This window comes from Dipodomys spectabilis, unplaced genomic scaffold (genome assembly GCF_019054845.1).
Source record: "Dipodomys spectabilis isolate Male_0828 unplaced genomic scaffold, ASM1905484v1 ptg000507l, whole genome shotgun sequence".
Classification (NCBI taxonomy): Eukaryota; Metazoa; Chordata; class Mammalia; order Rodentia; family Heteromyidae; genus Dipodomys; species Dipodomys spectabilis.
The window spans coordinates 3,165,702-3,309,880 of NW_024871184.1; the positions used below are offsets into that span (position 1 = coordinate 3,165,702).

The 144,179-nt window shown below is 44.3% G+C and overlaps 1 pseudogene; it reads right to left on the bottom strand.

Annotated features, from left to right (window-relative positions):
- Positions 1-7,893: 7,893 nt before the first annotated feature.
- LOC122099256 lies at positions 7,894-79,521 on the bottom strand (annotated as a pseudogene).
- Positions 79,522-144,179: the final 64,658 nt, after the last annotated feature.

Consider the following 144,179-nt stretch of genomic DNA (forward strand, 5'->3'; position numbering starts at 1 on the left):
GGTCAGGCCTGGTACTGGGCCTGATTTGAAGCCCCAGCACTGGACAAGCCCACCTCTTTTAAACATAGGATCTCTATTTACAGACAGGTGTGGTATGCACCTTGTTCTCAGTGTAGTTAATCTTTTTATTTTGTGTCTTATTCATCTATGTATTGTGTATTTTATTAAGTATAGGATGACATATATAACTGTGCTCACATGGATGACAACCTATTCCCATGGGTATAGATTTGCCTATGCTTTCTAGAGCCTATCTGTGACCCAGGACTTGCACAGGATGGGAAAACATCTGCAAGGTTTGGCATCTCACATCAGGATGAACCTTTTGGCAGTGCTGGAAGTTGAACTCAGGGCCTAGCAGAACCAACTGCCAAATGGGTCCACATGAGCACAACCTCTTGAGAGCCACTAAGGAGCTAGGCCATACCCAGGACCTGAGATCTAGCACCAGGGTGGGTGTGGAGCACCATATTCATCCATTCATAAGCTGAAATTAGTATGCTAATAAAGTCCTGCTTGTATAGAGTAGGAGATGTGGGGAGTTGTGTTTGATCCTATCTTCCTTGTGACTACCGATTCTTGGATCTTTCCCAATGTTTCGATTTTCTGAATGTAATTATTGTCACACTTCATGCAGTCTTAATTAAGATCGTGCCTATCATTTCCTGTGCAAATCATGCATGAACTTCTCAACTCTTCCGTAGGCCTGAATTCAAGCACCAGTACTGAAAAATATAACATTTATAGACATTTTAAATATTTGAGTTATATCTCTACATTCATTTTAAATCGTGTTTGTTGGAGTGATTCATTATATTTTATTATTATTGATTGATTGATTTAGCATTTATTTTATTATTTATTTTATTACATTTGTCCCAATCTATTCCATAGCATATAGCTTTGCATACATAATATGTACATCATACCAGATACCCAGCACTTGCACATAAAAAGAAAACAGGTGTCACACATGGAATCTTACACCAGGAAGAAACTTTTGGCAATGATTGGAACTTGACTGAGGGACTAGTAGACCCAATTCATGAAGGGGTGAGTGTCAGCACAGCAGCATCTAGCCCATGCAGGTGCCAAGTGGATCCCAAGACCTGGGATTGAGTTCCAGGTTTGGCCAAAATAGCAAAAATGTTCTATGCAGATGATGGTATACAAATAAATATAAATTTAAATATTTACATACTGCCAGAAATGTCTATTTAGTATTCAATGACACATACTACACTCCTACGGATTCTCAGGTCTTTAGTGAGGACTCCATTTATTCAATAGTATTCTTTTAGTGCATAATAAACTATGAATTAAAATCAGTCCGTGTCCTGTGATTATTGGGTCTAAATTTCTGCTAGACTGATTGATGAACTACTCATCCAACCATGACATTGTTCACATTCCTCTGGTGCTCCTATGGATACGCTCCCCAACCCTTTGTAAGTGGCATGACCGGGATTCAAACTCAGGACCTAGGTGTCCAGGTTGTCATATGGCTTCACTGCCAGCCTGCCAGCCTTCAGCAGTGCCAGGTGATCTACAAGTTGCAGCTGTGACACTTGTACCCGGGATGGTCACCATGCAAGGAAGGAAAACCAAGAAACCACCAACCATTCACAGATCATGGGGTTTTTTCGGTGCTGTTTTCATTTTGTTTTCCTGTCAGCCCCCAAGGCATACTAACCCATGATACAGGGAACTCAAGAAACTAATCCCTCCCAAACCTAACAAACCAATTACTAAATGGGCAAGGGAACTAAAGAGGGACTTCTCAAATGAAGAAATAAAAATGGCAAAGAAACACATGAGGAAATGTTCATCATCCCTGGTGGTGAAGGAAATGCAAATAAAGACAACCCTGAGATACCACCTTACCCCAGTCAGAATGTCCCACATCCACAAATCAGCCAACGACAAATGCTGGAGGGGATGTGGAGAAAGAGGAACCCTATTACACTGCTGGTGGGAATGTACACTTATACAACCACTTTGGAAAGCAGTCTGGAGGGTCCTTAGAAAGCTAAAGATTGACCTCCCTTACGACCCAGTCATACCACTTCTAGGCATCTACCCTGAACAACAGGAACCAATATACAAGGACACGTGCACCTCCATGTTTATTGCAGCACTGTTCGCAATAGCTAGGATATGGAAACAACCTAGATGCCCCACCACAGATGAATGGATCCAAAAATTGTGGTATCTATACACAATGGAATATTATGCAGCCATTAGAAATGACAAAATAATGGCATTTGCAGGGAAATGGATGGAGCTAGAAGGGATCATGTTCAGCGAGGTAAGCCAAGAACGAAGAGACAAACGGTACATGGTCTCCCTGATAAGTGGATGCTAAATCCAAAATGTTAGGTGATATGACAAAACTAACAGGACTTAAGAAACAAAGAACTCCCGCTCATCTGGTTGAACCACTACTAAATATCCCCATGCTGCTGACCACAAATATGGTATATAACATGTGAACACTGTTATATATTACAGACTGTGGTAGACAATTTGCTCCAGGGAAGTTAGAATGAACTTGTAACTTTGAAATTATGTAATCACTTAATCACAATAAAAAAAAATTAAAACCTGGGGGAAGGGAAGGAGGGAGGGGATGGTAGGGGGAAAACAATGGAGGGGGTAACAATGTTCAAGAGGAAGTGTACTCATTACCTCACTCATGTAACTGGAACCCTCTGTATAGTATCTTTACAATAAAAAAAAAAAAAAAGAAAAGCTTCTAGCCCAATGCCAGTGGTGGCTCAACCCATGTAAATCCTAGCTACTGAAAAGACTGAGATCAGAAGTCCTGGGTCAAAGCCAGCTCAGGGGAGGAATGTCAGTGAGACTCTTCTTGCCGATGGACTACCAAAATCCAGAAATGGAGCTGTGGCTCAAGTGGTAGAGTGCCAGCCTTGAGGCAAAAATTAAAGAGACCCGAGCCCAGAACCTAAGTTCAAGCCCCAGTACTAGCACACAAAAAATAAAGAAAAGCTTTCAGGAGTTCCTAGTCCAAATCAGTTGGGTGATGGTGTCTCATGCTTATCCTCCTAGCTCCTCAGGAGGTTGAGATCTGAGGATCATGGTTCAAAGCCAGCCTGGGCAGGAAAGTCCAGGAGACTCTGATCTCCAGTGAACCACAGGAAAACTGGAAGTTGTGCTGTGGGTCAAGTGGTAAGATGAAGAGCTGAAGGGACAGTGCCCAGTCCCAGAGTTCAAGGCCCACCTGACCTGCTTGAACTTCACTCTGTGGCTCTAGGCAGAGAAATTTCCAGTGGACCGCTAAGGGTCTCCCAATATCTAGTTGTCCTACAAGTCTTGAAAGCAGCCTCTTTGGGAGCATTTGCCTACAGAGTGGGCCAAAGTATCAGAGAAGGGTCTAGCCTTGAGGCACGGAAGTCATCAGCCAGGTCATCAGAATGGCATCTGTCATGGGTGCAGTGTGGATCTGAGCAGTAAGTCAATATTTCAGACCAGGTTTCTGGGTCAGGAGGGGCAAGAGCTGCTAGATGGCACAGCATGTAATGCCTACTCACAGGGGCAAATTTGTCAGGCACACCTTGGCTGGGTGTTGAGTTGGGCTCATGAAAGACTTGTAGGCTCAGGAATCCACAGCTAGCTGGCTGCTGCTTGTAGTAGTGGCTATCCCAGAAGTCCCTGGGCTCAGAGCCCTGCTTTGTTCACTAGTGTTAAGTGGCAGATGAAGGTCTACAATCATGCACTGAGTAAAAATCAGCATCCATCGTGTTCTTCCCTTGGTCCTGTACCCTATGCATGAATGGAGGTGCAGGTTCCATGGGACTTACTGCCATGGCCCAGACCCCTCAGTCCAAGAAGGAGTTGGAGAGAAATAACTTATGTGTCAAGGGTTTACTATGACTGTGCCTCTCGACTGCCCCCAGTTCTAGCGCAGCTCATCATTACTAACTTCCTGTGTGTGTGTGTGTGTGTGTGTGTGTATGTGTGTGTGTGTGTGTGTGTTTGTGTGTGTGTGCATGGGCACATCGTGGTACTAGGGCTTGAACTCAGGACCCGGGCTCTGTCCCTCACTTTCTTCATTCAAGGCTAGCAACTCTACCACGTGAGCCACAGCTTTTCTTCCAGCTTTCAGGTGGTTATTGGGAAAGGAGAGTCTCACACACTTTAGAAAAGTGAGCTGGTGATAAGAAATGTACTCATTATCTTGCCCATGTAATTGTAACCCCTCTGTACAGTATTTTCACACTGATCCTACTGATAATAAAAAAAAAAGTAAAGAAAAGAAAAGAAAAGTGAGCTGGGCTGCTTCTGAATGCCAATCCTTAGATCTCAGCCTCCAGAGGAGCTAGGAATATGAGAGCATGAGCTGTTAACATCTGGCCACATTTACCTTCTTGGCTAAGACAGTGTACCTCTCTCCCAGCCTAGCAACCATCTACAGCTAACCTTTCTTCCCCTCACCCTACTCCTCCAGGCTTCAGAGGAACCGTACCCTCCCCTGATGACATAGAAATTGGATGCTTGACAGGTTTGAGCTTTATGTTTTCCACATAGTCAAGGGCTGCTGGGAGCAGATGTGGAGATCAGAGATCTAGGCCAGGGCAAGTAGACAGCTGTTAGAACAGAAGACAGTATGAAGAGACATCCTTGCAGCTGGATGCCAGTGGCTCATGCCTATAATCCTAGCTACTCAAGGCTGACACATGAGGATCAATCAAGATTCAAAGCTAGCCTGGGCAGACACTTATCTCCAATGAATCACCAAAAAGCTGGGAAGCAGAGCTACTGTAGTTCAAGTGGTAGAACAGGAGCCTTGTGCAAACAAGCTAAAGGATACCACCTGGCTCTGAGTACAAGCCCTGGTAAACACACACACACACACACACACTCACACACACACACTAACATCCTTAGCAGGTGCCAGCGGCTCGTACCAGCAATCTTAGCTACTCAAGAGGCTGAGCTCTTAAGATGGAAGCTTGAAGCCAGCCCAGGCAGGAAAGTTCGTGAGACTCTTACCTCCACTAAACTACTAAAAAAGATGAAAGGTGAGCTGTGGTTCAAGTGGTAGAGTGTTAGATTTGAGCAAAGGAAGCTCAGTGCCTAGGCCCTGAGTTCCAGCTCTAAGAGTTTTTTTTTTTAAAGACACCTTTTGACCCCCATCCCTCCTCAGGCCATAAATCCAGATGTTGATGATCCTAGATCTCACTTCCACTCTTGCCACTTCCACAGCACCACCACAAGTGGCCTGTTTCTGGCCAGCTCTGGGTTAAGAAGTGAACATACACAAGGGGGGCATACCCAGGTCAAGGTTAATGCCCCAGAACATTGAGGTATTGGCCATACCAGTCTCTCCTCCCCCAATTCTCTGGCCCTAGAATCTAAAGTCTGTGCCTCTGTATTCTGGGCATCCAGAATTCCTAGAAGGACTGGAGATACCCAGCTGGGGCTGGAAGATAGAGTTGCCTGAGATAAAGTACGTTGACATTTCCTAGACAATAACAGACACTTCCAAGCCACCTTGGCCTCACCTCCAAAGTAGCCTGGAATCCTCCTTGCTTGGGCAGCCTTCAGTGCACTATCAAGCTGGAGTTGGCCAGAGTCATCGGCAACCTCCTTCCCCCACTCACTGCCAGACTGCTGAGAGGGATTTGCAGCCGGAGGTCTAGCTGAGGAAAAAGGCAGGACATCCCATGTCTGAGTTCCCCACCCAGAGACAGTCAAGACTTTATTGCAGATGGCCCGGCTGACTCAGAATCCTCTGTAGGTGGCCAAAGATTTGATCAGCTGGACTTGGGCCCCAAAGAAAAGCTTGAACTCAGGTCTCTGGCAATTTAGGACTCATTGTAGACCTTGATAGGAGGCTATAGGCAAGGTCGGTATGGGGGAAGGGCACCATCCGAGGTCAGGAAGAGGCAGACAGGCACCCAGGAAGGGGACAGAGAAAGATAAGGAAAACACACACACACACACACACACACACACACACACACACACACACACACACAAATGTGGCACTGGTGTCTCACACCTGTTATCCTAGCTACTCAGGAGGCTGAGGTCAAAGCCAGCCAGCACAGAAGTGTCTGTGAGGCTCTTATCTCAAATGAACCACCAAATAGCCAGTAAAGGAGTTGCAGCTCAAGTGTTAGAACTCTAGCTTTGAGCACAGAAGCATAGGAACTTCACGTAGGCCCTGAGTTCAAGGCCCAGGACTTCTACATCCAAACACACAGACACAGACACACACAGACAAAAGACACACGAACACACAGACACACCCAGTGGTAGCCCAAAGCCTCAGCAGTCCCTGAGCACCCTGAATATTCCACCCCAGAGATGATGGCACTACCATCATCAGACCAACTGTAGACAAAACTCAGAGCCTCTCACATGTCTGGAATGGTTCACAACACATCATGGCATTTCTACTGTACACACTGTTGTGCAGAAAATTCAGCTACCTTTTGTTTGGTTGTAGGTTATGTGGTTTGAACTTTGGGCCTGCCAGCAGGCCCTCAGCTCTTCAGATGAAAGTGTGTGCTCTACTACTGGAGCCACAGCACCACATCCAATTTTCTGGTGGTTCATTGGAGATAAAGTCTCACAGACTTTCCTGCCCAAGCTGGCTTTGAACCGTGATCCTCAGTTCTCAGCCTCCTGAGTAGCTAGGATGACAGTTATGAGCCACTGGCAGCGCCCGGCTACACCCATCTTTTTTTTCTTCAGCTCTTTTCTTTCTTTCTTTTTTTATTGTGAAAATACTGTACAGAAGAGTTACAATTACATGGGCAAGATAAGGAGTACATTTCTTTTTTTTTTAATTTTTTCTTAAGTTACAGCTTTATTGAGAGATAATCTAATTTAAAAGATATGTAATTCAGTCTTTTTTTTGGCGGGGGGGGGGTCCGGTTATGGGGCCTGAACTCTGGGCCTGGACGATGTCCCTCAGCTCTTCAGCTCTTCAGCTCAAGGCTAGCACTCTACCGCTTGAGCCCAGCACCACTTCCGGCTTTTTTCTTTTTGCTTATGTGGTGCTGAGGAATCAAACCCAGGGCCTCATGCGTGCAAGGCAAGCGCTCTACCACTGAGCCACCTTCCCAGCCCCTAAGGAGTACATTTCTTATCAAGCATTGTAGCCTCCTCTGTAGCCACCTTCTTATACCAAGGGAAAACCAAACTCATCAAAACATAAAACACATGTAACAACCCTGCACTTCAGACTCGGTCACCAGCATCCAAAACCATTTTTCCATGGATGGAGAGCATATAATTGACACTACCATCCCACCCCAGCTCCCATTCACCCACTCCCTGCCTGCGACAAGCCACAACCTCTGGAGTTCTTGGTAAGGCACCACCGACCCTGCTATGGCTACACACTGGGGTAAACCTGGGGAATTATTAGAAATGTCTGTACAGTGAGGTCAGCATCTGGTCTCACAACCACAGCAACCCTACTACTTCACTATCTCCTGCAAGCAAGGAAGGGGTGTCTTTCTTTCTTGTTTGGTTTTTTGTTTTTGTTTTTGTTTGTTGGTTGAGGGGCTTGAACTCAGGGCTTGGGTACTGTCCCTGATGTCTAATTTTACTCAAGGCCAGTGCTGTACCACTTGAGCCACAGTGCCACTTCAGGTTGGAGATTGGAGATGAGGCTCTGGAGGGAATTTCCTGCCTAGGCTGGGAAATGAGATCCTCTGGATCTCAGCCTCCCGAGTGGCCAGGATGACAGGTGTGGGATGACAGGCGTGAGCCACCGGCTCATGACTTAAGGTATCTAGTCCTTCAGAATTTCCACCTAGTCCTTCTGTACACACTACCACCTAGACACCCCTCTACCTGCCTCAGGGAAAGCAAAGGGAGGCTAGAATCTGGGTGGAACCATGGGGATTAAAGGGTTCACTCCACATCACTAGCCGCCTTTATGCTCCCATCTGCCTCCTCCAGATTGCCTGGTCTTCGAGGGCAGATCAGACCCACAAGTAGTTCTTGGGCCTGCCCTATGTCCCTCTGCCCCACCCAACCAATACCTGAGGACTTCTGGGGCCAGCTGCTCCATGTCCTGGTGGAAGACGTTGGGAGGGTTGCTGATAACCTGGCCCAGGGGTGCCAAGGGCAGAAGGAGTGTCCAGCTCCCCTCTGTCAAAGGAGACACAAAGCACGGATGGATCTACTAAGAGCTTCAGGGCATAGCCATCCACCTGTCACAAAGGTCACTGGGAGAACTGTTTTATGGTGACAGCACTGGGGCCTGACCTCATGGCCCGGCACTGTCCCTGACTTTCTGTGTCTGCAGGGGAGTGCTCTTTCACCTGAGCCACCGTGCCACTTCCAGATTTTTCTGTGGATGCAGGAACTAGGAATTGAACCCACGCTTTCCTGTGTGCTAGGTGAGCCCTCCACCTCTAAGACAAAATCCCAGCCCTAGATAGCTGTTCTTCTGTGACCCCTTAGGCCTGTCTTGGGACAGTCTCGCACATCTATACCAAGTCTCTCACCAGCAGCCCTGGCTGGAAATGAACATGCTCTGCTATGTTGCCCATCATCTGCAGCTCTTTTGCTCTCTGTGCTTCCTTCAGATCCTCCTTGTTAAGCAAGATCCCTTTTACAAGTGCTGTCTCCAAGAAGAACTTTCTGATCACATTGGCAAAGCTGGAGTCTCTCCGCTGTGCAGGCTCCCAGCCTTGTCAGGCTCTGCCTTCCAGTCAGTGTGGGTTGAGAATGCACAAAGGGGAAGGCTTGGATTCCACCACCGGATTTGTGAAGGCCCTGATACATTACCCAGGGACAGGTGTTGTATCACACTCCGTGAGAGGGGGCTCGAAGCCTGGGCAATGTGTGGGCAAAAAGACAGGGCCATTTCTTTGTGTGGGCTTGAACTGAGGATCTGGGAGCTGTCTTTCTGAGTTTTATTGCTCAAGGCTGGTACTATACTACTTGAGCAACAGCTCCACTTCTGGCTTTTTGGTGGTTCCATGGAGAGTAGAGTTTCACGGGCTTTCTAGCTTATGGCTGACTTCAAACTGTGATCCTCAGATCTCAGCCTCCCGAGTAGCCAGGATGACAGGCATGAGCCCTATCCCCAGGTGATGGGCACCAAAGGCTTTTTGTGTTTTTTTGCTCCAGTTTATCTCCTGTCAACTAGCAAGCACAAGTTAATATAGTCATTACAGGTGATCAAATTCCTCTCCTAGGTCAGTTATTCCAAGGAGATAAAGTGTCTTTGCAAAAGACTAGTCTGAGTTGGATTAGGGGTGTTTGTGTGTTTGTGTGTGTGTATGTGTGTGAGTGTTGGGGATACCTACCCTCATCTCTGTTGTGCCTCATCCTCCCAGCAAGGAGAGCATCCAGGATCCTGACCTCAAGCGAGGTGGATGGGGGAGGGTACCTAAGGTCACATCCAGGGGGATGATCTGAATTCTGTCCTGCAACCTAAGTCTGGACAGATAAAGGAGAGAAGGAGAGGGTTAGGGGAACATGAAAGGGAGCCCTTTACCTTTGGCTACATGTACCAGCGAGAAAACTGAATACATATTTCTTGGAAGTCAGATAAAAGGTGTACACTGTTCATTTATTTCATGATTGTGTTAGACCTAGGGCTTGGATTCAGGGCCTGGGTGTTATCCCTTAGCTTCTTTTGTTCAAGGCTGAGCTCTACCAGTTGAGCCACAGCACCACATCTGGCATTTTTGTGTGTGGTTTTGGGGAGGGAGGTGGTTTATGGGAGATAAGATTCTCACGGACTTTCCGTTCTGGGTTACTCTGAGTCACAACCATCAGACCTCAGCCTCCCAAAGAGCCAGGATGATGGGTGGGAGCCAGGAGCTCCTGACCCCCACCATCCATTTATAATCCCTTAGGCCCAGGGCCAGGCCACCCACACTACACCTCCTTGTTGTGAGTAGGAAGCAGACATGTGTCGTTTTGATACATCAACAGCCTACCTATCTTTGAGGATTGTTCTGGGTCAGTCTGATGGAGGCATCTTCGTTATCCAAAGCAATGACTTGGACCTGTCACAAGAACAAATGTCCCCCGGGAGGAATCAGGTCTGGGGTCTTTCCTCTGAACCCCGCCACCCTAACCGAAAAGACACTTCCCAGCAAAACGTAGTACACACAGAGTGTTTTTATTGTCTTATAGCCAGGGTCTTGTCAGATAGGTGGGGGTATAGGTCAGAGGCCCGGGATTGTGCTGGGCAGGGGGACAAGGTGACACCTTCTCATCTACTTTCCTTCAACGGTGTAGCAGAGGAATGTGGGAAAGGACTCATGGGATGGACAATGAATAACCGTCACTGTCTAGCCAGGGCACAGAGGGGCTTACCTTATAAAGCTGCTTCAACAGGTTGAGCAAAACAGCTCCTGACCCACAGCCCACCTCCAGAATGATAGGGCCACCTTGGGTTCCAGCCACATGGGTATGCTGGGCCACCTCCTCCAACACTCATTCTACCAATTCCTGAGAGAAAGAGAGAGAGAGAGAGAGAGAGAGAGACAGAGACAGAGACAGAGACAGAGAAAGAGAGAGAGACAGAGACAGAGATGGAGACAGAAACAGAGACAGAGACAGAGGGCCAGAAATACACTTATGTCAGATGCAGATGGCTCAGACCTATAATCCTAACTACACAGGAGGCTGAGATGTGAAGATCTTGGTTCATAGCTGGCTCGGAAGGAATGTCTGTGAGACTCTTATCTTCAAAGAACTAACAGAAAACGGGAAGTGATGCTGTGGGTCATGTGGTAGAGCACTAGCCTTGATCTGAGGAGCTCAGGGAAAGCATCCAGAGCCAGAATTCAAGCCCCACAAATGACAAGAAGTGGACTTCCCACTACAAGAAGTGGACTGAATAACACCCACTGTCCTTGGAAGCATGGCAGAGAAATCAGGCCAAGATTCCTGTCAGCTGGGGATCATGAGTAGGTCACCTGGCTTCTCCATGACTCATTTTCCCCAGCTGGATAAACAAATAGAGTGAAGGATCCCTTCCTCATGGGGATAGGGTAATGATGAAAGACAGCCACGTTTTGTTTCATAATCCCACACCTGTTGCATGATTAATAACAGATCCAATCTGAGCCCTTTCCCGGCAACTTCCTGTCATATGCTCACAGAATTGTTGAAAACTGTATCTGACACCTGCTCCCTCTGTTCCTGGCCCTGCTCCAGAGATCCCTCTATATTAGTCCCTTATTTCCTCACAACTGTCCCATGAGGAGACTGAGGTCCGATGGTCGACATCCAACCCAGAGCTTCACCTGTGGTCAAGAATTGGCTGCCGAGAACTAAGAGTTTGGGACAATCCATCTAATATGATGACTGAGCTGGGCCCTAAATATCTACCAGCCACCCCCCCCACACACACACATACACACAAACACACCTCCACCGTCCTTTGCAGGCAGAGATGTTTTGCTTTCTTTCTTTTTGTTGGTTGTGGGGCTTGAACTCTGGGCCTGGGTTCTATCCCTGAGCTCTTCAGCTCAAGGTGAGCGCTCTACCACTTGAGCTACAGCGTCTGAGGGTCTTTCCTGCCCAAGCTACAGCATCTGAGGGCCTTTCCTGCCCAAGCTGGCTTTCACCCATGATCCTAAGATTCAGCTCCTGAGTACTTAGGATGACAGACATGAGCCACTGGCACCCGGCCAAAGATGCTTTTCTATGCCTGTCATCCTATCCCCTCAGGAGACTGAGATCTGAGGACTGCAGTTGAATGCCACCCTTGGCAGCAAAGCCATTGAGAACTCTTATCTCCAATTAAACACGAAAAACCTTGCAAGTGGAGCTGTGGCTCAAATGGTAGAGTGCTAGCTTTGAGCATAAAACAAGGGATGGGACACAGGCCCTAGTTTTAAGCTTTTTCTAGCATAGACTCACCTAAGAAAAGGAAGCAGGTGAGCACATGGGAGCTCAAAGCTCACACATAATACTCAAGACCCACAGAATAAACCCCATCCTGCTCTGAGTCTCTAGAGCCTATGTCCTAGATCATGGCAGTCTTAGATGGGACTGACCATGCACCAACTCAGGACATTCAAGTAGAATCTCATACTGAGGATCCCGTGACCTCATCAAGGACTCAAGATCTCTCACTGTCCTGCCTTGACACTGGGAAGTCAGGTGAGATCAAGTTATCCAACCAAAGGATATTGGAATGAATGAATTTCTCAGCCAAGGGATGCAGACTGGAGGGCTGTAGGTCCCTCTATCTTGGGAAGGAGAAAAGGGCTGATCCATCTCAGGAATGATCCTGAGTAGTATCTTCAAAGAAACAACCCAGCTCAGAGCCCAGTGCCTCTGGTGTTCCCACAAGCCTCAACCTTCAGTCCACCCTCTCTAAATTCCACATCTGCCATCTAGACTGAAGGCTGAGCCAGCAAGGAGACCCACCTCTACCTCTGAGAATGGCAGTCACGGGGCCCTAGAGTCCCCTAGGGGAAGTCTCAGAGAAACATTCCCTCATTCCCTGGCTGTCCTGTGCCAGTGACATGGTTTCCTCTGTCTCTGGTTGAGGAATGAACACTGGGGGTGTTATCTTCAGATTGAGCCAGCAAAAGTCCCAGTCCCCAAGGATGTACTGCACAGGCATCCTGCAGTGGACGACAGCGAGGTCGTCAAGGGTGAACCCAGAGTGCCAGGAGTTTTAATAGGCATGTGGCTGGGTTGAAGGCTCTATCACTGAGGTCTAGGTTGTCAGGTGAGGTCATGGCTTCAATGGCCTGATCTGGGATCATCCTCCCTTTCATCTTCCTGCTTATCCCTTGCCACCCCCCTCTAGACACACCCTCTCCCTATCCTCCCTAGCCTTTGGACACTGTCTTCTTATCTGACCAGAAAATAAACTCTGGGAGCTAGGGGAGATTGAAACTCTGTGACCCACCCTGAGCCCTAGGGTCTACCCGAGGCTGTTTTCCTCTGTAGTGGTCCAACCACTCAGATTCTGGATGTCATGAATTTGCTGAGGGGACAGTGGCTTGGTCATACATACTGGCTTTAGGCTCTGAAACTGTCCCCACAGAGATTGTGAATGGTTGGCTCCCTTGATCCAGAGACTCCAAACCAAGGCCTGCATGCTCCCTTCTTCCTTCCTTTCCTCCTTTTCTCCCTCCATCCTTCCCTCCTCTCTTTCTCTTTCCTCTCTTTGTGTCACTCCTAGGCCTTGAAATCAGTTCCTGGGTGCTGTTCCTGAGCCATTTTACTCAAGGCCAACAGTCTATGGCTTGAGCCACTCATCCACTTTTGGCATTTTCTTTTTTTCTTTTTTTTTGGTCAGTCGTGGGGCTTGAACTCTGGGCCTGGGCACTGACCCTCAGCTCTTCAGCTCAAGGCGAGCACTCTACCACTTGAGCTACAGCGCCACTTCCGGTTTTCTGGTGGTTTATTGGAGATAGGAGTCTCACGGTCTCTCCTGCCTGGGCTGGCTTTGAACCGCGATCCTCAGATCTCAGCCTCCTGAGTAGCTAGGATTACAGGCGTGAGTCACCAGGGCCGGGCTGGCATTCTCTTTTTGGTAGTTAGTTGGAGATAAGAGTCTTACAGGCTTTCCTGCATGGGCCTTAAGACTCAATCCTCCCATCTCAGCCTCCTAAGTAGCTAGGATGACAGGAGTGAAGCAATGGTATCCAGCTCAAACCAAGATTTCTTCATGTGCTCTGGAACCAGTACTGGAACCTTTCAATGTGTATGACCCCCCCTTCCCGCCCCGAGCTTGGCACATGCTGTAAAGGTTTGTTGGATAAATAAATGAGCATCTGTCTATGACAATACTACAGCAAAGTCCCATCCAATTCAAGTAAGCATCCTGGGTGGGGGCAAAGCCTGATGTAACTCTCCAACAGTTCTCCCTCCTCCCTCTTCCAACCCTCCTGGTGCCACTGCACTTAACTGTTTTGGTTCCAAGGACATGAGCCATGATGTCCTCACTGGATTCCAAGGCCTCTAGGATGCCGATCTTCTCAAAGATCTCTGTCCAGCCACTGACCAGCTCTGTGGCACTCCACTCCCCACTCAGGTGTGAACAAGGTTGCCGTGAGGTGAATGTCAGGCTCAAGGGGCCTCCTCTCCACTCCCTGGGGCAGACAGGATGGTCCACTATATCCGGCCCCCAAGTTTGATGTTGCAGAGAAAGGATCCTTGAGGCATCCCGGGTCTCTGAATCTCCCAGATTCCAGTGCCGGTACTGGGAATTGTCTCTACTCACAGCTGGCAGACTGCGGATGGCGAGGTCACAATCTCTGCTCCCCAAGACATCATCAACTGTGGTGGTCACCCTAGAGAGAGCTGGAGGAGAATCAACAGCTGCCGGACAAAGGCAGTCAAGGCAAGACGTTCGTAGCAGGAAACCATCTGGCTTCGGAACTCTGCCTGTGCCGCTTTGAAAGTCATTGTTTGGTGGCTGATATGGTCCATCTAATTTGACCCAGAATCCCAGGCGTTAGTAGAAATTGCCAGCTTCAAGAAAAAACCCTGGAAAAGCTGGCATTTCACTTGTTCCAATCAAACTTAATGGGTTCCAAAATCAGTAGTCCTCTTTTCCTTCCAGACAGCCTACAGCAGGTTACAGAAAATGGCATTCAGAGAGCCTCAGGTAAGTGCCATGTCCTGATCCCAAGCAGGCTCCAGCAGGGGGAACACACTTGCCTACCATTGCCCAGCTGGAAACAGCTCAGGAGGGACACAGATTGGAGTCTGCAGGACTCCAGGGAGGACTACCCACCAGTGCACTGCCCTGGGAGGAAATCCATGGCAACATTGGGGCCCTGGAGCCCCCTGCTAAGATGCCCACGGACACCATCAATGCCCTGGGTAAGAGTCACCTCTCATCCTCAGTCGTGGTGAACCATCTGCCATGTCACACCGTTCATCAATTCCCAGACCCTCCTAGCTTCACAGCCTCTGCCCTACACCCCCTATGTCGTTCCCTAATTATGTTTGGCAGACACATTCCCAACTTTGAATTAGCTCCAACTATACACATGAGAGCAGACTATCTGGCTGAAAGAGTGCGGCTGTGGTCACAGTAGCCTCATGAGCCTTCTGGCTAAAGACAGAAGGGCAGGTGTCCACTTTGGTCTGCAGTTCACACAGGCCTCCTAGGGGAGACCCACTCAGGCCCAGCAGTTACTGTGGGCGGCAGAAAAGGGAAGAAAGTGGTGGGAAGGAACATCTAATGAAACCTTCTCTAAAGGAGCCATGATACTGTGAAAGAGAAAACAAAAATTGTGGCTGGGCTCATACTGGGCATTAATGAAAAAAGAACAACAAATACACACATGCACACAAATAAAATGCTTTTCCTCCGGCTTGGAAGGTGGCTCAGTGGTAGAGGGCTTGCCTTGCATATACGAGGCCCTGGGTTCGATTCCTCAGCACCACGTAAGCAAAAAGAAAACAGTCGGAAGTGGCGCTGTGGCTCAAGTGGTAGAGTGCTAGCCTTGGGCTGAAGAGCTGAGGGACAGTGCACAAGCCCAGAGTTCAGATCCCACAACCTGACCCCTCCCCTCTCTCTCTGTCCTCATACACACCTAAACACACAGACTCAGAGCAGTGCCTCTCCTGAATTTGTTGGTCTCTCATCTAGGCAATGTACCTGCTCAAGCACAGGGGTTCCCTTGTCAGAACCAGGGGCAACCACCCAAGGGGAACAATGCTCTAATAATGTAGAGCCACCCTACCTCCCCCTTTCTCTAGGGCCAGACCCTTCCCCATGGGAACAACCAGCCTTGACTTCCCATTCACCAAAACCCTAGGCTAGGACTCTGGGTGAAGGAGTTCCAAGACATGTGGCTCCTCAGAGCCTGTACAGAAAACAAAGCAGGGGGTCATGGTGCCTCCAGAGAGGTTTCTGACCGGGGGTGGGGGCGTTGTTGGGGACTTTGATGAGGTCCTAAAGGCTATATACATGGATGGACTCCCTACTTCCAGCCTACATACTTCTGGGCGACTTGGCAGATTCTTGGGGAGGACAAGGAGACCAGATAGACTGGGATCACTAGCAGAAGCTGGCAGAACTGGGAAATGTGATCATCCAGTCAGAACTGTTGACAGCTGGGGTTGGGGGTACAGGCTGGTTGTATGTCTGTCAGAGGAGGTGTGTTTTTCTACCAAATACTCACCTTCTATCTGACCCCAGTGCCCTCACCTCTCTAGTGGGCTCTTCTGGGAATGTCCTCAGGTGAAAGGGTGACTGAGCACAGAAGACAAGGGCTCACACAACAACGGGGTCTATCTTCTGCATCCAACACCCCCCTGCCCAGCAAAAGGGAAAAGAACTGAGAAGGCAGGTGTGGGGTGCAGCTCCCCACCTCTGAGTAAAGCCACCAGGTTCGTTCCCACCAGGGAGAGGAAGGGTGCAGATGCAGAGCTGTGTGGTTCCCACTGCTCCAGGCCAGGGGCTCTGTTTTGCTCCCACCTCCCCATCCCTGCAGCTCCCCTTTTCCTGGAACAGTGGCCACTAGGGATGAGTGTGAGATCCCCGGGTGGACACCCACATCCACCCCCCACCCCTGGGGTGCATTTGTGGCAGAGCCAGGACAGACTGTGCGGCACGGGGGGAGGCTCAGGCAGGAAGGAAGGGGGAGGCAAGAGGCAAAGGTCTGGGTTTGCGAGGGTGGGGAGGAAGGGTAGAGTGGGGGATGGGCTTTACGGAGGGGTGATGGAGTGCTGGAGCACAGGTCGGCAACTCACGTGAACTGCTGGGAGAAGCTGTAGGCTGCGACTCTGGGTGCATGCCCCCGGGAGTCTGAGGACCAAAGGCCGGAACCAAGTCAGGGCCACAAGCAGGCCAGGGGCGCAACAGCTCTGCCAGGTGACTGCTAGAGGCTCCGAGGGTAGGAGCCAGCAGCGCCATGTTTGAAAAGCAGTGTGGGTGAGTGTTGGAACTGCGCACAGCCTCTGCTCCTCCTCAGCCACCACCGCAGCCTCAGCAGCCTCCTATCCTGTGGCCTCCGCTGCCTCAGCAGCCACTGCCTCTGCCGTGCTCCCTGCACCAGGACCTCAGACTCAGGGCCACCATGGCTGGGCGCCTCCAAGGGGCTGCGTGTGGTGATGTGCCTGCTGTGCAGGCTTCACATGCTCTGCGCTCTTGGCCAGGACCCACACTATGATCAGAGCAGCCGCCAGCCACTGAAGCCATTTCCACGGGTGCTAGTGCTTGTGCTAGTGCTCGTGCTCGCTCTTCTCCCAGCTCTCTCTCAGCCCCACATTCCTCTCCTGGGCCACCCCGTCCGTGCTGCACACACACCCCTGCCCCTTTGGGCTCCTGGCCATTCCTGCCACTAAAGTGCGCTCCTGGGCCCCGCCCCCTCCTCCCCTGGGCCCTGTCCCCCACCCCTGGCCACAATTGCAGCCCTGACTGGGCCCTGAGGCTTCTAGACCTGGGCAATTGCAGCCTTACCTAAGCTCAGCACCACACCACACCCCCAGTACTGGCCTAGGTGATCTAATCTCCCCTCAGCCCCCCGCTGGAGGAGACTCTCCTCCATCCCCCTCCACTCCACAAACCAAGCAGGTGCACGGTGACACTCGTGTGTGTATGTGTGTTTGTGTTTCTGTGTGTGTGTTGGGGATAACCATCTCCCAAGGACTCAGAACATAGCACTCTTTGGAATGACTCAGCACACAGCACTCTTCCAAAATCAGCACAAAGCACCCTGTGTAAATGACTCAGCACACAGCTCCCTTTGAAGGACTCAGCATGTAGTATGCTGGGTAGAGTACTCAGCACACAGCACCCTTTGAAGGAGGGAGTCCATAGCTCCCAGTTTAAAGGATTCAGTGCATGACATGCTTTGAAAAACTCAGCACATAGCACTCTTTCCCAGGGACTCATCACACCCTGTGTTGAAGTACACTGTGTAAAACACCCAGTACACAGCATCCTTCAAAAAACTCAGCACACAGAACAATTTTGAAGGACTCAGCACATACCACACTGTGGAAGCACTCAGCACACAGCACCATTTGAAGGACAGTACAGAGCACCCTGTGTAAAGGACTCGGCACAGGGCACTCAAAAAACACCTCATCCCTCTTTTCGCAAGGGCTCAGCACATAGCAGGACCCTTTGGGATGCATTAGCACACCACACCTTTTAAAGGATTCAGCATACAATATGTTGTGTAATGGACTCAGCATACAGCACCCTTTGAAAAACCCAGGATGGCCCACTCTTCTCAGGGACTCAGCACATAACACCTTTTGGGATGACTTACCAAACAGCAAATTTTTGAGGACTCAGCACAAAACCCCCATGTGGGAAGGACCCAGCAAATAGCACCCTGTGAAGGACTCAGCACATAGCTGTATGTCACAAGTTCAGCTGTCATTAGAATTAAGGTGCTTCCTTCAGTATAACCATTCTTCAGAAACACTGCACAAATCCTACTAGTTCACATTTAGACAGCCTGTGTTTTATGGGGGAAGGTCAGCTGGGGGTCTTGAATTGAAAGCTTGGGAGCCCTGTCTCTGAGCTCTTTGGTTCAATGCTAGAGTTCTACAACACGGAGGCACAGATCCAATTTTGTTTTTTTGGGTTTTTCTTTCACAGGTCTTATGGTGATAAGTAAGGACAAGTTGGGGTATCCGTGGGCAAAGGCTCTTAGTCAACCTGGAGCTGACCTCTCCCTTCCTTGTGTCCCTGGAAAGCTGGGCTTCCTGGAGCTCTCTTGGCCTCGTGTTGAACAGACGTGCTCTGACATCAGCAATCAGGGTGAGCAAAAGTCAGCTTGGCTCTGGTCACTTCCCCAAATTGAACTCTAGAGGACAATGGCATGGGGCCACATGTTCTGCGTGTAGCCACCAGGGGGCAGGAGTAGCCCACCATAGGGATAGTACTTGGGAGTTGTGTTTACTCTTGCTTCCCTGGGGCCCCCATTAGGATTCAAAGCCACCCTGGAGAGGAAAGTCCTTGAGACTCTTACCTACAATTAACCATGGAAAAGCAAGTGGGCTGTGGCTCCAGTGGCAAAGCACTAGCCTTGAGCAAGAAAACTCAGGGATAGAGCCTAGGCCCTGAGTTCACACACACACACACACACACACACACACACACACACACACAGACACACACACACACCACATGCATGCAAAATCAGAGATTTCTACACTGCAGTCTGTGGGTATTCTCTACTTTTTCCACAATAAGCCTGTTGGCTGCTGGCCTAGGTGCTTGTTGCATACAACATCTCTTGGCATCTTCAATTTTGGGGGAACAGAATGGCTAGAAGGTCAACCTTCCCCCATCCCAGCTCCTTGATTGGGTCATGGTCTATCCAGGCCCTTTGGGGCTCCTTTACAGTCTGGCTAAGATGCCTTCAAAAGGCATCACATACTGGGCACTGGTGGCTCATGCCTGTCATTCTAGCTATTCAGGAAGTTGAGATCTGGAGGATCATGGTGCCAAGCCAGTCTGGGCAGGACAGGGTATGAGACTCTTGTCGATGAACCGTCAGAAAAAAAAAAGTGGCATTATGGCTCAAGTGGTAGAGTGACAGCCTTGAGAAAAAGAGCTCAAGGACAGCGCTCACAGCCAACAACAACAAGGAGAGGCATTGCATGCTGTCTTTGGGATTGGCATAGGCCAAATATAATTGGAATTAATTATAATTGGAATTAATCAAGTCGTCTAAGACAAAGAAGTACCTCCTTTACTCCTGTGCTCCTCCATCTCTTCTCACCCCCTGGCCTTGTCCATGTTTTGGGTCAGCATTGGTCTGGCTGGATGGAAGGGCTCCAAGGAAGATCCCAGAGCAATCTCCCCACCTCCTTCTGCCCTGCTCACCCTGCTGCTTCTGCTCTTTGCCATAGACCTTCTCCCTGGAATCCATCCATCAGGTCCTCACCACCAACATAGTGCTGAATGGTGGGTCTGGCCTAACTAGGGGCAGTCAGAGGTGTAAGTAGGTCTGGGACTAGAAGCTTCCACCTTGGGTGTAGGCTGAGGTTATGGCTGACCTTTATTTCTTCCCGAGCCTTGCAGTGGTGGGGAGACAGTGCAGACTTCACATTGAGTCAGGTAAGATCAGAATCTGGAGGACCACTTGTGTGGGGGAGGATGTGGGACTCAGGGGGCCAGTTGTTGGTACTCTCTTGGGACTCCCCTCTCCCTCTCTCATTGCTCAATGGTAGAAGAGAAACTTCAACTAAGGGTGTGAGAAGAGGGGTCAGGGGAATATTTTGGTGTGAACCAGACTTGTGCTTCATATTCATCCTAGCCCTTACTTCCTATTTATCTGAGGAATGGCCATATGGGTTTGGGAGGGGGGAGAATCATCCTAGCTGAGAGTGTGGCTTAGTGGTAGAGTGTTCACCTAGCATGCCTGAAGCCCTGGGTTCTATTCCACACAGAAAAAGTGGAAGGGGAGGTGGGACCAGCCTTGATCAAAAAGAGCTCAGGGACATTGGCTAGGCATGGGTTCAAGCCCCAAGGCTGGAAGATCAAATCTTTGTTTTTAGGCCTTTTTTTTGCTTTGAAAACAATTTATTCTTTGTGATAAGCATAACATGGACCTCTTTCCTGGCCACCAATGGGCCATTAGATGTCCCTTGAGTTTGGGCCAACTCCCTGCAGCCTCTGCCCTACCCTACCCCCAGTTTATCCTTCCTGTTGCCCGGCAGATGGAGGCCTGAGAGAAAGCCACTTGGTCACCTATTTCTGGTGGCTGCCAAGGCTTTTGAGAGTCAGTATGTCACATAGAGAGTCATCATCTGCATCAGTCTACAGGAGAAAGTGAGGGAGCACTTCTCCCCTGAGCCTGGGAGCTGTGGGCTGATCTAGATGTGGGGCATCTGGGGCAGGACATGGTCCTTGGGGGAGTCCACTAAGGGTTCGGGAACTCTTACCTCTCCTTTGGCAGTTTCCATGCTGTCTTCAAGTTGCAATTCTTCAAAACCTTTCTGCTCCTCCCTCATTTCACCCACAACAGGCCCTGAGGCATCTGAAGCAGTGTTTGTGGTGGGGGGATCAGCTTGTGCTTGCATCTGGAGACTGCTGTACGTGCCTTCCCTTGTGAGGAGTGACAGCAGCTCCGGCAGCACTCTCCTCTTCTCCAGCATCTCCTAGGACAGCGAGTGCATGCACTGGGCTTTGTCCCAAGACAGCTCATGCAGGACCAACATCTGCTCTTTACCTACCATGAGGGATTCCTCGATAGTTCGGATGTGTGCTGACAGCTGGCTGCATCAATGGGGGAGCTCACCTGCTGGACTCTGGAAGTCCACCTCATCAGGCTGGTCATGGATGAAGCAGATGTTTTTTTTTTCAGATGCCCATGTGTACCACTTCCCATCCCCACTCATGCTGTGGTGGCAGTTCATGGGGCTGAGGTCTTATGCGTCCAGCTCAGTCTGGTACTGAGCTGCTGGATCGGCCAAGGGGCGACTGCAGCTGGCCCGCCATTCTTGTGGCAGGAGTTTCCCCCTGTGGATCCCATCCTCCAAGAGTACTCTCAGAGCCATGTCACTCTTGGTCTGGGGAACATCTCCATCCTCTGTGATGGTCACATCGCGATGGTGACGGGGGGCAGAGAATCGCCTCCTTATCTTTTGTTTCTGCAGGGCTCATGCCTTCCCCTTGCACAGGGAAAGCCAGGAAGCTCAGCTGGGCCTGCAGGCACTCCTCCTGTGATCTGGTGGCTTCCAGGCACTTGAGAGTGTCCTTCCACTTTGGGTACACCACCTGGTCTCTCCAGTTTGTTGAGCCCTTCACTTGCTTCACCTGCTCCAGCAGCTGGGTCTGCCTCTCTAAGTGCTGCTGCAGGGCCTCCTTCTCAGAGCACAGCCGATCTTTGGAGGAGATGTGCCATTCACAGGAGGCTCTGAACTCCTGCACTGGCCCAGGGACTACTCATGCTGCTCCTGAGCTGCTTGGCTCTCTCTCTCTCAGCCACCACTACGGATTTTCCTATCTTCTCCTCTGAGCAGTCTTACTGTTCCCGCAGATGTTTCTTCATCTGTTGCTCTGAGTCCAGGATGCTGGCGAGCTCCTCCTTCTCACTGCTCACCTTGTGGAGAGCTTCCCACAGCAGGGCCAGCTTTTCCTCCGCTTGTCCATCCCACACACATGCTTATCATGGGGTCTCAGGGATCTCCTGCTGATCCTAGGCTTTCTCCTCCAGTCTCTGCAGTTGCTCCTGCTTCTCCACATTCTGAAGACGGAGACTGGCTTTCCTGTATCTGGATGTGAAGTTGTTCCTCCAGGTTTTTCAACTCCATCTCCTTGTTGTAGACCTGGGCTTGCAGATGCCACTTGGCCTGAGATGGTCCCGCGGGGAGCTGTGGCTTTTCGAGCTTCCTTCTCAGTTCCCACAGCTCATTCCCTAGGTCCAGCACATGCCTTGCCCCTCATTCCTTCTCTTCTGTCAGTTGGTTCTCCCATTGGGTGAGTTGTCATGCCTCCTCCTTTCGTGTGGACCTCTCAATGCTCACGTCCTCCATGAAGGTGTCTCTCTCCAGATTCGCTGTGGTCACCAGCCAGGTCAGGTTGTCCAGTAGTCTCTTTAGTACTTCACGCCCCTCCAGCGCTTGTTGGAACTTGCATATTCTCTTCTTCACGTTGCTCCTCTGTATCTACAGCACTTCCAGCTTCTCCTGCAACTCTGTGTTCACTTGCTCCTGTGCTTTTCCTAGAGCTGAAGGGTCACATCATTCAGCTGTTCGAAGAACATTTTGGTCTCCTTCTTTGCAACAGTGACCACAGAATCCACTATCTCCAGCTCTGCCACACACCACAGCTTACAGCCAGCTGGTGAGAGCTTCCTGCTCCCCTTCTCTGTCATCAGTGGCCTGCTGCACTTGGGCCAGTGCACATTGTAAATCGCTTTCTGCTGAATCCAACCGCTGTATGGGTGCCTTGTGGATCTCTACCACCATTTTTGGTGCTGCATGTATCTGGTCTGTCTTCTCCCTCTCTTACTCCCATTGATCCTGCGGGTCTGTCTTTCCCTGCTTCAGTGGTTGGATCTTAGCACAGAGTACCTGGTTTCTTCTTTTCTGTGGTCCAGGGTGGGCACCACATGCCAGTAGCACCTCTGTGGATCCTTGGTGGTATTGGGACCCTTGACACTCTGGATCCTGGTGGCTGTGACTGTGTCCAAAGGCAGGGGAGGCCCATGGTCTGCATCACCTTTGGCGGGACTCTCCATTCAATCCCGCTCCCCAGAGGTGTTTGTCTTGGGGATCCCTCCCTTTTTCGTGTTGTTTGTTTTCTTGAATGTTTCAGGTCTGTCAGGAGGATACTGCTGGTGTTCTTGTGGCAGTTTCTTGTCCACAGTTCTCTCATTGAGTCTTATTGTTTCAGACATCTGAGAGCCGGGATGGGAAAGTTGGGCTGGCTATGTTCCCAGGCTCTAGGAAATCCTCTCTTCTCCCACTCACCGAATAGGATGTCATTTCCTACTCTACCTCAAAGTCACCTGGAGTCTCTTGCTCACCACTCAGCCACCTCTACCTTCCTCAACTGCTGGTAGTGGTGTCACCCAACAGAAGGAATCCAGGTGCTACTGGGAAGCATAGAATATGGGCATGGCCACTATTCTTGTATCCCATTTGTCAAAAAGAACCATCAAAGAATGTGGGTGTGCCCGGAATCCTGTGATTCAGACAGAATGGACAGAGTCAAGATGACAGCAGACCCTTTACCAGGAAAATATGTCCAATCCAGTTGGGGACTAGAGGGAGACTTGCTTTAGCCAGATGGCTGCACAGATTGTTTTATATGTCTGTTTGTTTCCAGTCCTGAAACTTGAACTCAGGATCTGGGCACAGTCCATGAGCTGTTCTTGCTCAAGATTAGCCTTCTACCAATGGAGCCACACAGCTCTACTTCTGGCGTTGTTGGCATTGAGGTTGGACAGGAGTCTCAAGGACTTTCCTTCCTAGGGTGACTTTGACCATGATCCTCCTATCACAGCCTTGTAAGTATCAAGGAGGACTGGTGAAAGCCACTGGTGCCTGGCTAATCATTGTTGGGGATTATGGCTTCCCCAGTAGCCTGCAAGCCTTCAGCAATGCAAGGTGCAGTATCCTTTGGAGCCGGATCACTCAGTCTGAGATGGCCACTGTGCAAAAGAAGAAAATGAAAAAACATGATCCCACCATTTTTATTCTGTGCATCCCCCCCCACCCCCAGGCACAAGGCCTGGAGTTCTAGGATCTCAGGATAGGCTGTGTTTCCAGGGGCTGCACCCCAGCTTATGGTGATGAAAGCTGAGGCACCGTTGCCATGACCTGAGTTCAAGACCGTGTTTGGCAAAAAAAGCAAAAAAAAAAAAAAAAAAATAGCTCCCTGGCTTGCAATTCACGCTGTTTCTCCTAACTTTGAATTTGAACTTAAGGCCTAGGTAACTCTGAAGCACTGTGGATGAAGGGGAAGCTCACCATGCTTGAAGACAAGAAAGTAAGGCCTGGTCCCTAGGACTGAATTCAAGTACCCAACCCGGAAACATTCTATTTATATACATTGTAAAGGTAGGATTTTTACTTACATATAGATGGTCAGTCTATATCCTGTTTGCTGTGGTTATTTATTGTATTTTTGTTTTATTCATTTATTTTCCATTTTTTTATTTTGAAAATACTGTACAGAGTGGTTACAACTACATGGTCAAGATAATGAGTACATTTCTTATCAAGCATTGTAGCCTCCTCCTTTGTTTCCCCTTCCCATCCATTCTCAACTTCCTCCCAGCCCCCCCCACAATCCTCCCCTCTCTGTCCCTCCCCCCCCCCCCGCCCCTCCGCACCAAAGTTGTAAAGTTCATTTTCGACAAAACGACTTGTACATCTCATTGTTGCAATGGGTCCACCTCTATCCCTATTTAAACGATTTGTTTTCCCCCTTCCCTTAAACAAATTATACCTACATCAAATACAGTGAAAGCAAGGGTTATACTGTGGGGAAGGGACATACAAAGCAACAAAGAATTAATATTATAAATGTGATAGAAACAATCCCAAGAAAGAAAAAAAAAACATTTGAGTACATATCTTAGGGTTCATTTCCCTATCATCACCTTATCTGAACTTTTCTGCTTGACTCAGACATATTCTAGATATTGCAAATAAGGGAAACAATGGGACCTATATTTCTTTGGACCTGGCTTACTTCACATAATAGAATTTTTTCCAAGCCTTTCCATTTCCTAATAAATGGGGCAATGTCATTTTTTCTGATGGAGGCATAGAATTCTATTGTGTATATATACCACATTTTCTTGATGTATTCATCTACTGAGGGGCATGTGGGTTGGCTCCATATCTTAGCTATAGTAAATAGTGCTGCAATAAACATAGCCGTGCTGGTAGCTTTAGTGTGGTCTTGTTTGTAAACATTTGAGTAAATGTCCAAAAGTGAGATTGCTGGGTCTTCTGAGACATCTATGTAGAGTCTTTTGAGGAACCTGCATATTATTTTCTAAAGTGGTTGAACAAGTTTACACTCCCATCAACAATGAAGTAAAGTTCCCTTCTGTCCACATCCCTTCCAGCATCTGTTGTTATTAGAGTTCTTGATTATAGCCATTCTAACTGGGGTGAGGTGGTATCTCAATGTTGTTTTGATTTGCATTTCTTCTATGGTGAGGGAGGTTGAGCATTTCTTCATATGTCTATTGGCCATGATTCTTTCCTCTTCAGAGAAATTTCTCTTTAAATTGTTAGCCCACTTATTTATTGGGTAGTTGTTTCTTTGAGGATTTGTTGTTGGGGGATTTAATTTTTTGAGTTCCAAGTATATTTTAGATATGAGATTTTTTATTGACTGTGATGATACATATTCCATTTATAATATTGATGACAACCCATCACATAGTATCTAGATTTGTAGATGTGTTCTCCATCATGTTTGACACCCAGGACTCTCAGAGAAAAGGAAAACAGGTATCACACTCATGATCCAGTTATTGCCAGTGCTGGGATCTGAACTCAGGGCCTGGCAGACCCAATTCAGACCCTGAATGGGGGTGTCAACATGGCAACCTCTAGCCAATGAAGCTGCCAGGGAATTTCCAGACCCTGAGATTGAGCCATAGGGCTGGACAAAATAGCCATACACGGATAGACAGGTGGTAGAACACCAATAAATATATATTTGTACAGAGTGCCAGAGACATCTACCTAGGATTCAATGACATCAACTACATTCCTACTACCTCTTAGGTATTTATTATGCCACCATTGAATGAATAGTATTCTTTTCATGCTTAATAAACCATTCATTAAGATGAATCATCATCCTAGGATCATTGCATCTAATTTTGGACTAGACCAATAAAAGCAGAAACTTCTCATTCAATCATGAGTTTGCTAACATTTCATTGTTATTCCCATACATAGGAAGAAGTATCTTGGGATCTCCCCCCACTGGTAGGTGTCAGTACCAGGATTCAAGCTCAGGGCCTATGTTGCCACATGGGCCTATTTCTTTCCTGATAGCCCGTTAGCCTTCGCCAATGCAAGGTGAAGTACCCTTTACAGCCATGTAATTCAGACCCAGGATGGTCACTGTGCAAAAGAAGAAAATATAAAAAATCCAACCTGCCACGTTTTTTCTGTCATTTTTCTGTCATTTGTGCCTGCAAACTTCGGAGCCTAGGATCTCAGGATTGGCTACAGGCCCATGGGAGCTCACCAGCCTAAGGTGATCAAAGCTAAGGCAGAGTTGTCATGAACTGAGTTCAAATCCCATGCTTGATAATAATAATAATAATAATGACACACCCTGGCTCAGAATTCTCACCATTTTTCTGTCACTTCTGAGATTCCAACTCAGGTCTGGGAAACTTTGTTGCACTCTGGGGGAAGGTGAAGCTCACCATTCTTGAAGACTACAAGGTCAGGCCTAGTCCTAGGGCCTGAACTAAAGCCCCAGTACTGGCAAAAATCATATGCTCACCTGCTTTACACATAAGATTTCTCTTTACATAGAGATGTGGAATGCATCATGCATTCAGTGTAGTTATTCTTTATATTGTGTGTCTTAGTCATGGATGCATTTTGTATTTTATTGCATATGATGACAGCTATAACTGTGCTGACATGCATGGCAACTGATTCCCATGAATATAGAGTTGCCTATATAGCATACTGCATCCTAGCTGAGACCCAGTACTTTCACAGGACAGAAAAACAGTTGCAATGATTGGCTTCTCACATCAGGATTCATCTATTGGCAGTGCTGGGATCTGACTTCCGGGACTGGCAGGCCCAATAGGCGAATGGGTCCAGGTAAGCACACCAGCCTTTGAGCCACTAAGGAGCTAGGGCATTCCCAGGACCTGAGATTGAGCCCCGCAGTGATGGCGACCAGTGATGGAATCCAATCTACCTTGTGACTAACGATTCTTGGATCTTCCTCAATGCCTCCATTTCATGACTGTGACGATTATGGTCATGTTTCATCAACTCTTCATTAAAAATAATCGATACCAAATGAGTCTTGCCTATCATTTCCTACTCGCATCAAGCAGGAACTACTCATTCTAGGATGAGATTGATTGCATTCCACGACTCTTCCTAGGTCTGGAAACGAGTGTCCCAGGATCTCCAGACATTCCCTCATCGTAACAGGGCTGACTGGGATTCGTCCTCAGGGCCTTCACTGTCTGGTTAGCCTGTGGCTCCACCGAAAATCAGCAGGCCTTCAACCATGCCAGGTCACCTTCACTCTGCAGGCAGCCATGTTTGGACCCAGAATGGTCACCATGCAAAGGAAAATGAACATAAAAGAGCCAGGTGGAATTTCCTCCATTTTTTTTTCCCCTCGAAGGTTTTTTTTTCCCCAGCAAACCCCAGAGTCCAAGGGTTCGAGGACTGGCTGTGGGTCCAGAGTCTGCAGCCTAGGAGGATCAGAGCTGAGGCAGAGTTGCCATGACTTGAGTTCAAGCCCCAGATCTGGTAAAAAAAAAAAAAAAAATGAAAAAACTATGAATGAAGAACCCTAGCTCAGAATTTGTGCCAGTTTACTGCGAGAGCTGGGATTTGAACTCAGGTTTGGGTAACTCTGTTGCACTGTGGGGGAAGGTGAAGCTCACTGTCCTTGAAGACTAAAAGGTCAGACCTGGTACTGGGCCTGTTTTGAAGCCCCAGCACTGCACAAGCCCACCTCTTTTAAACCTAGGATCTCTATTTACAGACAGGTGTGGTATGCACCTTGTTTTCAGTGTAGTTAATCTTTTTATTTTGTGTCTAATTCATCTATGTATTGTGTATTTTATTGAGTATAGGATGACATATATAACTGTGCTCACATGGATGACAACCTTTTCCCATGGGTATAGAGTTGCCTATGCTTTCTAGATCCTAGCTGTGACCCAGGACTTGCACAGGATAGGAAAACATCTGCAAGGTTTGGCATCTCACATCAGGATGAACCTTTTGGCAGTGCTGGAAGTTGAACTCAGGGCCTAGCAGAACCAACTGCCAAATGGGTCCACATGAGCACACCAGCCTGTGAGCCACTAAGGAGCTAGAGCATACCCAGGACCTGAGATGTAGCCCTGGGGTGGGGGTGGAGCACCATATTCACCCATTCATAAGCTGAAATTAATATGCTAATAAAGGCCTGTTTGTATAGAGTTAGAAATGTGGTGAGCTGTGTTGGAATCCTATCTGCCATGTGACTACCGATTCTTGGATCTTTCCCAATGCCTCGATTTCCTGAATATAATTATTATTGTCACATTTCATGCACTCTTAAAATCATTTCCTATGTGAATCATGCATGAACTTCTCAACTCTTCCCTAGGCCTGAATTCAAGTACCAGTACTGAAAAACATAACATTTATAGACATTTTAAATATTTGAGTTATATCTTTATATTCATTTTAAATCGTGTTTGTTGGAGTGATTCATTATATTTTATTATTATTGATTGATTGATTTAGCATTTCTTTTGTGGACTGTGAGTACACCTATAACATTTATTACATTTGTTCCAATCTATTACATAGCACGTAGCTTTGCAGACATAATATGTACATCATACCTGACACCAAACACTTGCCCAGAAAAGGAAAACAGGTGTCACACATGGAATCTTACACCAGAAAGTAGCTTTTGGCAATGATGGGACCTTGACTGAGGGACTAGGAGGCCCAATTCATGAAGGGGTGAGTGTCAGCATGGCAGCATCTAGCTCATGCAGGTGCCAAGTGGATCCCAAGGCCTGGGAACAAGTTACAGGTTTGGCAAAAATAGCAAAACTGTTCTATGCAGATGATGGTATACAAATAAATATAAATTTAGATATTTACATACTGCCAGAAATGTCTATTTAGTATTCAATGACACATACCACACTCCTATGGATTCTCAGGTCTTTAGTGAGGAATCCATTTAATCAATAGTATTCTTTTAGTGTATAATAAATTATGAATTAAAATTAGTCGGTGTCCTGTGATTATTGGGTCTAATTTTCTGTTAGACTGATTGATGAACTACTCATCCAACCATGACATTGTTCATATTCCTCTGGTGCTCCTATGGACAGGCAATAGTTTCTTAGGCTACCCAGTCCTTTGTAAGTGGCATGACCGTGATTCAAACTAAAGACCTAGGTGTTCAGGTTGGCCTATGGCTTTGCTGACAGCCTGCCAGCCTTCTGCATTGCCAGGTGACCTACAGGTTGCAGCCGTGTCATTTGGACCCGGGATGGTCACCATGCAAGGAAGGAAAACCAAGAAACCGCTGACCATCCACAGATGCCGTTTTTTTCGGTGTTGTTTTCATTTTGTTTTCCTGTCAGCCCCCGAGGCATACCAACCCATGATCGGCTGTGGGTACAGAGCCTGCACCATCCCAGCCTAGGGTGATGGAATCTCAGGCAGTATTGCCACAACCTCAGTTCAAGCCCCGTGATTGGCAATCAATCAATGAAAAAAAATTAAAATATTAAAAATAGCCAGACGCCGGTGGCTCACACCTGTAATCCTAGCTACTCAAGAGGCTGAGGATTGTGGTTTAATCCAACCCAGGCTGTAAAGCCCTTGAGACTCTTATCTCCAATAAAGCACTAGGAAACCAGAAGTGGTGCTGTGGCTCAAGTGGAAGTGCGCTCCCCTTGAGCTGAAGAGTGCAGGGACAGTGCCCAAGGCCAGAGCTCAAGCCCCACGAAAAAAAAAAATTGTAAAAATACTAATGAAGCTCCCCAGCTTGACATTCATGCCTTTTTTTTTCCTGTCAGGCCTGGAATTTGAACTCAGAGTCTGGGTAACTCTAATGCACTATGGAGGATGGGGAAACTCACCATCTTTGAAGACAAGCCATTCAGTCCTGTTCCCTAGGCCTGAATTCAATCCCCAGCCCTGTTAAAGTAATATTCATCCACATTTGAAATAATGATTAATATCTACATACTTATATTTACCGCATATTATTTGCTTGTGTATTTATTTTATTTTTTGCACTAGTCATTCATTCATTATTTATATTGACTATTATTACACTTATAACATGTATTAAATTGATTACATCTTATGAGAACTATACAGATTAGCATATGTATTATATATCTTACTTCAGACCCAGGATATTCACAGAAATTCTATAGTAGATGATCCCATGCTTAGAAAAACAGAAAGAATACACCAACCAAATTCAAATTCATCCCTAGGCTCACATCCCAGTGGCTCACATCTGTAATCCCAGCTACTCCAGAGGTGAGAACTGGAAGCTGAAGTTTCAAAGCCAATCCAGGCAGAAAAGCCTGAGAGACGACATCTCCAATTAACTGGCAAAAAGCTAGGCTACAGGTATGGCTGAAGTGGTAGAAAATCAGCTATGAACAATCAAGCCAAGAAAGAGCAAGCTGAATTCAAGTGCGGAGTAGGGGGGTAGGGGAAGAAAGCAGAGAGAAATCCTCCAAAATCAGAGAACAAAACAACAGTACACACATCCCACCTAATTTATGGTACCAACAAACTGAAAATAAAAAAAACAAGCTTGTGCAGTTGTATAACTTTACATGAGCACATATGCTTTTAGGTACACTTCAAAGCTATGCTTTAATAATATATATGTATATATATTAAAAATGTGTGTGTGTGTATATATATATATATATATATATATATATATATATATATATCTTTCAATAAACTAAGAAACCAGCCAATGAATAAATACTTCTGAATTAGTGCCTTTACCATGGAATTATAAGTTATTTATATTTAAGTGTATTCCAAGTTTCATTCCTCAGAATCAATCTTTAATAAATTTGTTCATGTGCTGGGCGTTGGTTGCTCACGCCTATAATCCTGGCTACTCAGGAGGCTGAGATCTGAGGATGGCGGTTCAAAGCCAGCCTGGAAAGGAAAGTCCATGAGACTCTTATCTCCAATAAACCAGAAATGGCAATGTGGCTTATCTCCAACAAACCGGAAATGGCACTGTGGCTCAAGCTGTAGAGCACTTGCCATGAGTTGAAGAGCTGAAGGCAGGCAGCCAAGCCCAGAGTTCAAGCCCCACCACCAACAAAAAAAAAAAAAAAAAAGAAAGAAAGAAGTTTGTTCATACAGATCATAAAATTCTAACCTTCTGAGCTTTAGGAAACTTGCCTTCCTTTTCTTCCAGGGTCTTATGCTCTTTAAGCAAGTACTCCACTACTGAGCTACATCCCAGTCCCAATGGTTTAGTTTCTCATTTTACAATTCACTTTATTCCCATAATGCTTACAAGTACCTCCTGTCCTCACAGAAGTAAGTTTTTATTCAGAAACCCAACCTTTTGTGGTATGAGGTCTCCCCTAGAGTATTTTGTGGTAGGCACTGAGGAAAACTCACACGATACAATTGCAGAGAGTTTATAGTTATAGAAATAATTCTAAATAGAAATAACATCAACTGTCCCTCTAGGGAGGAATGATGTACTGATTTTCATTCTCACTCTTCATGGCAAACGGTCAAAATGGAAACGCCAATGTGCTATGCTGAAATGTAAACGTTTAAACCCATTTTAGAAAAACTCTCTTGTTATAAAATCAAAATGTATCAAATAAAGGCCAAGTGAAGTTTAAAAAATATGAAAAATGCTAGTGAAGCTCCCTGGCTTGGAATGTATGCTATTTTTTGTCTGCAAAGCCTGGAATTTGAACTCAGGGTCTGGGTAACTCTGTTGCACTCTGGAGGAAGGGGAACGTCTCTATGCTTGAAGATCAGAAAGTCAGGCCTCTTCCCTAGGCCTGAATTCAGGCCTCAACCCTGGAAAACGTAGTCCTTACATGTATTTTAAAGATAGGATTGAACTTCCAGACAGGTGTTCAGTCTATATTATGTTTGGTGTGGTCATTCATTGTACTTTTTGGTTTATTTGTTTATTTACCATTTATTTTATTGACTATGATGACACTTAACCATGTATTACATTGTTTACACCCTATCACATAGCATTTAGATTTGTAGACTTATTCTCCATCATGCCTGACACCCTGCCCTCTCACAGAAAAGGAAAACAGGTGTCACACTTGGCTTCTTACTCCAGGATGAAATTTTTGGCAGGCTCTGAGATCGAACCCCAGGGGTGGCCAAAATAGCCATACATGGATAGGCAGGTGGTAGTACACCAATAAATACATATTAGTACAGAGTGCCAGAGCCGTGTATCTAGTATTCAATGACATCTGCTATGTTCCTAGCAAGTCTTAGGTAGTTATTATACCTCAGTTGAAGGAATATTATTCTTTTCATGCCTAAGTAACCATTAATTAAGTTCAATCAGCGTCCTAGGATTATTTCGTCTAATTTGAGTCCAAGCAACTGCACAAACTATTCAATCATGTGTTGGATACCATTCTATCGGAATTTCAATGCACAGGCAGGAGTCTTTTGGGATCTCCCGCCATTGGTAGGTGTCAGGACCAGGATTTGAACTCAGGGACTGTGTTGCGGGGTTGGACTATGGCTTTCCTGACAGTCCGCCAGCCTTCAGCAATGAAAGGTCACCTGTGCATGGCATCCATGTCATTCAGACCTAGGATGGTCACCATGCAAGGAACCAAAGCCAAGAAACCGCCTACTCTTTCAGTATTTCTATGCATAGGAATGAGTCTCTTGTGATGTCCTGCCATTGGTAGGTGTCAGAACTTAGATTGTTAACCCAGGGCCTATGTTGGCAGGTTTCACCTATGGCTTCCCTGATAGCCCACCAGCCTTCAGGAATAGCAGTATAGCTCCACTTTGCAGCCGTGTCATCAGACTCAGGATGGTCACCCTGCAAAGAAAAGAATAACGTAAAACCACCAGTCCTCTGCAGCTCGCCATTTTTTGTGCTGTCCCACTTTTATTTTCTTCCTGCAAGCTCTCTGGGCCTAGGATCCCAAGATTGACTATGGGTGAGAGGCTGCAGCCCTGTCTAAGGCAATCGAAGCAGAGGAAGAGTTGCCATGGCCTGAGTTCAAGCTCCATGGTTGGCAAAAAGAAAAAGAATAAAAAAAAAATTAATTAATTATTTAAGTAAATTGAAAAACATCCCCCGGGTTTGAATTTCTGCCAGTTTTATTTCCTAGCCTGGGATTTGAACTCAGGATCTTGGTAAATCTGTAGAAATGTGAGGAAAGATGCAGAGTTTCTAATACTTGAGTTCAAATCCTGTGCCAAGCTTAAAACAAAAAATTAAGTCACTGACCTCAGCTGGGGGGTGGGGGGTAGATGTGGATGTGGGAGGGAAGGGATGGCAAGGGGAAAACAAAGGAGGAGGCAACAATGCTCAATAGTAAATGTACTCATTACTTTGCTCATGTAACTGTAACCGCTCTATACAACATTTTTACAACAAAAAATGTACAAAAAAAGGAAACATTTTAGAGCTCAGAGAAGCACTTTGCAGGTAAGGGAAGGATGTCTGAATAGATACACAAAATTATACACTGCTGTTTTTAAAATGTTCAGTATGGAACTGAATAAAAATAACTGCTTCCATTAAAAATAATTAAGTCACTGTCTTGCAACTGGGGCTAGTATTTCTGCCACTGCTGGGATTTGATGTCACCATCCGCGTAACTCTTTTGCATCATAGGTGAAGGGGAAGCTCACTGTCCTTGAGGAAAAGAAATTCAGGGTAGAGTTCCCAGTGCCTGGGAAATAATATTTATGTACATGTGTAATATATGTTATGTATTATATGTGTATGTTTAATACATGCTATGATTTTTTATTATTGATTTTGTATTTCTGTATTCCTATATTTTATTCATTTACTTATTGTTTATTGTATTAGTATTATTATACACATAATATTTATTACATTTTGCACATCTATTATAGAATTATACACAATAATTTAGGACATTGACTCATTTTTCATTATTACTTTATTAAGTGTTGAAACATGATACATAATTAAATGGAGGCATTTGTCACAGTCTTCACATGTTTAGAGTCTTTCCCAAATATGAGATTTGCCTTGTTTATCTTTAACACCTTCCTATAGGGATTTCTTTAGATGATTTATACTCAAAAGCCTTTCCTTGAGGATTGGCAAGTTGAGGGATAAAATTGTAAGGGTGGGACTGGGAATGTGGCTTAGTGGTAGAGAGCTTGCTCAGCATGCATGAATGCCAGGGTTTGAATCATCAGTGCCACATACTCAGAAAAATCCAGAAGCTGTGGAGTGCTCAAGAGGTAAAGCACTAGCCTTGAGAAAAAGAAGCATGGAGACAGTACCCAGGTCCTAAGTTCAAGCCCCAGCACTGGCAAAAACAATAGGCCAGATGCCAGTGGCTCACACCTGGAACCCTATCTTCTCAGGAGGCCGAGATCTGAAGACCACAGTTCAAAGACAGCCTAGGCAAGGAAAGCCTGTTAGACTCTTATCACCAATGAACCACCAAAAGGCCTCATGTGGCGTTGTGGCTCAAGTGGTAGAGTATTCGCCTTGAGATGAAGGGCTCAGGGAGAGTGCCCAGGCTTGAGTTTGAGACACACAATGGGAAAAAAGTGAGGGTTAATCAAAGTACTTTTCCTATTAGCTAATTAGGAGAACATTCTCTGGAAAATGAACGCTGATGTACACCAGAATTGGAGTCAGAGCTCAACGTTCAAGTGTAGCAGATCCATATGCCCAGCCTCTCAGACTCTAGCATTATAACCTTGTGTCCTACAGAGTTCTGAAAGGTCCATTGTTGAAAGGCTTAATATGCTCCCCAAGCCCTTTGTGATAAGTAGTTGACTTGTATTGTCAATGTCATTACAGTTCTGACCTAGCAAGGCACCAGTAGCCAAGGCCAATCACCCTACCTCAGGAGACTGAGGTCTGAGGATCACAGGGTGAAGCCAGCTACGTCAGGAAAGTCTATGACACTCTGACTTCCACTTCTGAAAGGGCAGATGTTCAAGAGCTTCCTGAGTTTCCCTTGGTGATGAGAAGTTACTTGTACTTGAGTTGAACTCAAGGCCTGGACACTGTCTCTAGCACACTACTACTTAAGCCACAGCACCAATTCTGGCTTATTCTGTGCATGTCCTACAGAGGGATGGAACCCAGGGCTTCTTGCATGCTAGGCACTAATCCACATTCCCAGCCCTCTCATCTTTTTCTTAATGGTAGTTTCTACATATGTATGCGACCATTTTACATTCCCCAAGTTTAATTTTCTGAATACAGGTTATTTCAAAAGCCCTGATCTTCTCTTCCCCTGCCTGATTTGTGACTGTTCCTGCCTTGGCCTCATAATAATATGTAAATAAAGTCTGCTGAGATCTTAAGTGTGTATCATATGAGGACACAGGCCTGGAACTCTGGAAGAGAAAAGCCATGGGCCTGAAAAGAAGAGAATGATGCAGTATATGCAACAAGCCTATCTGAAAAATAAATCTGTACATAAAAGAAGCATTACAAACAATCTGTTTGCACTCAGGGAGGTAATATACACACATAAGTAGGTAGGACACTGATACATACACTTGGCCTTCTCTTTTTGAATTTTTTGGTGGCCATCCCACGGCTTAAACTCAGGGCCCTATGTGTTCCTCAGTTGCTTAGCTCAAGGCTGAGACTCTACCACTGCCATAGCTCTACTTCCAGCCATCTGAGTTAATTGGACATAAGCGCTTGCCAGGCTTTCCTGCCTGGTCTGGCTTGTATCTCCTGTTCGGCTTTCTTTCTCAAAGCTGGAGCTCTATCCTTTGGGCCACTGATACACTTCTGGTTTTCTGGTGGTTTATTGGAAATAAGAGTCTCACAGACTTTCCTGCTCGGGCTGGCTTTGAACAGAGATCTCCTGCGGAGACTTCAAGAGGCTTTCCTCAGGGATTCGCTGAGGATCTGCTCCACACAAACCCTTAGGCTAAATCTCGAGAGGTACTAGAGAAAAATGGAAACATGAAGATGCTTATAGTGTGTTCTAGATACTTAAGGTTGGAGACACAAAACACTCATAAGTATTAGATAATTTTATAGGCCTAAGGAGCAATTCAGAGAGTATGAGGATCACTTCAGCTTTTGGTCCTCTCGTCCTGAGACAGTAAATTCACTGCAGCTCAATGCTAAGTGATTGAACTGGCATGTCCTTTAGACATTTGCTGCCAAAATCATTTGACACTCATTTCTCACTCTTGGCTTCAAACCTGTGACCAGAGGAGAAGAGGAGAAGAGAAAATCCTTCTCAGAGAAAGAACATTGGGTAGTTTACTTATAAATTCAAAGCATTGGAATGATGCTGTTAAGCAGTCACATTGTCCAGATTAAAAAATGAAGAAGAAAAGAAAGGCAGGTGCCAGTGGCTGCTGACTGTAATCCCAGCTCCTCAGGAGGCTGAGATGTAGAGAATCTGAGTTTGAATCCCGCCAGCATAGGAAAGTCCATGACATTGTTATTTCTAAGAGATCACAGAAAACCCAGAAGTGGGGCTGTGGCTCAAGGTTAATGCAATACCCTTGAGCAAATGTAACTCAGGGACAATGCCTATGTTCATAGATCAACCCCAGGACCTGCTTCCAAGTCTTTGTGTATGTGTGGATGTATTCCCATAGGTGAAGCTCCAGAGTAGCTATGATGAAAGGCACCAAGCTAGAAAATTTGTTTTCAATACAATGATTTCATAACACAGAGACTGCTTTCATGACAGTGCATGTTCGTAGGCTCCCCTCACATTGCTCAGTACAGCCTGAGGGTTTCTCTGCCTCCCAGGCCTGCTGGAAGAAGTCTCTCTCACTGTCTGTACAGGCAGACAAAAGGCCTCAGTCCTGTACAGCTGTGTAACAAACAACTCCATCTGGGCCAATTAGTGAGGATGAGTGTGGATGGGCTCTGAAGGTCAGGACAAAAAGTCCTCTTTGTACTCCAAGCTATCTCTTTCCCCAGTGCTCCTTGTGAGAGGAAGCCTTCATTTGTGCCACCTCTTGTGGCAGGCCAAGTTCCCAGCACTTATCCTGCCTTTGTGAGACTATATTCTGGTGTTCAGATACAGAGCTCAATATAATTCAGGCATCCTTCTGGCAGATAACTAAGGCACTTAACTCAAGAAATGTTTCATTGAGGGTGATGATGGGCCTATGATGCCTCTGCTAGGTTTCTGGAAGCTTTGGAAATCCAAGCACATGTCTCACCATGCTTCTTGTCATCTAGGACTGCTGAAGCACATTAGGTTTTGAAACCTTTGACGTCTCCTAGTTGAGCCCTGTGTGGCAATGTTTTGGGGTTGAACACAGGGCCTGGGTGCTGACCATGAGCTCAGCACAGGAGCCCAGTGCTTTACCATTTTGTGTCACAGCTTTACTTCTGGTCTGTGTGTGTGTGTGTTTGTGTGTGTGTGTGTGTGTTTGTGTGTGTGTGTGTGCGTGTACATGCGTGTGCACACATACACCAGTCCTGGAGTTTGAACTCAGGACGTTAGCACTGCCCCTAATTTCTCTTGTACAAGAATAGCCCTCTCCCACTTGAGCCACAGAGCCACTTCAGGCTTTTTTCTAGTGATGTGTTCCTGAGAAATCAAGTCCAGGGTTTTATAGATGCAAAGCATTCTATCCCTAAGGCACATTCCCAGCCCTCTACTTCAGGTTTGTTATTCATGCCATTTTTTCTGCCAGTCCTGGGATTGGAACTCAGGTCCTAGGTACATCTACAGCACTGTGGGAGAAGGGGAAGCACACCGTGCTGGTAGACAAGAAAGTCAGGCCTGTTCACAGGGCCTGAATTCAATTCCTAGCTCTTGCAAAAATAATATTCTTATAGATTTTAAATACAGGATTCATATTTACATACACATGTTTACTGCATATTGCAGTTAGTGTGGTTATTCATTTTATTTTTTGTTTTATCTATTTCTTATGTATTTTAGTGAGTATGATTACACACATAACCTTTTTTACATCTTATTACATAGGACATAGATTTGCCAATGTACTATACATCATTCCTGAGACCCAGGACTTTCACCGATAAGGCAAACAAATGGGACATTTGGCTTCTTCCACCAGGATTACTTAAGTTTTTGGCAGTTCTGTGATTTGAACTCAGGGCCTAGAAAGCCCACTTCATGAATGGCGAGTGGGTCAATATTAGCACACCAGTCTGATGCAAATGAAGTTGTCGGGCAAATTTGGCCCTAGGAGTGGCCAATATATAAACACATAGATGTGTAAAATGCAGTGTGTGTGTATTTACATATATATGCATCTATAAACATATACAGAGAGAGACAGATAGACATTTATGTAGATTCTAGTGTATAACTCTATATAAAGAGTGATGTCTATATCTTACTTTTGTATATTCTGTTACTACTAATTATTTGGTCTAAAATTATTCCTCCATTAATTAATCACGGTAGAAGACTTAATAAAGTATTAATTAAATTAATCAATGACCTATATTTAATGCATACAATCTTACATTAGAAAGACTAGTTAATTAGTAATTCAATTAGTACATTTCAAACATTCTATTAGTATTCCTAGAGATAGGAACCAGTTTCCAAGGACCTTCAGCTATGTGTATGTGGCAGTCCTAGGATTGAACTCAGGTCCCAGGTGTCTGGGTTAACCTCAGGCTTCACTGACAGCCTACCAGCCTCAGCCATGCAAAGTCATGTACAATTTTCAAGCCAAGTCAGTGAGACCCAGGATGGTGACTGTGCAAAAGAAACAAAGGTAAAACTGTTGTGTAAAGCTTTCTGGTTTTTCCTCTTCCATTTTGATTTGTTTGTTTGTTTGTTGGCCAGTGCTGGGAGTTGAAATTGGGTCCTAGGATCCCTGGATCATCTGTGGGTGTAAAAGCAGCACCCCAGCCTAGGGTAATCAAGGCTGAGGCAGAGTTGTGACAACCTGAGTTCAAGCCCTGTGCCTGCCCCCCCCACAAAAAAATTAAGGTTCTGGCTTGGAATTTGGGACATTTTATCTGGCATACTTGGGATTTGAAATCACGGCCTGGGTAACTCTGTTTTGCTGTGGCTGAAGTGGAAGCTCACCCTCCTTGAATAAAAAAAAGTCAAGAGCATTTCCCAGGGAATGAATTCTAGCCCCAGGACTGGCAAAATAATATTTATATACATTTATAATGTACATCATATATATGTATTTGCATAGGTATTACATATTGTACCTAGGAAACAATATTTTCACAGACAGCAGAACAGATCAACATTGGCTGCTTAATCCACCTATTGTCTTTGGCACTGCTGGGATTTGAACTCAGGGCTTGGAATGCCCAATTCATCAATGGATCAATGTAAGCGCAGCAGCCTCAAACAAATTCACTGCCAGGGAGTTCCCAGGACCTAAGTTTAACCTCCAGGAGTGGCCAATATATAGATAGATGTGTAAATTGCTGCAAATACATATATATGCATAGAGAGTGAGAGAGAAAGAGAGAGAGATGTATATGTATATTCCAGTGTATGTTTAAATATATAAATATATTTATAGAATGTGAGATGTCTATATATCATTAAATTACATGTAATATATTACTAATAATTATTAGGTATTAAATTATGCCTTCATTTAATGATGTATCATGGTTGAAGGCACAATAAAGTGCTTCCTTGTGCAAAATGAGCTCAGGGACAATGTCTAAGCTCATAGTTCAAGTCTCAAGACCTGTACCAAAAAAAAAAAAATAGAGCCAGTAACTCCATGTGTCTGTGTATGTGTGAATGTGTTTCTATTGTTGAACATCCAGAGTCGCTGTGAAGAAAGGCACCCAGCTAGGAATTTTTCTTTGAATAGAATGATTTCATAGCACAGAGGGTGCTTTCAAGACAGTGCATGTTCCAGGACACCCCTCCCTGTTCCCAGTGAAGCCTGAGGGTTTCTCCATGCTCCAGGTTGCTGGAGGAAGCCTGCCTCATTGTTGGAACAGGCAGACAAAAGGTCTCACTCCTGTACAGCTCTGTAACAACTCTATCTGGGCCAACTAGTGATGATGAGTGTGGGCAGGCTCTGAAGACCAGGAGAAAAAGGCCTCTTTGTACCCCAAGATATCTCTCTCCCCAGTGCTCGGTTGTGACAGGAAGCCTTCATTTGTGCCACCTCCCCTGGCAGGCCAAGTTCCCTGCACTTATCCTGTCTTTGTTATACTATGTTCCAGTGTTGAAACAAACTGCTACAATTAATTCAAGATTCATTCTGGCAGACAAAAACTAGGGAGCTGAACTTAATGCAATGATTCATTATTGGCAACGGCGGTGCCTACCTAGGTTTTCAGAAGCTTGCTACATCTAAGCACATATGCAAAATCACAATGTTCGCTGTTATGTAGGGCTGGTGGAGCTCATCAGGTTTGGAAACCTTTGACCTCTCCTAGCTGGGTGGCTAGGTTTCCTGGTTGAACAGAGGGCCTGAGTACTGACCATGAGCTCAGAACAGAAGCTCACTGTGTAATAGGAAGACACTTACTCAGGCAGGCAAACCCGCCTAGTCATCTGGAGTGACAGAGCCCACCGCAACAAATTTGTTAACAAAGAAGCAACTTTATTGAGAAGTTTTCTACACTGACCGGCCAGGGCCACAGCACAGGCTCAGGAGCTGATACTGCCACCCTTAGCAGCCCCCATTCTTTGGTTTGTAAAGGCAAAATCCATGAGGTCAAGCCTGGTCATGCACAGGTGACCAATAGGATCATACCAAACAAAAGGGTTGCATGGTCATACCAGACCACACACACATGGCCAATAGGCAGAGTTTACTGTAAGCATGTGTGAAAGGCAGGGATTACCACCATAAGCATGTGGTGTCAGATAGTTGGAGCCAGATTACAACCATCTGTTTTATGGGTCAGTCTTTAACTCAACAATCAAGGTGAGTTAGGTTGTTAAGGAGAGGGGGACCTAAAGGCATTCTTTTCATTCCAGGAACAGGGCTGGTTGGAGCCAAGGTCTAGTTAACCTTCTTTAAAGTTTTTTTTCTAAAATCCCTAAAAAAAAGGCAAAGCCTGGAAAGAAGCTGTACCAGCTCAAGTCTCCTCTAAGGACCTATTTCCCAGTGCTTTACCCTTTGATGTCACAGTTTCACTTGTGGTATGGGGGGGGGGCGCGGGGGGGGGGTTAATTTGTGTGCATATACCAGTCCTGGAGCTTGAACTCAGGACCTGAGCACTGTACCTGAGTTTCTCCTGTACAAGGATAGCACTCTACCACTTGAGCCACAGAGCCACTTCAGGTTTTTTTTCTAGTGATATGCCACTGAGGATTCAAAGCCAGGGTTTCATACATGCAAAGCACTCTACCCCTAAGACCCAATCCCAGCACTGCACTTCAGGTTTCTTTCTTTCTTTTCTTGTAAGTTGGAAGAGTTGAAGTCTGGGCCTGGGTGCTGTCTCTCAGCTCTTCAGCTCAAGTGGAGAGCTCTACCACTTGAGGTACAGAGCACATTCTGGTTTTCTGGTGGTTCATTGGAGATTACCATCTCAAGGAATCTCCTGCTCAGCCTGGCTTTGGACTGTGATCCTGAGCTCTCAGCCTGCTGAGTAAGTAGCTAGCATGACAGGCATGAGTCACCGGCACCCAGCTTCCACTTCAAGTTTCTAAGTGGTGAATAGGAGATGATAGTGTCATGGGATCTTTTGTGTGGGATAGTTTTGAACCCAGATCCTCAGCTTCCTGAGCAGGCAGGATGATAGACCTTAGCTAAAGACACCTAAGCCGTGACACTTTGCTGCAAGGGGGTCCTTGGCTCCACGTAGTAGAGTGCTAGCCATGAGCATAAGAGGAAAATCAGAGTTTAGGCTCTGAGTTCAAGGTTCATGATGGAGAAAACTAAAACAAAACAATTGTCTGCAGGAGACAATTCAGTAGAGTTCAGTACATACGTAAATTTGGCCCTGCCTTGGGAAATGTCTGTGCCTCAAGTTTCTCATCTGCACAATAATCTTACTTTTGGAGCTCAAACAAGGATCAGATGAAAAAATACACCCCATGAAGGACTCAGCACATAGCACCCTGTGAAGGACTCAGCACACAGCACCCCATGAAGGACCTAGCACCCCATGAAGGACTCTGCACCCAGCACCCTAGGAAGGACTCTTCATATAGCTGTATCCCAAAGCTGTCATTAGAATTACGATGCTTTCATCAGTATCACCATTCCTTCAGAAACATGTCACAAACCAAACAAGTTCACATGTAACGGTTTAGATGGGTGGTTAGTCTGGGGGGGGGGAGGGTCTTCAGACTCAGGGGTTGCACTCATAGGTTGTGGGTACTGTCCTAAGATCTTTTCCTCAAGGTAGAGCTCTACCACTCTGAGCCACAGCTCAGAGTCTCACAGACTTCCTGCCAGGGCTGAGTTTTCAATCGCCCAGTGTCAGATCTCATCCTCTGAGCAGCTAGGGGTGAGCCAGCAGCGACTGGTTGGATGGAGTTGGTTTGCAGCTGTTAACTTCTGGCTGTCAGGATAGATGGCAGCCGTCATCTTCAGATTCCCGGCTTGCTCTGTCATGAAGTATCTAAAGTCCTGGCCTTGTATATTTGCAGTTAGAACATTCTAACGTTTCTTTGGTGCTTGAGTGACAGCACCACTTCCGGCTTTTCTGTGCATGTGATAGTGTGGAAACGAACCCAGGACTTCATACATACTAAGCAAGCACTCTACCACTGAGCCCCAGGAGTGACAAGTGTAGAAATAGATATATAGATAGCTTACATATATATATACACATATATATATGTATGTATAAAATAGGAAAGATATCTGTATATTATTAAATTACATATACTATATTACTTTCAATTATTCATAATTAAATTACTCCTTCATTGCTTATTGTTGAAAATATAATAAAATATTAATTGAAAATTAGTCAATGTACTATGATTATTGTTTTTAATTTTAAAATATAATCATATACTAACTACTAATGTAATTGTTTCTTTTACAACATTCCATTCATATGGATGTATGTCAGAATGCGTTTCTTACGATCTCCCACCATTCATAGGTTTAAATCCCGGGATTTGAACCCTGGGCCTACGTTGCTGGTTTGGGCTATGGCTTGCCTGATAGCACACCAAACTTCAGCAGTGTAAGCTCACATACTCTTTCCGGGCCCTTTCATTTAGACCCAGGATGATCACAGTGCAAAGGAAAAAACAAAGTAAAACCACCTTCTGGAACTTCCCAGTTTTATCCCTATTCTTTTTTTTTTTGGGGGGGGGGTCCGGTCGTGGGGCCTAAACTCTGGGCCTGGGTGCTGTCCCTCAGCTCTTCAGCTCAAGGCTAGCGCTCTACCACTTCAGCCACAGCGCCACTTCCGGCTTTTTTTCTTTTTGCTTAAGTGGTGCTGGGAATCGAACCCAGGGCCTCAGGCATGCAAGGCAAGGGCTCTATCACTGAACCACCTTCCCAGCCCCTTTATCCCTATTCTTTCCCCCCCCCCTTTCTCTTTTTTTTCTTTTTTGTTGGTTGTGGGGCCAGAAATCTGGGTCTGACACTGTTCCTCAACTATTCAGCTCAGGACTAGTGTTCTACCACTTGAGCCATAGCACTACTTCCAGCTTTTTTCAGCATATGTTATGCTGAGGAATCAAGCCCCGGGCCTTATGCATGCAAAGCAAGCACTCTACTACTGAGCCACCTTCCCTGGCATTCTCCTTTTTTTTTTTTAATCAGTCCCGAGATTTGAACTTGGGTCCTAGGATCTCAGAATGGGCTGTGGGTCCATTGGCTCCACCCCTGGCTAGGGTGATCGAACCTGAGGCAGAATTGCCACAAGATGAGTTCAAGCCCCGGGCCTGGACAAAATAAGTTAAGGCCATGACTTAGAATTTGCTCCATTTTTCTGGCAGGCCTGGGATTTGAACTCAGGGTCTGGTAACTCTGTGACACTGTGGGGGAAGGGAAGCTCACTGTTGTTGAAGACAAGAATTTCAGACCAGTTTCCAGGCCTGAATTTAAGCACCAACACTGGAAAAATTAATACTCATATATGTGATCTTTTTACTTACATGGGCTTAGTCCATATGACATTTATTACCATTATTTTATTTAGTATTATTGCATATATAACACTTATTTCATTCATTACATCTTATCACATGGATATATTTGCATATGGATTATACTTCATACTGAGACCCAGGATTTTTACAGAGAAGGAAAAAAAATGTGTCAAAGTAGGCAGGATGACAGATATCAGCCACAGATGCCTAGACTCTAACACTTTTGTACGGGTGTCCTTGGGTCCCCTTGGTAGGGTGCTAGCCATGAGCCCAACAGGGAAGGGTCAGTAGCTAGGCCCTGAGTTTAAGGTTCATGACCGAGAAAAATAAACCAAAACAATTGTCTGCAGGAGAGAACTCACTAGAGTTCATTACATACATCATTTTAGCCTTGACATGGGGACATATCTGAGCCTCAAGGTTCTCATCTGCACAATAATCTGTGGAGTTCTTACAAGCACCAGATGCAAGAATGCAGTCAGTACACCATTTCTCATATAAGACTCATGACATAGCTGTATCCCACATGCTGTCATTAGAATTAGGGTGCTTTCATCAGTGTTAACAAACTACAAAAAGTTCACATCAAATGATTTAGAGGGGTGGGTTATTTGTAGGGAGGGGGCGGTGAGTCAGCCACGGGGATTCCACTGAAAGTTTGGGGGTACTGTACTAATATCTTTTGCTCAAGGCAAGAGCTCTACCACTTTGAGCCACAGCTCAGAGTTTTGCAGACTTCCAGTCAGGGCTGGACTTTAAAACCACCAGTGTCTGATCTCAGCCCCCCAGTATCTTGGATGACAGGGCTAAGCGAGCCACAAGCATCCGGTTCCCTGTAGCTGAGTTGCTTTAGTTTACCTCTGGCTAAGTCAGGTTAGATGGCAGCTTTCAGCACCAGACTCCTAGCTTGCTCTACTATGATGTATTTGCAGTCCTATCCTTATATCTTTGCAGTCAGAACATTCTAAGGTTTTGTTGTGGTGCCAGTTCTGCATCTTGAGTAAGTGTCTAGACACAGTCCCTAAACTTTTATGCTCAACGCTAGTACTCCACTGCTTGAGTAACAGCATGACTTCTGGATTTTTCTGTGCAAGTGGTAGTGAGGAATGGAACCCAGGACTTTGTACATAGTGAGCACTCGAACACTGAGCCCCAGAAGGAACAAGTGTATAAATAAATATATGTGTAGATTAGTAGATAACGATAGATAGATAGATAGATAGATAGATAGATAGATAGATAGATGTATATGTATAAAACAAAAGAGATGTCTGTATATTATGAAACTGCATATATATTACTATCAATTATTGGCAATTAATTTATTCCTTCCCTTTTAAGTATCATGATTGAATACATAATAAAGTATTAATTGAAAATTAGTCAATGTAGAACAATTGTGTATAATTTTAGAATATAATCATACACTACTAATAGAAATGTTACTTTTATAAAATTCCATTTGTACAGATGTATATCAGAATAAATTTCTTAGAACCTCCCACCATTCATTAGTGGCAGTTCCAAGATTCGACCTCCAGGTCTATGTTGCTTGTTTCAGCTATTGCTTCCCTAATAGCCCACCAAACATTAGCAATGCAATGTCATGTACATATTCTGGGGCTTGTCATTTAGACCCAGGATGGTCACAATACAAAGGGAAAAAAAAGTAAAATCACCTTCTTGAACTTCTCAGTTTTATCCTTCTCCTTTTTATTTTTATTTATTTTTTGCCAGCTCCGAAATTTGAAGTAGGGTCGTAGGATCCAATGATCAGCTGTGGCAGAGATGCGAAGACCTGAGTTCAAGCCCTGTGCTAGGCCAAATAAAAAGTAATAATAACAATAAGACCCTGGCTAGGAAATTGTACCATTTTTCTAGCAGGCCTGGGATTTGAACTCAGGGTCTGGGTAACTCTGTGACACTGTGTGTGAAAAGGGAAGCTCACTGTCCTTGAAGACAAGAAATTCATGGGGCTGAAAATGTGGCTCAGTAGTAGAGTGCTTGCCTTGCATGCATGAGGCCCCTGGTTCAATAACTCAGCACCACATAAGCAGAAAAAGCTGGAAGTGGCACTGTAGCTCAAGTGGTAGAGCGCTCACCTTTAACTGAAGAGCTGAGGGACAGTGCCCACAACCAGATTTCAGGCACCATGACTGGCAAAAAAAAAAGAAAAAAAGAAAAAAGAAATTCAGACCAGTTCCCAGGGCCTGAATTGAAGCCCCAGAACTGGAAAAAATAATATTCATATATATGAAATCTATTTACATACATGGGTTCTACTGCATATGACATTTATTATACTTATTTATTTAGTATTATTACACATATAACATTTCCTTTATTAGGTCATATCTCATAGGATATATTTGCAAATGGATTATACATCGTATTGAGACCCAGGACTTTCACAGAGAATGAAAAAAAAGTGTAAAATTGGCTTCTTACTCCACAAATAAATTTTTGGCCATGCTGGAATTTCAACTCAGCGTACAATGCGCAATCCATGAATGGGGTACAGTCTTAGCACACCAGCCTCCGGCAAACTGAGCATCCAGGAAATTCTGAAGACCTGTAATCAAGCCACAGTAGTGCCCAATAGACAGATGTGTAGATTGATATTATGTATATGTATTATATATACATACATATATACCTGCATATATATATGTATGTGTATATATATGTATATATATACACACATACAAAGAGAGAATGTAAGGATATTATTAAATTATATATATATGTTATTACCAATTATTAGTTACTAAATTATGACTCCGTTTCATGAGGTATCATGGTTGAACATTTATAAAAGCATTAATTACAAATTAGTCAATATCCTTCATCATACCATGGTGCTAGAATGAAGATATAAATCCAATAATTTTTGTGTGGCATTCTATAATAGAATCATGAATTAACTGCAAATTTAATTATTACTTTTATAACATTCAATTAGCATTCACATGAACAGGAATGAGTTCATCAGGATCTCCCTCCATTTGTGGGTGGTAGTCATAGCATTCGAATTCCAGGCATGGGTAGATTACTTTGAATGCAAACCATTGGAATGACACCGTGAAGATTTCAGATTGTCATGATTTAAAAAAAAGAAAAACAAGAAGAAAAGAAAGCCAGGTGTCATTGGCTCCTGCCTATAACCCTAACTCCTCCAGAGGCTGAGATGTAGAGAATGCCAATTTGAATGCATCCAGGGCAAGAAAGCCCAAAACACTCTTCTTTCTAAGAGATCATAGGGGAAAAAAAACCATGAGTGGGGCTGTGGCTCAAGGGCAGAGTGCTATCGTTGAGCAAAAGGAGCTCAGGGACAGGGCCTAGGCTCATAGTACAACCCTGGACCTGCCTCACAGCCCCCCCCCCCAAAAAGGAGGCAATAACTCCATGTCTCTGTGAATGGATGGATGATGTATGGATGATGGGCATTCAGCAGGTTGCCCATGTCCATCCCCCCAACCTGAGCAAGTCCTCAGAGAGTCCTAAGTCTGAGCTAGCAGCTTGAACAAAGCATCCTTCTCTGCCATTTAATAACTGAAGCCCCGTGGGCTTTGCCTGGGCTGTGCAACAGGTGCCTTATGTTCTGGCTGAGATGTCCCATCAGGACACCTAGCTGCCAGACTCTGCCTCCAGGGAGACCACAGTTCCTAGGCTGTAGGAGTTGTCAAAGGTTCTGGCTCCATATTCTCTATCCCTCTGTAGGATATGTGAGCCTACTCCTCTGGGGCCTGGTGGCTATCCCTCATTCACCATTCCTCATTGCCGAGTCACAGACTGGTCCCAAATCTTGGCAAAGTTATGAAATAGCCAGCGATTTCTGCACCAAAAGGGGTAAGCCAATAAATCCCACCCTCATAGTTCCTGTCAGAAGTGAGCCTTGGGCTGCGAATGTGGCTTAGTGTTAGAGTGCTTACCTAGCATGCACGGAGCCCTGGGTTCGATTCCTCAGGATCACAGAAACAGAAAAAGCCAAAAGTGGCACTGTGGCTTAAGTGATAAGAGTGCTAGCCTTGACCAAAAGAAACTCAGGAACATGCCCAGACTCTGAATTCAAGCCCCAAGACTGGCAAAAAAAGTGAGCCTGGTGAGACATATTCTTCTGGTACTCATAGGAGAGCCAAGGTTTGAGGTAAGAGGTAGGGTAGAGGACAGTTACTGGTGGCTCACACCTGTAATCTTAGCTATTCAGGAGGCTGAGATCTGAGGATCACAATTGCAAGCAGGAAAGTGTATATGAGACACTTTTCTTCCATTAAACACCCCAAAAGTCAGAAGTAGAGCTGTGGTTCAAGTAATAGAGTGCTAGCCTTGAGCACAAAACCTTAGGGATAGCATCCAGGCCATGAATTCAAACCCCAGGTCTGGCACAAACACACACACACACACACACACACACACACACACACACATGCACACACATACACACCAAACCAGAGCATTTGCCAGACAGCCTGCACAAGTTCCATCTCTAGCAACTCAATATTAAAAAAAAGAGGGAGAAGGGAAGGAAAGACTTGCTCCTGGAGCAAGTGCCAAAATTCCACAGGAGTTCTGAGATGTGGAACAAGATAGAGAGCATCAGGCAGAAGGTACAACAATGCACGAAGTTTCCTGAGGTGTAGTGTAGAATAGGTGGTGAGGGTGGAATGAAGGTTCTGTGGCTTCAGACATGTCTGGCAGGACATTCAAGGCTGGGTCAAGGTTTGTACTTGAGTCACAGGGAGGGCAGAGGATGGAGGTCCCAGAATGGGGCCAAGGGGGAAGATTAGCTTGGCTTTTCACCATGGACCCCAGCCATTTCCTGTGGCTGGAAGCCTATTTTTCACAGCTCCTGACCCTCAGGCCTCCTTTGCATGGAGGACTCAGGGCAAATGCAGGGAAGAACACTTGCTTAAGAAAAGCTTCTAGCCCAATACCAGTGGTGGCTCAAACCCTGCAAATCCTAGCCACTGAAAGGACTGGGATCAGAAGTCGTGGGTCAAAGCCAGCTCAGGGGAGGAAAGTTAGTGAGACTCTTCTTGCCGATGGACTACCAAAAGCCAGAAATGGAGCTGTGGCTCAAGTGGTAGGGTGCCAGCCTTGAGGCAAAAATTAAAGAGACCGGAGCCCAGATCCTAAGTTCTGGCACATAAAAAATAAAGAAAAACTTTCAGGAGTTCCTAGTCTGCTGTGGTGAAAGTCCAAATAAGCTGGGTGCTGGTGGCTCATGCCTATCCTCCTAGCTCCTCAGGAGGCTGAGATCTGAGGATCATGGTTCAAAGCCAGCCCGGGCAGGAAAGTCCAGGAGACTCTGATCTCCAATGAACCACAGGAAAACTGGAAGTGGTACTGTGGCTCAAGTAGTAAGATGAAGAGCTGAAGGAACAGTGTCCAGTCCCAGAGTTCAAGGCCCACTTGACCTGCTTGAACCTCACTCTGTGGCTCTAGGCAGAGTAATTTCCAGTGGACCGCTATGGGTCTCCCAATATCTAGTTGTCCTACAAGTCTTGAAAGCAACCTCTTTGGGAACCTTTGCCTAAGTATCAGAGGCACGGAAGTCATCAGGCAGGTCATCAGAATGGCATCTGTCATGGGTGCAGAGTGGATCTGAGCAGTAAATCAATATTTCAGACCAGGTTTCTGGGCCAGAAGGGGCAAGAGCTGCAAGATGGCACAGCAGGTAATGCCTACTCACTGGGGCAAATTTGTCAGGCACACCTTGGGTGGGTGTTGAGTTGGGCTCATGAAAGACTTGTAGGCTCAGGAATCCACAGCTCGCTGGCTGCTGCTTGTCACAGTGGCTATCCCAGGAGTCCCAGAGCTCAGAGCCCTGCTTTGCTCACCAGTGTTCAGTGGCAGATGGAGGTTTGCAATCATGCACCGAGTATAAACGAGCATCCATCGTGTTCTTCCCTTGGTACTGTACATTATGCATGGATAGAGGTGCAGGTTCCATGGAACTTACTGCCATGGCCCAGACCCCTCAGTCCAAGAAGGAGTTGGGGAGCAATAACTTATGTGTTGAGAGTTTACTACGACTGTGCTCCTGGACTGCCCCCAGTTCTAGCTCAGGTCATCATTACTACCTTCTTCTCTGTGTGTGTGTGTGTGTGTGTGTGTGTGTGTGTGTGTGTGTGTGTGTGTGTGTGTGCATGGGCACATCTTGGTACTAGGGCTTGAACTCAGAACCCGGGCTCTGTCCCTCACTTTTTCATTCAAGTCTAGCAACTCTACCACTTGAGCCACAGCTTTTCTTCCAGCTTTCAGGTGGTTATTGGGAAAGGAGAGTCTCAAATACTTTAGAAAAGTTAGCTGGTCAAAAGAAATGTACTCATTATCTTGCCCATGTAATTGTAACCCCTCTGTACATTATTTTCACACACAAACAAAGATCCTACTGATACTAAAAAAAGAAAAAAGAAAGAAAGAAAGAAAGAAAGAAAAGTGAGCTGGGCTGCCTCTGAATGCCAATCCATAGAATATGAAAGCATGAGCTATTAACATCTGGCCACACTTACCTTCTTGGCTAAGACAGTGTACCTCTCTCCCAGCCTAGCACCCATCTACAGCTAACCTTTCTTCCCCTCCACCTACTCCTCCGGGCTTCAGAGGAACCTTACCCTCCCTTGAGGACATAGAAATTAGATGCTTGACAGGTTTGAGCTTTATGTTCTCCACACAGTCAAGGGCTGCTGGGAGCTGATGTGGAGATCAGAGATCTAGGCCAGGGCAAGTAGACAGCTGTTAGAACAGAAGACAGTATGAAGAGACATCCTTGCAGCTAGATGCCAGTGGCTCATGCCTATAATCCTAGCTACTCAAGGCTGACACATGAGGATCAATCAAGATTCAAAGCTAGCCTGGGCAGACGCTTATCTCCAATGAATCACCAAAAAGCTGGGAAACAGAGCTGCTGTAGTTCAAGTGGTAGAGCATGAGCCTTGTGCAAACAAAGTAAACGATACCACCTAGGCTCTGAGTACAACCCCTGGTAAACACACACACACACACACACACACACATACACACACACACACACATCCTTAGCAGGTGTCAGTGGCTCATACCAGCAATCCTAGCTACTCAAGATGCTGATCTCTTAAGATGGCAGCTTGAATCCAGCCTAGGCAGGAAAGATTGTGAGACTCTTATCTCCACTAAACTACTAAAAAAGATGAAATGTGAGCTGTGGTTCAAGTGGTAGAGTGTTAGATTTGAGCAAAGGAAGCTCAGTGCCTAGGCCCTGAGTTACAACTCTAAGAGATTTTTTTTAAAGACACCTTCCTCCCCCCCCACCCCCCACATGCCATAAATCCAGATACTGGTCATCCTAGATCTCACTTCCACTCTTGCCACTTCTACAGTACCACCACAAGTGGCCTGTTTCTGGCCAGCTCTGGGTTAAGAAGTGAATGTACACAACGGGGGCATACCCAGGTCAAGACTAATGACCCAGAACATTGAGGTATTGGCCATACCAGTCTCTCCTCCCCCAATTCCCTGGCCTTGGAATCTAAAGTCTGTGCCTCTGTATTCTGGGCATCCAGAATTCTCTAGAAGGATTTGAGAGGCCCAGCTGGGGCTGGAAGATAGACTTGCCTGCGATAAACTACGGGGACTTTTCCTAGACAATAACAGATACTTCCAAGCCACCTTGGGGTCACCTCCAATGTAGCCCGGAATCCTCTTTGCTTGGGCGGCCTTCAGTCCGCTATCAAGTTCGAGTTGGCCAGAGTCACCGGCAACCTCCTTCCCCCACTCCACTGCCAGCCTGCTGAGAGGAACAGGCAGCCAGAGGTCTAGCTGAGGAAAAGGGCAGGACATTCCATGTCTGAGTTCCCCACCCAGAGACAGGCAAGACTCTATTGCAGATGGCCCGGCTGACCCAGAATCCACTGCAGGAAGCCAAAGATTTGGACAGCTGGACTTGGGCCCCAAAGAAAAGCTTGAACTCAGGTCTCTGGCAATTTAGGACTCATTGTAGACCCTGATAGGAGGCTATAGGCAAGGTCGGTGTGGGGGAGGGGCACCATCCAAGGTCAGAAAGAGACAGACAGGCACCCAGGTAGGGGACAGAGAAAGACGAGGGAAACACACACACACACACAAATATGGCACTGGTGTCTCACACCTGTCATCCTAGCTACTCAGGAGGCTGAGGTCAAAGCCAGCCAGCCCAGAAATGTCTGTGGGGCTCTTATCTCCAATGAACCACCAAACAGCCAGAAATGGAGCTGTAGCTCAAGTGTTAGAGCTCTAGCTATGAGCATAGAAGCATAGGAACTTCACCTAGACCCTGAGTTCAAGGACCAGGTCTTCTACATCCAAACACACAGACACAGACTCACACAGACAAAAGACACACGAACACACAGACACATACAGTGGTAGCCCAAAGCCTCAGCAGTCTCTGAGCACCTTGAATATTCCACCCCAGAGATGATGGCACTACCATCATCAGACCAACTGCAGACAAAACTCAGAGCCTCTCACATGTCTGGAATGGTTCACAACACATCATAGTATTTCTACTGTACACACTGTTATGCAGAAAATTCAGCTACCTTTTGTTTGGTTTAGGTTATGGGGTTTGAACTTTGGGCCTGCCAGCAGGCCCTCAGCTCTTCAGATGAAAGTGTGCACTCTACTACTGGAGCCACAGCATCACATCCCATTTTCTGGTGGTTCATTGGAGATAAAGTCTCACAGACTTTCCTACCCAAGCTGGCTTTGAATTGTGATCCTCAGATCTCAGCCTCCTGAGTAGCTAGGATGACACTTATGAGCCACTGGCAGTACCCGGCTACACCCATCTTTTTTTTTCTTCAGCTCTTCTCTTTCTTTTTTTATTGTGAAAATACTGTACAGAGGGGTTACAATTACATGGGCAAGATAAGGAGTACATTTCTTATCAAGCATTGTAGCCTCCTCAGCAGCTAGCTTCTTATACCAAGGGAAAACCCAACTCATTAAGACAAAAACCCAATGTAACCCTACACTTCAGACTTGGTCACCAGCAGCCAAAACCATTCTTTCATGGATGGAGAGTATACAATTGACACTATCATCCCACCTCTGCTCCCATTCACCCACTCGCTGCCTGCCACAGGCTACAACTTCTGGAGTTCTTGGTAAGGCACCACCCACCCTGCTGTGGCTTCACACAGGGGTAAACCTGGGGAATTATTAGAAATGTCTGTACTGTGAGGCCAGCATCTGGTCTCACAACCGCAGCAACCTTACTATCTCTTGCACGCAAGGAAGGGATGTTTTTCTTTCTTGTTTGGTTTTCTGTTTTTGTTTTTGTTCTTGTTTTTTGGTTGAGGGGCTTGAATTCAGGGCTTGGGTACTGTCCTTGATGTCTAATTTTCCTCAAGGCCAGTGCTCTACCACTTGAGCCACAGTGCCACTTCTGGTTGGAGACTGGAGATGAGGCTCTGGAGGGAATTTCCTGCCTGGCTGGGAAATGAGATCCTCTGGATCTCAGCCTCCCTAGTGGCCAGGATGACAGGTGTGGGATGACAGGTGTGAGCCACCGGCTCATGGCTTAAGTTTTCTAGTCCTTCAGAATTTCCACCTAGTCCTTTTCTAGACACTACCACTTAGACAGCCCTCTACCTCCCTCAGGGACAGCAAAGGGAGGCTAGCATCTGGGTGGAGCCATGGGGATTAAAGTGCCCCCTCCACATCATTAACCCCCTCTATCCTCCCACCTGCCTCCTCCAGATTGCCTGGTCTTCCAGGGCAGATCAGACCCACAAGGAGTTCTGGGGCCTGCCCTATGTCCTTCTGCCCTACGCAACTGATACCTGAGGAATTCTAGGGCCAGATTCTCCATGTCCTGGTGGAAGACATTGGGAGGGTTGCTGATAAGCGGGCCCAGGGGTGCCAAGGGCAGAAGGACTGTCCAGGTCCCTTCTGTCAGAGGAGACACAAAGCACGGATGGATTTTCTAAGAGCTTCAGGGCATAGCCATCCACTTGTCACAAAGGACACTGGGAGAACTGTTTTATGGTGACAGCCCTGGGGCCTGACCTCATGGCCGGGCACTGTCCCTGACTTGCTTTGTCTCCAGGGGAGTGCTCTTTCACCTGAGCCACTGTGCCACTTCCAGCTTTTTCTGTGTATGCAGGACCTAGGAATTGAACCCATGCTTTCCTGTGTGCTAGGTGAGCCCTCCACCTCTAAGACAAAATCCCAGCCCTAGATAGCTGTTCTTCTGTGACCCCTCAGGCCTGTCTTGGGACAGTCTCACACATCTATACCAAGTCTATCACCAGCAGCCCTGGGTGGAAATGAACACGCTCTGCTATGTTGCCCATCATCTGTAGCACCTTTGTTCTCTGTGCTTCCTTTAGATTCTCCTTGTTAAGCAAGACCCCCTTTTCAAGTGCTGTCTCCAAGAAGCCCTTTCTGATCACCTTGGAAAAGGTGGAGCTGCTCCGCTGTGCAGGCTGCCAGTCTTGTCAGGCTCTGCCTTCCAGCCAGTGTGGGTTGAGAATGCATGAAGGGGAAGGCGTGGATTCCACCACCGGATTTGTGAAGGCCCTGATACACCACCCAGGGGCAGGTGTTCTATCACACTATGACAGAGGGAACTTGAGGCGTGGGCAATCTGTGGGCAACAAGACAGGGTCATTTCTTTGTGTGGGCTTGAACTGAGGATATGGGGGCTGTCTCTCTGAGTTTTATTGCTCAAGGCTGGTGCTCTACCACTTGAGCCACAGCTCCACTTTTGGCTTTTTGGTGGTTCCATGGAGAGTAGAGTCTCACGGGCTTTCCAGCTTATGGCTGCCTTCAAACTTTGATCCTCAGATTTCAGCCTCCCGAGTAGCCAGGATGACAGGCATGAGCCTGAAACTTAGGTGATGGGCGCCAGAGGCTTTTTAGTTTTTGTTTGCTCCCATTTATCTCCTGTCAACTAGCAAGCCCAAGTAAAAATATTCAGTTACAGGGGATTAAATTCCTCTCCTAGGTCAGTTAATCCAAGGAGATAAAGTGTCTTTGGAAAAGGCTAGTCTGAGTTGGCTTAGGGGTGTTTGTGTGTTTGTGTGTGTGTATGTGTATGAGTGTTGGGAATACCTACCCTCATCACTGTGGTGCCTCATCCTCCCAGCAGGGAGTGCATCCAGGATCCTGACCCCAAGGGAGTTGGATGGAGGAGGGTACCTAAGGTCACATCCAGGGGGATGACCTGAATTCTGTCCTGCAACCTAAGCCTGGACAGATGAAGGAGAGAAGGAGAGGGTTAGGGGAACATGAAAGGGAGCCCTTTACCTTTGGCTACATGTACCAGCGAGAAAACTGAATACATCTTTATTGGTAGTCAGATAAAAGGTGTACACTGTTCATTTATTTCATGATTGTGTTAGTCCTAGGGCTTGGATTCAGGGCCTGGGTGTTATCCCTTAGCTTCTTTTGTTCAACTGAGCTCTACCAGTTGAGACACAGCACCACATCTGGCTTTTTTGTGTGTGGGTTTGGGGAGGGAGGTGGTTTATGGGAGATAAGATTCTCATGGACTTTCCTGCCCTAGTTGCTCTGAGTCAAAACCATCAGACCTCAACCTCCCAAACATCCAGGATGATGGGTGGGAGCCATGAGCTCCTGACCGCAAACATCCATTTATAATCCCTTAGGCCCAGGGCCAGGCCACCCACACTACACCTCCTTTTTGGGAGTAGGAAGCAGACATGAGTGGGTTTGATACTTCAACAGCCTACCGACCTTTGAGGATTGTTCTGGGTCAGTCTGATGGAGGCTTCGTCCTTATCTACAGCAATGACTTGGCTCTGTCACAAGAACCAATGTCCCCGGGGAGGAATCAGGTCTGGGGTCTTTCCTCTGAACCCCGACCCCCTAACCGAAATGACACTCCCCAGCAAAGGGTAGTAAACACAGAGTGTTTTTATTGTCTTATAGCCAGGGTCTTGTCAGATAAGTGGGGGTATAGGTCAGAGGCCCTGGATTGTGCTGGGCAGGGGGACAAGGTGACACCTTCGCATCCACCGTCCTTCAACAGTGTAGCAGAGGGATGTGGGAGGGACTCATGGGATGGACAATGAATAACGGTCCGAGTCTAGCCAGGGCACAGAGGGGCTTACCTCATGAAGCTGGTTGAACAGGCTGAGCAAAACAGCTCCTAACCCACAGCCCACCTCCAGAATGAGAGGGCCACCTTGGGTTCCAGCCACATGGGGATGCTGGGCCACCTCCTCCAGCACTCATTCAATAATTCCTGAGAGAGAGAAAGAGGAAGAGAGAGAGAGAAAGAGAGAAAGAGAGAGAGAGAGGGAGAGAGAGAGAGACAGAGGGCCAGAATTACACTTAAGCCAGATGCCGGTGGCTCAGAACTATAATCCTACCTACACAGGAGGCTGAGATGTGAAGATCGTGGTTCATAGTTGGCTTGGGAGGAATATCTGTGAGACTTTTATCCTCAAAGAACCAACAGAAAACCGGAAGTGATGCTGTGGCTCATGTGGTAGAGAGCAAGCCATGATCTGAGGAGCTCAGCGACAGCATCCAGATCCAGAATTGAAGAACCACAAATGACAAGGAGTGGACTTCCCACCACAAGAAGTGGACTGAATAACACCCACTGTCCTAGGAAGCATGGCAGAGATATCAGGCCAAGCTTCCTGTCAAGTGGGGGTCATGAGTAGGTCACCTGGCTTCTCCATGACTCATTTTCCCCAGCTGGAAAAATGAATAGAGTGAAGGATCCCTTCCGCATGTGGATAGGGTAATGATGAAAGACAGTCATGTTTTGTTTCATAATCCCACACCTGTTGCATGATTAATAATAGATCCCATCTGAGCCCTTTCCTGGCAACTTCCTGTCATATGCTCACAGAATTGTTGAGAATTGTATCTGACACCTGCTCCCTCTGTGCCTGGCCCTGCTCCAGAGATCCCTCTGTATTAGTCCCTTATTTACTCACAACTTTCCCATGAGGAGACTGAGGTCCGATGGTCGACATCCAACCCAAAGCTTCACCTGTGGTCAAGAATCGGCTGCCGTGAACTAAGAGTTAGGGTCTATCCATCTAAAATGATGACTGAGCAGGGCGATAAATGTCTACCACCTCCCCCCCCCCCCACACACACATACACACAAACACACCTCCACCGTCCTTTGCAGGCAAAGATGTTTTACTTTGTTTCTTTTTGTTGGTTGTAGGGCTTGAACTCTGGGCCTGGGTGCTATCCCTGAGCTCTTCAGCTCAAGTCCAGCACTCTACTACTTGAGCCACAGCACCACTTCTGATTTTCTGGTGCTTTATTGGAGAGAAGAGTCTGAGGGTCTTTCCTGCCCAAGCTGAATTTGAACTGTGATCCTAAGTTTCAGCTCCTGAGTACTTAGGATGACAGCCATGAGCCACTGGCACCCGGCCAAAGAGACTTTTCTATGTCTGTCATCCTATCCCCTCAGGAGACTGAGATCTGAGGACTGCAGTTGGATGCCACCCTTGGCAGCAAAGTCATTGAGAACTCTTATCTCCAATTAAATACCCAAAAACGTTGCAAGTGGAGCTGTAGCTCAAATGGTAGAGTGCTAGCTTTGATCATGAAACAAGGGATGGGACCCAGGCCCTAGTTTTAACTTTTTCTAGCATAGAGCCACCCCAAAAAAGGAAAGCAGGTGGGCACACGGGAGCTCAAAGCTCACACATAATACTCAAGACTCACAGAATAGACCCCATCCTGCTCTGATTCTCTAGATTCTATGTCCTAGATCATGGCAGGCTGAGGTGGGACTGACCATGCACCAAGTCAGACATTCAAGTACAACCTCATACTGAGCATCCTGTGACCTCATCAAGGACTCAAGAACTCTCACTGTCCTGCATTGACACTGGGCAGTCAGGTGAGATCAAGTTATCCAACCAAAGGATATTGGAATGAATGAATTTCTCAGCCAATGGATGCAGACTGGAGGGCTCTAGGTCCCTCTCTTTCGGGAAGGAGAAAAGGGCTGATCCATCTCAGGAATGATCCTGGGTTGTGAGTATCCTCAAAGAAACAACCCAGCTCAGAGCCCAATGCCTCTGGTGTTCCCACAAGCCTCCACTTTCAGTACTCCCTATCTAAATCCCACATCTGCCATCTAGACTGAAGGCTGAGCCAGCAAGGAGACCCACCTCTACCTCTGAGAATGGCAGTCACAGGGCCCTAGAGTCCCCCAGATGAAGTCTCAGAGCAACATGCGTCTGACTCCTTCCCTCATTCCCTGGCTGTCCTGTGCCAGTGGCCTGGTTTCCTCTGTCTCTGGTTGAGGAATGAACATTGGGGGTGTCATCTTCAGATTGAGCCAGCAAAAGTCCCAGTCCCCAAGGATGTACTGCACAGGCATCCTGCAGTGGATGACAGCGAAGTCGTCAATGGTGAACCCAGAGTGCCAGGACTTTTAATAGCCATGTGGCTGGTTCCAAGGCTCTATCACTGATGGTCTAGGTTGTCAGGTGAGGTCATGGCTTCAATGGCCTGACACACCTGATCTGGGATCATCCTCCCTCTTCATCTTCCTGCTTATCCCTTGCAACCCCACTCTGGACACTCCCTCTCCCTATCCTCCCTAGCCTTTGGACTCATTCTTCTTATCTGACCAGAAAATAAACTCAGAGAGCCAGCGGAGATTGAAACTCCATGACACACCCTGAGCCCTAGGTTCTACCCCAGGCTGTTTCCTCTGCAGTAAGCAAACCACTCAGATCCTGGATGTCATGAAGTTGCTGAGGGGACAGTGACTTGGTCCTACGTACTGGCTTTAGGCTCTGAAACTGTCCCCACTGAGATTGTGAATGGTTGGCTCCCTTGATCCAAGAACTCCAAAACAAGGCCTGCATGATCCCTTCTTCCTTCCTTTCCTCCTTTTCTCCCTCCATCCTTCCCTCCTCTCTTTCTCTGTCCTCTCTTTGGGTCACTCCTGGGCCTTAAAATCAGATACTAGGTGCTGTCCCTGAACCTTTTTACTCAAGCCCAACAGTCTATGGCTTGAGCCACTCATCCACTTCTGGCATTTTCTTTTTTGTGTCAGTTGGAGATAAGTGTGTTATAGGCTTTCCTGCATGGGCCTTAAGCCTCAATCCTCCCATCTCAGCCTCCTAAGTAGCTAGGATGACAGGAGTGAAGCAATGGTTTCCAGCTCGAACCAAGATTTCTTCATGTGCCATGGAACTAGCACTGGAACCTTTCAACGTGTATGACCCCCCCCCCCCCCGGCCTGGCACACACTGTAATGGTTTGTTGGATAAATAAATGAGCATCTGTCTCTTACAATACTACAGAAAAGTCCCATCTAATTCAGTTAAGCATCCTGGGTGGAGGCATAGCCTGATGTAGCTCTCCAAGAGTTCTCCCTCCTCCCTCTTCCCACCCTCCTGGTGCCACAGCACTTAACTGTTTTGGTTCCAAGGACATGAGCCATGATGTCCTCACTGGATTCCAGGACCTCTGGGATGCCTATCTTCTCAAAGATCTCTGTCCAGCCACTGACCAGCTCTGTGGCACTCCATTCCCCACTCAGGTGTGAACAAGGTTGCTGTGAGGTGAATGCCAGGGTCAAGGGGCCTCCTCTCCACTCCCTGGGGCAGACAGGATGGTCCACTATATCCGGCCCCCAAGTTTGATGTTGCAGAGAAAGGATCCTTGAGGCATCCCAGGTCTCAGAATCTCCCAGATTCCAGTGCAGGTGCTGGGAATTGTCTCTGCTCACAGCTGGCTGGCTACGGATGGCGAGGTCACAATCTCTGCTCCCCAAGACATCATCAACTGTGGTGGTCACCCTAGAGAGAGCTGGAGGAGAATCAGCAGCTGCCAGACAAAGGCAGTCAAGGCAAGACGTTCGTAGCAGGAAACCATCTGGCTTGGGAACTCTGCCTGTGCTGCTTTGAACGTCATTGTTTGGTGGCTGAAAGGTCCATCTAATTTCACCCAGAATCCCAGGCGTTAGTAGAAATTGCCAGCTTCAAGAAAAAACCCTGGAAAAGCTGGCATTTCACATGTCCCAATCAAACTTAATGGGTTCCAAAATCAGTAGTCCCCTTTTCCTTCCAGACAGCCTACAGCAGGTTACAGAAAATGGCATTCAGAGAGCCTTAGAAAACTGCCATGTCCTGATTCCAAGCAGGCTCCAGCAAGGGGAACATTGCCCAGCTGGAAACAGCTCAGGAGGGACACAGATTGGAGTCTGCAGGACTCCAGGGAGGACTACCCACCAGTGCACTGCCCTGGGAGGAAATCCATGCCAACATTGGGGGCCCGGAGCCCCCTGCTCAGATGCCCACGGGTAAGATGCCCACGTCAATTCCCTGGGTAAGATTCCCCTCTCATCCTCGGTCGTGGTGAACCATCTGCCATGTCACACCGTTCATCACTTTCCAGACCCTCCTAGCTTCACAGCCCCTGCCCCACTCCCCCTATCTCCTTCCCTAATTATGTTTGACAGACACATTCCTAACTTTGAATTAGCTCCAACTATACACATGAGAGCAGACTCTCTGGCTGGAAGAGTGCAGCTGTGGTCACAGTAGCCTCATGAGCCTTCTGGCTAAAGACAGAAGGGCAGGTATCCACGCTGGTCTGCGGTTCACACAGGCCTCCTAGGGGAGACCCACTCAGGCCCAGCAGTTACTGTGGGCGGCAGAAAAGGGAAGAAAGTGGTGGGAAGGAACATCTAATGAAACCTTCTCTAAAGGAGCCATGATACTGTGAAAGAGAAAACAAAAATTGTGGCTGGGCTCATACTGGGCATTAATGAAAAAAGAACAACAAATACACACATGCACACAAATAAAATGCTTTTGCTTGGTCCAGGAAGGTGGCTCAGTGTAGAGCGCTTGCCTTGCATGCAGGAGGCCCTAGGCTCGATTCCTCAGCACCACATAAGCAAAAAGAAAAAAGTCGGAAGTGGCGCTGTGGCTCAAGTGGTAGAGTGCTAGCCTTGAGCTGAAGAGCTGAGGGACAGCGCACAGGCCCAGAGTTCAGACCCCACAACCAGAACTCTCCCCCAAAAAATGTTTTTGCTCTTTTTAGACATGCTGACTATACAATGAGAAAGATGATCTCTCTCTCTCTCTCTCTCTCATACACAGCTAAACACACAGACTCAGAGCAGTGCCTCTTCTGCATTTGTTGGTTTCTTATCTGAGCAATGTACCAGCTTGAGCACAGGGTTTCCCTTGTCAGAACCAGGGGTAACCACCCAAGGGGAACAATGCTCTAACAATGCAGAACCACCCTGCCTCCCCGTTTCTCCAGGACCAATCCCTTCCCCTTGGGAACAACCAGCCTTGATTCCCCATTCACCAAAACACTAGGCTATCACACTTTGAAGGAGGGAGTCCATAGTCCCCAGTTTAAAGGACTCAGAGCATGGCATGCTCTGAAAAACTCAGCACATAGCACTTTTTCCCAGGGACTCATCACACCCTGTGTTGAAGCACGCTGTGTAAAACACCAATTGTACAGCATCCTTCAAAAAACTCAGCACACAGAACAATTTTGAAGGACTCAGCACATACCACACTGTGGAAGCACTCAGCACACAGCACCATTTGAAGGACAGTACAGAGCACCCTGTGTAAAGGACTCGGCACACAGCACTCGAAAAACACCTCATACCTCTCTTCGCAAGGGCTCAGCACATAGCAGGACCCCTTTGGGATGCATTAGCACAGCACACCTTTTGAAGGACTCAGCATACAGTACGTTGTGTAATGGACTCAGCATACAACACCCTTTGAAAAACCCAGGATGGCCCACTCTTCTCAGGGACTCAGCACATAGCACCCTTTGGGATGACTCAGCAAACAGCACCTTTTTGAGGACTCAGCACAAAACCCCCATGAGGGAAGGACCCAGCAAATAGCGCCCTGTGAAGGACTCAATACATAGCCATATGTCACAAGTTCAGCTGTCATTAGAATTAGGGTGCTTTCTTCAGTATCACCATTCTTCAGAAACACTGCACAAATCCTACTAGTTCACATTTAGACAGCCTGTGTTTTATGGGGGAAGGTCAGCTGGGGGTCTTGAATTCAAAGTTTGGGGGCCCTGTCTCTGAGCTCTTTGGTTAAATGCTAGAGGTCTACCACTTGGAGGCACAGATCCAATTTTGTTTTTTTGGGTTGTTCTTTCACAAGTCTTATGGTGATAAGTAAGGACAAGTTGGGGTATCTGTTGGCAAAGGCTCTTAGCTCAACCTGGAGCTGACCTCTCCCTTCCTTGTGTACCTGGAAAGCCGGGTTTCCTGGAGCTCTCTTAGCCTAGGGTTGAACAGACGTGGTCTGGCATCAGCAATCAGGGTGAGCAAAAGTCATCTTGGCTCTAGTAACTTCCCCAAATTGAACTCTAGAGGACAATGGTATGGGGCTGCATGTTCTGCATGTGGCCACCAGGGAGCAGGAGTAGCCCACCATAAGGATAGTACTTATGAGTTGTGTTTACTCTTGCTTCCCTGGGGCCCCCATTATGATTCAAAGCCACCCTGGAGATGAAAGTCTTTGAGACTCTTACCTACAATTAACCATCAATAAGTAAGTGGGGCTGTGGCTCAAGTGGCACAGCACTAGCCTTCAGCAAGAAAACTCAGGGATAGAGCCTAGGCCCTGAGTTCACACACACACACACACACACACACCACATGCATACAAAATCAGAGATTTCTACACTGCAGTCTTTGGGTATTCTCTACTTTTTCCCCACTAAGCCTGGTGGCTGCTGGCCTAGGTGTTTGGTGCATACAACATCACCTGGCATCTTCAATTTTGGGGGAACAGAATGGCTAGAGGGTCAACCTTCCCCCATCCCAGCTCCTTGATTGGGTCATGGTCTATCCTCCTGGTCAGCTCTCCTTCACTCACCAGACTGACTCTCCTACTCATTTAATGGGGTGTTGGGAATCACGCCTGAGCCGTGAATCCCCTTTGAAATGCCCCCTGTGCTCCCTGGAAAGCCAGAGCGCCTCATTTTATGCCAGTCTCAGATGTGCACAGTTTTTGCTACTGCAATGGTAAAAGGTCAGAAGTCTGTTTACTTTCGGGCTCTCTTTGCTTTCTGCCATTTATGTCCAACTTTCCCTATCTCTTCCTTTCTCTTTTCTACATTTTGGCTTGTGCCTTGAAGAGTGCGACGCAGGCTGGGTCCCAGGGACCCCCCCTCTAGGTTCCCTCTCAAAGGCTCGCCAATGTAGGCTTGATCTATTTGTTCAGTGTTTCTTTGCATTTTTTCAGAAATTCGCCATCCTGAATTCGCCATCTTGGCCAAGTGGTGGGTTAAGGGTTTGGCCCCGTCTGACCCTTAACCTTCCATAAGTTTACTACTCCATCCATCTATTCTAAGGTGCCTTGCTAACAAATTGCTCTTTTCACAGGCCCTGGTAACTGAGGCCCAACCATCTGATGTGCTTTGTTAGCAAAGATGTTTAAACGTTGTCAAAATTTTAGGTTTTGAGTTTTGCCTTTATTGTTTTGTGTTGTGTATTCTATTACTGACTACATGGTTCTAAAATACTGGGCATATCTGTGCTAAAATTCTCATCACATCTAATGAGTTTTGTCATTGCAGAATATTTGTTGGTCAGTTCTTGATAAAGAGCAGGTAAGCTCTACTTATTCTACTTGATCTCCTTGTTACTTTAATTGGAAATAATAAAGAGCTTTTGTGGCAAAGACTTCAGTTCAAAGCCAGCCCGGGCTGAAAAATCCCTAAGACTCCATCTCCCAGCTAAACTCTGCAAGTGGTACTGTAAATCAAAGTGGTTCAGTGCTAGCCTTGAGCAGAAGTGCTCAGGGACAGTGCCCAGGCCTTGAGTTCAAACCTCCTTGAATACTAGTGGCACTATAACTCAAAGTGGTTCAGTGCTAGCCTTGAGCAGAAGTGCTCAGGGACAGTGCCCAGGCCTTGAGTTCAAACCTCTTTGAATATCAACTGGGACAAGCCATCCCAGCAATGAGCACCTAGACTCAGCCAGTCTGGGGAACAAGGGAACATGGAGAGGAGTAAGAGGAGATGATGTCACATCAGCTACTTTGTGCCTGCACTTTCAAAATTAACCAGAGCCGGGAGGTCAGTGGAAGTAAGAAGCCTGCCCAGTCAATGTCTATACCTGTCTACCTATTAACTGAACAGGAATTTATATTCCTGCCTTTGTCACCTGACTCCTCTACCTAGTCGCCAGATGTCAGAAGTAGCTAGGAACATTTCTACCAACATTTTCAGCCCCAAGTCCTTCCTCTTGCCATTTATTTGCTCTCTAGTATTTTTTTTTCAGCTCCTCAATGCTCATGAGACTCCCCCAGACTTCATCTAAGGACTCACACCACCAAGGGACAGCTGCTGCTCACTGCCTTCTCTGGGAGGAGACCAAATTCGAGCCTTTTACCCCTATTGTCGACGCCCCTTGTCAGCAGGAAGTACCCAGAGTGAATCCGTGTCCTATTTCATGATTATTAAAAGGCTGGAATGTAAGGTCCACTCCTGGATGGCAAGCAGACTCCACCCTCCTTGCAGCAAAGTCTCCACCCAGTACCTGTGTTACCTAGGCAACTGGGACACCTGGAAGAGGTCACATCTGCATCTGCTGAGGCCACATCTGAATTTGATGTGGCCACACCTTTCCCCGCCCATACCCTAGATAAGGCCTAGTGCAGGCCCAGGCTCTCTCTGTTTGTTTCTAGCTCTCTGCTCTCTCTCTGTTCTATTCTAGCTCTCTCTCTGTTTGTTTCTAGCTCTCTGCTCTCTCTCTGTTCTTTTCTACTCTCTCTGTTCTATTGATGCTCTTTTCTAGCTCTCTCTGCTTTCTCTCTGCTCTAGCTCTTTCCTCTCTCTTTCCTCTCTTTCCCAGCCACGTGGAGTGCCAACCTTGCCTGGTCCCAGCAGGTCTACTGAATAAACCTATCCCTTACATGAATACCACGTGCGTGGTGCAGTTCTTATTCGGCAACCTCTTTTTAAAAACCTAACAATTATCGTGCCCATGTAATTGTAACCCCTCTGTACAGTATTTTCACACAAAAAAGGATCCTACTGATACCAGAAAAAAAAAGAAAAGAAAAGTGAGCTAGGCTGCCTCTGAATGCCAATCCTTAGATCTCAGCCTCCTGAGGAGCTAGGAATATGAGAGCATGAGCTATTAACATCTGGCCACACTTACCTTCTTGGCTAAGACAGTGTACCTCTCTCCCAGCCTAGCACCCATCTACAGCTAACCTTTCTTCCCCTCCACCTACTCCTCCAGGCTTCAGAGGAACCTTACGCTCCCTTGAGGACATAGAAATTAGATGCTTGACAGGTTTGAGCTTTATGTTCTCCACACAGTCAAGGGCTGCTGGGAGCTGATGTGGAGATCAGAGATCTAGGCCAGGGCAAGTAGACAGCTGTTAGAACAGAAGACAGCATGAAGAGACATCCTTGCAGCTAGATGCCAGTGGCTCATGCCTATAATCTTAGCTACTCAAGGCTGACACATGAGGATCAATCAAGATTCAAAGCTAGCCTAGGTGGGCAGACTCTTATCTCCAATGAATCACCAAAAAGCTGGGAAACAGAGCTGCTGTAGCTCAAGTGGTAGAGCATGAGCCTTGTGCAAACAAAGTAAAGGATACCACCTAGGCTCTGAGTACAACCCCTGGTAAACACACACACACACACACACACACACACACACACACACATCCTTAGCAGGTGCCAGTGGCTCATACCAGCAATCCTAGCTACTCAAGATGCTGATCTCTTAAGATGCAGCTTGAATCCAGCCTAGGCAGGAAAGATTGTGAGACTCTTATCTCCACTAAACTACTAAAAAAGATGAAATGTGAGCTGTGGTTCAAGTGGTAGAGTGTTAGATTTGAGCAAAGGAAGCTCAGTGCCTAGGCCCTGAGTTACAACTCTAAGAGATTTTTTATAAGACACCTTCTTCCCCCCCCCCGCCCCCCACATGCCATAAATCCAGATACTGGTCATCCTAGATCTCACTTCCACTCTTGCCACTTCTACAGTACCACCACAAGTGGCCTGTTTCTGGCCAGCTCTGGGTTAAGAAGTGAATGTACACAACGGGGGCATACCCAGGTCAAGACTAATGACCCAGAACATTGAGGTATTGGCCATACCAGTCTCTCCTCCCCCAATTCCCTGGCCTTGGAATCTAAAGTCTGTGCCTCTGTATTCTGGGCATCCAGAATTCTCTAGAAGGATTTGAGAGGCCCAGCTGGGGCTGGAAGATAGACTTGCCTGCGATAAACTACGGGGACTTTTCCTAGACACCAACAGACACTTCCAAGCCACCTTGGCCTCACCTCCAATGTAGCCCGGATTCCTCTTTGCTTGGGCGGCCTTCAGTCCACTATCAAGCTGGAGTTGGCCAGAGCCACCGCAACCCCCTTCCCCCACTCACTGCCAGCCTGCTGAGAGGGCCATACAGCCAGAGGTCTAGCTGAGGAAAAGGGCAGGACATTCCATGTCTGAGTTCCCTACCCAGAAACAGGTAAGACTTTATTGCAGCAGACCCAGCTGACACAGAATCCCCTGCAGGCAGCAAAAGATTTGGACAGCTGGACTTGGGCCCCAAAGAAAAGCTTGAACTCAGGTCTCTGGCAATTTAGGACTCATTGTAGACCCTGATAGGAGGCTAAAGGCAAGGTCGGTGTGGAGGAGGGTACCATCCGAGGTCAGAAAGAGGCAGATAGGCACCCAGGAAGGAGACAGAGAAAGATGAGGAAAACACACACACACACACACACAAACACACACACACACGCACCCACAAATATGGCACTGGTGTCTCACACCTGTCATCCTAGCTACTCAGGAGGCTGAGGTCAAAGCCAGCCAGCACAGAAATGTCTGTGAGGCTTCTATCTCCAATGAACCACCAAATAGCCAGAAATGGAGCTGTACCTCAAGTGTTAGGGCACTAGTTTTGAGCACAGAAGCATAGGAACTTCACCTAGACCCTGAGTTCAAGGCCCAGGTCTTCTACATCCAAACACACAGACACAGACACACACAGACACACACACGAACATACAGACACACACACTGGTAGCCCAAAGCCTCAGCAGTCCCTGAGCACCCTGAATATTCCACCCCAGAGATGATGGCACTACCATCATCAGACCAACTGTAGACAAAACTCAGAGCCTCTCACATGTCTGGAATGGTTCACAACACATCATGGCATTTCTACTGTAGACATTGTTATGCAGAAAATTCAGCTACCTTTTGTTTGGTTGTAGGTTATGGAGTTTGAACTTTGGGCCTGCCAGAAGGCCCTCAGCTCTTCAGATGAAGTTGTGTGCTCTACCACTGGAGCCACAGCACCACATCCAATTTTCTGGTGGTTCATTGGAGATAAAGTCTCACAGACTTTCCTGCCCAAGCTGGCTTTGAACCGTGATCCTTAGATATCACCGTCCTGAGTAGCTAGGATGACAGTTGTGAGCCACTGCCAGCGCCCGGCTACACCCAATTTCTTTTTTTTTCTTCAGCTCTTTTCTTTCTTTCTTTTTTTATTGTGAAAATACTGTACAGAGGGGTTGCAATTACATGGGCAAGATAAGGAGTACATATCTTATCAAGCATTGTAGCCTCCTCCTTTGTTTTCCCTTCCCATCCCTTCCCAGCTTCCTACTACCCCCCAACCAACCCTCCCCCCCCACCAAAGATGTAAAGTTCGTTTTCTATATGACAACTTGTACTTCTCATTGATGCAATGGTCAGCCTGTATCCTTATTTAAACGACTTGTGTTTCCCTTCCCCTCCACAAATTATACCATAATTAAATACAGTGAAAGCAGGGGTTGTACTGTGGGGGAGGGACATACAAAGCAACAAAGAAATAATCTTATAAATGCATTAGAAACAAATGCATGAAAGAAAAAAAACATTTAAATATAAACCTTAGGGTTCATTTTCCTAACATCACCTTATCTAACCTTTTCTGCTTGACTCATATATATACTAAATATTTCAAATAAGGAAAACCATGGGACTTATGTTTCTTTTAGCTTGGCTTACTTCACTTAATATAATTTTTTGCAAGTCTTTCCATTTCCTAACAAATGGGGCAATGTCATTCTTTCTGATGGAGGCATAGAATTCCATGGTGTATACATACCACATTTTCTTGATCCATTCATCTACTGACAGGCATCTGGGTTGGTTCCATATCTTGGCTATGGTGAATAATGCTGCAATTAACATAGTTGTGCTGGTAGCTTTAGTGTGGTCTTGTTTGTAAACATTTGGGTAAATATCCAAAAGTGGGATTGGTGGGTCATAGGGACGCTTTATGTGGAGTCTTTTGAAGAACCTCCATACTACTTTCCAAAGTGTTTGAACAAGTTTACACTTCCACCAACAATGCAGTAAGTTTCCCTTCTGTCCACATCCCCTCCAGCATCTGTTGTTATTAGAGTTCTTGATTTTTGCCATTCTAACTGGGGTGAGGTAGTATCTTAATGTTGTTTTGATTTGCAAACCTAATACTTTACCATCTCTTGCAAGCAAAGAAGGGGTATCTTTCTTTCTTGTTTGGTTTTTTGTTTTTTGTTTTGGTTGAGGGGCTTGAACTCAGGGCTTGGATACTGTCCCTGATGTCTAATTTTCCTCAAGGCCAGTGCTCTACCATTTGAGCCACAGTGCCACTTCCAGTTAGAGATTGGAGATGAGGCTCTGGTGGGACTTTCCTGCCTGGCTGGGAAATGAGATCCTCTGGATCTCAGCCTCCCAAGTGGCCAGGATGACATGTGTGAGATGACAGGTGTGAGCCACCGGCTCATCCCTTAAGGTGTCTGAAGGACTAGACACCTTAAGCCAAAAATGGCAAAAACTCCCATGTGCTTGGATTGGAATGATTAACATTGTGAAAATGGCCATACTTCCCAAGGCTATCTACAAATTCAATGTGATACCTATCAAAATTCCAACCTCATTCTTCAAGGAAATAGAAGAGGCAATCCAAAAATCCATATGGAACAATAAAAGACCCGGAATAGCCAAAATGCTCCTCAACAGAAAGAACGCTGCTGGAGGAATATCAATACCAAATTTCAAATTCTACTATAAAGCCATAGTAATCAAAACAGCTTGGTACTGGCACAAGAACAGACTTCAGGACCAATGGAATAGAATTGAAAACCCAGAAATGAACCTACAGACCTATAGCCATCTAATCTTTGATAAGGGAGCTAAAAAAATAGAATGTAAGAAAGACAGCCTCTTCAGTAAATGGTGCTGGCAAAATTGGTTAACTACTTGTAGAAAACTAAAGCTAAACCCTTATATATCACCCTGCACCAGAATCAACTCCAAATGGATCAAAGACCTCGGGGTCAAAGCAGACAATCTGAAAACATTACAGGATGGAATAGGAGAAACCCTAGGTCTCCTTGGCGCAGGCCAAAATGTTCTTTTTTTTTTTTTGTAATGTTTTTTTTTTTTTAATTAATTTTATTTTATTTTATTTGAGAACATACTGTACAGAGGGGTTACAATTACATGGGCAGGATAATGCATATATTTCTTACCAAGCATTGCAGCCTCCTCCTTTGTTTACCCTTCACCTCCCTTCCCAGCCTCCCTCCTCCCCCCCACCCAATCTTTCCCCCCCTCCCCCCTCCACACCGACATTGTAAAGCTCGTTTTTGACATGACATTTTGTTCTTCTCATTGTTGCAACAGGTCCACCTGAATCCTTAACGACTTGTTTGTCCCCATCTCCTCCACAAGTTATACTGACATCAAATATAGTGAAAGCGGGGGGTTACACTGTGGGGGAGGGACATACAAAGCAACAAAGAAATAATCTTATAAATGCGTTAGAAACACATGCATGAAAGAAAAAAAACATTAAAATACATATTTAAGGGATCGTTTTCCTAACATCACATTATCTGACCTTTTCCGCTTGACTCATACATATACTAGATATTGCATATAAGGGAAACCATGGGACCTATGTTTCTTTGGGCCTGGCTTACTTCACTTAATATAATTTTTTCCAAGCCTTTCCATTTCCTAACAAATGGGGCAATGTCATTCTTTCTGATGGAGGCATAGAATTCCATTGTGTATATATACCACATTTTCTTGATCCATTCATCTACTGAGGGGCATCTGGGTTGGTTCCATCTCTTAGCTATGGTAAATAATGCTGCAATAAACATAGTTGTGCTGGTAGCTTTAGTGTGGTCTTGTTTGTAAACATTTGGGTAAATGCCCAAAAGTGGGATTGCTGGGTCATAGGGGAGTTCTATGTGGAGTCTTTTGAGGAACCTCCATACTGCTTTCCAAAGTGGTTGAACAAGTTTACATTCCCACCAACAATGAAGTAAGGTTCCTTTCTGTCCACATCCCCTCCAACATCTGTTGTTGTTAAAGTTCTTGATTTTTGCCGTTCTAACTGGAGTGAGGTGATATCTCAATGTTGTTTTGATTTGCATTTCTTTTATGGCTAGGGATGTTGAACATTTCTTCATGTGTCTATTGGCCATCCTTCTTTCTTCTTCAGAGAAGTTTCTCTTTAAGTCTTTCCCCCACTTATTTATTGGGCAGTTGTTTCTTTGAGGATTTGTTGTTGGGGGGTTTAATTTTTTGAGTTCCAAGTATATTTTAGATATGAGACCCTTGTCCGTTGTTTGGCTAGTAAAGATCTTCTCCCAATCCGTGGGCTTTCTATTGATCTTGCTAGCTATGTCATTTGCCCTGCAGAAGCTCTGAAACTTTATGCAATCCCATTTGCCCAACCTTTCTTTGATTTGTTGTGTTTCTGGGTCTCTATTCAGAAAATTTCGGCCTGAGCCAAGGAGACCTAGGGCTTCTCCTATTCCATCCTGTAATGTTTTCAGAGTGTCTGTTTTGAGTTCAAGGTCTTTGATCCATTTGGAGTTGATTCTGGTGCAGGGTGATATATAAGGATCTAGCTTTAGTTTTCTACATGTAGTTAACCAATTTTGCCAGCACCATTTACTGAAGAGGCTGTCTTTCTTCCATTGTATTGTTTTAGCTCCCTTATCGAAGATTAGTTGGCTATAGGTCTGTAGGTTCATTTCTGGGTTTTCAATTCTATTCCATTGGTCCTGAGGTCTGTTCTTATGCCAATACCACGCTGTTTTGATTACTATGGCTTTAAAGTAGAGTTTGAAATTTGGTATTGATATTCCTCCAGCAGTGTTCTTTCCGTTGAGGAGCGTTTTTGCTATTCGGGGTATTTTATTGTTCCATATGAATTTTTGGATTGCCTCTTCTATTTCCTTGAAGAATGAGGGTGGAATTTTGATAGGTATTGCGTTGAATTTGTAGATAGCCTTGGGAAGTATTGCCATTTTCACGATGTTAATCTTTCCAATCCAGGAGCATGGGAGGTTTTGCCATTTTTTAAGTTCTGTGTTGATTTCCTTTTTCAAGATTTTAAAGTTTTCATCGTAGAGGTCCTTCACTTCTTTAGTTAAGTTAATTCCTAGGTATTTTATTTTTTGTGGGGCTATTACAAGTGGGGTTGCTTTCCTAATTTCAGTCACACTTTTCTCATTGTTGGCATACAGAAAAGCCATTGATTTTGGGGGGTTAATTTCATAACCTGCTACTTTGCCAAAGTTTTGAATCAGCTTGAGTAATTTGGGAGTGGAGTCTATGGATTCTTTAAATACAAGATCATGTCATCTGCAAAGAGGGAGAGTTTTATTTCTTCTTTCCCTATTTGGATCCCCTTTATGTCTGCATCTTGTCTTATTGCTGTAGCTAGGCATTCTAATACTAGATTGAAGAGAAGTGGAGAGAGTGGGCATCCTTGTCTTGTTCCTGAGTTAAGAGGAAATGGCTTTAGTTTTTCACCATTAAGTATAATGCTGGCTGTAGGTTTGTCATATACAGCCTTTATTGTATTGAGGAATGTTCCATGGATTCCTAATTTTTCCAAAACCTTCATCATAAAGGGGTGTTGGATCTTGTCGAATGCTTTTTCTGTGCCAAAATGTTCTTAATAGAGACCCAGAAACACAACAAATCAAAGAAAGTTTGGAGAAATAGGATTGAATGAAGTAGCAGAGCTTCTGCATGGCAAAGGACATAGCTAGCAAGATCAATAGAAAGCCTATGGATTGGGAGAAGATCTTCACTATCCATACAATGAACAAGGGTCTCATATCTAAAATATACTTGGGTGCTGGGCGCTGGTGGCTCACGCCTGTAATCCTAGCTACTAAGGAGGCTGCAATCTGAGGATCGCGGTTCAAAGCCAGCCCGGTCAGGAGAGACCGTGAGACTCCTATCTCCAATAAACCACCAGAAAACCGGAAGTGGTGCTGTAGCTCAAGTGGTAGAGTGCTCGCCTTGAACTGAAGAGCTGAGGGACAGCGCCCAGGCCCAGAGTTCAAGCCCCACAACGGACCAAAAAAAAAAAAAATACACTTGGAACTCAAAAAATTAGATGCCCTAACAACAACTCCTCAAAGAAACAACTACCCAATAAATAAGTGGGTTAAAGAATTAAAGAGAAACTTCTCTGAAGAAGAAAGAAGGATGGCCAATAGACACATGAAGAAATGCTCAACTTCCCTAGCCATAAAAGGAGTGCATTTCTTATCAAGCATTGTAGCCTCCTCTGCAGCCACCTTCTTATACCAAGGGAAAACCAAACTCCTCAAGCCACAAACCAAATGTAACCCTACACTTCAGACTTTGTCACCAGCATTCAAAACCATTCTTCCATGGATAGAGAGCATATAATTGACACTATCATCCCACCCCAGCTCCCATTCACCCACTCCCTGCCTACCATAGCCATAACCTCTGGAGTTCTTGGTAAGGCACCACCCACCCTGCTTTGGCTTCACACTGTGGTAAACCTGGGGACTTATTAGAAATGTCTGTACTGTGAGGTCAGCATCTGGTCTCACAACCACAGAAACCCAACTACTTCACCATCTCTTACAAGCAAGGAAGGGGTGTCTTTCTTTCTTGTTTGGTTTTTTGGGTTGTTTTTTTTTTTTTTTGGTTGAGGGGCTTGAATTCAGGGCTTGGGTACTGTCCCTGATGTCTAATTTTCCTCAAAGCCAGTGCTCTACCACTTGAGCCACAGTGTCACTTCCGGTTGGAGATTGGAGATGAGGCTCTGGTGGGACTTTCCTGCCTGACTGGGAAATAAGATCCTCTGGATCTCAGCCTCCCTAGTGGCCAGGATGACAGGTGTGGGATGACAGGTGTGAGCCACCGGCTCATGGCTTAAGTTTTCTAGTCCTTCAGAATTTCCACCTAGTCCTCTAGAAACTACCACCTAAACATCCCTCTACCTCCTTCAGGGAAAGCAAAGGGAGGCTAGAATCTGGGTGGGGCTCTGGCAATTAAAGGGCCCGCTCCACATCACTAACCCCCTCTAAGCTCCCATCTGCCTCCTCAGGATTGCCTGGTCTTCCAGGGTGGATCAGACTCACTAGGAGTTCTGGGGCCTGCCCTATGTCCCCCTGCCCCACCCAACCGATACCTGAGGACTTCTGGTACCAGCTGCATCATGTCCCGGTGGAAGACGTTGGGAGCGTTGCTGATAACCAGGCCCAGGAGTGCCCAGGGCAGAAGGAGTATCCAGCTCCCCTCTGTCAAAGGAGACACAAAGCAAGGATGGATCTACTGAGAGCTTCAGGGCATAGCCATCTACCTGTCACAAAGGTCACTGGGAGAACTGTTTTATGGTGACAGCCCTGGGGCCTGACCTCATGACCATGCACTGTCCCTGACTTGCTTTGTCTCCAGGGGAGTGCTCTTTCACCTGAGCCACGGTGCCACTTCCAGATTATTCTGTGTATGTAGGACCTAGGAATCGAACCCATGCTTTCCTGTGTGCTAGGCGAGCCCTCTACCTCTAGGATGCAATTCCAGCCCTGGATAGCTGTTCTTCTGTGACCCCTCAGGCCTGTCTTGGGACAGTCTCGCATATCTATACCAAGTCTCTCACCAGCAGCCCTGGGTGGAAATGAACACGCTCTGCTATGTTGCCCATCATCTGTAGCACCTTTGTTCTCTGTGCTTCCTTCAGAGCCTCCTTGTTAAGCAAGACCCCCCTTTCAAGTGCTGTCTCCAAGAAGCCCTTTCTAATCACCTTGGAAAAGTTGGAGCCTCTCCGCTGTGCAGGCTGCCAGCCTTGTCAGGCTCTGCCCTCCAGCCAGTGTGGGTTGAGAATGCATGAAGGGGAAGGCCGGGATTCCACCACCGGATTTGTGAAGGCCCTATACACCACCCAGGGGCAGGTGTTGTATCACACTCTGTGAGAGGGGGCTCGAGGCGTGGGCAATCTGTGGGCAACATGACAGGGCCATTTCTTTTTGTGGGCTGGAACTGAGGATCTGGGAGCTGTTTCTCTGAGTTTTATTGCTCAAGGCAGGTGCTCTACCACGTGAGCCACAGCTCCGCTTCTGGCTTTTTGATAGTTCCATGGAGAGAAGAGTCTTTCTGGCTTTCCAGTTTATGGATGGCTTTGATCTTTGATCCTCAGATCTCTGCCTCCCAAGTCGCCAGGATGTCAGGCTTGACCCTGATCCAGAGGTGACGGGCACCAAAGGCTTTTTGGTTTATGTTTGCTTCCGTTTATCTCCTGTCAACTAGCAAGCCCAAGTTAAAATAATCAGTTACAGGGGATCAAATTCCTCTCCTAGGTCAGTTAATCCCAGGAGATTAAGTGTCTTTGGAAAAGGCTAGTCTGAGTTGGATTAGGGGTCTTTGTGTGTGTGTATGTGTGTGAGTGTTGGGGATACCTACCCTCATCTCTGTTGTGCCTCATCCTCCCAGCAGGGAGAGCATCCAGGATCCTGACGCCAAGGGAGGTGGGTGAGGGAGGGTACCTAAGGTCACATCCAGGGGGATGATCTGAATTCTGTCCTGCAACAGATAAAGCCTGCACAGATAAAGGAGAGAAGGAGAGGGTTAGGGGAACATGAAAGGGAGCCCCTTACCTTTGGCTACATGTACCAGTGAGAACACTGAATACATCTTTCTTGGTAGTCATATAAAAGATGTACACTATTCATTTATTTTATGATTGTGTTAGTCCTAGGGCTTGGATTCAGGGCATGGGTGTTATCCCTGAGCTTCTTTTGTTCAAGGCTGAGGCTCTATGAGTTGAGCCACAGCACCACATCTGATTTTTTGTGTGTGGGTTTGGGGAGGAAGGTGGTTTATGAGAGATAAGAATCTCCTGGACTTTCCTGCCAGGGCTACTCTGAGTCACAACCATCAGACCTCAGCCTCCCAAAGAGTCAGGATGATAGGTGGGAGCCATGAGCTCCTGACCGCCACCATCCATTTATAATCCCTTAGGCCCAGTGCCGGGCAATCCATACTACACCTCCTTGTTGGGATTAGGAAGCAGGCATGAGTGGGTTTGATACTTCAACAGCCTACCTATATTTGAGCATTGTTCTGTGTCAGTCTGATGGAGGCTTCTTCCTTATCCACAGCAATGACTTGGCTCTGTCTCAAGAACAAATGTCCCCCGAGAGGTGTCAGGTCTGGGGTCTTTCCTCTGAACCCCGCCACCCTAACCAAAACAACACTCCCCAGCAAAGGGTGGTACACTTGGAGTGTTTTTATTGTCTTATAGCCAGGGTCTTGTCAGATAGATGGGGGTATGGTTAAGAGGCCCTGGATTGTGCTGGGCAGGGGGACAAGGTGACACCTTCTCATCTACTTTCCTTCAACAGTGTAGTAGAGGGATGTGGGGAGGGACTCATGGGATGGACAATGAATAACCATCACAGTCTAGCCAGGGCACAGAGGGGCTTACCTCATGAAGCTGGTTCAACTGGCTGAGCAAAACAGCTCCTGACCCATAGCCCACCTCCTGAATGAGAGGGCCACCTTGGGTTCCAGCCACATGGGGATGCTGGGCCAACTCCTCCAGCACTCATTCTACCAATTCCTGAGAGAGACAAAGAGAGAGGGAGAGAGAGAGACAGAGACAGAGAGACAGAGAGTGAGAGAGAGAGAGAGACAGAGGGCCAGAATTACACTTAAGCCAGGTGCCGGTGCTCAGACCTATAATCCTACCTACACAGGAGGCTGAGATGTGAAGATCGTGGTTCATAGCTGGCTCGGGAGGAATGTCTGTGAGACTCTTATCCTCAAAGAACCAACAGAAAACCAGAAGAGATGCTGTGGCTCAGGGGTAGAGTACTAGCCTTGTTCTGAGGAGCTCAGGGATAGCAATCAGGCAGGCCCAGAATTCAATCCCCACAAATGACAAGAAGTGGACTTCCCACCACAAGAAGTGGACTGAATAACACCCACTGTCCTAGGAAGCATGGCAGAGATATCAGGCCAAGATTCCTGTCAAGTGGGGGTCATGAGGAGGTCACCTGGCTTCTCCATGACTCATGCTCACAGAATTTTGAGAACTGTATCTGACACCTACTCCTTCTGTGCCTGGCCCTGCTCCAGAGATCTCTCTGTATTAGTCCCTTATTTACTCACAACTTTCCCATGAGGAGACTGAGATCCGATGGTCGACATCCAACCCAGAGCTTCACCTGTGGTCAAGAATAGGCTGCCGTGAAATAAGAGTTTGGGACAATCCATCTAAAATGATGACTGAGCAGTGCACTAAATGTCTACTACCACCACCACCCCCACACACACACATGCACACAAACACACCTCCACCGTCCTTTGCAGGCAAAGATGTTTTACTTTGTTTCTTTTTGTTGATTGTAGGGCTTGAACTCTGGGCCTGGGTGCTATCCCTGAGCTCTTCAGCTCAAGTCCAGCACTCTACTACTTGAGCCACAGCACCACTTCTGATTTTCTGGTGCTTTATTGGAGAGAAGAGTCTGAGGGTCTTTCCTGCCCAAGCTGGATTTGAACCGTGATCCTAAGATTCAGCTCCTGAGTACTTAGGATGACAGCCATGAGCTACTGGCACCCGGCCAAAGAGGCTTTTCTATGTCTGTCATCCTATCCCCTCAGGAGACTGAGATCTGAGGACTGCAGTTGGATGCAACCCTTGGCAGCAAATCATTCAGAACTCTTATCTGCAATTAAACACCCAAAAACTTTGCAAGTGGAGCTGTGACTCAAATGGTAGAGTGCTAGCTTTGATCATGAAACAAGGGATGGGACCCAGGCCCTAGCTTTAAGCTTTTACTAGCATAGAGCCACCCAAAAAAAGGAAGCGGGTGAGTTCACGGGAGCTCAAAGCTCACACATAATACTCAAGACTCACAGAATAGACCCCATCCTGCTCTGATTCTCTAGATTCTATGTCCTAGATCATGGCAGGCTGAGATGGGACTGACCATGCACCAAGTCAGGACATTCAAGTACAATCTCATACTGAGGATCCCATGACCTCATCAAGGACTCAAAATCTCTCACTGTCCTACCTTGACACTGGGCAGTCAGGTGAGATCTAGTTATCCAAACAAAGGATATGGGAATGAATGAATTTCTCAGCCAAGGGATGCAGACTGGAGGGCTCTAGGTCCCTCTCTCTCAGGGAGGAGAAAAGGGCTGATCCATCTCAGTAATATTCCTGGGTTTGAGTACCCTCAAAGAAACAACCCTGCTCCCAGCCCAGTGCCTCCTGTTTTCCCACTAGCCTGGACCTTCAGTCGGCCCCTCCCACATCTGCCATCTAGACTAAAGGCTGAGCCAGCAAAGAGACCCACCTCTACCTCTGAGGATGGCAGTCACGGGGCTCTAGAGTCCCCTAGATGAAGTCTGGGGGCAACACGGGTCTGACTCTTGCTCTCATTTCCTGGGTGTTCTGTTCCAGTGGCACGCTTACCTCTGTCTCTGGTTGAGGAATGAACACTGGGGGTGTCATCTTCAGATTGAACCAGAAAAAGTGCCAGTCCCCAAGGATGTACTGCACAGGCATCCTACAGTGGATGACAGCCAGGTTGTCAACAGTGAACCCAGAGTGCCAGGACTTTTAATAGGCATGTGGCTGGGTTGAAGATTCTATCACTGATAGTCTAGGTTGTCAGTTGAGGTCATGGCTCCAATGGCCTGAGACACTGGATCTGGGATTGTCCTCCCTGTTCATCTTCCTGCTTATCCCTTGCCACCCCACCTCTTGCCACTCTCTCACCCTATACCTCGCTAAGCCTTTGGACAGTTTCTTCTTATCTGACCACAAAATAAACTCCATGAGCCAGGGGAGATTGAAATTCTGTGACCCACCCTGAGCCCTAGGGTCTACCCGAGGCTGCTTCCCTCTGCAGTCAGCGACCACTCAGATTTGAATGTCATGAAGTTGCTGATGTCATGAATGGGTCAGTGGCTTGGTCCTACACACTAGGTTTAGGCTCTGAAAGTGTCCCCACTGAGATTGTGAATGGTTGGCTCCCTTGATCCAGGGACTCCAAACCAAGACTTGCATGCTCCCTTCTTCCTTCCTTTCCTCCTTTTCTCCCTCCATCCTTCCTTCTTCTCTTTCTCTTTCCTTTCTTTGTGTCACTCCTGGGCATGGACTCAGAGCCTGGGTGCTGTCCCTGAGCTTTTGTACTCAAGGCCAACAGTCTAGAGCTTGAGCTACTCATCCACTTCTGGCATTTTCTTTTTGGTAGTCAGTTGGAGATAAGAGTCTTACAGGCTTTTCTGCCAGGGACTTAAGCCTCAATCCTCCTATCTCAGCCTCCTAAGTAGCTAGGATGACAGGTGTGAGGCACCAGCATCCAGCTCAAACCAAGATTTCTTCATGTGCTGTGGAACCAGCACTGGAACCTTTCATCGTGTATGACCCCCACTTTCTCCCCCCCAGGAACTGGCACACACTGTAACGTTTTGTTAGATAAATAGATGAGCATCTGTCTATGACAATACTATAGAAAAGTCCCATCCAACTCAGGGATGCATCCCGGGTGGGGGTAAAGCCTGATGTAGCTCTCCCACAGTTCTCCCTCCTCCGTCTTCCCACCCTCCTGGTGCCACCGCACTTAACTCTTTTGGTTCCAAGGACGTGAGACATGATGTACTCACTGTATTCTGGTGCCTCTGGGATGCCTATCTTCTCAAAAATCTCTGTCCAGCCACTGACCAGCTCTGTGGCACTCCATTCCCCACTCAGCTGTGAACGAGGTTGTCGTGAGGCGATAGCCTGGCTCAAGGGGCCTCCTCTGCACTCCCTAGGGCCAGACAGGATGGTCCACCAAAACCGGTCCCCAATTTTCATGTTGCAGAAAAGGATCCCTGAGGCATCCTGGGTCTCTGAATCTCCCAGAGTCCAGTACAGGTTCTGGGAATTGTCTCTGCTCACAGTGATCAGGCTGCAGATGGCAAGGTCACAATCTCTGCTCCCCACAACATCCTCGACTGTAGTGATCACCCTAGAGAGAGCCGGAGGAGAATCGGCAGCTGCTGGCGAAAGGCAGTCAAGGCACAACGTTCATAGTACGAAACCATCTGGCTTAGGAACTCTGCTTGTGCTGCTTGAATGTCATTGTTTGGTGGCTGAAATGGTCCATCTCATTTGACCCAGAATCCCAAGCATTAGTAGAAATTACCAGCTTCAAGGAAAAAACCCTGGAAAAGCTGGCATTTCAACTTGTCCCAATCAAACTTAAAGGGTTCCAAAGTCAGTGGTCCCCTTTTCTTTCCAGACAGCCTACAGCAGGTTACAGAAAATGGCATTCAGAGAGCCCTAGCTAACTGCCATGTCCTGATCCCAAGTAGGCTCCAACAGGGGGAACATACTTGCCTACCATTGCCCAGCTGGAAACAGCCCAGGAGGGACACAGATTGGAGTCTGCACGACTCCAGGGAGGACTACCCACCAGGGCACTGTCCCCATTTGGGGGCCACCATTGGGGGCCCGGAGCCTCCTGCCCAGATGCCCACTTACACCATCAATACCCTGGGTAAGATTCCCCTCTCATCCTCAGTCGTGGTGAACCATCTGCTATGTCACACCGTTCGTCACTTCCCAGACTCTCCTAGATTCACAGCCCCTGCCCTACTACCTCCCATCTCGTTGCCTATTTTTGTTTGGCAGACTCATTCCCAACCTTGAATTAGCTCCAACTATACACACTAGAGCAGCCTGTCTGGATGGAAGAGTGCAGCTGTGATCACAGTAGCCTCATGAGCCTTCTGGCTAAAGACAGAAGGGCAGGTGTCCACTCTGGTCTGCGGTTCACACAGGCCTCCTAGGGGAGACCCACGCAGGTCCAGCAGCTACTCTGGGCTGCAGGAAAGGGGAAGAAAGAGGTGGAAAGGAACATCTACTGACACCTTCTCTAAAGGAGCCATGACACTGTGAAAGAGAAAACAAAAATTATGGCTGAGCTCATACTGGGCATTAATGAAAAAAGAACAACAAATACACACATACACACAAATAAAATGCTTTTGCTCTTTTTAGACATGGTGACTGTACAATGAGAAAGATGATCTCTCTCTCTCTCTCTCTCTCACTCTCTCTCTTTCTCTCTCTCTCTCACACATACACACACACACACACACACACACACAGATTCAGAGCAGTGTCTCTCCTGAGTTTGTTGGTTTCTCATCTGGGCAATGTACTAGCTGGAGCACAGGGGTTCCCTAGTCAGAACCAGGGGATCTCACCCAAGGGGAACAATGCTCTAATAATGCAGAACCACCCTGACTCTCCCTTTCTCCAGGGCCAGACCCTTCCCATTGGGAACAACCAGCCTTGACTCCCCATTCACCAAAACCCTAGGCCTGGACACTGGGTGATGGAGTCCCAAGACACATGGCTTCTCAGAGCCTGGACAGAAAACAAAGCAGGTGTCTCCAGAAAGGTGTCTGACCTGGGGTGGGTTTTTTTTTATGGACTTTGATGGGGTCCTAAAGGCTGTATACATGGTTGGACTCCCTACTTCCCTCCTACATACTTCTGGGCAACTTGGCAAATTCTTGGGGAGGACAAGGAGACCAGATGGACTGGGAGCACTAGCAGAAGCTGGCAGAACTGGGAAATGTGATCACCCAGTCAGAACTGTTGACAGCTGGGGTTGGGGGTACTGGCCGGTTGTATGTGTGTCAGAGGGGGAGTGTTTTTCTCCCAAATACCCACCTTCTATCTGACTCCAGTGCCCTCACCTCTCTAGTGGGCTCTTCTGGGAATGTCCTCAGGTGAAAGGGTGACTGAGCACAGAAGACAAGGGCTCACACAACAACGGGGGCCTATCTTCTGCATCCAACACCCCCCTGCCCAGCAAAAGGGAAAAGAACCAAGAAGGCAGGTGTGGCTTGCTGCTCCCCACCTCTGACTAAATCCACCAGGTTCCCACCAGGGAGAGGAAGGGTGCAGATGCATAGCTGTGTGGTTCCCACTGCTCCAGGCCAGGGGCTCTGTTTTGCTCCCACGTCACCATCCCTGCAGCTCCCCTTTTCCTGGAACACTGGCCACTAGGGATTATGGTGGGATTCCCGGGTGGACACCCACCTCCACCCCCCACCCTTGGGGTGCATTTGTGGCAGAGCCAGGGCAGACTGTGGGGCATGGGGGAGGCAAGAGGCAAGGGTCCAGGTCCGCGAGGGTGGGGAGGAAGGGTAGAGTGGGGGACGGGGTTTACAGGGGGGGTTGTGGGGTGCGTGAGCGCAGGTCGGCCACTCACATGTGCTGCTGGGAGAAGCTGTAGGCTGTGACTCCGGGTGCGCGCCGTCTGTGGACCAAGGGCCGGAACCAAGTCAGGGCCACAAGCAGGCCAGGGGCGCAACAGCTGTGCCAGGTGACTGCTAGAGACTCCGCGGGTCCGAGCCAGCAGCGCCATATTTGAAACACAGCAGGGGCGCATGGTGGAGCTGCGCACAGCCTCTGCTCCTCCTCAGCCACCACCGCAGCCTCAGCGGCCTCCTAACCTGTGGCCGCCACCGCCTCAGTAGCCACTGCCTCTGCCGTGCTCCCCGCACCGGGACCTCAGACTCAGGGCCACCATGGCTGGGCGCATACGAGGGGCTGCGTGTGGCGAAGTGCCTGCCTTGCAGGCTCCGCATGCTCTGCGCTCCCGGCCAGGACCCATGCTATCATCCCAGCAGTAGCCAGCCACTGAAGCCATTTCCACTGGTGCTTGTGCTCCTGCTAGTGCTCGTGCTCACTCTTCTCCCAGTTCTCCCTGGGCCCTACACTCCTCTCCTGGGTCACCCCGCCCCTGCTGTACACGCACCTCTGCCCCCTTGGGACCCTGGCCATTGCTGCCACCAAAGTGTGCTCCTGGTCCCCGCCACCCACTCCTGGCCACAATTGCATCCCTGACCGAGCCCTGAGGCTTCTAGACCATGGCAATTGCAGCCTTACCTCAGCTAAGCACTACCCCCACCCCCAGTACCGGCCCAGGGGATCGAATCTCCCCTCAGCCCCACCAGTGGAGGAGACTCTCCTCCATCCCCCTCCACTCCACACACCAAGCAGGTGCATGGTGACACTGGTGTGTGTATGTGTGTTTGTGTTTGTGTGTGTGTGTGAGTGTTGGGGATAACCACCTCTCAAGGACTCAGAACATAGCACCCTTTGGGATGACTCAGCACAAAGCACCCTGTGTAAATGACTCAGCACACAGCTCCCTTTGAAGGACTCAGCATGTAGTATGCTCGGTAGAGTACTCAGCACACAGCACCCTTTGAAGGAGGGAGTCTATAGCCCACAGTGTAAAGGACTCAGTGCATGGCCGCTTTGAAACACTCAGCACATAGCACTCTTTTCCAGGGACTCATCACACCCTGTGTTGAAGCACGCTGTGTAAAACACCCAGTGCACAGCTTCCTTGGATAAACTCAGCACACAGAACAATTTTGAAGGACTCAGCATATACCACACTGTGGGAGCTCTCAGCACACAGCACCATTTGAAGGACAGTACAGAGCACCCTGTGTAAAGGACTTGGCACACAGCACTCAAAATACACCTCATCCCTCTCTTCTCAAGGGCTCACACATAGCAGGACCCTTTAGGATGCATTAGCACACCACACCTTTTGAAGGACTCACCATACAATATATATATAATGTATAATGGACTCAGCACAAAGCCCTCTTTAAAAAACCCAGGATGGATGGGGCTGGGAAGGTGGCTCAGTGGTAAAGCACTTGCCTTGCATGCCTGAGGCCCTGGGTTCGATTCCTCAGCACCACATAAGCAAAAAGAAAAAAGCCAGGAGTGGCACTGTAGCCTTGAGCTGAAGAGCTGAGGGACAGCACCCAGGCCCAGAGTTCAGGACCCATGACCGGACCAAAAAAAATATGAAAAAAAAAAAAACAACCCAGGATGGCCCACTCTTCTCAGGGACTCAGCACATAGCACCCTTTGGGATGACTCAGCAAACAGCACCTTTTTGAGGACTCAGCACATAGCTCCCATGAGGGAAGGACCCTGTAAATAGTGCCCTGTGAAGGACTCAGCACATAGCTATATGTTACAAGTTCAGCTGTCATTAGAATTAGGGTGCTTTCTTCAGTATCACCATTCTTCAGAAACACTTCACAAATCCTACTAGTTCACATTTAGACAAGCTGTGTTTTATGGGGGAAGTCAGCTGGGGCTCTTGAACTCAAAGCTTGGGGGCCCTGTCCCTGAGCTCTTTGGTTCAATGCTAGAGCTCTACCACTTGGAGGCACAGCTCCAATTTTGGTTTTTTGGGTTGTTCTTTGCCAGGTCTTATGGTGATAAGTAAGGCAAGTTGGGGTATCTGTGGGCAAAGGCTCTTAGCTCAGCCTGGAGCTGACCTCTCCCTTCCCTGTGTCCCTGGAAAGCTGGGCCTCCTGGAGCTCTCTTGGCCTAGGGTGGAACAGACCTGCTCTGGCATCAGCAATGAGGGTGAGCAAAAGTCAGCTTGGCCCTAGTAACTTGCCCAAATTGAACTCCAGAGGATAATGGCATGGGACCGCATGTTCCGTGTGTGGCCACCAGGGGGCAGGAGTGGCCCACCATAGGGATTGTACTTGAGAGTTGTGTTTACTCTTGCTTCCCTGGGGCCCCATTCATGATTCAAAGCCACTCTGGACAGGAAAGTCCTTGAGACTCTTCTTACCTACAATTAACCATCAAAAAGCAAGTGGGGCTGTGACTCAAGTGGCACAGCACTAGTTTTGAGCTAGAAAACTCAGGGATAGAGCCTAGGCCCTGAGTTCACACACACACACACACACATACACACACACACACACACACACACACACACACACACACAAACACACACACCACATGCATGCAAAATCAGAGATTTCTACACTGCAGTCTTTGGGTATTCTCTACTTTTTCCCCCACTAAGCCTGGTGGCTGCTGGCCCAGGTGTTTGGTGCATACAACATCACCTGGCATCTTCAATTTTGGGGGAACAGAATGGCTAGAAGGTCAACCTTCCCCCATCCCAGCTCCTTGATTGGGTCATGGTCTATCCAGGCCCTTAGGAGCTTCTTTACAGACTTGCCAAGATGCCTTCAAAAGGTGGCTCATGCCTGTCTTCCTAGCTACTCAGGAAGCTGCGATCTGGAGAATCACGGTGGCAAGCGAGTCTGGGCAGGACAGTGTATGAGACTCTAATCGATGAACCATCAGAAAACAAAAGTGGCATTGTGGCTCAAGTGGTAGAGTGCCAGCCTTGAGAAAAAGAGCTCAGGGACAGTGCTTACGGCCAAAAACAACACAGAGAGGCATTGCATGCTGTCTTTGAGATTTGCATGGGCCAAATATAATTGGAATTAATTATAATTGGAATTAATCAAGTCCTCCAAGACAAAGCAGTACCTCCTTTAGTCTTGTGCTTCTCCATCTCGTCTCACCAGCTGGCCTTGTCCGTGCTTTGGGTCAGCATGGGTCTGGCTGGATGGGAGGGCTCCAAGGAAGATCCCAGAGCAACCACCCCACATCCTTCTGCCCTGCTCACCATGCTGCTTCTGCTCTTTGCCATAGATCTTCTTCCTGGAATGCATCCATGAGGTCATCACCACCAACATAGTGGTGAATGCTGGGTCTGGCCTAACTAGGGGCAGTCAGAGGTGGAAGTAGGTCTGGGACTAGGAGCTTCCACTTTGGGTGTGGGCTGAGGCCTGGGCTGACTTTTATTTCATCCTGAGCCTTGCAGTGGTGGGGAGACAGTGTAGACTTCACATTGAGTCAGGTAAGATCACAATCTGGAGGACCACTTGTGTGGGGTAGGATGTGGGACTCAAGGGGCCACGGTTGTTGGTACTCTCTTGGGACTCCCCTCTCCTTCTCTCATCCCTATATGATAGAAGAGAAACTTCAACTCAGGATGTGGGAAGAGGGGGCGGGGTGAACCAGACTTGTGCTTCATATTCATCCTAGCCCCTACTTCCTATTTAAGTGAGGAATGGCCATATGGGTTTGGGAGGGGGAAAAATCATCCTAGCTGAGAATGTGGCTCAGTGGTAGAGTGTTCGCCTAGCATGCCTGAAGTCCTTGGTTCTATTCCACACAGAAAAAGCTGGAAGGGGTTGAGGGGATAGCCTTGATCAAAAAGAGCTAAGGGACAGTGGCCAGGCCCTGAGTTCAAGCCCCAGGGCTGGAAGAACAAATCTTTGTTTTTAGGCTTTTTGTTGTTGTTGTTGTTGTTTGCTTTGAAAACAATTTATTCTTTGTGATAAGTAAAACATAGACCTCTTTCCTGGCCACCAATGGGCCATTAGATGCCCCTTGAGTTTGGGCCAACTCCCTTCAGCCTCTGCCCTACCCTACCCCCAGTTTAACCTTCCCATTGCCCGGCAGATGGAGGCCTGAGAGAAAGCCACTTGGTCACCTACTTCTGGTGGCTGCCAAGGCTTTTGAGAGTCAGTATGTCACATAGAGAGTCATCATCCGCATCAATCTACAGGAGAAAGTGAGGGAGCACTCCTACCCTGAGCCTGGGAGTTGTGGGCGGATCTGGATGTGGGGCATCTGGGGCAGGACATACTCCTTGAGAGAGTCCCCTATGGGGTCGGGAACCCTGACCTCTCCTCTGGCAGTCTCCATGCTGTCTTCAAGTTGCTTCTGAAGCAGTGTTGGGGAGGAGGGTGGGAGGCTCAGCCTGTGCTGGCATCTGGAGACTGTTGTCTGTGCCTTCCCTGGCGAGGAGTGACAGCAGCTCCGCAAAACTCTCCTCTTCTCGATCTTCTCCTGGGACAGCCAGTGCATGCACTGGGCTTTCTCCCAACACAGCTCATTCAGGACCAACATCTGCTCTTTACACACCATGAGGGACTCCTTGATAGTTTGGATGTGTGCTGACAGCTGGCTGCATCAATGGTGGAGCTCAACTGCTGGACTCTTGAAGTCCACCTCATCAGGCAGGTCATGGACGAAGCAGATTTTCTTCTCAGATGCTCGTGACTCACTTCCCAATCCCACGCATGCTGTGGTGGCAGCTCATGGGGCTGAGGGCCTGTGGCTCCAGCTCAGTCTGGCACTGAGCTGCTGGGTTGGTCAGGGGGTACCGCCATTCTTGTGTCAGGAGTTTCCCCCTGTGGATCTCATCCTCCAAGAACACTCTCAGAGCCATGTCACTCTTGGTCTGGGGAACATCTCCATCCTCTCTGGTGGTCACATGGGGGGGGGGGAATTCACCTCCTTACCTTTTGCTTATCCAGGGCTCATGCCTTCCCCTTCCCAGGGTAAGCCAGGAAGCTTAGTTGGACCTGCAGGCACTCCTCCTGTGATCTGGTGGCTTCCAGGCACTTGAGAGTGTCCTGCCACTTCGGGGACATCACCTGGTCCCTCCAGTTTGTTGAGCCCTGCACTTGCTTCAGCTGCTCCAGCAGCTGGGTCTGCCTCTCTAAGTGCTGCTGCAGGACCTCCTTCTCAGACCACAGTCGCTCATTGGAGACAATGTGCCATTCACAGGAGGCTCCGAACTCCTGCCATGTCCCAGGGACTGCTCCTGCTGCTCCGGAGCTGCTTGGCTCTCTCAGCCACCACTATCCATTTCTCTATCTTCTTTTCTGAGCAATTCAACTGTTCCCACAGATGTTTCTTCATCTGCAGCTCTGAGTCCAGGATGCTGTTGAGCTCCTCCTTCTCACTGCTCACCCTGTGGAGAGCGTCCCACAGCAGGGCCAGCTTTTCCTCTGGTTGTCCATCCCACACACATGCACATCGTGGGGTCTCAGGGATCTCCTGCTGATCCTAGGCTTTCTCCTCCGAACTCTGCCTTTGTTCCTGCTGCTCCATGTTCTGAAGACGGAGACTGGTTTTCCTGGACCTGGATGTGAAGTTGTTCCTGAAGGTTTTTCTATTTTATTTTCTTTTTTTTTTTAATTTTATTTTATTTGTGAACAGACTGTACAGAGGGGTTACAATTACATGGGTAAGTTAATGCATACATTTCTTATCAAGCATTGCAGCCTCCTCCTTTGTTTACCCTTCACCTCCCTTCCCAGCCTCCCCCCTCCCTCCCCACCCAATCCTTCCCCAGCTTCCCCCCCACCGACATTGTAAAGCTCATTTTTGACATGACAGTTTGTACTTCTCATTGTTGCAACAGGTCCACCTGAATCCTTAAATGACTTGTTTTTCCCCATCTCCTCCACAAGTTATACTGACATCAAATATATTGAAAGCGGGGGTTATACTGTGGGGGAGGGACATGCAAAGCAACAAAGAAATAATCTTATAAATGCGTTAGAAACACATGCATGAAAGAAAAAAAACATTAAAATACCTATCTAAGGATTGATTTTCCTAAAATCACATTATCTGACTTTTTCCACTTGACACAGACATATACTAGATATTGCAAATAAGGGCAACCATGGGACCTGTGTTTCTTTGTGCCTGGCTTACTTTGCTTAATATAATTTTTTCCAAGTCTTTCCATTTCCTAACAAATGGGGCAATGTCATTCTTTCTGATGGAGGCATAGAATTCCATTGTGTATATATACCACATTTTCTTGATCCATTCATCTACTGAAGGGCATCTGGGTTGGTTCCATATCTTAGCTATGGTAAATAATGCTGCAATAAACATGGTTGTGATGGTAGCTTTAGGGTGGTCTTGTTTGTAAACATTTGGGTAAATGCCCAAAAGTGGGATTGCTGGGTCATAGGGTAGTTCTCCAGGTTTTTCAACTCCATCTTCAGTACCTCACACCCTCCAGTGCTTGTTGGAACTTGCATATTCTCTTCTTCATGTTGCTCCCCTGTATCTACATCACTTCCACCCTCTCCTGCAACTCTGTGTTCACTTGCTCCAGGTCAACAAAGTTTCTGGTCTTTTCCTCGATCTGAAGGGTCACATAATTCAGCTGTTTGAAGAACATTTTGGTCTCCTACTTTGCAGCAGTGACCGCAGAAGCCGCTATCTCCAGCCCTGCCACACGCCACTCTGTAGCTTGCAGGCAGCTGGTGAGAGCTTCCTGCTCCCTTTCTCTGTCATCAGTGGCCTGCTGCACTTGGGCCAGTGCACATTATAAATCGCTTTCTGCTGAAACCAACCACTGTATGGGTGCCTTGTGGATCACTACCTCCATTTTTGGTGCTGCATGTATCTGGTCTATCTTCTCCCTCTCTTACTCCCATTGACCCTGCAGGTCTGGCTTTCCCTGCTTCAGTAGTTGGATCTTGGCAAAGAGTGCCTGGTTTCTTTTTTTCTGTGGTCCAGGGTGGGCACCACATGCAGGTAGAACCTCTGTGGATCCTTGGTGGTATTGGGACCCTTGACACTCTGGACCCTGCTGGCTGTGACTGTGTCCAAAGGCAGGGGAGGCCCATGGTCTGCATCACCTTTGGCCGGACTCTCCATTCAATCCGCCTCCCCAGTGGTGTTTGTCTTGGGGATCCCTCCCTTTTTCGTGTTCTTTGTTTTCTTGAATGTTTCAGGTCTGTCGGGAGGATACTGCTGGTGTTCTTGTGGCAGTTTCTTGCCCATATTTCTCTCATTGATTCTTATTGTTTCAGTCATCTGAGCAATGGGATGGGAAAGTTGGGCTGGCCACATTCCCAGGCTCTAGGAAATCCTCTATTCTCCCACTCACCGACTAGGACATCATTTCCTACTCTACCTCAAAGTCACCTGGAGTCTCTTGTTCACCACTCAGCCACCTCTACCTTGCTCAACTGCTAGTAGTGGTGTCAACCAACAGAGGGAATCCAGGTGTAACTGGGAAGCCTGGAATGTGGGCGTGGCCACTATTCTTGTATACCATTGGTCAAAAAGAATCATGAAAGAATGGGGGTGTGCCTGGAATCCTGGGATGCAGACAGAATGGACAGTCAAGAAGACAGCAGCTCCTTTACCTGGAAACTCTGTCCAATCCAGTTGGGGACAAGAGGGAGACCTGCTTTAGCCAGATGACTGCACAGATTGTGGTGTATGTCTGTTTGTTGCCAGTCCTGGACCTTGAACTCAGAATCTGGGCCCAGTCCAAGAGCTGTTCTTGCTTAAGATTAGCCCTCTACCTCTGGAGCCACACAGCTCTACTTTTGCTTTGTTAGCATTGAGGTTGGACAGGGGTTCTCAAGGACTTTCCTGCCTAGGGTGACGTTGACCATGATCCTCCTATCACAGCCTTGTAAATATCAGGGAGGACTCGTGAGAGCCACTGGTGCCTGGCTAATCATTGTTCGGGATTATGGCTTCCTCAGTAGCCTGCAAGCCTTCAGCAATGCAAGGTGAAGTATCCTTTGGAGCCGGATCACTCAGACACAGATGGCCATAGGGCAAAGGAAGAAAATGTAAAAACGCCATCCCGCCAATTTTTTTCTGTGCATTCCCCCGCCCCCTTGCACAAGGCCTGAAGTTCTAGGATCCCATGATAGGCTGTGTTGTCAGCGGCTGCACCCAAGCCTATGGTGATGAAAGCTGAGGCACGGTTGCCATGACCTGAGTTTGAGACCGTGCTTGGCAAAAAAAGCAAAAAAAAAAAAAATAGCTCCCAAACTTGCAATTAATGCAGTTTTTCCTACCTTTGAATTTGAACTTAAGACCTGGGTAACTCTGAAGCACTGTGGATGAAGGGGAAGTTCACCATGCTTGAAGCCAAGAAAGTAAGGCCTGGTCCCTAGGCCTGAGTTCAAGTCCCAGCCCTGGAAACATTCTATTTATATACATTGTAAAGGTATGATTTGTACTTATGTATAAATGTTCAGTCCATGTCCTGTTTGTTGTGTTTATTTATTGTATTTTTGTTTTCTTCATTTATTTTCCATTTTAGTATTATGAAAATATTGTACAGAGGGGTTACAATTACATGGGCAAGATAATGAGTACATGTCTTATCAAGCATTGTAGCCTCCTCCTTTGTTTCCTCTTCCCATCCCTTCCCATCCTTCCCTACGCCTCCATCCAATCCTCCCCACCTCCCCCTGCCATCCCACACCAAAGTTGTAAAGTTCGATTTCGAGTTAACGACTTTTACATCTCATTGTTGCAATGGGTCCACCTGTATCCCTATTAAAATGAATTGTTTTTCCCCTTACCCTCCACAAATTATATCGACATCAAATACAGTGAAAGCAGGGCTTATATTGTGGGGGAGGGTCATTCAAAGCAACAAAGAAATAATCTTATAAATGTGTCAGAAACAATCACATGAAAGAAAAAAAAAACATTTGAGCACATATCTTAGGGTTCATTTCCCTAACATCACCTTATCTGATCTTTTCTGCTTGACTCAGACATATACTAGATATTGCAAATAAGGGAAACCATGAGACCTATGTTTCTTTGGGCCTGGCTTACTTCACTTAATATAATTTTTTCTAAGTCTTTCCATTTGCTAATAAAGGAGCAATGTCATTCTTTCTAATGCAGGCATAGAATTCCATTGTATATATATACCATATTTTCTTGATCCATTCATCTACTGAGGGGCATCTGGGTTGGTTCCATATCTTAGCTATAGTAAATAGTGCTGCAATAAACATAGTCGTGCTGGTAGCTTTAGTGTGGTCTTGTTTGTAAACATTTGGGTAAATGCCCAAAAATGGGATTGCTGGGTCATAGGACGGCTCTATGTGGCGTCTTTTGAGGAACCTCCATACTACTTTCCAAAGTGGTTGAACAAGTTTACACTCCCACCAACAATGCAGTAAGGTTCCCTTCTGTCCACATCCCCTCCAGCATCAGTTGTTATTAGCGTTCTTGATTATAGCCATTCTAACTGGGTGAGGTGGTATCTCAATGTTATTTTGATTTGCATTTCTTCTATGGCTAGGGAGGTTGAGTATTTCTTCATGTGTCTATTGGCCATCCTTCTTTCCTCTTCAGAGAAGTTTCTCTTTAGGTCTTTTGCCCACTTATTTATTGGGCAATTGTTTTTTTGAGGATTTGTTGTTGGGGGATTTAATTTTTTGAGTTCCAAGTATATTTTAGATATGAGATTTTTTATTGACTGTGATGACACACATTTCATTTATGATATTAATGACAACCCATCACATAGTATCTAGATATGAAAATGTGTTCTCCATTATGTGTGACACCCAGGACTCTCAGATAAAAGGGAAACAGGTATCACACTCAGCTTCTTACTCCATGATCCAATTGTTGGCAGTGCTGGGATCTGAACTCAGTGCCTGGCAGACCCAATTCAGACCCTGAATGGGTGTGTCAACATGGCAACCTCTAGCCAATGAAGCTGCCAGGGCATTTCCAGACCCTGAGATTAAGCCGAAAGAGTGGACAAAATAGCCATGCATGGATAGACGGGTGGTAGAACAACAATAAATATATATTTGTACAGAGTGCCAGAGACATCTACCTAGGATTCAATGACATCAACTACGGTCCTACTAACTCTTAGGTCTTTATTATGCCACCATTGAAGGAATAGTATTCTTTTCATACTTAATAAACCATTCATTAAGATGAATCATTGTCCTCCGATCATTGCATCTAATTTTGGACTAGACCAAAACACGCAGAAACTTCTAATTCAATCATGAGTTTGCTAATATTTCATTGTTATTCCCATGCATAGGAACAAGTATCTTGGGATCCCCCCTACTGGTAGGTGTCAAGGCCAGGATTCAAGCTCAAGGCCTACGTTGCTGCATGGGCCTATGGCTTCCCTGATAGCCTGTTAGTCTTCATCAATGCAAGGTGAAATACCCTTTGCAGCTGTGTAATTCAGACCCAGGGTGGTCACTGTGCAAAAGAAAATATAAAAAATCCATCCTGCGACATTTTTCTGCCATTTTTCTGCCATTTTTTCCTGCAAAGTTTCAGAGCCTAGTATCCCAGGATTGGCTACGGGCCCATGGGAACTCGCCAGTCTCAGGTGATCGAAGCTGAGGCAGAGCTGACATGAACTGAGTTCAAATCCCTTGCTTGGCAATAATAATAATAATAATAATAACACACCCTGGCTTAGAATTCTCGCCATTTTTCTGCCACCTCTGAGATTCCAACTCAGGTCTGGGTAACTTTGTTGCACTCTGGGGGAAGGTGAAGCTCACCATCCTTGAAACTACAAGGTCAGGCCTAGTCCCAGGGCCTGAACTGAAGCCCTAGCACTGGCAAAAATCATATGCTCACCTATTTTACACATAGGATCTCTCTTTACATAGAGATGTGGAATGCATCATGCATTCAATGTAGTTATTCTTTTTATTGTGTGTCTTAGTCATGGATGTATTTTGTATTTTATTACATATGATGAAAGCTATAACTGTGCTGACATGGATGGCAACTGATTCCCATGAATATAGAGTTGCCTATATAGCATACTGCATCCTAGCTGAGACCCAGGACTTTCACAGAACAGAGAAACAGTTGCAAGGATTGGCTTCTCACATCAGAATTCATCTTTTGGCAGTGCTGGGATCTGACAGGGGGACTGGCAGGCCCAATAGGCGAATATGGGTCCAGGTAAGCATACCAGCATGTGAGCCACTAAGGAGCTAGGTCGTTCCCTGGACCTGAGATTGAGCCCCTCAGTGGGGGGGATAGAGGGGAGCACAATAGTCATCCATTCAAAATCTGAAGGTAGTATGTAAATAAGTACATATTTGTATAGAGTAGGAGAGATGGCGACCAGTGATGGAATCCAATCTACCTTGTGACTAACAATTCTTGGATCTTCCCCAATGCCTCCATTTCATGACTGTGATGATTATGACCATGTTTCAACAACTCTTCATTAAAAAATAATCGATACACCATGAGTCTTGCCTATCATTTCCTACTCGCATCAAGCAGGAACTACTCATTCAAAGATGAGATCCATCGAGTTCCATGACTCTTCCTAGGTCTGGAAATGAGTATCTCAGGATCTCCTGCCATTCCCTCAATGTATGGGGCCTGACCGGGAATCTAACTCGGGGCCTACGTTGCTGGGTCGGCCTCTGATTCTTCTGATACAGGCAATCAGCCACACCAGGTCACCTTCACTCTGAAGGCCACCTTGTTTGAACCCAGCATGGTCAGCATGCAAAGGAAAATAAATGTAAAAGTGCCAGGTGGAACTTCCCACTGCTTTTATTCCCCCTCGAAGCTTTTTTTTTTTCCAGCAAACCCGGGATCCTAGGGTCCGAGGTCTGTGGTTCCAGAGGCTGCAGCCTAGGATGATGGGAGCTGAGGCCGAGTTGCCATGACTTGAGTTCCAGTCCCGGGTAAGGCAAAAAAAAATTTAAAAAATTATGAATGAAGCACTCCAGCTAAGAACTCACACTGTTATACTGCTAGAGCTGGGATTTGAACTCAGGTCTAGGGAACCCCATTGCACTGTGGGAGAAGGGGAAGCTGGATCTCTATTTACATACAGGTGTGGTATGCATCTTGCATTCAATGTAGTTATCTTTTTTTTTTATTTTGAGTGTTATTCATGGATGTATTGTGTATTTTATTGAGTATGGTAACAGGTATATCTGTGCTGACATGGATGACAATTATTCCCATGGCTATAGAGTTGCCATCCTCACTGAGGCTCAGGACTTTCACAGGACAGGAAAACAGGGGGATTGATGGGCTTCTCACTTCAGGGTGAAGCTTTTGGCAGTGCTGGGATTTGAACTCAGGGCCTAGCAGGCCCAATTGGTGAATGGGTCAATTTGAGCACACCAGCCTGTGAGCCACTACAGAGCTAGGATGTACCCAGGTCCTGAGACTGAGCACTGGAAGCGGGGATCAATATAGTCATGAGTTCATAATTTAAATACAGGATCTATATTATCATACATGGATGGGTGACATTATTTTGTGTCTTATTCATGGATGCAATGTGTATTTTATTGATTATGCTGATAGATATAACTGTGCTGACATGGATGGCAACCCATTCCTTTGGGAATAGGGTTGTCTATGTAGTAATCTCCGTCCTCCCTGACACCCAGGTCTTTCTCAGGACAGGAAAACAGATGGATCGATGGGCTTCTCACATCAGGATAATCTTTTGACAGTGCTGGGATTCAAACTCAGGGCCTAGCAGGCCCAATTGGTGAACGGGTAAAAGTGAGCACACCAGCCTGTGAGCCACTAAGGAGGTAGGCCAGTCCCAGGACCTGAGATACAACCCTAGGAGGAGGGGATTGGGGGCGGGGGGGGGAATAGTCATGCATTTATAAGTGCAAGTTAGTATGCAAATAAGTACATATTTTTATAGTGTAGGAGAGATGGCGACCTGTGATGAAATCTACCTTGTGACTACCAATTCTTGGATATTCCCCGATGCCTCCATTTCATGACTGTGATGATTATGGTCATACTTCATCAATTCTTCATTAAAAATAATCGATACCCCATGAATCTGGCCTATCTTTTCCTACTCACATCAAGCAGGACCTACTCATTCAAGGATGAGATTGATTGCATTCCACGATTCTTCCTAGGTCCGGAAACGAATGTCCCAGGATTTCCGGCCATTCCCTCATCTTAACAGGGCTGACTGGGATTTGTCCTCGGGGCCTCCATTGTCTGGTTAGCCTGTGGCTCCCCCGAAAACCAGCAGGCCTTCAGCCATGCCAGGTCATCTTCAATCTGCGGGCAGGCATGTTCTGACCCAGAATGGTCACCATGCAAAGGAAAATAAACATAAAAGCACCAGGTGGAACTTCCCACAGCTTTATTTACCCTCACGTCTTCTTTTTTTTTCCACCAAGCCCCAGGGTCCTAGGGTCCGAGGATGGGCTGTGGGTCCAGAGGCTGCAGCCTAGGATGATCAGAGCTGAGGCAGAGTTGACACTACTTGAGTTCAAGCCCTGGGTCTAGTAAAAAAAAAAAAAATTAAAAAACTATGAACGAAGAACCCAAGCTCAGAATTTGTGCCATTTTACTGCGAGAGCTTGGATTTGAACTCAGGTTTGGGTGACTCTGTTGCATTGTGGGGGAAGGTTAAGCTCACCGTCTTTGAAGACTAAAAGGTCAGGCCTGGTACTGGACCTGATTTGAAGCCCCAGCACTAGGCAAACCCAGCTCTTTTAACATAGGATCTCTATTTACATACAGGTGTGGTATGCACCTAGTTTTCAGTGTAGTTAATCTTTTTATTTTGTGTCTTATTCATCTATGTATTGTGTATTTTATTGAGTATAGGATGACATATATAACTGTGCTCACATGGATGACAACCTACTCCCATGGGTATAGAGTTGCCTATGCTTTCTAGATCCTATCTGTGACCCAGGACTTGCATAGGATAGGAAAACATCTGCAAAGTTTGGCATCTCACATCAAGATGAACCTTTTGGCAGTGCTGGAAGTTGAACTCAGGGCCTAGCAGAACCAACTGCCAAATGGGTCCACATGAGCACACCAGCCTGTGAGCCACTAAGGAGCTAGAGCATACCCAGGACCTGAGATGTAGCCCCGGGGTGGAGCACCATATTCATTCCATTCATAAGCTGAAATTAGTATTCTAATAAAGGCCTGTTTGTATAGCATAGAAGATGTGGCGAGCTGTGTTGGAATCCTATCTTCCATGTGACTACCGATTCTTGGATTTTTCCCAATGCTTCGATTTCCTGAATGTAATTATTGTCACACTTCATGCAGTCTTAATTAAGATCTTGCCTATCATTTCCTATGCGAATCACGTATGAACTTCTCAACTCTTCCCTAGACCTGAAATCAAGCACCAGTACTGAAAAATATAACATTTATAGACATTTTAAATATTTGAGTTATATCTCTATATTCTTTTTAAATCGTGTTTGTTGGAGTGATTCATTATATTTTATTATTGATTGATTGATTGATTTAGCATTTATATTATGGACTGTGAGTACACCTATAACATTTATTACATTTGTCCCAATCTATTCCATAGCATATAGCTTTGCATACATAATATGTACATCATACCTGACACCCAGCACTTGCACAGAAAAGGAAAACAGGTGTTACACATGGAATCTTACACCAGGAAGAAACTTTTGGCAATGATGGGACCTTGACTGAGGGACTAGGAGGCCCAATTCATGAAGGGGTGAGTGTCAGCACGGCAGCATCTAGCCCATGCAGGTGCCAAGTGGATCTCAAGACCTGGGATCGAGTTCCAGGTTTGGCCAAAATAGCAAAAATGTTCTATGCAGATAATGGTATACAAATAAATACAAATTTAGATATTTACATATGGCCAGAAATGTCTATTTAGTGTTCAATGATGCATACTACGCTCCTACGGATTTTCAGGTCTTTAGTGAGGACTTCATTTAATCAATAGTATTCTTTTAGTGCATAATAAACTATGAATTAAAATCAGCCCATGTCCTGTTATTATTGGGTTTAATATTCTGCTAGACTGATTGATGAACTACTCATCCAACCATGACATTGTTCACATTCCTCTGGTGCTCCTATGGATAGGCAATAGTTTCTTAGGCTCCCCAGCCCTTTGTAAGTGGCGTGACCTGGAACTAACTCACAACCTAGGTGTCCAGGTTGGCCTATGGCTTCGCTGCCAGCCTGCCAGCCTTCAGCAGTGCCAGGTAACCTACAGGTTGCAGCCGTGTCATTTGGAACCGGGATGGTCACCATGCAAGGAAAGAAAACCAAGAAACCGCCAACCATCCACAGATCACCGTTTTTTTCGGTGCTATTTTCATTTTGTTTTCCTGTCAGCCCCTGAGGCGTACCATCCCGTGATCCGCTGTGGGTCCAGAAGCTGCACAATCCCAGCCTAGGGTGATGGAATCTCAGGCAGTGTTGCCACAACCTCAGTTCAAGCCCCGTGATTGGCAATCAATCAATCAACAAAATTTTAAAATATTAAAAATAGCCGGGGGCCAGTGTCTCACACCTGTAATTCTAGCTACTCATGAGGCTGAGGATTGTGGTTCAAATCCAACCCAGGCTGTAAAACCCATGAGATTCTTATCTCCAATAAAGCACTAGAAAACCAGAAGTGGTGCTGTGGCTCAAGCGGTAGTGCACTCGCTTTGAGCTGAAGTGCCCTGGTTCAGCGCCCAAGGCCAGAGCTCAAGCCCCACGAAAAAAAAGTTGTAAAAATACTAATGAAGCTCACCAGCTTGGCATTCATACCTTTTATTTTTCCTGTAAGGCCTGGGATTTGAACTCAGAGTCTGGGTAAATCTTATGCACTGTGGGGGATGGGGAAACACCATCTTTGAAGACAAGCAATTCAGGACTCTTCCCTAGGCCTGAATTCAATCCCCAGCCCTGTTAAAGTAATATTCATCCACATTTGAAATAATGATTAGTATCTACATACTTATGTTTACCACATATTATTTTACTATGTATTTATTTTATTTTTTGCACTATTCATTCATTCATTATTTATATTGACTATTATTACACTTATAACATGTATTAAATTGATTACATCTTATGAGAACTATACAGATTAGCATATGTATTATATATCTTACTTCAGACCCAGGACATTCACAGAAATTCTATAGTAGATGATCCCATGCTTAGAAAAACAGAAAGAATCCATCAACCAAAGTCAAATTCATCCCTAGACACCCCAGTGGCTCACATCTTTAATCCCAACTACTCAAGAGGTGAGAACTGGAAGATGAAGTTTCAAAGCCAAGTCAGGCAGAAAAGCCTGAGAGATGACATCTCCAATTAACTGGCAAAAGGCCAGGCTACAGGTATGGCTGAAGTGGTAGAAAATCAGCTATGAACAATCAAGCCAAGAAAGAGCAAGCTCAATTCAAGTGCAGAGAGAAGGGAGTAGGGGAAGAAAGCAGAAAGAAATCCTCCAAAAACAGAGAACAAAACAACAGTACACACATCCCACCTAATTTATGGTACCAACAAACTGAAAATAAAAAATCAAGCTTGTGCAGTTATATAACTTTACATGAGCACATATGCTTTTAGGTACACTTCAAAGCTATGTTTTAATAATATATATGTAGATATATTAAAATGTATGCGTATATATATATATATATATATATATCTTTAAATAAACTAAGAAAGCAGCCAATGAATAAATACTTCTGAATTAGTGCCTTACCCATGCCATTATAAATTATTTCTATTAAAAGTGTATTCCAAGTTTCTTTCCTCAGAATCAATCTTTAAGAAGTTTGTTCATGCACCAGACAACAGTGGCTCATGGCTATAATCCTAGCTACTTAGGAGGCTGAGATATGAGGATGGTGGTTCAAAGCCAGCCTGGGCAGGAAAGTCCGTGAGACCCTTATCTCCAATAAACCGAAAACGGCACTGTGGCTCAAGCGGTAGAGCACTTGCCATGAGTTGAAGAGCTGAAGGTGGGCAGCCAAGCTCAGAGTACATGCCCCACCACCGACAAAAAAAAAAAAGAAGAAAGAAGTTTGTTCATACAGATCATAAAATTCTAACCTTCTGAGCTTGAGGAAACTTGCCTTCCTTTTCTTCCGGGTCTTATGCTCTTTAGGCAAGTACTCCACTACTGAGCTACATCCCAGTCCCAATGTTTTTGTTTTTCATTTTACAATTAACTTTATTCCCAAAATGCTTACAAGTACCTACTGTCCTCACAGAAGTGAGTTTTTATTCAGAAACCCAACCTTTTGTGGTATGAGAACTCAACTAGTGTATTTTGTGGTAGGCACTGAGGAAAACTCACACGATGCAATTGCAGAGAGTTTATAGTTATAGAAATAACTCTAAATAGAAATAACATCAACTGTCCCTCTAGGGAGGAATGATGTACTCATTTTCATTCTCACTCTTCATGGCAAATGGTCAAAAGGGAAACATCAATGTGCTATGCTGAAATATAAGTGTTTAAACCCCTTTTTGAAAAACTCTCATGTTATAAAATCAAAATGCATGAAATAAAGGTGAACTTTAAAGTGAACTTTAAAAAATATGAAAAAAGCTAATGAAGCTCAATGGCTTGGAATGTGTGCTATTTTTCATCTGCAAGGCCTGGGATTTTTACTCCGGGTCTAGGTAACTCTGTTGCACTCTGGGGGAAGGGGAAGCTCTCTATGCTTGAAGATCAGAAAGTCAGGCCTCTTCCCCAGGCCTGAATTCAGGCCCCAACCCTGGAAAACATAGTCCTTACATGTATTTTAAAAATAGGATTGAACTTCCAGACAGGTGCTCAGTCCATATCATGTTTGGTGTGGTTATTCATTGTACTTTTTGTTTCATTCATTTAATTACAGTTTATTTTATTGACTGTGATGACACCTAACCATGTATTACTTTATTTACACCCTATCACATAGCATTTAGATTTGTAGACTTCTTCTCCATCATGCCTGACACCCCACACTCTCACAGAAAAGGAAAACAGGTGTCACACTTGGCTTCTTACTCCAGGAGGAAATTTTTGGCAGGCTTTGAGATCTAGCCCCAGGCGTGGCCAAAATAGCCCTAGATGGATAGGCAGGTGGTAGTACACCAATAAATACATATTAGTACAGAGTGCCAGAGCCGTGTATCTAGTATTCAATGACATCTGCTTCGTTCCTACCAAGTATTAGGTAGTTATTATGCCTCCATTGAAGGAATATTATTCTTTTCATGCCTAATTAACCATTCATTAAGTTCAATCAGCTTCCTAGGATTATTGCGTCTAATTTGAGTCTAGACCGCTGCACGAACTATTCAATCATGAGTTGGATACCATTCCATCGGAATTTCTATGCACAAGCAGGAGTCTCTTGGGATCTCCTGCCAATGGTAGGTGTCAGGACCAGGATTTGAACTCAGGGACTGTGTTGCGGGGTTGGTCTATGGCTTTCCTGACAGTCTGCCAGTCTTCAGCAATGACAGGTCACCTATGCGTGGCATCCATGTCATTCAGACCTAGGATGTTCACCATGCAAGGAATCAAAGCCAATAAACTGCCTACCATGTGTGGCTTGCTGCTTTTTTTAGTGTCATTTTCATTTTGTTTTCCTGTCAGACATCGGGTCTTAAGATTCCAGGATCAGCTTTGGTTCTGGAGGCTGCAACTCAGGCTAGTGTGATGGAAGCTGAGACAGAGCTGTCACAATCTGAGTTCAAGCCATGTGCATTGCCAAAAACAAACAAAAAAATTAAATTAAAAAAATTACAACAATTAAAAAATTAAAACAATTTAGAAATTAAAAAAACAATTATTTATCTCCCTGTTTTGCAATTCGTGCCATTTTTTCTGCCAGGCCTGGGATTTGAACTCAAGATCTGGGTAAATAGCACTGTCAGGCTAGAGGAAAGCACATCATATTTGAAGCCAAAGAAGTCAGTCCTGTTCCCTAGGCCTGAATTCAAGCCTCAGTCCTGCAAAACATACTCCTTGTATACATTTTATTTACATTTTAAAGACAGGATTTATACTTCCATATAGTCAGACAATACCATGTTTGGTATGGTTATTCATTTCATTTCTTGTTTTATTCATTTATTTACCATTTATTTTATTGACTCTTTTGACCCCTATCCCGTTTATTACATTGTTTACTTCCTATCACATAGCATCTAGATTTGTAGATGCGTTCGCTATCATGCCTAAAACCCAGGACTCTCTCAGAAAAGGAAAACATGTGTCACACTCAGCTTCTTACTCCAAGATTAAATTTTTGGCATTGCTGGGATCCGAACTTGGGGCCTAGCAGGCCCAATTCATGAATGGGTAAGGGTGAGCACGGCAGCCTCTAGCCAATGAAGCTGTGAGGTGGTTCCCAGGCACTGAGATGGAGCCCCAGGTTTGGCCAAAACAGTGATACATAGATTGGCAGATGGTGTTAAACAATTAATACATATTCGTAAAGAATGCCAGAGCCATCTATCTGACTGAATGACGCCTAATACATTCCTACCAACTCTTAGGTATTTATTATATTGTCTTTGAAGTAATATTATTCTTTCCATCCTTAATAAACTATCAATTAAAATCAATCAGCATCCTAGGATTATTACATCCACTTTTAGACTCGACTGATGCACAAACTAGTCTTTCAATCAGTATTCCTATGCATAGGAATGAGTCTCTTGTGATGTCCTGCCATTGGTAGGTGTCAGGACCTAGATTTTTAATCCAGGGCCTATGTTGACAGGTTGGCCTATGGCTTCCCTGGTAGCCCACCAGCCTTCAGGAATAGCAGTATAGCAGTTCAGCTCCACTTTGCAGCCATGTCATTCAGAATCAGGATGGTCACCCTGCAAAGAAAAAAATAACGTAAAACCCCCAGTCCCCTGCAGCTCGCCACTTTTTGTGCTGTCCTACTTTTTTCTTCCTGCAAGCTCTGGGCCTAGGATCCCAGGATCGACTATGGGTGAGAGGCTGCAGCCCAGTCTAGGGCAATTGAAGCTGAGGTAGAGTTGCCACGACCTGAGTTCAATCTCCATAGTTGGCAAAAAAAAAAAGAATAAATAAATAAATAATTTATTTAACTAAATTGAAAAAAATCCCCCTGGTTTGGAATTTCTGCCAGTTTTCTTTCCTAACCTGGGATTTGAACTCAGGATCTTGGTAAATCTGTAGCAATGTGAGGGAAGGTGCAGAGTTTCTACTACTTGAGTTCAAATCCTGTGCCAAGCCAAAAATAAAAAACAAAAATTAAGTCACTGACCTCAGCTTGGGGTGGGGGCATAGCTGTGGAGGTGGGAGGGAAGGGATGGCAAGGGGAAAACAAAGGAGGAGGCAGCAATGCTCAATAGTAAATGTACTCATTACTTTGCTCATGTAACTGTAACCCCTCTATACCACATTTTTACAACAAAAAAAATGCACAAAAAAGGAAACAATTTAGAGCTCGAAGAAGCACTTTGCAGGGAAGGGAAGGATGTCTGAATAGATATACAAAATTATACACTGCTGTTTTTAAAATGTTCAGTATGGAACTGAATAAACATAACTGCTTCCATTAAAAATAATTAAGTCACTGTCTTGGAACTGGGGCTAGTATTTCTGCCACTGCTGGGATTAGATCTCACCATCCAGGTAACTCTTTTGCATCATAGGTGAAGGGGAAGCTCACTGTCCTTGAGGAAAAGAAATTCAGGGTAGAGTTCCCAGTGGCTGAATTAAGTCCATATAATGGAAAATAATATTTATGTACATGTGTAATATATGTTACGTATTATATGTGTATGTTTAATACAAGCTATGTTTTTTTATTATTGATTTTGTATTTCTATATTTTATTCATTTACTTATTTTTATTGTATTAGTATTATTATACACATAATATTTATTTCATTTTGCACATCTATTATAGAATTATACACAATAATTTAGGACATTGACTCATTTTTCATTAATACTTTATTAACTGTTGAAACATGATACATAATTAAATGGAGGCATTTGTCTCAGTCTTCACATGTTTAGAGTCTCTCCCAAATATGAGCTTTGCTTGTTTATCTTTAACACCTTCCTATAGGGATTTCTTTAGATGATTTATACTCAGAAGCCTTTCCTTGAGGATAGGCAAGTTGAGGGATAATATTGTAAGGGTGGGACTGGGAATGTGGCTTAGTGGTACAGAGCTCGCTCAGCATGCATGAATGCCAGGGTTTGAATCCTCAGTGCCACATACTCAGAAAAAGCCAGAAGCTGTGGTGTGCTCAAGTGGTAGAACACTAGCCTTCAGAAAAAGAAGCATGGAGACAGTACCCAGGCCCTAAGTTCAAGCCCCAGCACTGGCAAAAACAATAGGCCAGATGCCAGTGGCTCACACCTGGAACCCTATCTTCTCAGGAGGCTGAGATCCGAAGACCACAGTTCAAAGACAGCCTAGACAAGGAAAGCCTGTTAGACTCTTATCACCAATGAACCAGCAAAAGACTCCATGTGGTGCTGTGGCTCAAGTGGTAGAGTGTTCGCCTTGAGATGAAGGGCGTAGGAACAGTGCCCAGGCTTGAGTTGGAGACACAAAATGGGAAAAACATGAGGGTTAATCAAAGTACTTTTCCTATTTGCTAATTAGGAGAACATTCTCTAGAAAACGAACGCTGACGCTGATGTACACCAGAATTGGAGTCAGAGCTCAAGGTTCAAGTTTAGCAGATCCATATGCCCAGCCTCTCAGACTCTAGTATTATAACCTTGTGTCCTACAGGGTTCTGAAAGGTCCATTGTTGAAAGGCTTAATATGCTCCCCAAGCCCTTTGTGATAAGCAGTTGACTTGTATTGTCAATGTCATTACAGTTCTGACCTAGCAGAGCACAAGTAGCTAAGGCCTATCACCCTTGCTCAGGGGGCTGAGGTCTGAGGTTCACAGGGTGATGCCAGCCAGGGCGGAAAGTCTATGACACTCTGACGTCCACTTCTGAAAGGGCAGCTGTTCAAAAACTTCCTGGGTTTCCCTTGGTGATGAGAAGTTACTTGTATTTGAGTTGAACTCAAGGCTTGGGCACTGTCTCTAGCACTCTACTACTTGAGCCACAGCACCAATTCTAGCTTTTTCTGTGCATGTGCTACAGAGGAGGGATCAAACCCTCTGTAGGGCTTCTTGCATGGCAGGAAAAAGCACTGTCTCACTAATCCACATTCCCAGCCCTCTCATCTTTTTCTTAATGGTAGTTTCTACATAAGTATGCTACCATTTTACATCCCCCAAGTTTAATTTTCTGAATACCCGTTATTTCAAAAACCCTGATCTTCTCTTCCTCTGCCTGATTTGTGACTGTTCTTGCGTTGGCCTCATAATAATATGCAAATAAAGGCAGCTGAGATCTTAAGTTTGCATCATATAAGGACACAGGCCTGGAACTCTGGTAGAGAAAAGCCATGGGTCTGAAAAGAAGAGAACGATGCAGTATGTGCAGCAAGCCTATCTGAAAAATAAATGTGTACATAAAAGGAGAAGCATTACATACAATCTGTTTGCACTCAGGAAGGTAATATACACACATAAGTAAGTAGGACACTGATACATAAACTTGGCCTTCTCTTTTTGAATTTCTTTGGTGGCCATATCAGGGCTTAAACTCAGGGCCCTATGTGTTCCTCAGCTGTTTTGCTCAAGGCTGAGACTCTACCACTGCCACAGCTCAACTTCCAGACATCTGGTCCTTAATTGGACATAAGCACCTGCCAGGTTTTTCCTGCCTGGTCTGGCTTGTATCTCCTGCTCGGCTTTCTTTCTCAAAGCTGGAGCTCTACCCTCTGGGCCACTGATTCACTTCTGGTTTTCTGGTGGTTTATTGGAAATAAGAGTCTCGCAGACTTTCCTGCTCGGGCTGTCTTTGAACAGAGATCTCCTGAGGAGACTTCAAGTGGCTTTCCTCAGGGATTCGCCGAGGATCTGCTCCACACAAACCCTTAGTCTAAATCTCGAGAGGTACTAGAGAAAAAAGGAAACATGAAGATGCTTCTAGTATGTTCTAGATACTTCAGGTTGGAGACACAAAACACTCAAAATTATTAGATTATTTTATAGGCAGACAGCATGAGGATCGCTCCAGCTTTTGGTCCTCTCGTCCTGAGACAGTAAATTCACTGCAGCTCAATGCTAAGTGACTGAACTGGCATGTCCTGTGGACATTTGCTGCCAAAATCATTTGACACTCATTTCTCACTTTTGGCTTCAAACCTGTGACCAGAGGAGAAGAAGAGGAGAGAAAATCCTTCTCAGAGAAAGCACCTATAAAGAACATTGACTAGTTTACTTATAAATTCAAGGCATTGGAATGATGCTGTTAAGTAGTCAGATTGTCCAGATTAAAAAATGAAGAAGAAAAGAAAGGCAGGTACCAGTGGCTGCTGACTGTAATCCCAGCTCCTCAGGAGGCTGAGAAATAGAGAATCTGAGTTTGAATCCAGCCAGCATAGGAAAGTCCATGACACAGTTATTTGTAAGAGATCACAGAAAACCCAGAAGTGGGGCTGTGGCTCAAGGTTAATGCACTACTCTTGAGCAAATGTAACTCAGGGACAAGGCCTATGCTCATAGTTCAACCCCAGGACCCGCTTCCATGTATTTGTGTATGTGTGGATGTATTCCTATAGGTGAAACTCTACAGTAGCTATGATGAAAGGCACCAAGCTAGAAAATTTGTTTTCAATACAATGATTTCATAACACAGAGACTGCTTTCATGACAGTGCATTTTCCTGGGCTCTCCTCACAGTTCCCAATGCAGCCTGAGGGTTTCTCTGCCTCTCAGGCCTGCTGGAAGAAGTCTCTCTCACTGTCTGTACAGGCAGACAAAAGGCCTCAGTTCTGTACAGCTGTGTAACAAACAATTCCATATGGGTCAATTAGTGAGGATGAGTGTGGATGGGCCTTCATTTGTGCCACCTCCTGTGGCAGGCCAAGTTCTCAGCACTAATCCTGCCTTTGTAAGACTATATTCTGGTGCTTAGATACAGTGCTCAATATAATTCAGGAGTCCTTCTGGCAGACAACTAGGGCACTTAACCTCAAGAAAAGTTTCATTGAGGGTGATGAAGGGCTTATGATGCCTCTGCTAGGTTTCCGGAAGCTTTGGAAATCCAAGCACATGTCTGATCTCACCATGCTTCCTGTCATCTAGGACTGCTGAAGCACATTAGGTTTTGAAACCTTTGACCTCTCCTAGTTGAGCCCTGGATGGCAAAGTTTTGGGGTTGAACACAGGACCTGGGTGCTGACCATGAGCTCAGTGCAGGAGCCCAGTGCTTTACCATTTTGTGTCACAGCTTTTACTTCTGGTCTGTGTGTGGGTGTGGGTGTTCGAGCGTGCACACATACAGCAGTCCTGGAGCTTGAACTCATGACCTGAGCACTGTACCGAGCACTGTACCTAATTTCTCTTGCACAAGAATAGCCCTCTCCCACTTGAGCCACAGAGACACTTCATGCTTTTTTCTAGTGATGTGTACCTGAGAAATCAAATCCAGAGTATCATAGATGCAAAGCACTCTACCACTAAGCACATTCCCAGCCCTCTTCTTCAGGTCTGTTATTTTCTTTCTTTTTTGTTGTTGTTGGTTGGAGCAGTTGAAGTCTGGGCCTGGGTGCTGTGCCTCAAGTCTTGTGCTCTACCACTTGACCCAAAGCACCATTTCAGACTTTCTCATGGTTCATTGGAGTTAAATGTCTCGAGGACTTTTCTGCCTAGGTTAGCTTTGAACCATGATCCTCAGATCTCATCCTCCTGAGGAGCTAGGATGACAAGCATGAGTGACAAGCATCCAGCTTCCACTTCAGGTTTCTTAGTGGTGAATTGGAGATAATAGTCTCATGGGACCTTTTGTGTCTGGCATAGTTTGTAAGCCAGATCCTCAGATCTCAGGTTCCTGAGAAGGCAGGCTGACAGACCTCAGCTATAGACCCCTAGGCTGTGGCACTCTACTGCAAGGGGGTCCTTGGTACCACGTAGTTTAGTGCTAGCCATGTGCCCAAGAGGTAAGGGTCAGTACCTATGCCACGAGTTCAAGGTTCATGACTGAGAAAAACAAAACAAAACAATTGTCTGCAGTAGACAACTCACCCACCCTTTAGTAATACATAATTTTGTCTCTGCCATGGGGACATATCTGCATCTCAATATTCTTGTCTGCATAATCATCTCAGTTGTGTAGCTCTTACAAGGACCATATGAAAGAGTGCATTCTGTGAAGGACACAGCAGATGGCACTCTTTGAAGGACTCAGTACACAACATCCTGTGAAGACTTACCACCCAGCACCCAATGCAGGACTCAGCACACTGCACCCTGTGAAGAACTCAGGACACAGCACCCTGTGCCAGACAGCACAGAGCACCCTATGAAGGACTCAGCACATAGCTCTATTCCACAAGCTGTCATTAGAATTAGGTTGTTTTCATCGGTATCATCATTCTTTGAGGAACGTTTCATGAATCACACAAGTTCACATCTAATGGTTTAGTGGGGTGTTTTTTTGGGGGGGGCAGGCTACCCATAGAGCTTGAACTCAATGCATGGGGATACTGTTCTAATAACATATGCTCAAGGCTAAGGCTCTACTACTTAGAGCCACATCTCCAAGAGTCTCACATACTTCCTACCAGGGCTTGGTTTTAAAGCTCCCAAGCAGCCAGGAGGATGGGGGCAAGCCAGCAGCATCTGGTTCTGTGGAGCTGGGTTGCAGCTGTTTACATCTGCCTAAGTCAGGTTAGGTGGCAACTGTCAGTGCCAGACTCCTAGCTTGTTCTGTGATGTGGTATTTGAAGTCCTGTCCTTCTATAATTGTAGTTAGAACATTCTACCATTTTTTGGTGGCAGTGGTGGGGCTTGAGTAAGGGCTTAGACACTGTCCCTAAGTATTTGTGCTCAAGGCTAGCACTCAATTGATTGAAAGACAGCAGAAATTCCAGGTTTTCTGCTTATGTGGCACTGAGAAATTGAACCCAGGGCTTTGTGCTTACTAGGGGAGCACTCAATCACTGAGCTCCAGGAGTAAAGGAGGTATAAATAGATAGATTGTTGTATATAAATATTATATACACAAAAGAGAGATGTCGATATTATTACATTATAGATAATATTACAACCAATTATTAGGTATTAAATTATATCTCTATTTAATGATGTGTCCCAGCTAACAATTAATAAAGCATTAATTAATACTCAATATCCTATTGTTTATCACATATGTGCATACATCCATGCATATAATTAAATATTTTATAGAATGAGGTAGGTGTCTATATATTATTAAATTATGCATCATGTGCTACTACCAATTATTAGGTATTTATGTCTCCATGCAATTTTTATTCTGTTAATACTTAATAAAACATTAATTAAACTTAATCCACATCCTATAATTACCGCATCTAATTTTATCCTACAATGATTCATTACTAATTCAATCTGTTTATCATTTATTGTAGTGACAATTCTCTACCTATGACTTTTTTTACCTTTGTGACATTCTACTTACATAGCATATTGATTTGTATCCAAATTATACATCCTACCTGACACTGAACACTTTCAAAGAAAAGAAAATTATGTGTCACGCTTGGCTTCCCACTCCATGATTACATTTTTGGCAGTGTTGGGATCTAAATTCAGGGCCTAGAAGACTCAATTCATTTATGTGTGGCTGCCAGCACAGCAGCCTCTAGCCAATTCAGCTGCCAGGTTGTTCCCAGGCCCTGAGATCGAGCCACATATATTGACTCCATATTGTGCTTAGTATAGCTATTCATTTTTTTGTTTTATTCATTTATTTACCATTTATTTTATTGACTGTTCTTACACATGGACTATTTATTACATTTATTATATAGGATGGATTTGCCGATGTATGAACTTCACACCTGACATCCAGGACTTTCACAGCAAAGGAAAACCTGTGTAACCAAGGGTTTCTTACTCTATGAATCAATTTTTGTGGGTGCTGGCATCTGAACTCACAACCTACAAGGCCCAATTCATGAATGGGTGAGTGTCAGTACGCCAGCCTGGGGCATATTGAGCTGACAAGCAGTTTCCAGCACCTGAGATCGAGCCCCAGAGGTTGACAAAATAAGAACAGATTGACATGCAGATGGTAGTACACAAATAAATATAGATCTTTATAGAGTGCCAGAGATGTCTATACATTATTCAGTTGAATAGGCTACATTCCTACCAATATTTGGGTATTTTTAATGCCTCCATGTAATTTATATTATTGTTTTCATCCTTAATGAATTGTTAATTAAATCAACCACTGTCCCGAAACTATTGTGTACATGTAATTAATAGTATTCTTTTAATGTATCAAAAACATTCATGAAAATCCATCGGCCTTCTAAAATCACTCTAATTTTATAGTAGCATCATTCAGGAACAACTAATTAAACCTTGACATTCATAACCTTCCATCGGTATTCCTATGAATAGGAATGAGACTATTAGGATCTCCGGCCATTTGTAGGGGTCAGGACCAAGCTTTGAACCCCGGGCCTATGTTGCCTAGTTGGCCTATGGCTTCCCTGGTAGCCCTCCAGCCTTCAGCAATGCCAGGTTTCTAACACTTTTCAGCCATGTCATTCAGACACAGGAAGATCACCTTGCAACGAAAACAAATGTAAAACCGGCAGCCATCTGCAAGTTGCAGGTTTTTCTTCTTTGTTTCTGTGTTGTTTTATGTATTTATTATTCCTGTCAGCATTTGTGCCCCGGGAACTCAGTTTTGGCTGTGCGTCTGTAGTAGGAAGACCCCTACTCAGGCAGGCAAGCCCACCTAGTCGTCCGGAGTGACAGAGCCCACCGCAACAAAGTTGATATTAAAGAAGCAACTTTATTGAGAAGGTTCCTGCATTGACTGGCCAGGGCCACAGCACAGGCTCGGGAGCTGATACTGCGACCCCTAGCGGCCCATGTGCTTAGGTTTTTAAAGGCAAATATCACAAGGTGAAGCCTGGTCACATAGGCAACCAAAGAGATTTTTCACACACCCAAAAGATTGCAAAGTCATACCAGACCACACGCAGGTGGCCAGTGAGGTTACACTTTGTCACATAAGGCTGTTTAAACCAGCCTATCACTTTTTTGGTTTAAATGACTCTCGAATTCAATGGTAAAGCAGAGCTTAAGGTAAACATACACAAAGGAGTTTAGTGGAGTTTAACATAAGCATGTGAAAAAGGTAGAGTTTATAGTAAACTTGGGATGTCTCCAGCATGCCAGCCAGCATGCCAGCATGAGCCAGATTACTGGCTACCTGTTTAATTGGTCAGTCTTTAACAGAACAATGAAGGAGGGTTGAGTTGTTAAGGGGGTGGGGGGGACCTAGAGGCATTCTTTTCATTCCAAGAACTGGGCTGGTTGGAGCCAAGGTTTTTGTTTTTTTCTATAATCCCTAAAACAAAAACAAAACCTGTAAAGAAGCTGTCCCAGCTGGAGTCTCCTCTCAGGGCTTAGTTCAGGTCCAGTGGCTGCACCCCAGCCTGGAGTGATTCAAGCTGAGGCAGAGTTGCCATGCCCTGAGTTCAAGCTCTGTGCTTGAGAAATTAAAAATAAATAAATAAATAAACACATTAAAATATTTTAAAAATTATGAGGCTTCTTGGCTTGCAATTCATGCCATTTTTTCTGCCAGTCATGGGATTTGAACTCAGGGCCCAGGTACATCTACAGCACTGTGGGAGAAGGGGAAGCTCACCTTGCTGATAGACAAGCAAGTCAGGCCTGTTCCCTTGGCCTGAATTCAAGTCCTAGCTCTTGCAAAAATAATATTTGTATGCATTTTAAATACAGGATTCATATTTACATACACATGTTTACTGCATATTGCAGTTAGTGTGGTTATTCATTTTATTTTGTGTTTTATTTATTTCTTATGTATTTTAGTGAATATGATTACACACATAACCTTTTTTACATCTTATTACATAGGACATAGATTTGCCAATGTACTATACCTCATTCCTGAGACCCAGGACTTTCACGGATAAGGAAGACAAATGGGACATTTGGCTTCTTCCATCAGGATTACTTAAGTTTTTGGCAGTTCTGTGATTTGAACTCAGAGACTAGAAAGCCCACTTCATGAATGGGGAGAGGGTCAATGTTAGCACACCAGTCTGATGCAAATGGAGTTTGTGGTCAAATTTGGCCCTAGGAGTGGCCAAGATATAAACACATAGATGTGTAAAATGCAGTGTGTGTTTAATTACAAATGTATATGCATCTATCAACATATACAGAGAGAGACAGATAGACATTTATGGAGATTCTAGTGTATAACTCTATATAAAGAGTGATGTCTATATCTTACTTTTATATATTCTATTGCTACTAATTATTTTTTCTAAAATTATTCCTCCATTAATTAATCACGGTAGAAAACTTAACAAAATATTAATTAAATTAATCAATGACCTATATACAATGCATACAATCTTATATCAGAAAGACAAGTTAACTAGTAATTCAATTAGCACATTTCAAACATTCTATTAGTGTTCCTAGAGATAGGAACCAGTTTCCTAGGATCTTCAGCTATGTGTACGTGGGAGTTCCAGGATTGAACTCAGGGCGCAGGTGTCAGGGTTAACCTCAGGCTTCACTGACAGCCCACCAGCCTCAGCCATGCAAAGTCATGTACAATTTTTAAGCCAAGTCAGTGAGACCCAGGATGGTCACTGTGCAAAAGAAACAAAGGTAAACCTGTTGTGTAAAACTTTCTGGTTTTTCCTTTTCCATTTTGATTTGTTTTTTGTTTGTTGGCCAGTGCTGGGAGTTGAAATTGGGTCCTAGGATCCTTGGAGCATCTGTGGGTTTAAAAGCTGCACCCCAGCCTAGGGTAATCTAGGCTGAGGCAGAGTTGTGAAGACCTGAGTTCAAGATCCGTGCCTGCCCCCCCACCAAAAGTTAAGGTCCTGGCTTGGAATTTGGGCATTTTATCTGCCATACCTGGGATTTGAAATCAGGGCCTGGGTAAGTCTATTTTGCTGTGGATGAAGTGGAAGCTCACCCTCCTTGAATAAAAGAAAGTCAAGAGTATTTCCTTGGGCATGAATTCTAGCCCCAGGACAGGCAAAATAATATTTATATACATTTATAATGTACATCATATATATGTATTTGCATAGGTATTACATATTGTACCTAGGAAACAATATTTTCACAGACAGCAGAACAGGTCAACATTGGCTTCTTACTCCACCTATTGTCTTTGGCACTCCTAGGATTTGAACTCAGGGCCTTGAATGCCCAACTCATCAAGGGATCAATGAAAGCACAGCAGCCTCAAACAAATTCACTGCCAGGGAGTTCCCAGGACCTAAGTTTAACTTCCAGGAGTGGCCAATATATAAATAGATAGATGCATAAATTGCTGTACATACATATATATGCATAGAGAGTGAGTGAGAGATGTATATGTATATTCCAGTGTATATTTCAATATATGAATATATTTATAGAATGTGAGATGTCTATATATAATTAAAGTACTTGTAATATATTACTAATAATTATTAAGTATTAAATTATGCCTTCATTTAATGATGTATCATGGTTTAAGGCACAATAAAGTGCTTCCTTGTGCAAAAGGAGCTCAGGGAAAATGTCTAACCTCACAGTTCAAGCCTCAGGACCTGCACCAAAAAAATTAAATAGAGCCAGTAACTCCATGTGACTGTGTATGTGTGAATGTATTTCTATTGGTGAACATCCAGAGTCACTATGAAGAAAGGCACCCAGCTAGGAAATTTGCTTTGAATAGCATGATTTCATAGCACAGAGGGTGCTTTCAAGACAGTGCATGTTCCAGGGCTCCCCTCCCTGTTCCTAGTGTAGCCTGAGGGGTTCTCCACACCCCAGGCTGCTGGAGGAAGTCTGCCTCATTGTTGGAACAGGCAGACAAAAGGTCTCACTCCTGTACAGTTCTGTAACAAAAGACTCTATCTGGGCCAACTAGTGATGATGAGTGTGGGCAGGAGAAAAAGGCCTCTTTTTACCCCAAGATATATGTCTCCCCAGTGCTCTGTTTTGACAGGAAGCCTTCATTTGTGCCACCTCCCGGGGCAGGCCAAGTTCCCTGCACTTATTCTGTCTTTGTTAGCCTATGTTCCAGTGCTGAAACAAACTGCTACAATTAATTCAAGATTCCTTCTGGCAGACAACAACTAGGGAGCTGAATCTAATGCAATGATTCATTATTGGCAACAGTGCCTCCCCAGGATTACGGAAGTTTGCTACATCTAAACACATTTGCAAAATCACAATGTTCCCTGTTATGTAGGGCTGGTGGAGCTCATCAGGTTTTGAAACCTTTGACCTCTCCTAGTTGGTCCTTGGGTGGCTAGGTTTCCAGATTGAACACAGGGCCTGAGTACTGACCATGAGCTCAGAACAGAAGCTCAATGTATAATAGGAAGACCCCTACTCAGGCAGGCAAACCCACCTAGTTGTCTGGAGTGACAGAGCCCACCGCAGCAAAGTTGGTAACAAAGAAGCAACTTTATTGAGAAGGTTCCTACACTGACCGGCCAGGGCCACATCACAGGCTAAGGAGCTGATACTGCCACCCTGAGCAGCCCCCACTCTTTGGCTTTTAAAGGCAAAATCCATGAGGTCGAGCCTGGTCATACACAGGTGACCAATGAAATCATACCATACAAAAGTATTGCATGGTCATACCAGACCACACACAGGTGGCCAATAGGCAGAGCTTACTGTAAGCATGTGTGAAAGGCAGGGTTTACCTCCATAAGCAGGTGGTGTCGGGTAGTTGCAGCCAGATTACAATCTATCTGTTTTATGGGTCAGTCTTGGGGAGGGGGACCTAGAGGCATTCTTTCCATTCTAGAGGCATTCTTTCCATTCCAGGAGCAGGGCTTCTTGGAGCCAAGGTCTAGTTAACCTTGTTTAAAATTTTTTGTTGTTGTTGTTGTTTGTTTTTTCTAAACTCCCTAAAACAAAGGCAAAGCCTGGAAAGAAGCTGTACCAGTTCAAGTCTCCTCTCAGGGCCTACTTCCCAGTGCTTTACCCTTTGATGTCATGGTTTCACTTCTGGTATCTGTGTGTGGGTGGGGGAGGGTATTTTGTGTGCATATACTAGTCCTGGAGCTTGAACTCAGGACCTCAGTACTGTACCTGAGTTTCTCCTGTACAAGGATAGCACTGTACCACTTGAGCCACAGAGCCACTACAGGCTTTTTTCTAGTAATGTGCCACTGAGGATTCAAAGCCAGGGTTTCAAACATGCAAAACACTCTACCCCTAGGACCCATTCCCAGCACTGCACTTCAGGTTTCTTTCTTTTCTTGTAAGTGGGAAGAGTTGAAGTCTGGGCTGGGTGCTGTCACTCAGCTCTTCAGCTTAAGTGGAGAGCTCTACCATTTGAGCTACAGAGCCCATTCAGGTTTTCTGGTGGTTCAATGGAGATAACCATCTCAAGGAATCTCCTGCTCAGGCTGGCTTTGGACCTTGAGCCTGAGCTCTCAGCCTGTTGAGTAAGTAGCTAGGATGACAGGCATGAGTCACTGGCACCCAGTTTCCACTTCAAGTTTCTAAGTGGTGAATAGGAGATGATAATGTCATGGGACCTTTTGTGTGTGGGATAGTTTTGAACCCAGATCCTCAGCTTCCTGAGCAGGCAGGATGATAGACCTCTGCTAAAGACACCTAAGCCGTGACACTTTGCTGCAAGGGAGTCCTTGGCTTGGCACAGTAGAGTGTTAGCCATGAGCATAAGAGGAAAATCAGTGTCCAGGCTCTGAGTTCAAGGTTCATGATGGAGAAAACTAAACGCAGACAATTGTCTGCAGGAGACAACTCAATAGAATTCAGTATATACATAAACTTGTCTCTGCCTTGGGAAATATCTGTGCCTCAAGTTTCTCACCTGCACAATCATCTTACTTGTGGAGCTCTAACAAGGATCAGATGAAAGAATAAACCCCCTGAAGGACTCAGCACCCAGCACCCCAGAAAGGACTCTTCATATAGCTGTATCCCACAAACTGTCATTAGAATTAGGATGTTTTCATCAGTATCACCATTCCTTCAGAAACATGTCACGAACCAAACAAGTTCACATCTAATGGTTTAGAGGAGTGGTTAGTTGGGGGGTGGGGGAGGAGGGTCATCAGTCTCAGGGGTTGCACTCATAGGGTTGTGGATACTGTCCTAAGATCTTTTCCTCTAGGCTAGAGCTCTACCACTTTGTGCCAGAGCTCAGAGTCTCACAGACTTCTTTCCAGGGCTGAGTTTTCAACCCACCAGTGTCAGATCTCATCCTCTGAGCAGCTAGGGTGAGCCAGCAGCATCTGGTTCGATGGAGTTGGTTTGCAGCTGTTAACCTCTGGCTGTCAGGATAGATGGCAGCCGTCATCTTCAGATTCCCGGCTTGCTCTGTCATGAAGTATCTAAAGTCCTGGCCTTGTATAGTTGCAGTTAGAACATTCTAACTTTTCTTTGGTGCTTGAGTGACAGCACCACTTCCGGCTTTTTCTGTGCACGTGATAGTGTGAAAACGAACCAAGGGTTTTATACATACTAGGCAAGCACTCTACCACTAAGCCCCAGGAGTGACAAGTGTAGAAATAGATTTATAGATAGCTTAGGAGTAGAAACTAGTTGAGGTGAGATGTTGTGATGTTAATACTTGTGGTTCCAGCCACAATTCACACTGTCCAGTAGTATGGTGAATTGTCTCTGTAGATGGATGTGTCTTTCTCCAATGTACATTTCTGTTTCTGCTTTTTTCCATGTTGCCCTATTTCCACACTGCAGATGTGCTTTTGAATATGCTGGCCAACACAGTCACGGCAGCCACTTACCTGTCTGGGTAACTTTTCATAGATTTTTGTGTTCTTCTGAAGACTGTATAAACTTATAGCTGACTTGGTGTGACATTCTAGAACTGGAGTACCTGCTAGGACTCTAAATCTCTGTTTCATTAGAGAGAGCTAGGGTAATTTTTTGTTGTTCTTCTGTCATTGTTTTCTCTCTTCCTCAGATTTATTTATTTATTTATCTTATTTTGTGTGTGGGGGTGTCCAGACATGGGGCCTGAACTCTGGGCCAGGGTGCTGTCCCTCAGCTCTTCAGCTCAAGGCTAGCATTCTACCACTTGAGCCACAGTGCCACTTCCTTTTTTTTTCTTTTTGCTTATGTGGTGCTGAGGAATTGAACCCAGTGCCTCAAGCATGCAAGGCAAGTGCTTTACCACTGAGCCACCTTCACAGCCCAGATTTATTTATTTTTATTGTGGTTTTTTTCACATAATTTAGTATTTGTGATTGTTGTATCAGGCTATTTTTGTTTTTCTGTTTGTGTTACTTTGAAGTAGTGATTTCAGGCTTGTATGGAGAGACAGTAAAGTATAAAGGTATGCTAATATATTGAAGGAATGAGAGCAAACATTTTAACTTTTTGCTACACAATTAAATTAATATTAACAAAGGCTAATTAAAATTATTACTTATTTACATTTCAGAGGATGAGTATAGTACTCTTGGATATCTTGGAGGAAAAGACGTTAGACTCATTATAACTGATGCTTTACATTGAAGTTACTGTCTAAACTTTCTTCTTCAGAAAAGCAAAATCTCCATTTCTTTCATATTAGCATTATAAAATCATAATAGCTGCATGTTGAATTGTTTTCCTCTGCTATTTTCAATTCCATTTTTCATCCATGAGGTATCTAGGGCTTTGAATGACCAATTCCTTAAAAATACCTATATTGCTTATATTGTGATATAAATCTCAGTAATATTAATATGAATTTATCTGAGTCTCATCTTGAGCTACATTCATATGAAATTTATTCAGTATCAAGCGAGGAACCTATTTTCCTCTTTTCTGTGTTTTAATCAATAAATCAAATCTCTTTAGAAATATATTTTCATCTTTTATATTGCTCTGGTAAACATCATGTGTTTCTAGTATTTTACTGAAATATATATAAAGTTTGGAATTGGAAGACACCACCCCATTATCAGTTTAAAGCAAACCCTTGAGTACTCCTTTATATGTAAAAATAAAAAAGTCCAATGTACATGTTCATACATGAACAATCTATTGGTTAAGTAAATTAGTCACAAGAACTACCACATCAATTCTCAATTTACTTAAAGGCACCAAAACATTGTGTTCATGAATATCACTCATTTTTAGAAAATGATTAGTCAATACAAAGTTTATATTATTTTTGAAATTTTCAAAATATAAATTACACCCAGATTTGCTGTCAATATCCTGTTTCCAGGAAAACATTTATTCAGCAAATAGAGAAACAAAAAATAAGGGTTCGTCACATAGAATGCAAGATGTAGTAGCAGACTGTCTGCTTAAGATTATAAGTACATGCAAATCTTGTGATATATTCAAAGGTACTATGAACATTCATAAGAGGATTTGTGATCAGAAGTGATAGGTAAGCAAAGTAACTGGAAAACTGTATATGTAAATTGAGCTTTCAATATAGGATGTCAAGTTTTCCATACATGAGTCTACAGAAGTTGATTGTGTATCTCTAACACACATACAGTATTCTACATTTTCCCACATACTCCTGTTCTCTTACCTCAGTTCCTGATCAATATTCCTCTACTTTCATGATGTCAATTTCTACTAAAATAACAAGGTGGGTGTTTTATTGGTCTCTAGATCCAACACACTTTAGTATTTTGGAGTAGTAGTATGGATTCATGGAGTGTGACTTGAATGTACTTGATTTCAGGGAAAGATACAGGTCCAGGCAAGATACTTAAGTAAAGAAAAACCTATGGAGGAAACACCAATCAACTATATTTACAAAAGAATGAAACTGATGTCTCATTTGTCTGGGTGGCAGCAGCTTTGTGTTTGTGTGTGTGTGTGTGTGTGTGTGTGTGTGTGTGTGTGTGTGTGTGTGTGTGGAGAGAGAGAGAAAGAGAGAGGGAGAAGGAGAGAGAAAGAGAGAGAGAGAGAGAGAATTTTATTGTGGCTTCCATATTTACAGTCCATAGAGCATTACTTGTTAGGGAGAAGGTGTTCTTATCAGAGCTCTGATAGCACTAACACTTTTTAATGTGATAAACACTTGCTTAATCTCTACTTAAAAAGGGAAAATAAACTAACATCTTACATGATTGTTTTGACAATTAATTAGTATATTAAAGGCCAAAGGGAGGAATTGGAGATCAATATAATCTTTTTCCTATCTTCGGAATATTACACAGCAATATCTGTGATTTTAGGAGTCTCCTCCCATGTACTGACAGCTGAATTACTAATATACTTAACAACATGAAACATATGATAGAGAAATAGATCAGCCAGCAAGCACAAAGAACTGGTGATAAGATTGAACTTTTGAGCCGGGTTGCCACATCTTTTAGGAATGTAATTCCTTCATATGAACTTCAAATTTTGTGGCTTTCCCTGTGTGATTAAATGGTAAGAATATATTGTAGAAACAAGAATTCCTGTTCAGCCAAGTAGAAATTGCTCATGATCCCATCCTCACATTGCAAATTTCCATTCCATGTACTTCAGCACCTCATCCTTCCCTGTGGGAGACAAGAAAAAAAGATAATTTTGTTTGATTATTAGAGTATGCAAATTAGTGTGTACAGGCATGATTTGTATAATTACAGAAGTTTGTAATAAATGTAAGTAGGCATTATGTCACAAATAAAAATATAATTAAAATCACATAACAAGACTAGAAGTCACAGCATTTTGTGCAAGAAAACATACATTAAGTTAGTTGCAGAATTTATTTTTGGAGATAACTTTATATTAAAGTAAAATGAACTTTATCTAAGGATTGAAACATCTTATTGAAAAATATATTTCTTAGACATATTTTGCTGCATAATTTTAGGGATACAGGTAGCCCCATTGCAACAATGAGATGTACAAGACATTATGTCGAAAAGTGAACTTTACAACTTTGGCTGGGGGGGGGTAGAGATGGGAAGGGATGGGAAGGTGAAACAAAGGAAGAGGCAAAAATGCTTGATTAAAAAAAAATGTACTCATTACCTTGCCCATGTAATTGTAAACCTTCTGTACCGTTTTTTCATAATTAAAATAATAATAATAATTTAGGTTCAAAATGCAGTTAAATTTTAGACCTACACGATGCGCAAGAGATAGGATAAATGTGAAATAGAGGCTTGCTATTAACATTATAATTCAGTTATATGTAGGCTTAGGATTAGGCAAGGTGTTGCAGTTAGAGTTGGGGTTAAAATGAGAAAAATATATTGTGTAAAACTGCAGCATATTTTAAGAAGAATGACTAACATCAAAGTTACAATGAATGAAAACCAGTGTCAGTGTTACTTTAAACATTCAGCTATAATTTGGTTTAAAGTGAGTTACTGTTTTAGTTCTGGTTAGTGTAAGGGAAGGACAAGCTTTAGGCTAAAATTTAGTTTTCGACTAAGAAGTAGAAGCAAAAAAATGTGTGATTGATTAAATAGAGACAATTTTCCTTACATTAATCATTTGGTTTTAATTCAGATTGTGATTAGCATTAGGTTTCTGGTTAAAAGGGGTTGAGGATAGAGTAAAGAAATGGATTAAACTGGTGGCTCATGCCTGCTGTCCTACCTACTCAGGAGGCTGATTTCTGAAGATCAGAGCTCAAAGCCAGCTCGGCAGGAAAGTCTGTGAGAATTTTATCTTCAATTAAGCATGAGAGAACCAGAAAGTGGTGATGTGGCTCAAGTGGCAAAGTGCACACTTTGAGCTGAAGAACTCAGGGATCATGCCCATGCCTAGAACTCAGGGATAGGATCTAGGCCCAAAGATCAGGCCCCACGACCAACAAAACAAAAATAAAGAAATGGGGAAAATGTTAGGTAAATTTGAACTTATTTTAGTTTCTAGGAATTCAGGAAATGCTGGGATAATGGAAGTACAATGTATTTCATTATATTAGGATTTGAGATCAATGGGTACAATGATTCCTTTTATGGAATAAGATAGGTTCAGAGATAAGAGTGAGAAAATCTGTAGGGTTTTGGAAAACCTGCAATTCATTTCAAGAATTACAAGTGGAATTTTAGTTAGGAGAACACAAAGTGAGCATTTTCCATAAATTTTAGAATTGGGATAGCATTAGTGTCAAGGTTATGGTTAGGATTCCAGCCATGTTTAGGGTTAGAGTGAAGGAAAAAAATGGGGCTCAAATTGAAGGTAAATTTTAGAATAAGCCTGGTAAGAATTAGAGTGAATGTCAACTAGCGTATTGCTACTAATATTAGAATTTACTTGCAATTAGGCTTATGTTTATTCTCAGTGTTGCAGTTAAGATTAAGTTAGGGTTAGAAAATGACTAAGATATTGGAAAAAATTGAGACCTATGTTTGGAAGGCTTATTTGAATCAACTTAGGATGAGTGAAAACTAGTGTACTTGTGTGAGTGTTAGTATTGACATATAATTGGGATTAAGATCAGGGCCAGCATTTTGTTCTGATTAAGATTAGTGTTATGAATAGGAATTTTTTGTATAAAATTGAGTTTTCACTAACAAATAGAAGCAAAAAAATGTCAGGCCGAATAGTAACTAGAGCATTATCATTATATTTATTTCTCAGTGATCAATCTTGTAATGATTAATGAGAGTTTTCCAGCCAGGTTTAAGTTGAGAGTTAGCTTTAAGTAATGGACTAGATGGTAAGTAAATCTGAAACTGTTTTAGGATACAGTAGTTTAGGAAAGATAGATCAATGGATAATACAGTATTTTTAATGATTAGAGAATTTGAGGACAAATAACATAATGGTTCAGGTTAGGGAACAAGATAACTTTAGAGGTAGAGTCAGGACATTTTTGGGAATTAGGGCAAATTGAAATTCATTTCCACAGTGCAAATTGGAGTTTTCGATAGAATGAATAAAAACTAGAGTATTTTTCTTAAACATTAATATTGGACTCTCATTAGGTGGAAAGTTAGGTTTCAGTTCCAGCTAGGCTTAGTTTTAGCATTAAGCAAATGGAAAATTTAGGGTCAAACTGGAAGTAACTCTCAAATAACAAGTCAAGTTAGAATTAGGATGAATATGAAATAGGAAACTGATAATAATATTAGGATTAGGGTATGATTAATGTGAGGGTTAGCCTAAATGTTCCAGTTAGGATTCAGGTTAGAAAAATGGCAAGATATTGAGTAAAACTACAAACTATTTTAAGAAAGATGAGTTGAAACAAAGATGGGAGGAATAAAATCTAATGTATTTGTGTGGGTTTTTGAATCCAAAGGCAATCGGTTCTAGGGTTAGGGTTATTTTTCTAATTGATGAACTAATGAATTAAAGGCACAATTACTTCATTCTTACAAATCAAGACACTCATGATTTTGAGAACAAACTCAATTTTCTGCATGAAAATATGTCTTGTAACCAGGATTAAATAATAATGAGCAGGGTGTCATTTATTAAAATTAGGTAAGTTGATGATACATCCAAACACATAGGATAGTAACTCAGTCATGTTACTGGGAAAACATATATTCTGCTTGCTCTAACTGGGAAATATGTGTGTGTATGTGTGTGGGAGGATGGGGGTGTGTGTACCCCCACAGGATTTCAACTCAGTCATGAGTCCTTTTGTCAGCTTAGTCTGTGCAAAGATGGCACTAAACCACATAGCCACAGGTCTTCTTCTGTCTTTTTAGTAGTTAATTTGAGATACAGATTTCATAGATTTTCCTGTCTGGACTTACTCTTCTTTTCCCCAGAAATCCTTGATTAGTGTTACTGTGGCTGCTACCACAAAGTAACAATTCATTAAACTGGGAGCAATATGGAAGTGCTTGTACAATATATAAAGTAACCAGTTCATTAATTTTGGAGAATCACATTAGATTGCCTTCAAACAAATTGTTTCTGATGTGTTTATCTGAAGCCCAAAGCATAATCAAAACCTACTAGCTACAATGTATGAAGTAGCATATATTTATTGTGTAGAATATGTACAATGAATTACATCCTGAATCAAAAGTCTTTCTTGGTTTGCTACTTAAAAACAAATCAGAAATAGAGTGTCATTTAAATGAAGTCCAGACTGGAGACCTGTAGCGAGCAGGAGAGCATCTGCTCAGTGAGCACAAGGCATGGAGCCCAACCCCCAGGACCATAAAGGAAGAAATAGAAGAAAGTGAAAGTGTAGGAGAAAGAGGAAAGGAAAGGAAGAGGAAGGGGCAAGAGAAGAGGAAGGGCATAGCAGGAGGAAGAAGAAAAGGTACAGGGAGAAAGTAGAGGGGAGGAGAGAAGGAAGAGGGAAGCAGGACCCTGGGGAAAAGAGCAGGAGAGGAGACAGGAAGAGGAAGATAAATGCAATATAACAACAATAATTCTTGGAAAACATTTTGCATAAGTCATCTGCAGGATTATTTTCTAATCAGAGAGAGAGATACCACAATGACTATATGGGTGATACCTGTTGCTCGGTCATTTTATTCTTTTTCTCCAGTGAGGAGATCAAAAGAAATCCTGAGTTTGGTATTTTACAGATACACTTCAGGATTTGTTTTTCATGAATCAAACATGGGAAAGAACTAGATGCAATCACCCTTAATTTAAAAAGGAATAGAAGCTATATTTATTTGTATTACTGTGTATGAAGAAATTCTGGAGATTTCTGGCTAATTCAGAGGGCCTCATGCCAAAATATAGGGCAAGAGGAAAGTAAAACTGTTTTTAAAGTGTAATAGGTTATAATTGATGCAAAGATTTACTGGATGTCTTTCCTTTTTATTTCTTTTTGCCAGTTGTTCAGTGCTGCTGCAAGGCTGCCTTTTCAAGTCACCACATGAGGATGTGAGGGCGATCTGGCCACGACATCTGTCACCCCATTGATCGCCAGGTTTGATTGGGCTGATCTGGCTGGGTAGGCAGGTATCCCCTTCCTCCCTCACAACTCCCTGTGCGTCCCTCCCGAAGCTGCGAGCTTGGTCGAAGAGGACGACCATCCCCGATAGAGGAGGACCTTTTCAGACCACAACAGAATAAACTTTGAATTAAACAGCTAAAGCAACAAAAGGTCAAACCCATGATGAGTGAACAACACACTGCTTTATGACCAGTGGGGCACTGAAGAGATTAGAATGGAAATCTGAAAGTTTCTGGAATATAACAAAAATGAACACACAAAATATCAGCTCTTCTGGGACATATTAAATGCAGTTCTTAGTGGAAAATTTATAGCTTTGAATGCCTACATCTAGCAATTGGGGAAATCTCAAATCAGTATTTTAATTATGTACCTCAAGCTCCTTGAAAAAAGGAACAAGGCCAAAGCCAAGTAGACAGAAACAAATAAAAAAATTAAATCAAAAGAAAGATCAACAAAACAGAGCTGGTTCTTTCAATAAATTAACAGACTTGACAGACCCTTACCAAAGCTGACTAAAAAGAGACCTTATGTAGATAGAAAGATAAGTAGAAAACACACCGATTGGGAGAAGATCTTCAGTTGATCTGCAACACACAATGGCCTCATATCTCAAATATTCTTAGAAGCACAAAAGTTAACCCTCCCCAAAAAACAAATCCTTAAAGAAACTACAACCCTCATAATATAAGGGGGCTTAAGATTTAAAGAGAGACCTCTCTGAAGAAGAAATATGAATGACCAATGGACACATGAAGAAATATGGAACATTTCTGGCCATAAAAGAAGTGCAAATCAAAGCAATATTGAGATTCCATGTCACCCCAGTTAGAAGGACCATTATGAAGAAAATTAATAACAGATGCTGGGCTGGGGGGGAATGGAGCCAAAAAGGAACATTACTGGCCTGGTGGGGAATGTGGCCAAAAAGGAACATTACTGCACTATTGGTGAAAATGTAAACTTCTTCAAATACTCTGTAAAGAAGTACAGAGGTTCCTCAATAGAGTTCTCCTATCACCCAGCAATGATGGATCAAGAAAATGTCGTATATATTCACAACAAAACTCTGTGCTTCCATCAGATGAATGACATTGCCCCATTTGTAAGGAAATGGAATCATTTGGAAACATAACAAGTCAAACAAGCCAGACACAAAAAAGTCATAGGCTACATATTTTCACTCATTTGGAAAAACTAGAATATATCTAGGATATTCACAATAGCTCAATAGCAATATGCATATCACCATATAAAATGATGCTTATACAAATGAACTCCAAGAAATGGATACAAGATGATGGTACAGTGAACTGTTTTTAGTTGTTTCTATTTAGATTTACCCTTTGGTTTATTCCCTGTAGTCACTGTTTTTGATTTATGTACCCTTTGTCTTATATATGTTAATCTGATTTGGGGAAGGGAAGGGAAATCACAGAAATGGTGGAACAAAGATTAACCAAAGCAACAATGATATACACTAGACCTTATGTTACAAATGAACTTTACAACTTGTGGGAGTGGGATGTCAGGTTTGGGGGAAGCAGGCAAAAATGAGCAAGGAGTAACACTGTTAAAAATGTACTCATTACTTATGTACTTGTAACCCACCCCTCTGTATATCATCTTCATAATAATAAATACCCAAAGCAATAAGAGAACTCATCCAAATAGAGAAAATTAAAGACAAAAATGAGACCAAACAACAGATATAAGCAAAATTGAGAATGATATAAGAGAGAACTTTGAAAACCTTATGCCAATCTCCTGGAGAATCCTGGAGAAATTGACGCTTTCCTATACTCGATCTGAACCAAGGAGTAACACATAAGAAGAAATGAAAATGAAATGTCAATAAACCACATCCCATTCAAGAAAAATCTAGGACTCAATGAATGTACCATGAAATTAAGGCCTGGAAAGAACTTACAATACACAGATCTAAGTCTTTAATGGAATAGAAAGGGAAATGGAATTATCAAACACATTCTATGAAGCTAGATTTATACTCTTCGCCAAATCACATAGGGACTCACCAAAAAAAGAAAACTATGAACCCAACTCTTTGACAAGCAATGATGCAGAACTTCTTAATAAAATTCTCACCAACCAATTTCAGCACTAACAGAAAAGTTATATTGTATAATCAAATAGGATTCATCCTAAGATACAATTGGATTCAATATACTTGTCAATAAACATCATACAAACCATCAGCAGAAGAAGGGACAAGAAACACATGATTGTCTGTAGGGATGTAGAAATAGCTTTTAACAAGCTCCAATACAACTTTATGATTGAAAGGTCTGAGAAGCTAGAAATACATGGAACATTACTCAATATAATACATAGTATGTATATGGCAGAGATAATTAGCATTTACCTAATGGTGGAAGTATGAAGACATTAAAATCAGGAATGAGAAAAGGATGGGCACTTTCTCTACTACTCTTCAATATGGTAGTGGACTTTATAGCAAGAGCAATAGGCAAGAGAAAAACATAAGTATTCAAATGATTTTTTTCCTTTCTTGTAATTGTTTCTAACATATTTATAAGACAATTTATTTGTTGCTTTGTATTTCCCTCCCCCATGGTATAACCCATGCTTTAACAGTATTTGATGTTGGTATAATTTGTGGAGGGGAAGGGAAAAAAGAAATCGTTTAACTAGGGATACAGATGGACCCATTTCAAAATGAGATGTACAAGTCGTTATGTCAAAAAACGAAATTTACAACTTTGGTGGGGGGTGGGGTGAGGTTTGGGTGGGGTGGGAGGAGTATGGGAAGGTATGGGAAGGGGAAGCAAAGAGGAGGCAACAATGCTTGATAAGAAATGTGCATGTTATCTTGCCCATGTAATTGTAAATCTTCTGTACGGTATTCTCACAATAAAAATATAAATAAGTAAATAAAAAGAAAAACATAAAGGGGATCCAAATAGGGAAGATGTAAACCTCTCCCTTTTTACAGATGAAATTATACTGCATTTAAAAGACCCGATAACTTATTTCAACAATCTCCGATTAGTTAATTGCTTTCAGAAATATTCGTTTGTGCCAAGAAATACAGATATCCTTTGATTTTAATTACAGTCGGATATTAGGACTCCCACAGAAACCTAAATCAGAGGATGCTAATTAATCTGATAAAATGCATAATAAAATTTTATAATTAATATAGCATGAAGAATTTAATATTAATAATATTAAAAATAATTGTATTCACATTATATAATGTATTGAAATCCTTTAGTTTCATCAATTTTTAGAATATAACTAAATGTAAATTGTTTGCAAATGTTATCTGATGATGTATAAAAAATGAGAAAAAGATTTGCATACATATTACTACAGATGCAAACAGATTCACCTGGTTATTTATGATCCTTCATTTGTTGGTTTCATTCATGCATGGAGAACATGCAAAGAAGTGAAAATTGCAAACTTGACTTTACTAAAGGATTAATTACATGGAGGTTATGTTGGGCTAAATAGATTTTATGAATTAAATTGTTTTGACCCATCCTTTCTCCCTCGCTTCCTTCCTTCCTTTCTTCTTTGCTTCCTCCTTCCTTCCCTCCATCCCTACCTCTCTCTCTCTTTCTCTCCTTTCTTTCTTTCTTTCTTTCTTTCTTTCTTTCTTTCTTTCTTTCTTTCTTTCTTTTTTCGTCCTATATTCCTCTCTTCCTTTTACTCAGAATATCTCTTATGGCTATAGAAAAATCCCAACTGCTGTACTCTAAGGTGTTATGAGTAATTATAAACAATAACTAGTTTAATATTAATTTTAATAACCTATGTTATATCTTAACACAAATTATACTAAAAACAACTTCTCAAATGTTCCAAGATATGTAAAAAATATTACTTTTCATGATATTGTTTATTTCTTCAAACTAAAATAAGCATTTAGACATAATATTGTGTGTGTGTGTGTGTGTGTGTGTGTGTGTATGTTGTTCTTGTGATTTTAACTCAAGAACTATCTCTTAGTTGTTGTTGTTTTTTTCCTCAAGGATATTGCTCTATCATTTGAATCACCATTGTATTTCTGGCTTTGTGTGTGTGTATGTTTGTGTGTGTGTGTGTTGTGATGTGTGTGTTTGATTAATTGAGATGTGTCTCATAAACTTTCTTGGCAAGGCTGACTTTGAACCCCATCTTCCTGAGAAGCGAGAATTACAAGCTTGAGACATCCATATTTAGCACAGATTTAATATATCTAAGAATAAAATAAATTGTGTTATTTGAATTCTAGAGCTTCAATTTAACAAATTAACATTTAGATATTTATTGTTATTAAACCTGAACTTGCATTGTAAAAAATAGTTTTCATTTTTATGAAAAAATATGCACTCAAAGGTTTAAATGACAGAATCTTTAAACAAATTGAAATATTCTAATATTCAAAAGCAAAAAAGGAATTGTTAATCAAATTTCTCATGTAAGCTAAAAACAAAAGGCTCTGTAAGGCTGAATGAAACAATTTTTCATTAAATTAAATATTATATACTGCGGTCACATGAATTTATCTTCTTTTAAACCTAATCTTTTTTAGATTTTGTAGATTCATACATTTTGTGAGTATATAAATATCTTTCTTACTAGTCATGTATTTCTGAGGTTTGATTACCAAGTCATTTCAGAGAAACACTGAATTTCATGTATTTTATGTCAACAGTGATTTTTAGAAATGGAATCAACCTCAGTATAAGATAACTAAATCAAGATATTTAATCACTTATCCAATTATTCCTATAGACTTAAAGATAACTAATTTTTGAATGGTAGGAAATTCATATTATACCTATTCTTTAAAAAATAATTCTGATAAATGATTGTGATAGTATTTATTTTTCCTTCAACTTGAAGTAAAGAACCTCACTATTGATGACAAATACTTGAATGGAAATGCCATAAAATTATGAAAAATTCAAGTCATTATGAGTTAGATGAAATAGTCATTTTTGAAGGTCACAAAATGAAATCTCTAGGAGCTTCCTTATCTATTAAATAAAATGTATTTGAGCTTAAAATATTTCCTTCATCTCTCCAGCAATGGTATAAGCAAACCACCTCTATGCCAAATAGCATCTCTCATATTTAGGAACAGAAGTTATCACAATTGTATAGAAAGATCTACCCAGAAATTAAATCTGAAATAATAAAGGATTGGGATTAATAATTAGGTTTCACTATGTTGCCATAAAGAGGTGAAACCTTTCAAGTGGGCATAGTTACAGAGATTAAGTCACTGAGAACTTGTGATCAAAGAAGGTTTAAGATCAAAGTCCTTTCTTCCTCTTCCTTCGTTTACTTCTCTGTCTCCTTCTACTTTTCCTTCTTCCTCTCCTCCTTCCCCTCCTCCCCTTTCTCCCTATCCTACTCCTATTCTTCCTTTTCTTTACTTCCTCGCTTCCATGAATACACGTACTCCATCACATGTTCCTGATATGGGGTACTGTACCACCACCAACCAAAAGCAATGAGGATAAGAAATGTAAATTAAAATGTATAAAATCAGAAACCAAGATTAATTTTTCCTCCTTTGAAGTTAATTTTATAAAGTATTTTGTAATATTAATAGGAGACTGACACAGCATGTTCTCATTAATTATAATGGATAAGATTTACTGGAAATAAATCTGGCCAACATTGTCCTAATGAAATAATTGATTAAATTAATATTATATTTGGACAAATCTACTTTAAAATATCAGATATACTTCAATAAGAGGCAAAAAATATGTTCAGAGGGAGAGAGTAGAGGCGAAGCTAGAGGCTAAACAAGCTCTAGCATAGAAAGCAGTTTTACTGTTCCAGTGAACAGTCCTAGGCTACAGAATCACACCAAGTGTCCCATCACAGTACAGAGAGTTTGGCAAGAGAAGGAAAATGTGAAAGACCCCCGAAGACTTGGGGTGTCCTTCAATCAGAAGAGACCCTTCCCCAAGGAACAACGAGACCACTTGTGCGGATGCAATCAGCAAGAGGTTTATTCGGGCATGCCTCGGCTCCCAGGTGCACTCAACCACGAGATCCACAAGGTTCGGGTCAAGTGTCTGAGAACCGGTTACACGGGTACCCGGGGCGACAAAGTCTGTCGGAAGACTTGCGCGCCGAGTGCCTGAAAGCACCCCATTTTTATGGGCAGCAGAAGCGAGGTTACAGAAGCGAGATGCTTGGTTACAGGGTAATGATTGGTTATTTTCAAATTATGTTCAGGGTGGGGATTGGTCAGGTTAAGCTAGCCAGATGGGGTAGGTGGGGTTGGGGGAAGGCTGACGTGTCGGTACTTGCCCGGACAAGTCTGTGCGGGTCGTTATGCACCGAAACTGTTCGTTCCCTAATTTTGACAAGTGATTTACTACATCCTGCCCTACCCCGCTATCAGGGTTAAGTGTTACAGGAAGGAATGTGTTGGTCGGCTATTTTACCGGAATGCCTGGTTTTAAGGCATGTACTAGGGTCAGGCTAGGGTCTGCAGGCGGTGACTCAGAGGCTCGAGGTTTCGTTTCCTGGTTAGCGGCCTGCACTTATCCTGCCCCACCACCCCCTTAGGTATGCAGGGTAAGGGGCAGCAATTTTCTTGGGGTACCTAGTGGGCAAGCACGGGCTGGGGTCTTTCATTCCATTTCCTTTTGCCTGAATGAAATCCTTCATTCACCCGACGTTTCCTCCGTTAATTTAAGCTGATGATATTGTTGGGTTAGTACTAGGGCCTGTACGACCGATAGTCGGTCTTTTACAAATTGTATCAGGCGATTTATAATGCAGGGACCTAAGGTAAGAATTAGCATTAATAGTATTAGTGGTCCCATTAGGGAGGATAACAGGGTAGCGAACCATGGGGACTTGTTCCATGATCCTTTGTACCAGCTGTACTTGTAAGCTCCAATTTTAAGACATACTCATACCATTTGCTACATACTTAAACTTTCTGAGGTTTGTCTTCTTTAAAGACAATTCTTACTTTTCAAATCCTTTCTTATCCAAAGTGGATATCAATTTTTTCCCCAATTCCTTTCCCAAGGCTTTCTTTACTACCTTCTTTACAATCCCTTTTCCAAGGCTTTCTTTACCACCCTCTTTCTTTACAATCCCTGAGCATCTTTGTAGCTGTAGTTTAAAACTGCACAATTTTCCTTTTGCTTGCAGAACCTTTATCTTAGAACAGCCTTAAGGCACCACTGTGATGTAGAAGCTTGCTAGATTTTAAGGCTAAGAGTATTACCTCCATTGATAACACACTCAGGTTATTACCATACCAGAGCCAAACTAGGCTGTGACCATAGAGTGGATTTCCAGTCACTATGCACTGAAGTGCCTAAGACAAGTAAGCCAGTGATATCCTTGTCCCCAATATCCACTGTGGGAAGAGAGGGTTTTTGGATATCACCCAAAAGAATGTCCGACAAGATCTTAGATTTAGCAGCAGTCAACCAGGAAGCAGACTGAGGTGATGGAATCTTTAGGCAGGAGTTTCTCCAGGTGGCTGTCAGGCAGTCGTTGAACTTTACCCATTAGGGTATGCAGCAGCAGCAGCAGCAGCAGCAGGATCTCTCAGTGGCTCCAAGGGACTGTCACACCTCATGCTGGGCTGTAAATTCCTACACAGACTGGTTAAGGATACATTGCATAGGCTTGGCAGGCTTTGATCCTGCTGGTTTTTAAGATCTTTAAACAATAGCCCAGGACAATTTACCAAAATCACAACTTTTTACTAACCAGATATTTTTGTAAATAGACACAGAAGGCTCAGAAGGCTGTCTTGTAGCCATCTCTGACAGATGCAGTCTCCACACCTTGCATACCTACAACAGTTAACACTATTTTTTTATGCCTTTTTTTTTTTTTTTTTCCTTGATCTTAAAAATGGGGGTAGAAGGGCGAAGTCAATCTTCTGTAACTTCTTCAAGCTGACTTTAGGGGCGTTGATCTTACCTAGCCAGGAACCTATAACTTTAGCCTATTTTACAAAGAGGCTATCAGGGTTAGATGTCATTAAGAACAATATTTAACTTTTGACAACTGCACAGACCTTTTCTCCGGCTACAGCAGTGTAGCTTGTTCAGCACTCTGGTTTGCAAAAGCATCTTCCTAGATGGCTTAGGAATGTGATCTCAACAATGCCTAAGATGCCTAAGTTACCTTTGCAGGCCTTTAGACAGATATCAATAGAAACACACTCAGGTTTGCAAACTTTTTCCTGAGCAAATGAACTTCATGTAACTAGTGTCAGCCAATCAATTAAAGCTTTTTGGCACATAAAGGGGTTGAGATTTAAACTATCCCCCACATTTTATAACATTAGCTTTTTACTATCATAGAGGACTGGCAAGTTCCTGTCTCTTACAAGGTAGTCATGAACATTAGGCATGCTTCCAAACTATCTTCCTATGACCTCCCGGCTCTGACCAGTTTTGAAAGGCCACGCACAAATGACACTAGGATCTGACATTTCTGCCATCCAAGCAGTGGCTTACTGCCTCTGGATGCTCCTCCATTGCTTTTGTCCCAGGAGTGTCTTCTCTACACTGGATAAATGCCTCATTGGCATTTCCCTTTAGCTGGTCGCTGGACTCGAACTCAGGGCCTGAGCACTGTCCCTCAGCTCTACAGCTCAAGGCTAGCACTCTGCCACTTTGAGTCCCAGACTCGGGGCTTGAATACTGTCCCCTAACTCTTCAGTCCAGGGCTAGTACTCTGCCACTGTGAGTCTCGAGCTTGGGGCTTGAGTACTGTCCCCTGACTCTTTAGTCCAGGGCTAGTACTCTGCCGGCTGAATAGAGATGACAGTCTCACTGGGACCTTTTTCTGCCCGGGCTGGCTTTGAACCAGTTTGCAGATCAGTGAGTCTTATAAAAGGCCACTTTCCTCCAATTAAAAGCAACAAGGTGGTCAACATAGAAGTAGCTTTTAAGCATGCTCTTACCTGAAACTTATTAAGAGTCAAAGTTACATCTGACAAACTTGTAAGAATCCTCTGTGCTTTGCTCTGGGCTTGCTGGAAACTTAAAAAAACCTATAAGAGCAAGCTAGAATAGCAATTATTTTGGTAATTTTAATTTTTCCCTTTGTGCACATTGAGGCCAATGTCAAGAACAATTTTATATTTAAACTTTATATCCCAAAATCCATTTTTTTTTTATTTTTTAAAGTTTCCCATTAATCTTTTTTAATATACTTTAGTTTTTATTTGCATTTAAAGAACCTCTTAAAATCTTGAGACCAAGTGTCACTCATTGTCTCTTGGCTGCTTGTTTTTACACATTAAAACTTTTACACTTGAATGACAATTTTTTTTTTTTTTTAATGTAGGAATTACAGTCACCTTTACTATACCACGAAGCTAGACTTAACATCTTTATAACTTTTAAAAACATCCTAATTGTAGAACATAATTGAAAGTAAGCCACATTATACAAATAACCTTTTGGCCCTCTTTTTAAGGCCTTTCTAATTTTAATGTTAACACATCCAAGGGGAAGTTTTAGCAATACTAATCAGGTCATCACATCACTTATTTTAACCATCATGTTTTCAGTGTCTGACTGCAGAGAAAAGAGAGAACAAAGATGGGCCGTTCGGCCCCTTCTATGGAATGGGCACACCCAATCTGACTCTTTAGGGTTAGATGAACTGCGTTTGTGCCAGCTTACCCTCTTTCACCCTGCGTGGACTCTTCCCAGGGCCTGTCCCACCATGCATGGCCAGCTGAACTGCACTTCTGCTTGTTCACCCCTTACCCCTAAAGATAGGTCTTCTGTTGGTTTCTTTTCTCCATCTCTTCTCTTGGTTCTCGAATGAAATACAGTTTTAGACAGACAGAACAGGTAACATCTTTGACAGTGTTAAACTAACCTTTACATTTAAATTTTTAATATTTATCTCCAAATTTTAGCCAAGGGAATTAGATCTCAAACTGCCAATGCATTTTTGTTAAGCCAGATAATTTGATTACAGTATAAACAGTCATGCATTTTAAAACATTAGTCTTTTAAAATACCAGATTTTCTAATTTGCAAGTTAAAGAATCTTTACAAAGCCATTTAAAACAATGTGAAGATTTTTAAAATCTTTGGTAATGTCCAAACCTCATAACCTTTTGAATTTTAAATTTAAACTCACCCAATTGTTACAGCATGCTGACAATTCTTATCTTTGAACATGTTCACAGACACACACAAAGCACTCACACAGATCTTAAAGCGCGCAAAAATCAAAATCAGTCGTACGTACACCTTTTAAAGTTCTTAAACAAAAATTTAAGACAGTATTTCTTTTTAACTAGGTACCTTTGTTGGGCTTTATTTTCCCAGAGCTTGCTTATCTAGCAAGGCAATTCACTAATTAGTCTTTTGAATCCCTTCTGTAGGAGGAGGGCTGGGGGAGGGGGTCACCTAAAACTAAACTGGCCAGGTTTTTACATTGTCAGGACTAGTTGAAAAAGTCCAAACCAGACACACAGCCTTTTACACCCTCCCTGCTAGCAGCCTGCACAAGGAGAAAATGCAGCCTGAGGCTTGAAGGGAACCAAACTAGCCCAGAAACCTTCCATGCCTCACAGGGAGGGTGGGCGTAGCAGGTCTGTGACCCAGCCCAGCTGGAACTTTTATTCCCCCAGAGATGTTTAAATAAATACAAAAACACAGATAAACACAAAAACCAAGGATCCACATTTAAAACTGGTACCAATTCTAAAACAGAACTAGACAAGAACTGAAGGCTGAGTTGGGGACTAATGAGCCCCAGTTTATCCCTACTGGAACTCTGTGCTGTTCTCACTCAGCAAGCTGAATCCAGAGGCTGCTGATTGAGCCTGTCACACTCACCCAGAACTTTCCTACCCCAGAAAACATAAAACAAACACACACTAAAGTTAACAATACAACCAAGTGGCCACAAAGACAAAATGAAGTCTCAGTGAATGGGGCAACTTCTCACCACCATTCACTTACCAGGGGACTCAAACCCCCTATTTACCTCCGGAGGATTTTTTTTTTTTTTCTTTTCTTTTTTTTTTTTTTTCTCCTGCAGACGTTGACCCAGGGGCCTTCCAAGGTGGAGGAGAATTCCCAGTCATCTGGGGCAAGGGAAAAGAAAAATCCCTAGCGGCTGTCCCCTCAGACTGGCAGGTTCTCCCCCACGCTCAGACCCCCTGAGCCAAGGCCCAAGGCTGAAATCTAACTGGGGCCACTCACAGGTGGTCAGTGGCAATTTCATAATTGACAAACAAGCAAGTTCCTAAAACCTGACAATCTAGGCTCAGGCTGTCCTTCCAGTGCTGTAAAGTAAGGCTAAGGGGGTTGTGACAGTCTGTCCCATGCTTAGATTTTAACAAACACAAAAACAATACTGACAACACTTAGAACATTTAGCTTCGCTGCGCGTTTTTGCTAACAAACTGAAAGCAAAACCTGATGGAGACTTTATTGAGAGTCCGGATCTCTCGTCTCCCCTGATGAACCACGTGTCCAAGAGGACTGGGTTCCCTGACGGGCCACTTTTTCAGGCCACCCTGATGAGCCACTTTTTCAGGCTCGCAGAAGCCCCCAAGACGTCTCCTGGGGACCGCGGTCGGGAGTACGAGCTCGTCAGCTCCTCCACGGGTCCGCCTGATACAGACGAGAACGGCCGAACTCACCAGATTCGCAAGCGCACAGAAATTGGCCACACAAGACTTCAGACAACTTACAGACCGCACACAGACGACACACAGATGCTGGCCAGCTTACCTCCCGAAAATGGGTCGGTGGTCCCTGGGTGGGGGTCTCTATCCCGGACGAGCCCCCAGATGAAAGACCCCCGAAGACTTGGGGTGTCCTTCAATCAGAAGAGACCCTTCCCCAAGGAACAACGAGACCACTTGTGCGGATGCAATCAGCAAGAGGTTTATTCGGGCATGCCTCGGCTCCCAGGTGCACTCAACCACGAGATCCACAAGGTTCGGGTCAAGTGTCTGAGAACCGGTTACACGGGTACCCGGGGCGACAAAGTCTGTCGGAAGACTTGCGCGCCGAGTGCCTGAAAGCACCCCATTTTTATGGGCAGCAGAAGCGAGGTTACAGAAGCGAGATGCTTGGTTACAGGGTAATGATTGGTTATTTTCAAATTATGTTCAGGGTGGGGATTGGTCAGGTTAAGCTAGCCAGATGGGGTAGGTGGGGTTGGGGGAAGGCTGACGTGTCGGTACTTGCCCGGACAAGTCTGTGCGGGTCGTTATGCACCGAAACTGTTCGTTCCCTAATTTTGACAAGTGATTTACTACATCCTGCCCTACCCCCCTATCAGGGTTAAGTGTTACAGGAAGGAATGTGTTGGTCGGCTATTTTACCGGAATGCCTGGTTTTAAGGCATGTACTAGGGTCAGGCTAGGGTCTGCAGGCGGTGACTCAGAGGCTCGAGGTTTCGTTTCCTGGTTAGCGGCCTGCACTTATCCTGCCCCACCACCCCCTTAGGTATGCAGGGTAAGGGGCAGCAATTTTCTTGGGGTACCTAGTGGGCAAGCACGGGCTGGGGTCTTTCAAATGCAGGCAAGGAGACAGATCAGAGCACTTACTGGTAGCCACGGTTGTGGCGGCTGTGGCAGCAGTGGCAGCTGCCATAGCCGCCATACCTATAAAACAGAGTCCAGGACAAAGATGCCAGACACAGCGGGACAGCAGATTCTACTCAACACCAGTAAGAACTGACAAGGAGCAGATATCTTCATACTGCAGATCGCAAACCAGAGATGGCCCAGGAACCAAGACTCTGACATGACTAGAATGCTGACATCCTCACTCCTTCTCAGGGAACTGAGGAGGTAAGACCACCACCGGAGAGCTCCAACTTTGATACTGACAAAGGCCCATTTGAACAGCTATCTTCAACTCAGGACTTGGAAGAAAACAAGACCCATTTAGGAGGTCACAGGAACCTGACTTGCCAGGATCAATTCCACCCAAGAGAAGTCACCCAGCCCAGGCAAAGAAGCCCCACCCTTGGAGGAGTGACTTTCTTCACTGGGTAAACAGAGCCAGAGGCTGCCCCTCCCTACAGCAGGTGAGACAATCAATTGAAATTCAGTAAACATAAACCCTGAGAATGGCTCCAGGCTGGGCTGTGTGTGTCTCAGGAGCTAGCACCTCAAGGAAAATCTACTGTTTGCTGAAAGGCCTCAACCCCACCCAGAACCTAACCTCATTACAGCATCTCAAAATTAGAAGAAACAGCCATCTCCCTCTTTCGAGATACTCAAAGCAGATCTCCCTCCCACTGAACTATCCTGGGAGGAGGATCACAAAATTCTGGGTAATGGCGAGCAATTTTCTGCCTGCTCCAACAAACTGACTTAAGCAACTAATATAGCCACAGGAAAAACAAACACCACAAGCAGACCAGAGACTCCACCAAGAGACTGGTTATGAACACAGGGGAAATAGAGTATCTTCACATTCTACCCCCCCCAAAAAAAATCAAAGAACTCTTTTTTGTACCATTCTTAAATTTTAATTTTTTAAAAATAATATTTTCTATTAAATTTTTTTCTTCTCATCATTATTATTTTAGGTGTAAATGTGTGTGTGTGTGTGCTTTTAAAAAAATCTCTTCTGACCTTTTCGTCCTTATTTTTTATTCTTTTTTTTATTTTTTTCCTTCTTTTTTGTGAGACTTAATTGCTAATCTGATCATCCCCAGATATTTACCCATCGTCGAATATTAGACCTTATGCCCCGTTGTGTACATACTTAATCCAGAAATTTATTACTCAGTTCACAACCTCTTAGGTTAAAATTCTTTAAGAGCAGTATTATGTCTCTTTATACCTATATAATTTTCAAGTAAACTACTTTTAAGAATTTTTATTTTTTAGTTTTTTATGTCTCCTTTCTATCCCTCCTTTCCTCTCATCCTATCCTTTCCTTCTCTCAATATCATCTTTAAACACATAATTTTTAAGTGTTTCACTTTTTAAATTTAAATTTTTGTATTTCCATTTTTTCTTTTTTTTCCTTAATCACGCTTCTATCATTCTGTCTAATCCATTTCCCTCTCTAAGATTTGAACTTGGTTAAATTCACTATCCATTTACTTCTCCAAATCCCTCTAATCCTATTTTTGACCACATTTCTTACTAAAATAAATAATTTGTGGTTTGCCAAATTCTTCTTTGCTGTTCTTAGCTCATTAAGCCATAGTTTTTTGATGTTGAATAGATTGTATCTGTTGAACTAGATTGTATCTGCTGATTTTTGTCTGTGTAACTACAGAACTTTGATGATGCTTGCCTTAAAATTTTCTTCTAGCAAAAAATTGGTGTTACTTTCATACCAAATAGGCAGAACAAGCAAGAAAAGCACAAGGAAAATGGCAAGTCCAGGTATCTGAATTCCCAATCATGAAAATCAGTTGACAGCATAGTTAATGAATAATCCAGAAGAGAGTTCCCAAAAATCTCCACAAACACTACTGGTAAACATGATGAATGAAAAGACTGAAAACCTGCAAAGGATTCAATGTGAGCATGATAGGGAGAGAGAGGGAAACCAAAGATTAATACTGGAATCTCATGAGAGTGAGGAAGCTACTCAAAGATTGATACAGGAATTGTGTGAGCAGGTTGAGAACAGTCAAAAAGAAATAAAGGAATTGTGTGAGCAGACTGAGAACAGTCAAAGAGAACTACAGGAATTGCATGAACATGAGGAAGCTAATCAAAGAGTAATACAGGACTTGGGAGAGCGGGATGACAATAGAAAAAGATCAACAGAGGCATTCATGGAATCCATAAACAGTATGCTGAAAGAATTCAGGGAGACCACAAAGGGAATACTGAATGGAACCCAACGGAAAGAATGTGTGTCTAGGAAAACCATAACCAGTCAACTAATTAATTTGAGAATAAACACTGAACCCCAAATTAAGGAGGTAAAGAAGTTCATACAAGATCTAAGACAAAGCTCCAACAAAGAATTTGAAGCCATCAGAGCTGACCAATTAGAAGGAAAAGAAATAAAAAAGAAAGTGGAAAGTCTCGACAGTAGGTTAGACCATGCGGAGGAGCAAATCTGAGGGATTGAGGGCAGCCAGGTTATTACAGAGAAAGAATATAAACTATCCAAGGAAAATCCAAGAAATATGATAGATCTATTCAACACTTGGAAGACACTCTCAGAAGGCCTAATCTGAGGATAATGTGTGTAGAAGAGCACCTAGAGACAGAATTTCTTTTTTGGGTCCATTTGTGGGGCCTGAACTGTGGGCCTGGGCGATGTCCCTCAGCTCTCCAGCTCAAGGCTAGCGCTCTACCACTTGAGCCACAGCACCACTTCCGGCTTTTTTTCTTTTTTCTTATATGGTGCTGAGGAATCAAACCCAGGGCCTCATGCATGCAAGGCCATAGCTCTACCACTGAGCCACCTTCCCAGCTCCCAGAGACAGAATTTAATGGTCTAAGAATTTTGGTTAACATGGTCATAGCAAAGAACTTCCCAAACATGCAAAAAGACAGGCCTATTCAGATACAAGAAACTTTTTTTTTTTTGTCGGTCGTGGGGCTTGAACTCTGGGCCTGGGCGCTGTCCCTCAGCTCTTCAGCTCAAGGCGAGCGCTCTACCACTTGAGCTACAGCGCCACTTCCGGTTTTCTGGCGGTTTATTAGAGATAGGAGTCTCATGGTCTCTCCTGCCTGGGCTGGCTTTGAACCGTGATCCTCAGATCTCAGCCTCCTGAGTAGCTAGGGTTACAGGCGTGAGCCACCAGCGCCCGGCCACAAGAAACTTTTAGAACCCCAAATAGACCCAACTAGGACAGGATATCTCACCAGTACATTATAATCCACACAGGATCAATTCCAAGGAAAAAATCCTTAAAGCTGTCAAGTAGAATAGATCAACTACTTACAAAGGGAAACCAATTAGCATCACCTCAGATTTCTCAGCAGAGACAAATAAAGTAAGAAGAGCCTGGAATGATGTAGGCCATGTCCTAAAGACGAACAACTATCAATCAAGCATACTGTACCCAGCTAAGCTCTCCTTCATAACCGAAAGTCAAATAAAAACCTTCCATAGCAAAGAAAAACTGAAACAATATATCTCCAACAAACCAGCCCAGTGAAAGATACTAAACGATGTCCTACACATAGAAAACCAACAAGACCACAATAAAGACCAAGAACCTGCCCCCAAACTGAGAATCCAAGAACTATAGGAAGAATCTAGTTGCTCCAGCACCCAAGGTGGATAACATTGCAGGAACTCCCAAACACCTCTCAGTCCTAACACTCAACGTTAACGGACTTAACTCTCCAATTAAGTGATAGACTGTATAATTGGGTTAAAAAGCAAGATCCTTCTATCTGCTGCCTTCAGGAGTCACAACTTGCTCATACAAACAAACACATTTTGAAAGTGAAAGGCTAGAATAAATTCTACCAAGCAAATGGCCCCATAAAGAGGCTTGAGTGGCAATCCTAATATCAGATAAACTAGACTTCAAATTACAATTAGTGAGAAGATATAAAGATGGTTGGTACATACTAATTAAGGTATCTCCCCTTCAAGAGGATATTACAATCCTAAATCTCTATTTGGCAAACAACGGATCACCCAGATTTATCCAAGAAACACTACTTTCCCTCAAAGCTCACATATATCCAAAGACATAAATTGTTGAAGAATTTAAGTCACCACTATACCCACAAGACAGATGAAGTCAGCAAAACTTAACAGAGAAACTGCAGATCTAAACAACTGCATGGATCAACTAGATTTAACAGACATCTACAGAATATTTCCCCCAGCAGCATCAGAATACACGTTTTTCTCAGCCTCACATGGAACAGTTTTCAAAATAGACCCCATTTTAGGTCATGAAGCAAACTTGTCCAAATTCAGAAACATTGATGTTTTACTATACATTCTCTCAGACCACAAGGGAATAAACTTAGAACTCAACACCAAAGGCCACCAAAAAAAGTCCTGTAACATATAGAAGCTGAACAACATACTGTTGAATCAACAGTGTGTCATGGAAGAGATTAGAAATAAATTCAAATATTCATGATAATCAACAAAAATGAAAACACAAATTACCAGCACTTCTGGGAAAGAGCAAAGACAGTACTCAGAGGCAAGTTTGTTGCTCTGAGTTCCTACATCAACAAATTGGAGAGATCTGAAACCAACAATTTTATAAGATATTTGAACCTCCTTGAAAAAGAGCAACAAGATAAGCCCCAATCAAGTAGATGGAAATAAATACTTAAAATTAAATAGGAATTAAACGAATTAGCATTTTTAAAAAGTCCATAGAAAGAATCCACAAAACAAAGAGTTGGTTCTTGGAAAAAATTAAGTAAACTGAAAGACCGTTAGCAAATCTTATCAGAATAAGAAGAGAACACACCCAAACAAATAAATTCAGAGATGAGAATGGAAACATCGCCACAGAAACAATAAGATTCAGAACATTATAAGGGAATGCTTGTCAAACCTTTATATTAATAAGTTTGAGAACTTGGCATAAATGGGCCTTTTCCTAGCAAATATGGACATGCCAAAAATAAACTAAAATGAGATAAACCATCTTAACAGGCCCATATCAAGGATTGAAATAGAAACAGCAATAAGAGACCTCCTATCGAAGAAAAGCCCAGGACCAGATGGATTTACAACGGAATTCTACAAGTCCTTCAAAGCAGAGCACAAACCAATAATCCTCCAACTCTTCAATGAAATTGAAAGGGAAAATTCACTACAGAACTCATTCTATGAATCCATAATAACCCTTATTCCAAAAACAGGCAGGGACTCATTAAATAAAGAGAACTATAGACCCATTTCTCTGGTGAATATTGACGCAAAACTTCTCCACAAAATTTTGGTCAATGAACTTCAAAAATTCATCCAAAAAATCATACATCACATTCTAACAGGTTTCATTTCAGGGATGCAAAGCTGGTTCAATATACACAATCAATTAATATAACTCATCACATCAACAAAGAGCAAGGATAAGAACCACATGGTTATCTCAACAGAAAATGCAGAAAAAGCATTTGACAAGATGCATCAAACCCTTTATGATGATGGGTCTGAAAAAATTAGGAATCCAGGAAACATTACTCAATACAATAAAAGCTGTATATGACAAACCTACAGCCAGCATTATACTTAATGGTGGAAAAATAAAGCCATTTCCTCTTAACTCAGGAATGAGACAAGGATGTCCATTCTCTCCACTTCTCTTCAACTTAGTATAAGAATGCCTAGCTACCGCAATAAGACAAGATGGAAATACAAAGGGGTTACAAATGGGGAAAGATGAAGTAAACCTCTTTGCAGATGACATGATTTTCTATTTAAAAATCCCACTGCCTCAGCTTCCAAATTACTGAAGCTGATTCAAAACTTTGGCAAAGAAGCAGGGTATAAAATTAACCCACAATAAGTAATGGCTTATCTGTATGACAACACTGAGTAAAGCGTGGGTGAAATCAGGAAGGCAACTCCATTCAAAATAGCCACACAAAATATAAAATACGTAGAAATTTACTTAATCAAAGAAGTGAAGAATCTTTATGACGAAAACTTTAAAAACCTGAAAAAGGAAATCAAAACACAACTTAGGAAGTGGAAAAACCTCCCATGCTCCTGGATTGGAAGGATCAATATCTTGAAAATGGCAATACCTCCCAAGGCTATATACAAATTTAATGCGATACCTATCAAAATTCCAACATTATTTTTCCACAAAATAGAAAAGGAAATCCAAAAATTCATATGGAACAATAAAAGACTGAATAACTAAAACGATCCTCAACAGAAAGATCACTGCAGGAGGAATATCAATACCAAATTTCATACACTACTACAAAGCCATAGTAATCAAAACAGCTTAGTACTGAAACAAGAACAGAGCTCAGGACCAATGGAATAGATTTGAAAAATCAGAAAGGAACTCACAGACCTATAGCCACTTAATCCTCGGTAATGGAGCTAAAAAACTAGAATGGAAGAAAGACAGCCTCTTCAGTAAATGGTGCTGGCAAAATTGGTTAACTACTTGTAAAAAGCTAAAGCTAGATCCTTATCTATCACCCTGAAGCAGAATCAGCTACAAATGGTTCAAAGACCTCGGGGTCAACGCAGAAACTCTGAAAACATTACAGGACAGAATAGGAGCTATCCTTGGTCTCTTGGCACAGGCCGAAATTTTCTTAATAGATACCCAGAAACACAACAATTAAAATAAATGTTGGACAATTGGGATTGCATGAAATTGCAGAGCTTCTGCATGGCAAAGAACCTAGCTGGCAAGATCAAGAGAAATCCCACGGATTGGTAGAAGATCTTCACTGGCCATACAACGGACAAGGTTCTCATATCTAAAATATACTTGGAACTCAAAAAATTGAATTCCCCAACAACAAATCTTCAAAGAAACAACTGCCCAATAAATAAGTGAGCTAAAGTCTTATTTTTTCTTTTTTTAAAATTGTTTTTCTTTTGAAAATACTGTAAAGAGGTTTACAGTTAAATGAACAAGGTAATGAGTACATTTCTTTTTTTTTTTTTGGTTATTATATTCTTTCTTGCTTGCTTTTTGTTGTGAGAATGCCGTACAGAGGAATTACAACTACATGGGCAAGATAACAGTACCTTTCTTATCAAGCATTGTTGCCTCCTGTTTGTTTCCCCTTCCCATCCATTCCCATAGTCCTCCTACCTCCCCCAACCCGATCTTTACCCCGCACCAACTCCCCCCCGCCAAAGTTGTAAAGTTCGTTTTCTGACATAACCACTAATGTCTCTCCCCCACAGTATAACCCCTGCTTTCACTATATTTGATGTTGGTATAATTTGTGGAGGGGAAGGACAAAAATATCGAGCTAAAGTCTTAAAGAGAAACTTCTCTGAAGAGGAAAGAAGGATGGCAAATAGACACATGAAGAAATACTTAACTTCCCTAGCCATAAAAGAAATGCAAACCAAAACAACATTGAGATACCACCTCACCCAGTTAGAATGGCTATATCAAGAACTCTAATAAGAACAGATGCTTCAGGGGATGTGGAGAAAAGGGAACCTTGCTGCATTCTTGGTGGGAGTGTAAACTTGTTCAACCACTTTGGAAAGTAGTATGGAGGTTCCTCAAAAGACTCCACATAGAGCTCACCTATGACCCAGCAATCTCACTTTTGGGCATTTACCCAAATGTTCACAAACAAAGCTATAAGCACAACCATGTTTATCGCAGATTTATTTACCAAAGATAATATATGGAACCAACCCAGATGCCCCTCAGTAGATGAATGGATCAAGAAAACGTGATATATATATAAAATGGAATTCTATGCCCCCATCAGAAAGAATGACATTGCCCCATTTGTTAGGAAGTGGAAAGACTTGGAAAAAATTAAATTAAGTGAAGTAAGTCGGGCCCAAAGAAATGTAAGTTCCATGGTTTCCCTTATTTGCAGTAACTAATTTATGTCTGAGAACAGCAGAAATGGTCAGTTAAGTTGCTGTTAGGCGAAATGAACCCCAAGATAAGGATTCAATTTTTTTTTCTTTCTTGTGTTGTTCCTAACATATCTATAAGATGATTTCTTTGTTGCTTTGTATATCCATCTCCCTCGGTATATCCCATGCTTTACTGTATTTGATGTTGGTATAATTTGTGGGGGTGAGGGAAAACAGAGATTATTTAAATAGGGATACAGATGGACCCATTGGAACAATGAGATGTACAAGATTTTATTTCAAAAACTGAAATGTACAACTTTGCTGGGGGGGTGAGGAGGAGAAGGGAAGTTTTGGGAAGGGGAAACAAAGGAGGAGGCAACAATGCTTGATAAGAAATGTACTCATTACCTTGCCCATGTAATTGTAACCCCTATGTAAGGTACTTTCACAATTTAAAAAAAAAGAGACAAAAAAAATCACCTGTATGGTTTCCTATGAAAAGAAAGCAGAATACAATCTGTTCCTCAAGGAAATTTATCCATAACTGGCAGTAATATCACTTTCATAAATGATGTAAGAAGACTGAAGAACAAATTTCAACTCAAACTGCCTGATATAAAATTTACTTTGTCCCCTGTAAACAACCTTTCAATTCTATGTCTTGTTCCCAAAATGATTCGTATTTTATCCTTATCATATTTTTAAATTAACTTTAAGTAGTTGAATGGGAATTGCTGTTTGACAAAGACGTTTATGAATAGTGTAAAGTGAGTTTTTTTTTTCTTTTTTCACTCCTGAGGTTTGAACTCTAGGTCTGGGCGTTGTCCCTGAGCTCCTTT